This window comes from Lissotriton vulgaris, chromosome 3_1 (assembly GCF_964263255.1).
Source record: "Lissotriton vulgaris chromosome 3_1, aLisVul1.2, whole genome shotgun sequence".
NCBI classification, from domain to species: domain Eukaryota; kingdom Metazoa; phylum Chordata; class Amphibia; order Caudata; family Salamandridae; genus Lissotriton; species Lissotriton vulgaris.
In genome coordinates, this window is record NC_141689.1 from 1,493,398,254 (window position 1) to 1,493,542,432 (window position 144,179).

The following is a 144,179-nucleotide window of genomic DNA, read 5'->3' on the forward strand; positions in this document are numbered from 1 at the left end:
GAAAGGCATTGATTTAGGGTTGCATCGAATCTGTAAATGGATGATTGCACTTCAGGAATTCAAATTTGAGGTGTCCTCTGTGCCTGGGGCATGTAACACACCGGTTGACTGTTTCTCAAGTTTATGCCATGGACAGGTGGTAGGGTATGTGGAAGATGATGAACATTTTGTTGGGGAGGATTTTGACTAAGAGGTGAAGGTGTGTTTGGTAACTGATGGGGTGATTCAAGAGTCAGAGTGGAAAGAGGAGCTCTAGGATGATGTGGTATTGCAAAAAGTGATCGAGTTTGTTTTGGGAGGTACAAAAAACAAGTGTGGTCAGAACATTCTGGGATACTGGCAGGTGAAGAGTGAATTTTCTGTTGCCAAGGGATTGCTGCGGAGGGGCAGTAAGTTGTGTCTGCCACATAGTATAAGGAGAACCCTCCCTCCAGCCATCCAAGATCTGTTGTGCTGCCCCTGCTGACAGCCCTGTCTGGTCAACTTGCTGTCCCTACCCTCTCCTCCCTGGCCTCCGGTGTCTGTTGTGATGCCACTGCCCTTGACATCTGCCCAGCCACATTAGCCTGTTTACCCTCCTCGTTTACCCCTGTCTTCCATAGTCGATATGCATGTCCCTGCCCCTCTCTCTTACTCTCTGTGGTCCATTTTGCTGCCACTGCAGCCTGCCCAGCGAGATCAACTTGCCTCCTCGACCCTTACCCTTGCCCTTCATTTTATGTGTGCATGCTCCTGCCTCACTCAGCTGCCCTCTGCAGTACGTTGTGCTACCACTTCCCCTCCATCATGCGGACACAACAGGCAGTGCACACACTCAAATCTTTGAACAGAGATGAGACTCAGTAAAAGTTGCACTTCTTCTCACCGCCAGGACATCGGCCATACATGTGGACATTGTGACCAGCATTCTTCCTTTATTTAGCAAGACTGCCCCAATGGTCACAACAGTCCCCTTCTGGGTCCACTAGATGGGATGACTAAATTGTTATTTTGAGGCCACCTCAGAAACATATGCCAGGGTCAAGAAATCCTTGTGCCCCATTACCCTCAGGTGGAAATATATAAACTGTTTCAGAACTTGCCCAACATCAGCCATGACAACAGCAATAATGAAGCTACTGTTGCCGCCCTGTATGCGCACTTCAAATACCAACTAAATCACAACTATGAAGGGTTCATAGCAGAAGGAAGATGTGTCCATAAATGCCTTCTACACATGAGTATGATAACAGATAAGCAAACATGTGTAACCATGATGAAGCATCCAAAGAAGTGTGTGCTCTCCTAGTACAAAGATAGAGATGTTATGACACTAGGATGATCCAATAAAGTATCCAATGCTCATGCTGCCATGATGGAATAAGTAATAGCATGAATGATGGTGAAAGACGAACTTCTGAAACCAGTCAAAGGTGAGATGGTAGAAGCCATTCAACAAAAACCTGTTTCTGGAGGTTACACTTGCAAGAGGAAAGGAAGCAGAGTGAATGCACTTAATTTGCCTACTGTGAAGATGAAAAGCATCCCATGGAAGATTGTCAAGTGTTGTGTAGTTCCTATAAACCTATATAGGATCTGCACGTTTACACAACATAGACTGTTTGATTGGAGACCAGACTGATTCCAGACACTCCACCGCGTAGTTTCGCCTGTATACTAGCTAGCTCACAGTTGCACTGTAAACTCCTCTTACAAAGGAGAGAATAGTTCTTGGCAACAATCGAACACATTAGGGATTGTGGAAAAAGTACAGTACTTTTTGCTCAGTCACTCATGTTCACTTTGTCTCAGAGAGATACACAGAACAAATGGTGGGGACGTTTTCAATAAGCATTTAGTCAACCAGCGTCATTCTAGTGTAAAATAGGTGTGCTGAACGAACCATAAGACATAAACAGATATAAATGATCATAAGCACCAACAGAATAAAAGGTTGGTGGATTCCTACCATAGTGCTAAACAATGAATACAGGCAGGTATATAAATACATGACAGTAATAATGCATACTCCTATGATGGAACCCTAACCAAATGTACCTATGTGGACCTAGTATGTCCGTAGGTGTCGAGCCAAGAATCCCCCGAGGCTGAAGCCCAACTCATTACCTGAAGTGAGAGACTGTGGGACCCCGTCTTGCTCTCAAGATGGATATCCTGCAAGGGATGTCAGACCACTGCGAGCTGGAGTGTCTTTGTACATGAACCTCAGGGTCTTGTGTCAGTGTGTCAGCATGGAAGTCCTTTTTCTCCTCATCTAGCCTCACCAAAGATATGGTTTTTATATACCCAAAGTGGTATCCTCAGGGGGTCTACCTTACTGTGTCATGTCGGACTAGGATAACAGAAGAAATTACCCTTATACATAATTATTATGCATGAGATGGTAGTCCTGCTGAGATTCCAAGAATCCTCATGCATAATGAATGAGGCTAGTTTTCTGAGAAAACCCCATGTCATTTAAGCTGTACCGTACCTAGGTAAATGGCCGGTACCAAGAACCGGTATGTAGTGTAATGGCAGGGGAAATATAGGTGAAGGGTTTGGGTACTACCTGAACCTATATCGGGGTACCTGTATGAAACATAACTTAAGCAAAATACAGGACATGGTGTGCTTGCAGGTGTCGCAATTACTTCACCAGGGTGTGCTGTGGAAGAAGATGAAGACACCCATTCAGATTTACCATGCCCACAGACATGACAAGTACAATTCAAATGCCACCCCCCACACAGTTACATGGATCACACTCCCACTTGTGTGGTGAAAAATCTCAGACATACACCCTGGAAAAATAGGAAGAATATAACTTTTGAATATCAGTAGTCGACAATGACAGCAGAAGAAAGTGACTAAACAGTGACATTTTCATTTTGGTGTTCCAAATCAACAGTAAAATAGACCTGGGAGCATGAATAGCAGTTGATGAAGTGTGACAACTACCCAAAATGGATGCCCTGGTGCTAGGTAAAGGTATAGGGCAAGCGAAAGTCAGGAGTATGTGAACAAGAAGCCTAAGTGAGACTGAGGTTTGAGCTTTTTCCTTAGAGCATCTTCAGAACTGCTGATCCAGAGGCCAAGTGGCTGAGAACTCCATTAAGTGGTGGCCAAGAAAGCAAAACTCCTCTATCCAATTCAATGCTCTATCAAACCACAGGATACATACTGCATTAGAGTTTGAAAAACAAAAGGTGCAGGAAAGAACGTATGTCTGGAAAAGAGTTTGTTTGTCAGATAGACCTCTGTTGGACCTCGGTTGAACTAGGTTCTGATGATGAAGCAAAGAATCTTGAAGATGATACATTTATGTACCTTATGGGAGTGTAGATTTTTTAGATGAGTCATTTTGTAGTGGGTTAAGAATGAGCTGCGTAGTCTCATTTCGAACCCCTTGTAGCCTCTGTATCTGAAAGGTCTGTAGTTCAAAATGGGAAAAAACGTTTGGTTTTTACTTCGTTATCCCCATTTCCGATGTGTTGAACCTGAAAATGGTAGGTAATAACCAGCTGTATTGGTAGTTTACAGGTGTGGTATTGCTTATAAGAATAGCAGAACTCTCAGAATAAGGCTCTTTGGGTATCCATTTCTGCAGTATTTCCTTTTAACGGATCGCAAGTTCTTCATAAACGTTTTACAACTATTGTGTAGCTGTCAGCTCGTTATAAACCTTGTGCAACACTCCCTGCATAAGCATAGGTGAGGTCTGCGATGCAGTTATAAAACATAGGGGCCCTCATTTATCAAAAGTGCTGCATCGCTGCGGTAAAACAGCGATGCAGCACTTTTCAGTATGCCCTACTTGCGACACCGTGGATGCGCCGTATTAACTGTACAGTGCTCCATGTCACAAGGATTGACAGATACATCAGGAATCGTGACGTATCTGTTGGCGCAAAAAAGGCATATTACTGGAGTTGTGTCTGGAAATAGACGCAACTTGAGCAATGAGTCATTTCACATGGAATAAGTCCCATGTCAAAAGGCCTGCGTCACCGCATACGCCCAATCAAGAAGGTGTAACAATTTGATGCAATGAGGCCTTAGAAGTGTCGCAGTGAATTCTTATAGATTTCACTTCAACACTTATACAAGCCTTTTCTGTGCTGGCACGCACACCCTGCATACATTATACCTGATGCAGGTATTATGTAGTGCCGGAGTTTATAAAGTGACACATCGGCCGAGATGCGTCACCACTTTTTAAATGTGGCGCAGTGTGGCACAATTTTTATGCTGCTGCAGCGTCACAAATAGTGACGCAGTGGTAGCATAAGGGCCTCGTAAATAAGGCCCAGGATGTTGAAGACAATCCTGTAAACTACATCTACTTGGGAAGCTTGGGAGAAATGCATTTTACAGAGTAATAGATCTGCCAGCCCACTTCCTGTGGACCTGGTGGCAGAAATAGTAGACATGTAGGGGCCGTTTCACCAAGGCATTTTATAGTAACTAAATTCGTACTCCTGTAGTAATCAGTGTTGTGAGGAAACCTTGGGGCCCCCCTGTAATAAACCTGGAGTAGTCCCTTGCCAATCACACGCCACATGCGCTGCGGACATACTTCACCTCTTTCATTCCGGAAGTGCAGGTATAATACATCTGTAAGAATTTCAGTGATAAGAGTTAACTTTGAACTGACAAATAGTAACTTTGCTGGATTTGCATGCACTGTGGCAATTCACAGCCGGACAGACTGAAAACATAATTCGGTGTTGCTCATTTTCACAATATGGAGTGTACGTTTTGACTGTTCAAGTTCTTAGCCTCACAGAATTTTAATGGCAGCAATAAAGGGAAATGTATCTAGGTATATAGTTGTAAAAATCAACCCCATAATGTTGCAGAGCAAGCCCCCAATAATACGCAGTACAAATTAGGACTGCTGGAATTACTTACGCCAAAATTACCAACTGTGACTGCTAAATCACCCCCTGCTTCATACTATTCTCAGTTTCTACCCTGGAACAGGGACTACCATACGGAGCCTAAAATGAGTGCAGAGTCCGAGTTCAGGCCCCTGGACATACTGCTCCAGCACACCCAAAAATGACAACTATACTCTCTAATCACCACTTCCACCCTAGTGACTAAAAACTGGTTGCATTGTTGTCGGGACCTGTCTTTATTTGTGATACAACAATAATAGATCTAGAGCAATATTAAGGGACTAATCTGAAATATAAAATACCTCCACTTTCAACCATAACACTTACCACACACAGCTAGAGAAATGAAAAAACCTGGCCCTCACTAGTAAGGATCGAGGAAGTTTTCCTGTGGAATGCATTTTGAACTAAATGGGGAAAGAGTGCATTTTACAACACAATGTTTAAGTAACAGGCTAAGAATTTAACAAGTAGAGAACCTAGGGATGGTGAACTTCTATGGGGGTTTGATGAAGTCATATCTGCCCAAGAACATTTTTCAAAAATTTGAACCAAGTTGTGCATAGAAATATGCAAAGACTAATATCAGGTTAGTTAGGGTCTGGTGGACATGGTATGACACCAGAAAAGGGGTAGAGTACTAGGCCTGGGTGGAGTTCACAGAGTGCTGAAAAAACTCTTCTGCTCTACGTGGAGTTCAGCACTTCGCTGAGTGCAGTAGGTCATGCTGCTCATGCTGATTTGTAGACCCGGGACTTTGTCCCGTGCTGCAAAATCAGCATGAATGGCACCACTGTGGAATTTTAGTTTACGAACTGAACATCATCTGCGCCAGCTTGTCACCTATGTACAACGTGCACGACAACCATTTTAGGTATCATGGTCTCCCCGTCCACGATCGGTTTCCAGCGCGCCCCTCTGACCCAGCAAGCATCCTCCGCGCACCCTGGCTCCCCCTCCCTCCCTCTCATGAGCATGACCCTTCCGCATGACCCTGTCCTTGGGAGTCACGCCAGCGCCTGACCAACACCTCCTCTCCTCCCATGAATACCCCTCTGTTGGTCAACCTTCCCTCCGCACTGGATTGTCCACGCGGCATGAATACCACTGCTTTGATGACCCCTCACCCCGTGTCCGGCTGTCCACACAGGTCCGAGGCCATTGCCTAAGCCGGGAGATACCATTTACTGCCCCTCATTGTATGGAATCGCCCCTCTTCAAAGGACACACTGTTGATCAGGGCCTCCCCACCCCCTGGGATATGATCAGGCGCACACATCCTAAGACTTGGCGAAACACTCAGCTGCGTGATGACCGCCTCCTCTTATCAGCAGGTTGAGGACCTCTATTGTGAAGGTATATGGGGGTGGGATTGACACGAGGATTACGGGGATGTGTCTTTCCTTGCTGTTCACAATGTTCTGATTGTAATAAAGAAAGGTCACATGCCATAAACCAGTGTATAAGAGGCCAGGCCTCCGAGAGGCTGTTAGAGCACCTCGAGACGATACCTTGTTGTCTGATCTGATGTGTTCTGCTCCGTCGGAATAAAACTTCTGTTTCCTGCCTTCTGGTCTCCGGCGCCTGCCTCATTGCTTGGTAAATTGAATGGTACAAGGGCGGTTAGCGCCGGGCAAATCTTGAAAAAGGTCATAGCCCTACCTTTTTCTACAATTGGCGTCCCAAAGCGTGGGGCCCATCAGTGACACGTGGATCCAGTGGGAGAGGTCCCGACGACAGAGTGAACGACTGCAACGATCGGGAGAGCTCGTGTCCGATAGACCCTCGTCTGACAGCCGATCATCCGACCTTCACTAGTTCCGAACAGACCTCTCTCGAGTGATCTACGGTCCTGACTGGGAACCATCAGGAGTGCCACGAACATCACGAAGAAGAGAGGACGATCGGGCGCTGGATTCAGAAGACAGGAAACCGTCCATGCGGTCCGGGTAAGGTCGTGTAGACACGACGAACTGAGAAAAAATTGTTTGGTTTGGATAATACTAGTATTACGCTTTGTTGAAACCCTCTGGAGATTCACCGTCTGCAAACGGAGAAAATAACAGGCTCTCTCTTTGCAAGCAGTGAAGGATAGGTAACGCAGACTTTTGTCCCCATTGTAATCCGTCGTGCCTATCTTCCTCCCCCACTGTTGTCCCGAACTGTCGTTCGTGGATTATTGTCTGGAGATTCTTTGTCTGCAAACAGGGAAGAACAAGGTCTCTCTTTGCAGGTAGAGAAAGGGTGGGTAACGCAAACTTTTCGTACCCACTTATTCTCCCCACTGATTGTTTGATTGGCTGAACACTGAATGTTCGGTATTGGTTCTTTTGAGGTATTCACGGCCTCCAAACAACGTAGAATAGAAATATTCTGTCTAGTCTTTGTCCGCCGTGATAAGATAGGTAGTGCAGACCTTTGTCCCCGTTGTAACCCGTCATGCCTATCTTCTCCCCACTGGTTGGTAGCCTGTACAGCCCGGACCGCTTATTAGAGATGAACCATCCAGCTCCACTGGAGGGCACCCCTAATAAGGACATGTTCACTAAGCATGGACTAGTCGCCATAGCTTATACTAAGTTATGGCATAAATATACAAAGAAGAACCCTGAAAGTCAGTGGCCACTGATAGGTTCCTTTGATGATCATAAAATAAAAGCATTAGAAATAGCGCTCCAGAAAAATAAGACTACGCCCACTATGCTCGACAGTATCGGCATGTGGCGCAAAGAAACGGAACAACGAAAGAAAAGAGAAGAAGCAAAAATAGGGACAGAATTACGAAAGGCAGCCCACCTAGCCGCAAAGCAACTAGAAGAGGAAATAAAAGAAAGAAAGGAAGCTACACAAAACCAAGAATCAGGGTCGACAGGTCAATGTCCTGTTAGGACCCCCTCTGCACTCTACCCTGAATTGCCCTCCAAACAGCGGGCGAACGATGAGTTACTACTAGGTCCCCCAATCATCTACATGCCCCCTCCGTATGCCCCCAGCCAACAACACTCGCAGGCCCTAAATGCAAACGAGAACGACCTCAGGGCTAGTGCACCGGCCCTCACGGCCTCCGCACCAGCCACATTAACAACCTCGTCAGACGACCCCGAGGCTAGCAAACAACCACCAGCCAGGCCAAATAGGTTGAGCAAAGATGAGCGGGATGGGATCGACAAAATAGCAAAGACCATAGTAGAACGAAGGGAGAGCGAAGAGTACACAATGAACATATATAATTCACATGCCGACAGCCACAGGCGGCATTTCATTTTGCGATTCAGCTACCACACCCTGAACGCATATGAAGATAGGTACCAAAGTAAGGGCCCCGCTAAACTAACAACGCTGTATAGGAAGATTGATGTTGGAGATGGGACTGAATGTGAGGCGACGGAGCTCTTCACGCAGATACTTGAGGTCCTCCGCCACCTCACGGAACAAAAACCAGAAGCCAAGGTTACAGTCCCTGAAACGACCTCAGTAGAAGTAGCCAATACTATGATGCCCATCAGAGAGGCGGCCCCTTACTGGATCCCGCCACGTGGCCAGGGAACAAGCGATGATATTAATAATGCAGATGCAAAAGGGAGGGTTGTGTACAATTGGGTTTACCAACCTTGGGACCGACAAGATATCCTAACCTTTAAACAAACTCTGCCCGATTTAAGAAAGAACCCGACAGCATTCTATACCGAATTAGGCACAGCCTTGGGTTCGACGATAATGACTTTAGCGGACATTGACTTGTTCTTCGGGTTATGCCTGCCGGCTGACGTGTGGAAGCAAATCCGGAAGGCTGACCACGCGGATCTGTTTGGGCATACCTGGGACCAACTCGGTAAATTAGATAGACAACGAGAACCTGGAAGGAAACCAGTAAAAGACATACTAGAACTCCCAGACAAAATAGTTCAGAAATTAAAGACACTGATTCCAGAAAGAAAGGTAGACTGGTCGATAGTCACGGCCTGTCGACAGAAACCCCAGGAAGATGTGTCAGAATACTTCTCCCGGTTCGAGACAGTGTTCTCCGACTACAGTGGCCAAGACATGACCACCGCAACCGGACAGCACCTGTTTGTACAAAATTACGTAAAAGGCCTAACACAAGAGGTCTCCCAAAAGCTGCAGACGAGTGAGAGTAGTTGGGGGGCCTCCAAACCCGCAGCTATCCTTCAGATGGCTCAGTATTACGAGCACCAAAAGAATGAGAATGATAGGGCGTCCGAGAAAAAGAAGAAAGATTTAAAAGAAAGGGTAATGATAGCCCAGATACAAGGTATAACGGTAGGACGGGAACATCAAAGGGGGAACTACCAATCAGCCACCCCTAGAGATCTACCTCCTAAAGATCACACTCCCACACCCCACACTGGACGTAGAGACATTAGCAATGACCAATGCGCCTTCTGCAAAGGGTTTGGCCATTGGAAATACCAGTGTCCGGTTATGCTAGAGATGAATAGAAATAGGGACTCCAGGGATGTGGCAGGTGGTCCGAGAAATAGAGTACAAGGACGAGGGCACACCAACGACACCAACAATGACAGATCAGGGAGACTGAACACATTTGACCGTCCCCGACAGAACCAATATCAGCTGTCCGAAGGTGAAAATGCCCCCGACTTTGCATAGGACTGCCAGGGGCAAGGGAGGGATCCAGTCGAGCTCTGTGTTGACCAGCAAGGTCCTTATGTCACCGCTAAGGTCCTGGGTACAGAGTCTCCATTCTTGGTAGACACTGGGGCGACACGTAGTGTGTTATCAAAACGACTGATTCCAAGGGCACCCTTGTCTGGCTCACACATAACGTCGATAGGTTTCGATGGAACGCCCTCCACTAACCCCCTGTCCGTACCTATTTCCTTTGACCTGGAAAACAACACCACTGACGCGACATTTCTGCTTTCCTCCAACTCCCCTGACGCCATAATGGGCATTGACTTACTGAAACATTTTCGAGCTACCATTAGGTGTTCCCCAGATGGAATACGAGTCATCCTGTACGACAACCCAGACATGCCCAGATCCCGTCCCCCACGACACATGTGCCCCATAACTGACGCTGACATGTCCTTGCTTGACACCCTGCCTCCGTACCTATGGGCCAAAAATGACTCTGATGTGGGGCGAATGATGATTGATCCTATTCACATAACTGTACGACAGGACGCTATGCTCCCGAAACTCCCGCAATATCGGATATCCCCAGAGGGTGAGAAGGCACTGGTAGCGATCATTCAGTCTCTGGTAGATGCAGGAGTGGTTGAAGAGGTGGTTAGCAACGTCTGCAACAGCCCAATCCTACCTATTGTTAAGAAGCAAGGTGAAGGAGATGAGAAAGCGTACCGCTTCATCATCGACTTACGAGAGATTAACAAAGTGGTTGTACCCCAATATCCTGTAGTCTCCGATATCACCACCATTCTGACCCTCATCCCGTCCACTGCCACCACCTTCACTGTTATCGACCTTAAGAACGCGTTTTTCTCTATCCCCATCCATCCAGACAGCCGTTATCTCTTCGGTTTCACTTTAAAATCCCGCTCGTACCGATTTTGTAGAGCTCCCCAGGGGTACACCGAAAGTCCCAGCATTTACAGCCAGGCCCTCAAAAGGCAGCTGGATGCCTTCCAGCTGCCAGATGGAGTGGTGTTGATCCAATATGTCGATGATATCCTTTTGGCGGCCGACACCACCCCGCTTGCAACAACAGCCACCGTCCAACTCCTACACTTTCTTGCAGAAAATGGCCATAAAGTCTCCAAAAAGAAGTTACAGTTCTGCCAGCCACAAGTGACTTACCTAGGCCATCTTCTGTCCAAAGAAGGGAGGAAACTTACACCCGACCGAATCCAAACCATCCTAGACACCCCCATCCCAAAAACACAAAAGCAGGTCCGCTCTTTGGTTGGCCTAACCTCTTTTTGCAGACAGTGGTTACCTAACTTCAGCCTCATTGTAAAACCCCTACTTGCCCTATTAACCAAAGATGCCTCCTTCCCGCTCCCTTGGACCCCTGAGTGTCAAGCATCCTTTAAGGAATTGCGAGATGCCCTCTGTTCAGCGCCTGTCCTAGGAACCCCGGATTACTCCAAACCCTTCTCCCTCTTCACCCACGAAAGGGAGGGGTGTGCATTGTCTGTCCTAACACAATCAATTGGTCCTAAGCAGCGCCCTTGTGCCTACTTCTCCGCCACTTTTGATCCTGTAGCCAGAGCTTTGCCTGCCTGCCTTCGAGCAGTAGCTGCCGCTGCTGTCTCTATCCGTCAGAGCGAAGGAATCGTACTTTCCAATTCCCTCACTGTGCTAGTACCCCATGCAGTCGACACCCTCCTGAACCAAACCAAGACTCAACACCTGACTAGCGCACGACTGACAGGGTACGAACTGACGCTACTTGCACCCCACATCACACTAAAGAGATGCACGACTTTGAATCCTGCCACATTGTTGCCCCTGCCTGAAAATGACCCCGACGTTCCTCCCATACACGACTGTGTGACCCTCACGGACGAACAAACCAGGAGTAGGGTTGACCTCCGAGACACTGCTTTCACTGACCCCGATGGAGAGCTATGGGTAGACGGCTCATGCATCAAACTCCCAGATGGCACCACTTCAGCTGCCTATGCAGTAACGACAGCCCGAACAGTAGTTGAGACAGCCTGCATCACACAACGATCTGCCCAGGCAGCAGAACTGATAGCCCTCACACGAGCATGCATCATAGCCACGGGGACCACCGCGAACATATACACAGACAGCCAGTATGCCTTCGGGGTGGTCCACCATTTTGGACTCCTGTGGAGGGAGAGGGGATTCCTGACGTCCCACGGCACCCCAATCCTCCACGGAGACCTAGTCTCCGCCCTGATTGAAGCAGTTCTCCTCCCCAAACGATTAGCGGTGATCAAATGTCAGGCACACAAAAGGGTGACAGACTTAGTCGGACAAGGGAATGCACTGGCCGACATCACTGCACGAACCACAGCTGAGAATAGGACGGTGACACGCATGTATGTGACCAGGTCACAAGCAGAGAAATGGAGTGACACAAGGGTAATGATCAGAGATATTCAGTCGGCCAGCACCCCTCACGAACTGACTAAGTGGGCAAGGGTGGGTTTGAAGGACGAAGAGGGCTGCTGGCGAACGAAGGATGCAAACAAGTGGTTGCTGCCCGACTCATATCTGATCCCCATACTGACGATGGCACATTCCCCCGCACACATAGGATCTGCACCCATGATCGAGCTCATTTCCAAAGTCTGGCACAACGACAAAATCCCCGACTCAGCCAGACGCCTAGTCCAGCAGTGCCTTATCTGTCTGCAACACAACCCCGGGAAAGGAACTGTGGTACCCCGGGGAGGGTTTGGGACCCCCAATCACCCCTTTGAGGTCCTTCAGATGGACTACATCCAACTAGAGAGATGCCAAAGCTTGAAGTATGTACTAGTCATCGTATGTGCCTTCAGCAAATGGGTAGAGGCCTATCCAACCCGTGACAACACTGCCATGACTACTGCCAAAGTACTACTGAAAGAATTCTTCCCTCGCTATGGCCTTTGTCGAATTTTATGGAGCGACAATGGCCCCCACTTCATAGCTGAGGTTATCCAACTAATCCTAAAGGGGTTGGGGGTGAAGCAGAGGTTTCATGCGGTCTTCCACCCCCAATCCGCCGGTCTGGTGGAACGCCATAATGCCACACTGAAGTTAAAACTGTCAAAAATAGTGGCCACCACTGGACTTAACTGGCCGGATGCCCTCCCACTGGCCTTGTTATCAATGCGCTCCACTCCCACCAAACACCACCTGACCCCCTACGAGGTCGTGTTTGGGCGACCGATGAATCTCTGGACTGCTCCCAAACCGACCTCCATTCATGACGTCCCAGACGTCCTACTATCTGATTATCTGTGCAAGTTAACTAAAACGTTGTCTGTCATTCATCAACAGGTGCAGCAGGCCATCCCCGATGCTTCCAGGGGCCCCGGCCACGACATCCAACCGGGAGATTTCGTTCTAATACGAAATTTCCAACGGACCAAGAGTCTGGAACCCCGGTGGACGGGCCCCTGGCAAGTGCTGATTACCACACGGATGGCGCTTCGAGTGGAGGGGAAGAAGCACTGGCTGCACGCACATCACTGCCGGAAGGTCTCTGCAAACCTGGCCACGACAGAAAACGTCAACACCCAAGAAGAGCTCCTGAACAAAGAACGACCGACGTTGAACTGTTATCCCGATACTGAGGCACTCGAACTTGCAAAATTCTCTGATCCCACTGTGCCATCCAGAGAAGGGTATTTCCTGCGTCGAAAGGAGGGAGCTTCGGCTAAGTAGGCCACGGACTAAGTTAAATCTCAGAACGGTGACCTCAGCACAACCAAGGGTTGCCGGGAGAGAAGCTAAACGAAGTCTGTGGTTCTGCCCACTACCGAGCCCCTTGAAAGTGATGGAAGCGCCAGATGAGAAGATGATGGAAGCGCCAGATAAGAAGATGATGGAAGCAACAGGAAATACCCGCTATAGAAACCCAAAGACTGACAATTTGCACAAATCAAAGACAATAGCCCTCTTTAGTGTCTTCCTCTTCTGCCTCCTCCTCATGACCTCCTTCTGGATTCTGGAGGAAAACACACCGGCTCATGAGGCATTGCTACCTACTGCACAACCAACACCCCTGAAAGAGCATCACCTAGTCTCTCTGTCGCCTCAGCTGCGAGAAAGGCGCAGGGAATTCTGGAACAATTCTTTCGTGCAACTGTTGCACCAACACAACCTTGCCGCAAACGCTACGAACTGCTGGATCTGTGGGTTGCTCCCGCATGCCGCTGGACACTCCATCCCCTTCATCCCTCCTCCTTTCTCAGTTCACGGCTCCTGCCTCGCCTGGTTGATCCTCATGCAAGAGAGCCACAAGGACAACGCCACCTCCAGCCAGACGGTGTCGCACTTCTACTCTGGTTTCTGGCTGAACAAAACCGGGAAGACTTCTGCTGCCCTGTGTCCTGCGCTAACGGGCGCCACCTTCCTTAAAGACATTCCAGCCAAAGAACGAGTCGAAGTACAGGTGCTCCACAATCCAGCCAGGACCACCTTCTCTCATCTGCAAAAACAAACTACCGCTACTCTGACTGTGGCCCTGTCTGTTATCAATGTCACAGGTCTTGTGTGTCTCGAAGGCCATGGAACGCAGCTGGTGGGTCACAGTGCCTGCCGAATCACCAGAACATTGGACTCAGTTGACCCCCCTTCCTTTGTTGCTTCTCCGAATATGTACTTTGTGTGTGGCACCAAAGCTTACACCTGGCTCCCGAGAGGTTGGAAGGGCGCCTGTTACATCGCCTTCGTTCTTCCACCCACATATGTAGCCCCTGCCAACCATCACCGGCAGAGGCGTGCAGATGACATTGGACAAGCCGACTCCACCGGAGCACAGTTCCTAGATGCAGCAAAGGGACTTGTTCCTCTGTGGGGCCCAATGGCAGACAGCCGCGCTATCCGACACCTGACTCAGGCAGTAGAAACAACGATCAACATCACGGCTGGCATCCTCGCTAACAATACGGCTGAGCTTCAAGCGGTCCGCCTTGTGACACTTCAAAACCGCCTTGTCCTAGACGTGGTCCTAGCCGACCGAGGAGGAGCATGCCGCATCATCGGATCTAGCTGCTGCACCTACGTGCCTGACAACTCGCCTTCAGTCTACAAAGCCATTGAACACCTCCACAGACTTTCCTCAGAGGTTCACCAAGAACAAGAAGGATGGTCGCTTGGAAGCTGGTTTTGGGACACTTTGACGGGATGGGGTTGGAAGTTGTTTTCCTTCATACTGATACCTGTTGTGATATTATGTGGGTGTTGCTTGGGTGTTCAATGTCTACCCCCCTTGTGCAGTTTCGTTTCTAACTGTATGTGCCCAAAGACTTTGGACTTCCGAAATGAGCACATGAGTCCCCTCTATGAAGTAGAAATACGTGACCTTATGGGGATAAATCCGAACTGACAAGTTGGCGAGACATGTTAAAAGGGAGGACTGTGGAATTTTAGTTTACGAACTGAACATCATCTGCGCCAGCTTGTCACCTATGTACAACGTGCACGACAACCATTTTAGGTATCATGGTCTCCCCGTCCACGATCGGTTTCCAGCGCGCCCCTCTGACCCAGCAAGCATCCTCCGCGCACCCTGGCTCCCCCTTCCTCCCTCTCATGAGCATGACCCTTCCGCATGACCCTGTCCTTGGGAGTCACGCCAGCGCCTGACCAACACCTCCTCTCCTCCCATGAATACCCCTCTGTTGGTCAACCTTCCCTCCGCACTGGATTGTCCACGCGGCATGAATACCACTGCTTTGATGACCCCTCACCCCGTGTCCGGCTGTCCACACAGGTCCGAGGCCATTGCCTAAGCCGGGAGATACCATTTACTGCCCCTCATTGTATGGAATCGCCCCTCTTCAAAGGACACACTGTTGATCAGGGCCTACCCACCCCCTGGGATATGATCAGGCGCACACATCCTAAGACTTGGCGAAACACTCAGCTGCGTGATGACCCCCTCCTCTTATCAGCAGGTTGAGGACCTCTATTGTGAAGGTATATGGGGGTGGGATTGACACGAGGATTACGGGGATGTGTCTTTCCTTGCTGTTCACAATGTTCTGATTGTAATAAAGAAAGGTCACATGCCATAAACCAGTGTATAAGAGGCCAGGCCTCCGAGAGGCTGTTAGAGCACCTCGAGACGATACCTTGTTGTCTGATCTGATGTGTTCTGCTCCGTCGGAATAAAACTTCTGTTTCCTGCCTTCTGGTCTCCGGCGCCTGCCTCATTGCTTGGTAAATTGAATGGTACAAGGGCGGTTAGCGCCGGGCAAATCTTGAAAATGGTCATAGCCCTACCTTTTTCTACACCACACGCAGCACAAGAGGTATACAACTGTTACAACGCATCTTTTAGCACGCAATACCATTACCACGCATCTTTTACAACGCATGCCACTACAACGCATAGCTCTTTGGGGCGATCTGACATAGGAATGGGTAGTGAATAGGTTAATTTACTATCCAATAACCTTCCCTAGTGTCCACGGGGACTGGAGTTGGAATAGTAAATTAAACTATTCACTATCCAGCACCCAAAGCACTATGCGTTTTAAAGGCATTGCGTTGTAAAAATTGTGTGGTAATGGTATCCGTTGTAAAAGTTCGCGTTTTAACGTCATACATCCAGCACAAGAGGGTGTTGCTTCTTACTGGTGCTCGAGTAGATGTTCTACTTCTGTGGCAGTTTACTGAATGCTCACGGTAGTGACCTGCCTCAAATGCCCACTTTAAGAAATTTTGCTAGGAGATGGTCTAGCATATTATTTTCCTCGCTCTCGCTCCTCAACTTAATGGTGTCAAGCTGGGTGAGATGAAAAACTCCACTCTGGAGTTTTTTGGAACTCCACCCACTATGCTGATCATAGAGTGGGCAAAACTCCATGAACTCCACCAGCGGAGCGGAATTTGTCCCCAACACCTATAGAGTACCCTGTCGCCAAACTGATTGTCCACCTGGTAGGACATGCTGTCAGGCTTCTGTTGGTGGTGCCCTAGCTGACTCTGTCAGCAGAAACCTTACACCAATGTTCAGAGGGACATGGGGCCATTGTTGTAAGCACCTTAGACCATGCATCCTTTTTTGGGCAGACATTCTGTCTGGTACCTCCAGTAATAGGCAGTCTGGAGCTGAATAAAAGAAAAATGTCACTCACACCATTTGCAAGTGTCCCTTTCACAGAATTGTCGTGTAGTTCTTAGGAATCCCCAGGACCTGCGCAATTTGGATGACCTAAACCGAGGCTTGGTGTCCCAAACGCTTCTGGACACCCCCACAGGATATGTCAGCCGTTAGACCAGCTAGCTCTACAGTGCCACTACCACTCCCCTGTATCTTACAGTGGTGTTGGTAGTTTCTGGCAACCACTGAACATGACAACCCTTATTCCTCAAGGATCGTGGAAAACAGAACAATACTTTTCGTTCAGTCACTCCTGCTCACTTATTTTCAGAAAATACATAGGGTGGAGAATAGGACGTTTCAGTAAGTGTTTATTGGTCCAGCGTCAGTCTTGTGTAAAACATTTTTGCTGCGAAAATCAGGAGACAGAAGCATACAAAAGAGATTGCAAGTACCAATATTGTAAATAGTAGATACATTTCTACCATAGTGCTAATAAGATGAACATAAGCAGTTTAGATAAAATCAGTAGAACTTGCATATTCCTTAAATGCACACCCTAGGTAATTTGCCTAAATGTACCTAGCCTAGATATGTGGGTGTAGCATATATATGTGTATATGTAGCTAAGAAACCCCTAGGGAAGAACCTTCCCCCTCACCTGATGACTGAGAAGGTAGGACCCCGTCTCTTCCTCCATGCTGGACCCTGTATCAGCTTGGAAGGAATTCTCCTCTAATTTGTAGGGGAATAAGGGTCTTATATACTAGAGTGGTCACTCCAGGGTTTCTTCTAGAATTAATTTGTTTTGAAAACAGTCATAAATGTTGTGAAAAAAATCATAAATGCTTTTCCAAACAAGTGCGATCTTACACACCGGGCTGTTGGCCAAGGATAAAAAATGTGGTGACCCTTTTACAGAATAATTATGCTGTGACTGAGGACATGTTTATGTACGTCAGGTACATGGATTACGATAGAATACCAAGAGCCTGGTGTTAAAGAGACAGTAGCAAGCTACTAGGTAAAAGGACACCTATTCAGAACCATTCTTGTCGTGTGGATAGGACAAGGTATGTAAATAGGGGTATACATGAAAGGACTAGCCTAAAGGACATGACAGAATAGGCAAAGCATGGGCAGCAGGAGTGCAAATGACCGCCATGCAGAACAGGCATGGCACTAAAGTAAAATTGCAATCTCTCTCACTTAAACTGGCATAGCAAGGGCAGTGGGTGGCCATATCTCTCTTACAAAATATATGACGTAGTGGTGCAACCCTCACTCACAAAAAAGGTGTGCATGACAGTTTTATAATACCTATTGCGTTGATACGCATAAAGTGCCAGTGCGATCGTAAGGGCTATTCCATCGCTTGCATCGTAGAGCGGCCCCATACCAATAAGGAAAACACTTGCCCCTGGCCAAGTACAAGTTCTTGGATGCCGTGAGGGCAGCACAATATAAATAATATGCTGCACTATCTCTGTTTGCACTACACATTTCACTCTAAATGTGTACAAACGTGCAAGTAGGGCGAGTGCATCCTAAGTATAATAGGGTCCTTGATGTTTTATAGGTATCGCATAATACATAATTTCAATATAGAATAGAGATATATATATATACCATATATAAATTTAATTAAATAACTATATCATATATATATATATATTCACTGAAAAAACCATAGGTTATAGACCATATATAGTTAGGAATTAGCATTTAAAAAACCTTGAAAATTCACTGAAAAAACCATAGGTTATAGACCATATATAGTTAGGGATTAGCATTTACAAAACCTTATTTTACTCACACAAAACCATTGAAATTCGCATATATAGTTAGTTGCACTAACTATATATCGCGCACCCGCAATCCACTGCTGATGATGTCACATATTACATCATTCATGACATGGTCAGTGACATCACTGATGACATCACTGATGACATCATCCAGTGACTGTAAGTTTCTGTAAAGTTAAAATATGTCTTACATATTGAACAATGAGTGGATGTATAAGTGTGTGGATGAAGGATTTAGTAGGTGCATGACTGACTGTATGAGAGAGTGATTAAATGTGTCTCACTAAGTGCATGGGTTAGTGACTAAACCGTTTTAATTTGTGCATCATTTTATCTGTTGTTCTGTAAACTGCTGCATGTGTTGATCAATAGCTATATGAGTAACTATATGGGTTATTGATTGGTTGCCCAAGTATTTGTATGGGAGAGTGAGTGTGTGTGTGTGTGTGGGTGGCTGGGAGGTGTGTGACTCTTTGCATAGATGTGTGAACAGTTGATTCACTAGATGTATTGGTTCAAAACTGCATGTGGAAACAGCTGTATGGGTGGTTGACTGTGTGCATGAGTGTATTGGTGAGTGAATGGATATCTCAGTGCTACATGTCAAAGTAAGTATATTTGTAAAACACAGTACATGTGAGAGTTGACATATATAAATTACTGTGTATAAGAGCCAGTGAATGTGTGAGTGGCTGCATGGATCATTGAAAACTTGTATCAGTGATTGTATAAGAGAGTAAATATATGTTAGAATATGTTTGAATTAGTAAGGTGTGTATAACTGTATAGTTGAGGAAATGGAGGAGTGACAGTCTGTGAGTGTCTGTTTACACTGAGTGTATCTAAGGCTATATTAGAGTCTGAAGAGGTTCATCGTATAATCACATGAATGATGTCATCAGTGATGTGATCAGTAATGTCATTTGAGATGTCATCAGTGATGGCATCAGTGATGTCATTTGAGATGTCATCAGTGATGTCATTTGAGATGTCATCAGTGAGGTCATCAGTGATGTCATTTGAGATGTCATCAGTAATGTCATCAGTGATGTCACTGACCATGTCATGAATGATGTAATATGTGACATGATCAGCATTGGATTGCGGGTGCGCGATATATAGTTAGTGCAACTAACTATATATGCGAATTTCAATGGTTTTGTGTGAGTAAAATAAGGTTTTGTAAATGCTGATTCCTAACTATATATGGTCTATAACCTATGGTTTTGTCAGTGAATTTTCAAGGTTTTGTAAATGCTAATTCCTAACTATATATGGTCTATAACCTATGGTTTTTTCAGTGAATATATATATATATATATATATTCCCCAACATCTTCCACAAAGAATGAAAGTAAGCCGCACACCAACAGCGGAGCCTTTGTGTTTTTATTAAAAGTACTTTCTCTCACCCGGCAGTCCTGACATGTTTTGCTCGACCTTCGAGCTTTTTCAAAGGTGCGCCGTGAGTCCTTGTCCTTTCAGCTGATGGAAACCATGCTCTCATACTTTTTCCGTTTTGACACGCCCCCAATGGCTGCTGAGACTCCTGGTCTTTGTAGTCTGTAATGGTTCCCAGGCTGAAAGGAAATATTTACAGTTTCAATTTTTACACAAAGAGTCCGTTGTGCCACTGAGAGCCCATTTTCAAAGCTCCCTGTGGTCCATTACCAAAGTCAGTCTTTGGCGTTCACCGCACTGCCCTTGACATTTCTGCAACTCCACCTACGGTTCCCTTCGGGCAGGCATGGCGCTCTTTGCTGGAGGTGCGTCGCTTTACGGCAGAACCACGCCGTTACATATTCCCCAACATCTTCCACAAAGAAAGAAAGTAAGCCGCACACCAACAGCGGAGCCTTTGTGTTTTTATTAAAAGTACTTTCTCTCACCCGGCAGTCCTGACATGTTTCGCTCGACCTTCGAGCTTTTTCAAAGGTGCGCCATGAGTCCTTGTCCTTTCAGCTGATGGAAACCATGCTCTCATACTTTTTCCGTTTTGACACGCCCCCAATGGCTGCTGAGACTCCTGGTCTTTGTAGTCTGTAATGGTTCCCAGGCTGAAAGGAAATATTTACAGTTTCAATTTTTACACAAAGAGTCCGTTGTGCCACTGAGAGCCCATTTTCAAAGCTCCCTGTGGTCCATTACCAAAGTCAGTCTTTGGCGTTCACCGCACTGCCCTGGACATTTCTGCAACTCCACCTACGGTTCCCTTCGGGCAGGCATGGCGCTCTTTGCTGGAGGTGCGTCGCTTTACGGCAGAACCACGCCGTTACATATTCCCCAACATCTTCCACAAAGAAAGAAAGTAAGCCGCACACCAACAGCGGAGCCTTTGTGTTTTTATTAAAAGTACTTTCTCTCACCCGGCAGTCCTGACATGTTTCGCTCGACCTTCGAGCTTTTTCAAAGGTGCGCCGTGAGTCCTTGTCCTTTCAGCTGATGGAAACCATGCTCTCATACTTTTTCCGTTTTGACACGCCCCCAATGGCTGCTGAGACTCCTGGTCTTTGTAGTCTGTAATGGTTCCCAGGCTGAAAGGAAATATTTACAGTTTCAATTTTTACACAAAGAGTCCGTTGTGCCACTGAGAGCCCATTTTCAAAGCTCCCTGTGGTCCATTACCAAAGTGAGTATTTGGCGTTCACCGCACTGCCCTTGACATTTCTGCAACTCCACCTACGGTTCCCTTCGGGCAGGCATGGCGCTCTTTGCTGGAGGTGCGTCGCTTTACGGCAGAACCACGCCGTTACATATTCCCCAACATCTTCCACAAAGAAAGAAAGTAAGCCGCACACCAACAGCGGAGCCTTTGTGTTTTTATTAAAAGTACTTTCTCTCACCCGGCAGTCCTGACATGTTTCGCTCGACCTTCGAGCTTTTTCAAAGGTGCGCCGTGAGTCCTTGTCCTTTCAGCTGATGGAAACCATGCTCTCATACTTTTTCCGTTTTGACACGCCCCCAATGGCTGCTGAGACTCCTGGTCTTTGTAGTCTGTAATGGTTCCCAGGCTGAAAGGAAATATTTACAGTTTCAATTTTTACACAAAGAGTCCGTTGTGCCACTGAGAGCCCATTTTCAAAGCTCCCTGTGGTCCATTACCAAAGTCAGTCTTTGGCGTTCACCGCACTGCCCTTGACATTTCTGCAACTCCACCTACGGTTCCCTTCGGGCAGGCATGGCGCTCTTTGCTGGAGGTGCGTCGCTTTACGGCAGAACCACGCCGTTACATATTCCCCAACATCTTCCACAAAGAAAGAAAGTAAGCCGCACACCAACAGCGGAGCCTTTGTGTTTTTATTAAAAGTACTTTCTCTCACCCGGCAGTCCTGACATGTTTCGCTCGACCTTCGAGCTTTTTCAAAGGTGCGCCGTGAGTCCTTGTCCTTTCAGCTGATGGAAACCATGCTCTCATACTTTTTCCGTTTTGACACGCCCCCAATGGCTGCTGAGACTCCTGGTCTTTGTAGTCTGTAATGGTTCCCAGGCTGAAAGGAAATATTTACAGTTTCAATTTTTACACAAAGAGTCCATTGTGCCACTGAGAGCCCATTTTCAAAGCTCCCTGTGGTCCATTACTAAAGTCAGTCTTTGGCGTTCACCGCACTGCCTTTGACATTTCTGCAACTCCACCTACGGTTCCCTTCGGGCAGGCATGGCGCTCTTTGCTGGAGATGCGTCGCTTTACGGCAGAACCACGCCGTTACATATTCCCCAACATCTTCCACAAAGACAGAAAGTAAGCCGCACACCAACAGCGGAGCCTTTGTGTTTTTATTAAAAGTACTTTCTCTCACCCGGCAGTCCTGACATGTTTCGCTCGACCTTCGAGCTTTTTCAAAGGTGCGCCGTGAGTCCTTGTCCTTTCAGCTGATGGAAACCATGCTCTCATACTTTTTCCGTTTTGACACGCCCCCAATGGCTGCTGAGACTCCTGGTCTTTGTAGTCTGTAATGGTTCCCAGGCTGAAAGGAAATATTTACAGTTTCAATTTTTACACAAAGAGACCGTTGTGCCACTGAGAGCCCATTTTCAAAGCTCCCTGTGGTCCATTACCAAAGTCAGTCTTTGGCGTTCACCGCACTGCCCTTGACATTTCTGTAACTCCACCTACGGTTCCCTTCGGGCAGGCATGGCGCTCTTTGCTGGAGGTGCGTCGCTTTACGGCAGAACCACGCCGTTACATATTCCCCAACATCTTCCACAAAGAAAGAAAGTAAGCCGCACACCAACAGCGGAGCCTTTGTGTTTTTATTAAAAGTACTTTCTCTCACCCGGCAGTCCTGACATGTTTCGCTAAATATTTCCTTTCAGCCTGGGAACCATTACAGACTACAAAGACCAGGAGTCTCAGCAGCCATTGGGGGCCTGTCAAAACGGAAAAAGTATGAGAGCATGGTTTCCATCAGCTGAAAGGACAAGGACTCACGGCGCACTTTTGAAAAAGCTCGAAGGTTGAGCGAAACATGTCAGGACTGCCGGGTGAGAGAAAGTACTTTTAATAAAAACACAAAGGCTCCGCTGTTGGTGTGCGGCTTACTTTCTTTCTTTGTGGAAGATGTTGGGGAATATGTAACGGTGTGGTTCTGCCGTAAAGCGACGCACCTCCAGCAAAGAGCGCCATGCCTGCCCGAAGGGAACCGTAGGTGGAGTTGCAGAAATGTCAAGGGCAGTGCGGTGAACGCCAAAGACTGACTTTGGTAATGGACCACAGGGAGCTTTGAAAATGGGCTCTCAGTGGCACAACGGACTCTTTGTGTAAAAATTGAAACTGTAAATATTTCCTTTCAGCCTGGGAACTATTACAGACTACAAAGACCAGGAGTCTCAGCAGCCATTGGGGGCGTGTCAAAACGGAAAAAGTATGAGAGCATGGTTTCCATCAGCTGAAAGGACAAGGACTCACGGCGCACCTTTGAAAAAGCTCGACGGTCGAGCAAAACATATCAGGACTACCGGGTGAGAGAAAGTACTTTTAATAAAAACACAAAGGCTCAGCTGTTGGTGTGCGGCTTACTTTCTTTCTTTGTGGAAGATGTTGGGGAATATGTAACGGCGTGGTTCTGCAGTAAAGCAACGCACCTCCAGCAAAGAGCGCCATGCCTGCCCGAAGGGAACCGTAGGTGGAGTTGCAGAAATGTCAAGGGCAGTGCGGTGAACGCCAAAGACTGACTTTGGTAATGGACCACAGGGAGCTTTGAAAATGGGCTCTCAGTGGCACAACGGACTCTTTGTGTAAAAATTGAAACTGTAAATATTTCCTTTCAGCCTGGGAACCATGACAGACTACAAAGACCAGGAGTCTCAGCAGCCATTGGGGGCGTGTCAAAATGGAAAAAGTATGAGAGCATGGTTTCCATCAGCTGAAAGGATAAGGACTCACGGCGCACCTTTGAAAAAGCTCGAAGGTCGAGCGAAACATGTCAGGACTGCCGGGTGAGAGAAAGTACTTTTAATAAAAACACAAAGGCTCCGCTGTTGGTGTGCGGCTTACTTTCTTTCTTTGTGGAAGATGTTGGGGAATATGTAACGGCGTGGTTCTGCCGTAAAGCGACGCACCTCCAGCAAAGAGCGCCATGCCTGCCCGAAGGGAACCGTAGGTGGAGTTGCAGAAATGTCAAGGGCAGTGCGGTGAACGCCAAAGACTGACTTTGGTAATGGACCACAGGGAGCTTTGAAAATGGGCTCTCAGTGGCACAACGGACTCTTTGTGTAAAAATTGAAACTGTAAATATTTCCTTTCAGCCTGGGAACCATTACAGACTACAAAGACCAGGAGTCTCAGCAGCCATTGGGGGCGTGTCAAAACGGAAAAAGTATGAGAGCATGGTTTCCATCAGCTGAAAGGACAAGGACTCACGGCGCACCTTTGAAAAAGCTCGAAGGTCAAGCGAAACATGTCAGGACTGCCGGGTGAGAGAAAGTACTTTTAATAAAAACACAAAGGCTCCGCTGTTGGTGTGCGGCTTACTTTCTTTCTTTGTGGAAGATGTTGGGGAATATGTAACGGCGTGGTTCTGCCGTAAAGCGACGCACCTCCAGCAAAGAGCGCCATGCCTGCCCGAAGGGAACCGTAGGTGGAGTTGCAGAAATGTCAAGGGCAGTGCGGTGAACGCCAAAGACTGACTTTGGTAATGGACCACAGGGAGCTTTGAAAATGGGCTCTCAGTGGCACAACGGGCTCTTTGTGTAAAAATTGAAACTGTAAATATTTCCTTTCAGCCTGGGAACCATTACAGACTACAAAGACCAGGAGTCTCAGCAGCCATTGGGGGCGTGTCAAAACGGAAAAAGTATGAGAGCATGGTTTCCATCAGCTGAAAGGACAAGGACTCAGGGCGCACCTTTGAAAAAGCTCGAAGGTCGAGCGAAACATGTCAGGACTGCCGGGTGAGAGAAAGTACTTTTAATAAAAACACAAAGGCTCCGCTGTTGGTGTGCGGCTTACTTTCTTTCTTTGTGGAAGATGTTGGGGAATATGTAACGGCGTGGTTCTGCCGTAAAGCGTCGCACCTCCAGCAAAGAGCGCCATGCCTGCCCGAAGGGAACCGTAGGTGGAGTTGCATATATATATATATATATTCACTGAAAAAACCATAGGTTTCACACCAGTTATAGTTAGGAATTAGCATTTAAAAAACCTTTGAAATTCACTGAAAAAACCATAGGTTTCACACCAGTTATAGTTCGGAATTAGCATTTAAAAAACTTATTAAATTCACTGACAAAACCATAGGTTTCACACCAGTTATAGTTAGCAGGAAATTTTACTGACATAAAACCATTGAAATTCCCACGTTATAGTTAGTTGGACTCACTATAACTTGCGCGCCTGCAATGCACTGCTGATGACATCACATATTACATCACTCATGACATGGTCAGTGACATCACTCATGACATCACTGATGACACCATCCAGTGAATGTGTGTCTTTCTGAAAAATAAATTTGTTTTATATATGTATTTGTAAAGGTCGATGGAAGAATAAATGTTTAAATAAGTATGTAAATGGATGATTTTTAAAAAAAAATTGGTTGGTTAACTGGCTTATTAAGTGTATCTTAGTGAATACATATATTAGCGAGTATTGTTTAAATATTTAAATGTTTGTATCAGTGTTTCTCTTTGTGTATAAGTGGCTGCAGGGGTTGGTGACTGACTCACTGTTTGTATGTGTTTTGAAGACAGCATATGTGCAGGACTGTATGGGTGGATGAGTGTGTATATGTGTGTGTTAGTGAGTGAATGACTGTCTCACTAGTGTCTTCATTAGTAACGACATATGTTTTAATCTAGTATATGTGAGTATTGATGTATATAAGTGAGTATAGTATATATAGTGAGAGATTGTAGGAGTTCCTGTTTAAATAAGTATGTGTTTCTATAAGTGATTGTTTAAGAGAGTAAGTATGTGTAAGTTTCCTTAGAAGTAAGGTGGTAGTGTGTGTATAAATGTATATGCAAATAAATGGATGTTCAATAGTTTATTTGCATGTGTGAGTAACTTTTGGATGACTGCTGATGTGTAACAGGATGTATAGGTGTATCACTACATATGATGAGTGAGTATATATATGAGTGACTATATAGAACTGTTGGTGAATGAGTGGCTGTGTATATAGATGGTGGAATTACTGAATTGGTTGTTGTTACTGGTTTGGGTACCTCCATTTTTTTTAAAATGTTTGTTTCTATTTATGAATATGTGTTTCAAGCGTTACATTACACTGAAATTAGGTCTGTCACTCTGTCACAAGGATGGTGTCATCAGTGATGTCATGAGTGATGTCACTGACCATGTCATGAGTGATGTAATATGTGATGTCATCAGCAGTGCATTGCAGGCGCGCAAGTTATAGTGAGTCCAACTAACTATAACGTGGGAATTTCAATGGTTTTATGTCAGTAAAATTTCCTGCTAACTATAACTGGTGTGAAACCTATGGTTTTGTCAGTGAATTTAATAGGTTTTTTAAATGCTAATTCCGAACTATAACTGGTGTGAAACCTATGGTTTTTTCAGTGAATTTCAAAGGTTTTTTAAATGCTAATTCCTAACTATAACTGGTGTGAAACCTATGGTTTTTTCAGTGAATTTCAAAGGTTTTTTTAATGCTAATTCCTAACTATATAAGACCTGAAAGCCCACCAGGAATCTCCAGTATGCGCCAGGGGACTGCATTGCAGAGAGGTGTAAAGAAGCCACAACCTTTTTACACCTCTCTGCAACGCAACCCCCGTGCATGTTTAAAGAGGGGGAACTAATTCCCCTTGCATACTGGGGGCCCCTGGGGCCAATTAGCCCACCTGGAACCTCCAGTATGCGCCAGGGGCTGCATTGCAGAGGTGTAATGAGACTATGCCCCTTGTTACACCTCTCTGCAACGCAGCCCACTGCCGCGTTTGCAGAGGGGGAACTAATTCCCCTTGCATACTGGGGGTCCCTGGGGTCAACTAGTCCACCAGGAGCCTCCAGTATGCGCGAGGGAGCTGCATTGCAGAGAAGTGTAATGAGGCCACACCCTTGTTACACCTCTCTGCAATGCAGGCCACTGGCGCGTTTGCAGAGGCGGGACTAATTCCCCTTGCATACTGGGGGTCCCTGGATCATATCTGCCCAAACACCGATATTCCGAACGATTGTAAATGACTTTTCTTGAGAAACATTTGGATTTGGATTATCATGTCCTATACTTTGGAATTTTTGAAAGACTGACTTTGAGGATGCTATAAATTACTCAAGTCTGCCCGAATTGTGTGGGTAAAATTGATACCTAGTCACTTTGAATAAGAATATACTTATGTCTCGTCTAACATTTGGAAGAAATATCTAGTTATATGACAACTGGATACCGACATAACTTGAAGGAAATAAGAACGCCCTGAAGAAGTTCTGTTGTACAGAACGAAACCTTTCGGCTGGCTGTGGTACATAAACTTAAGGAAAATAAAAGCATTTGAATATACACCAAGATTCAGCGCTTCAATAAGGACTCTAAGTGATATGATTTGATTGGACTCATTGTGAAAGTGGTGCTGTGACAAACTTTGGAATATTCTCCACTACTCTCTACTACTTACTCTCTCCGACTCCACTACTCTCAAATACTCACTGTCTACTACTCATTCTCTACTACTCTACTACTCTCTACTACTCTCTCTCTACTACTCACTCCCTACTACTCGCTACTCGCTACTCCCTACTACTCACTATCTACTACTCTCTACTACTCACTCTCTACTACTCTCTCCCTACTACTCACTCTTTACTACTCACTACTACTCTCTACTACTCACTCTCTACTTCTCACTCTCTACTACTCTCTACTACTCACTCTCTACTACTCTCTCTCTACTAGTCTCTACTACTCACTCTACTACTCACTCTCTACTACTCACTACTATTCTCTCTGCTACTCATTCTCTACTACTCTCTACTACTCACTCTCTACTACTCACTCTTTACTACTCTCTACTACTCACTTTCTACTGCTCTCTACTACTCACTCTACTACTTACTCTCTACTACTCTCTACTACTCACTCTCTACTACTCACTCTCTACTACTCTCTACTACTCACTCTACTATTCACTCTACTACTCTCTACTACTCACTCTCTGCTACTCTCTCTACTGCTCTCTACTACTCTCTACTACTCACTCTCTACTCTCTATTACTCACTCTCTACTCTCTACCTCTCTACCTCTCTCTTCTTCTCTCTCTACTAATCTCTACCTCTCTACCGCTACCTCACTACCTCTCTACCTCTACACCTCTACCTCTCTACCTCTCTCTACACGCACACATATACACATATATGCATATATATATGCATATGCATTTATATATGTATGTGTATGTATAAAAAAACAACAAAACATTTTTTTTTTAAACAGCTACTTATAAAACTGTCATTCTTTTTCCCCATGGTACACTCCCCGGTACGCGCACCGGTGCGCGCACCGGTGCGCGTACCGGGCGCTCCCCCCGCGAAAATAAAAAAAAAAATTTTTTTTTTTTTGCCCCGCGGGGCCCTTTTATGGCCCCCACATCAAACCTAGGGGGTCAAGGGGGGGTCTACTCTGCCCCCTTATGGTCATTTCCCTCTTTGTTTTGGCCACCTCTTGTGTCTCGATTTTACCGAGACACAAGATGGCGGCCGCTCCGGACTGTTTAGAATGTTTACAGACACCCGAGAGCCAATCAGCTTTCCTCACGCAAGTCGCGTGGCGCGCACGGTACGCGCACCGGTGCGCGTACCGGTGCGCTGCTATAGATATATATATTTTTTTGAACCTAAATTACTCAAAATCCAGTGGAGCACATATCTTGAGACATAGCAAAGGCACATCGGGCTACCAGTCCCTACAATTTTGCCAAGTTTGGTGGAAATCCATTCAGCCGTTCGGGCTAAAAGTGAAATCGACCGCCCTATGGAAATTAACATGGGGAAAACGCGTTTTGGGACCCCCCTTTTATCTTGGCCCCCGCTTGACGAATCCCCCCCAAACTTTCAGGGAAGGACCGGGGCGCCGCGAGGCCATTTTCAGGAAATATTCAGGCAGATTCGTCAACCGGTGCCAAAGTTATTCCAAATAGAATTTTGAGATTTAACATTGAAAAAAATCCTAACTATAACTACCTACTGGCGACCGCCAGTAGGTAATATATATATATATATATATATATATATATATATATATGGATGGCTGGCTGGCTGACTGGATGGATGGATGGAAAAATGGGTAGGATAGGCAGAGAAAAAGATTCAGCGAGTGTTGTAAGAGGGAGAGTTAAATAGAAAGGGAAATACTACATGGAGAAAAAATGGAGAGTACTGACGAGAAAGTAGTGAAATGCAGAGGAAAGAACCAGAGAAAGAAATGGAAGATTTAGAAGAACAGACCTGAACAGATTTCTCCTAGATAACAACAAGAATGACGTGAATCTTAGATTTACGAGCAAGATAGATCCTGTGGAGATGGACTTCTTAGATGTCACAGTCAGGGTGATAGAAGGGGAAATGGTTACAGACCTATACAGGAAACCCACCGCAGGAAATAGCATCTTGCACGCTAAGAGCCACCACCCTAACAGTTTAAAGGATAGCATCCCATATGGCGAGATCCTAAGGGCCAGGAGAAATTGTAGCAACGATGAAAACTTTGAAAAAGCACAAGGGAGCATGATCCAGAGGTTCAGAGCCAGGGGCTATTCAGAACAGACACTTATGAAAGCTAAGGATAAGGTGAAAACGAGAAACAGGGCATCACTTTTAACCAAAAAGGTTAGCAAACCACTTGAGACTTCTGGCTCCAGCAATGTCAGGATGATAACATCTTTCAATGTTGAGGCAGCTAGCGTACGAGGTATCCTAAAGAAACATTGGCACATAGTACAAAGTGATCCAGTGATTGGGAAATTGACTAACAGTTCACCGCAGGTTACTTACAGAAAGGCACGTTCCCTGCAAAATATGCTGGTTAGAAGTAACTTTGAGAGCCCAGGGAAGAGCAAACAGTGGCTTAAAGAGCAAAAAGGCTTCTATAAATGTGGTAAATGCAAAGCCTGTGCAACCAGTCGTAATGTGAAAACCTATGTACTACCCACGGGTAGAACGGAGAGTATCACTAAATTTATGAACTGTAACACTGATCACTGTGTGTATGTAATTATGTGTCCATGCTCGAAATTCTATGTAGGCAGTACCATCTTTCCTATAAAGAAGAGGATCCTTGAGCACATGCGTGCTATCAGAAATGTAGATCTGTCCTATGCAACTGCTAGACACTGGCTTCGAGTTCATAACAGTGATGTTAACCAGTTTTCCTTTTTTGGCATTGACAGGATCCCAGCAAACCCCAGAGGGGGAAACCGTCTTAAACAGCTACGTATCCTGGAATCCCGATATATCATTCACCTGGACTCTATGAACCCCTTTGGTCTGAACGAAGACGAAGAACTGCATGTGCATATTGGCTAAGACCATATGTTGAGCCGGTATACCTATTCCTACTATGCACAAGTTCTTAAATGATCCTGTCCCCCCCTGTTACCCTGTCTTTCCTCCTTTTCTGGTACATGTGTTTGTCTTCCCCTCCCTCACTAAACCTGTTCAGAGAGGGCTCTCTCTGATACAGGTTGGTAAACAACATCTGTACCCCTAAAATTCATGGGCGCAGAGCCTCTTTACCAATCCCAATCTGTCTGAAATGTCTGGTTCTGTATTGTGTTACGAACCCATCATATATACTGATCTGTCCCTTGTCCAAATGTGGGTACTGGTGCTAATACCAATGATTTTAAAAAAATTTCACACTCACACCATTGTGCTTGTTCATGTCGTACCTGGCTAGGTAGATTTTAGACAACACAGGGTTCACTTTCACTATCACCACAGGGCTGAAAGAGGTATTTCAGTCCCTCACCCTTTATTTTGGTTTACTGTTAAGTTGAGTTGGCATTCTTCGTATATAGTGTCGGGTACTCCGTTTATATTATTGAGACATTGCCTGTTCTTACCTTAGCTGGAGAGTAGGTTGTGCTGCCTAATCTGTTAAGAACTACCGAGACAGTCAAATCGGAGGAATATTGACATTTTGATTTGGCCACTTGGCCGTGACGTTTAATTCATGAAATTTTTCTAACTCCTTTTTGTTGTGAAAATGTGGCCACTTGGCCGTGATAACGTGACAAGGTATTATGCAATATCTTTAAGACCCTGTTTGCTAATTTTGTAAATAGGAATTCCACCTTACACTGCATAGTGCATAACTATAATTTACAATACAATAACTGAATTTAATTTAATTTAAATTTCATGAATTTGCATGCTTATACAGCAAATATGTCAAAAACAGAACTTAACCTATGCATTGAAAAACGTTTATGGTAAAGTCTGTCGTCTACCTTCATGGTAGTTCTTACCAATTGTAGTTCTTGTTAATGGAGCAGTCCTACCTTTATTTTGTGAAAAGTATGTGAAACACTTTGTGCATAAAATGGTGAACACATTTGATTTTGGTTGGCTTTGGAAGAAGACCGTTTGGTCGAAACGCGTCGCCATTAAACATCTTTGAACACAGACCCTGGAGTGCGAGTCTCTTTGTGTGACTGCAGCGCGGATGCAAGCTGTCAGCCCTTTCGAAAATATATATATATATATATATATATATATATATGGATGGCTGGCTGGCTGACTGGATGGATGGATGGAAAAATGGGTAGGATAGGCAGAGAAAAAGATTCAGCGAGTGTTGTAAGAGGGAGAGTTAAATAGAAAGGGAAATACTACATGGAGAAAAAATGGAGAGTACTGACGAGAAAGTAGTGAAATGCAGAGGAAAGAACCAGAGAAAGAAATGGAAGGCAAAGAAAACAATTGAGGTGGGGGAAATGCAGATAGAGAAAAACAGTCTGACCAAGAGGAGAGGAAATGGGAGTTTGGAAGAGATGGACAAAAAAAGAGGGAAAGATGTTGACATGTTTGAGAGAAAAAGAGAAGGCAAGAGACAATGAGGACAAGGAATAAAGGAAGGAAAAGAGGAGGAAGAGAAATAGAGTGTAAGGGAAGTTCAACTTTCAACATGATCAATGATAGATAGATCAAAGAGGTTTTACCTACTTCAGTGCAGACAATATTCCTTCCTCTCACAAACGTCATATTGTGAAACATAATGCAATTGCAGCAGACTGCTGTGGCAAGTAATTTCTTCAGGAGGTGTCTCACCTACTCTGACAAGCTGCCTACTCCTGCACACCGACCCAGGTCTCTTGAAAATGAATGTATAAAAATGTTGTTTTATTTTCTTGAAAGCATGAGGTGAAGTGTGCCAATCAGTTGCAAAGAGAATCTTAGTAGGGGTGAGTGTTGCCTCTTCCATGTCTCTCTCATCCCTCTGGTAACTGATTTCTTCTCTCCATTTCCTGTAGCACCCACCTGTCTCTGTAGTCCCTTTGTCACCTACCTCTGTTTCTTCATCTCTGACTATTGTACTTCTTCATCCTCCTTTACCTCACACCTTCCTAGCACAGGGAATGGAGGTGAGTGGTGCTCTGTATCCAGGCGATGATGTGGTGTTCTATAACCATAGCATCATCTCTGGAAGGTGGGAATTGTGGTAACTTCCAACAACAACAAAATGGTGTATTCCGTGAATGGTGCCAAGCATTTTTCCATGCTTGATCTGACGTCAGCATATCACTAACTAAAGTTGCACCCCCTTTCCCAGAAACTCCCCACTTTCGTCACTCTCTTTGGCACCTTCAAATTTCTCAGAATGGCATTTGGGTTGATTTATACAGCCTCTCTTTCAGAGGGCGATGGAGAGAATTTTGAAAGGTGTTGAAGGAGTGAAGGTTTATCAGGATGGCATTTTGGTTTATGGGGCTGAGGTTGGGGAACATGATGAGAGATTGAGTGACGTCCTGGGAAGGTTGCAGAGTTGTTGGCTAACATTGAAGACAGAGAAGTGTAAATTTAGCATGCCATAAATTGAGTACTTTGGTCATATGATCACATGAACAGGTATTCGGCTGAAAAGTGGGTTGGTGAATGCCATTAAAGATCTACCACCTCCTCAAAGTAAAGTCGAATTGGTGAAATGTCTGGGGATGGCTGAATTTTACAACAAGTTTCTTCCCAGGTTTACTGAGAGAACTGTGTACACAAATACCTTGCTTAGCAAGGGCAAATAATTTGATTGCTGCAATTCACATGAAGAGGAATTTGTGGGTATAAAGAACAGCCTGGAAGGTGCATCTGATTTAGTTAGTTTTGACATCAATGATGAAACAATAGTATTGACCGATGCCAGTTACAAAGGTTTGGGGCAGTTTTGATTCATAAGTCTGGTGGTCAGAAGAGAAAGATCTTGTACATCTCGAGAGGTTTGAGAGAAGCTGAGCTTAATTACTACGTGGTGGAGAAAGATGTTTTGGGTGTGTATTGGGCAGTGAGGGAGCTCAGGACTATTTTGTGGGGACACAGTTTTGAGATCAACATCAATCACAATGTATTTTCGAAGAAAGGCATTGATTTAGGGTTGCATCGAATCTGTAAATGGATAGTTGCACTACAGGAATTCAAATTTGAGGTGTCCTTTGTACCTGGGGCATGTAACATACCGGTTGACTGTTTCTCAAGGTTGTGCCATGCACAGGTTGCAGGTGATGTGGAAGATGATGAACATTTTGTTGGGGAGGATTTTGACTAAGAGGTGAAGTTTGTTTGGTAACTGATGGGGCGATTCAAGAGTCAGAGTGGAAAGAGGAGCTCTAGGATGATGTGGTATTGCAAAAAGTGATGGAGTTTGTTTTTGGAGGTACAAAAAACAAGTGTGGTCAGAAAATTCTGGGATACTGGCAGGTGAAGAGTGAGTTTTCTGTTGGTAAGGGATTGCTGCGGAGGGGTAGTAAGTTGGTTCTGCCACATAGTATAAGGAGAAGATTGTTGGCTCATGCACATGCTAGCCACATGAGCATATCCAAGTCCGAAGAGAAGGTCTGAGAAAATTATTAGTGACCAGTAATGAAATAGTTGATTAAGATGGAGGTAAGAACATATTTAAAGTGTGTGGGGACGACAGGTGCTCAATTTCAGAACTCAGCCCATGTTGGTGGGAGAGGAAGGTTCCAGGCCTTGGGTGGATATTGCATTGGATATATTAGGCCCTATCAAGGGGAAATCATGTGACTGGTATGTGATTGTTTGTATTGATATGTATTTGAGGTGGCCTGAGATCAAGATTGCAAACTTTGTACAATCTAGGGAGGTTATAGATTTTCTGGAAGAAATTTTTGAGAGAGAAAGTTTCCCTTCTTTTATGATCACTAACAACGGTGTTCAACTAACCTCTGAGGTGGAGGAAACATTTTTCAAAGATAACATGATTAAGCATAAACAGGCAGTGCTGTACCACCCCAAGTTGTTGAGCCCTTTATCAAAGTGCTCAAGGAAAGTCTACAGCAATCCCTGGTGTGTAAGGCAGAATTGGAAAATTAGATAAGAAGAAAAGTGTGAGAATACTGCCTCACACCTCATTCTACCACTGGGGTCTCTCCAGTTGTTCACGGGGAGGGTTCCGAGTTGTGGGACAATTCCTGTGTGAGTGAATAAAAGAAGGAAATAAGTGGGTTACCAGGTGGGGCAGGTTGAGGGGTAGAGAAAGAGAGTATATGTGAAGAAAGCGTGAAGTAAAGAACTCTATGATAAAAGGAAAGCTGTGAAGGAGACTCTTATTCAAGCGGGGGACTGGATAAAAACCAGGTCCCCATGGAGAATGGTAAAGCTTCACAATGTAATCAACCTTTCAAGGTTATGAAATTGTTCATAAATGCTGTGAAAACAAGTGATGACAGGACCTGAAATCTCAACAAGGTTGGCAGATATTATCCAGTAGAGCGGGACTTTAGTTGTGCACTGGTGGATGCTGTGGTGGGGTGAAACTGATGGAGGATCTGTGGTGGATCCATCAGGGAATCAAAATGTGAGATCACAACGGGAACATAAAAAGCCTAAGCCTTTTCAAGACTAGATTTAAGTTTTGTACTCCTACTGGTATTCATGCTCTTGGGCATTTCTATATTATTATCTCTCTTGCAGTGTACTTATATATATGTGTGTTGAGTTATAAATGGAATTATTATCTTATTTAAGATGTTTTAGGATTGTATTGGCTGAGGGGGTGTTGTGGTGTGATGTATCCAGGTGATGATGCAGTGGTCTATAACCACCGCATCATCTCTGGAATGTGGGCATTGTGGTTGGTGGAGACTGGACTAAAGGCCTGTTACCTTCTGTGGGTATGTTTGGGGCCTACTTGTTGTACTTAAATAAAGCTTATGTTTTGGACATACATCGTCCCTAAGGTTCACTTCCATAAGGTGCCTGCTCTTTTCTCTGGGGCCACAACCATCAGAGTCAGGAAAAAAATGAACAATTTGTTCATTTTCTGTTATTTGCCCAATGCACAACAGCTGCAGTTAATCTATATATTTTCACCTCGTATTACAGCTTAGAGGTAGCTGAGGGGCCCCTTTTGGGATAGAGAAGCATGCCTTTCCCGCACTGTAGTAATCATTTATGAACTCTTGCATGTCTTTGTGTCTTTGCATGTCTTTGTGATTGACACCAAAACACATATGGCCATGTTTTTGACCCGAACCTTAAGTCATATTTTTGAAGCCACGCAAAGCCACTTTGCGTGCCTTTGAGTGGCTCCAAAGTGATGGAGTAATGCAATGCAGCGCAAATTGCTGCAATGCGTTACTCTGCCCCGGGTAGGCATTCCATGAGCATTGCGTGGGTGTTTCATGCATCTCCCATGGCTTTTGATGCATTCCAAATCAGGACTCTCAGCAGAAGAGCCCAGGCACTAGCAGGTGAAGTCTTTGCTTGCCTTGAGACTTCTTAACAGGAGGCAAGCACACACAAGCCCTTGGAGAACCTCGGAAGCACGATGAAGAAAACCAAGTCCAGTCCTTTCATTCCCAGGGCAGAAGCAGCAAGCAGCAGGCCAGCACAACAAAGCAACAGGCAGAGTGGCAGTCCCTCCTACAGCATCCAGGTCTTCTTCGTGGCATAATGCCCTTAGCGCTCAGGAAGAACAATCAGCCTGGTGATGAGCTACCAGGATCTGCAGGGCATACTTCAGCTCTCTATGTGTGACTGTCTAGAGTGAATGCACAAGAGCCTAACTGAAAATCAAGCCAGACGCATGTTCTACAGAAAGACAGAGGCGCACATTGGCTAAGCAAGAAAATGCCCACTTTTTGAAAGTAAAAAGAACAATTGATGGACAAAATGCAGAACAATGTCATACATTCACTCCAGTACAGAGATCTGGGCCTAAATCCATAGTTTTTGTGCTCACCATGCCATTCCAGTTTGGACCCAGCCATATGCAAATCAGTCTTGACCCTGCACCCAATGGGAACAGTCCAGCCCGAACTGCCAGGCCAGGTCCTCCCTGGACAGGAAACAAGCATCCAAGTACCGGTTTCAGGGTTTCACCCCTCATCAGCCAGGATAGCTTGATTCCAGTGGCATGGAGAACACAGGACCCACGTCTGGGCATACCTGTCCCACTCGGGGTGACAAATGCAAAAAGAACACTTCGTGGAGAGAATGCAGAACAATGTCATACATTCACCCCAGTACAGAGATCTGGGCCTAAATCCATCGTTTCATTGCTCACCATGCCATTCCAGTTTGGATCCAGCCATATGCAAATCAGTCTTGAACTGTGGATTTAACCCAGATCTTTTGACTGGGGGAGAATGTTTGCATTGTCACTTTTCTGGCCATCATTTGTTTGCTGTAACACTCTTTTTAAATGGCATCAAAATATGTATTTTTTAATTGTGAGTTCAGAGACCCAAAACTCCAAATATGAATCTGTTCCCAATGGGAAATTACCCTTAAAATATATTTCAAGGCAATCCCCATGTTACCGTTATGGGAGAGATATTCCTTGCAATAGTGAAAAGGGAAATTAGCAGTATTTCACCATTAGGACATGTAAAACACACCAGTACATGTCTTACCTTTTAAATACACTGCACCCTGTCCATGGGACTGACTTGGGCCTACATTAGGAGTGGCTTACATGTAGTAAAAGGGAAGAATTGGGCCTACCAAGTGGGTGCACGTGTCAGGTCAAAATGGCATCTTAAAACTGCACTCACAGACACTGCTGTGGCAGACCTGAGACATGTGCAGGGCTACTTATGTGGGTGACACAAACAGAGCTGCAGGCCCACTAGTATCACTTGATTTACAGGCCCTGAGCACATCCGGTTCACTTTACTAGGGAGATACTAGTAAATCAAAAATGTCAATCATAGACAGGGAGCATTTACACTTTAGCACTGGTAGCAGTGGTAAAGGGCCCAGCGTCTAAAACCAGCAAAAACTAAATGCAGCACACAGCCAAAAACAGAAGGTCAGAAGCAAAAAGATAGGAGAAATCACACCAAAAGATGCCAGGTCTAGCACATACCATGGAGGACGTATTTCCTGAGGGAAATTTTGTTCCTTTAACTGACATCACACACATGCAGCGTCAATACCCTCTACTAACTTGTATATACTATCTCCTTCGCTCTTCCCTTATAGAGCTGTATCCATCTTTCCCTGTAGAGCCTCCTACATTTGGTGCACTTCAAATTTTTACTCACTGGTGCCATGCACAGGAGCCTTATTCCGAGATTATACAATGCCACGCAGAGTGTTAGGTCGACAGCCACTAATTCAGCATTTGAAATATGAGATGTGGTTCTTGATATGCCACTGGAATCGGGCAATTAGGGTTTCTGTTGCACATTAACGGACATGCTCACCCCCACTTGTGACTTGTGAATCATACATTTTAAATATTTACAACAAATGTATTATACTCCTGCCAAACTGTTTAAGTGTGGACTGAGAGGGGGTGCATCCTGTTTGCAGTGCAGATCATTGGAGGTTGATTTTATCCACCGAGCTTGGATGTGCGCTCCTATCCGGCAATACAGGACACAGGTCGTGCTAGCTACATCAGACATGACAATGGATCCGGTGGACTGAACTCCCCAGATGTATTTATGTGGCCTAGTTAAATGCCTACAGTGAGCTCATCACTAGTTTGTGGCAGTGTTATTGCTGTCGGCGAAGCAGAGGGTGGCCATACACCGGGGGAACTAGCTGTCCCCAATCTTAAACAATGGATTACTGATATGGAACTGATTGCAGAGGAAATGCCACCCCCCTCGAGACCAAAAGATATTTGGAGCCTGCTTACAGGCTACTTACTTACGGTTCCAAATATACCCTATAGGATAGATTGATGAGATGATGCCTGATATTTTCTCCTGGGGTTTACATGCTTGTACAAAAGATACTGAGATTTTCCTGAAAATTTTATCTTTGTTGATACATGTGGCATATGATGGCAATGTGTTTATGCTTTGTTGTATCTGATGAAAAGCAAAGACAATTTAGTTTTTAAAAAATATGTGACTATAAGGTCAAACACAGATCCTGACAGGAGATGCGGCAGTCTACTGAACTGTCAGATCCAGACTCTACAAAATTCTCCTGGTTGCAAACTCAAGAGGGAACCGGTGGAGAGTCTAGAATTCAGAGATGTCCTGTACCTTAAAGTTATTCGTAAATTAGGAAAGCGTAATACTTGGAAGGCAATACTCTTTGGTCTTGTTTTATTAAGCTTCATTGAGGTCTCAAAGCCTACAACAAATCACAGCCTTGCAACGGCAAAAATGCAGGTCTCAATGTTCAAAAGCCACATATAAGTTCAGAAGTTTCTTTCAAGCTCATACTTCAATTCACAAAGTCAAAGGGCGTCCCTCTCCTGCGCATTCACTATGCAAACCAGTAGTGTTTTACAACCACAATATTTTTCACAAACCATTGATCTTTTATTGACTCCTAAAAGGGATTGGTAAGATATTCATAAACTAGAAACTGTCACTGTGGAGCAAGCTACCGCCAATGGTGACTGTCAGCATTGGAGGCAGGAGGCAGCGTTCTTGGGGACTGTTGCTTGACCCCCCCCCAATATCATTGATTCAATACCAACATTTGTTTTGGAAAGTCCCTGTATCTTTGAGGGATTATGGCATCATCACAACAAAATAGAGATGGGTTCTCAAAGCCTCATGTGCTAAAACGCTAGATTGCTATGCAACGTGACATTTTCGCTTCAAGTCCTCAGTTCTTATTTGGAGCTATCAACATAGCTGTACATGTCTTGCAATACGTTTACATAGTAACAGTATGGGAAGAGGGTTACAATGTGAAAACGTGAGTCTGCATGTAAGAAGCGTATCCAACATGGCACTAAATGTAAGAAATATCCAGTCTAGTTTATATTTCTTTACTTCCCAAACGTACTATGCGATATGCAATCCTGAAAAGCAATGGCTCAATTACCAGAATTCATATATCCAACCCTGAAGGTTTTGATACCTCAAATTGGACCACATGGTACAATGCATATTTCATTTAGTCAAACGAAAGGTATCCTTTTCATAGATATAAAGTCAATTTTCAAACTGATCAGAAGAGATTACATATTTTCAGTTTGTTTAGACCTTACTCATGCAAAACCAATATTTTCTGGGGTGCTTACACTGACTGATTTTTTTATACAGAAAAAACTTTCATTGGTGCTTGAATGCACATAAACAATAACGCTGCAGCCCTCAGGCACCAAATTCCAGCTCGTTGTCAATTAGCACGATTGCACCACAACGCTGGTGAAACAAACTTCAGTGCCCGGGGTGCTTGAAAACAAGAAAGAGTCTGCAGATAAAAAAGATCCGGAAGAACAGCACATGCCCTGAGGAAATTGTCAACAGATTGCTGTGGTTTGTATGTCCCCGGCCATGCTAGGCATCTTTTTATAGCAAGCTTCACATCTAGGAAAACCTGTCAATCATTTCATTCTATCCTGCGTGTTTCTGTTGCTTTGCTCAAAGTATCCACGTGCGTCATTTTTTTGAGTAGCATCAATTCTTAGATATGATCTGATATGATCCTTCCTTTCGCTGTCCTTTCCTACCAAATGTCTTAGGTCAAAGCTGCACTAATTCAAAGCCATTGCAATGTGGATTGACAAGCAATAGAGTATTTTGTTGACTCGAAAAATTCTTGCTAATGCTCATTTTTCCACCTACTCTGAAAGAAATTCTTCATTTTATTAAAGGAACAGCTGAATATATCCATCCATCAATTAATTAAGTGTATTTCAGTCCGAAGCCGATAAAACGAAAATACAATACACATGCTATAAAAAATAAATATTTATAAAATGACATTCAAAAACATATCACAATAAAAATTTCCCATCGAAATTCATATTACTCCTCGAATACCCTGTGTATTTTAAAGTGATATTTAAGAAGCAGCTGTAAACGAACATATACCATCAAGAACCTAAATAAGGCACCCCGAATGCACACAGTACAGTAAGAAACACTTATCACATCCTTATCCCCATACATTTTAGAAGTAGAAGAAGAAATCTAAAAGCTTGATCTATAGTGCTATTTTTTTCTGAAAGCTGCTTTACAATGGGACCAGACAGTTCTAAACTGATCCAGTTCTCAAGTCTAGACTGTAATGCACGGACAAACTTTTTTAGGATTTTGCCATGAAGGCTAATAGGTCGGTAATCCACCACCTCCGGAGCAGAATGTAATGATCAAAATGCTAGTACCACACAGTCTCCGTAATGTAGATTTCAGGCCTTAAAGAACTGTGGGGCATATTATCAAAGGGGTTTATCTCCGCTTTTTTGGCTTTAAAAGCCAAGAAAGCGGAGATAAAATTATCTCCCTATTACCTAGCTGCCGCTAACACCAGTTAGCGACAGCTAGTAGGAGATAGCGACCATCTTGGGCCCCGCTTTGCATGTCAGTGATATTTATCACTAATGACATGCAAAGTGGGCGTGCCAAGATGTTAGCAACTGGAAACAGTCGCTAACATCGCTATCTCCTATTACCAACTTTTGGAGATATTCGCGCTAAGCGCGAATATCTCCAAAAGCTAACACCTGCCCTGAGCAGTTCTTAGCCATGTTATCCAATGGTAGGTGGATAACATGGCTAAGAGCATTTGCTCGGTAATGCATGAATATCGCTGACTTTACAGCGATATTCATGCATTTCGGCCGATTTTTATCGCTTAGGAGATAAACCTTGATAATAGCAAGGCTCTTAAGCGATAAAAATCGCCGCAGCTCGGCGATAAAAATATCGCCGCTTAACCAACATAGCGATAATTATCGCTAGTTGTTGGTAATATGCCCCTGTGTTTCCCACTTGAGATGAAAATACGCCAAAAGGGCTGTTGCTATCTTGATCTCAGTGCTAGAAGAAATTCATGCCTTTTTGTTTATTCCCACCCGGCTCTTTGTATACCTGTTAAGCTTTTATATCTGTCTTTTTCAACTTTATTTGATCAATTAAAGCAGACCTTCAAGACCTGCAATCTTTATCAAACCAATGACCTCTTACATGGTTGATCGATTTCTTTATCGGATCTGACTTGGACAGGAGATGAACTGTGTGGGTTTCATTAGAGCATCATGCAAGGCTGTATGTTGGTAGAACTCTGTTGGTGAGGACAACAATATATTCATACACTTATTAATCAACGGAATAGTGGAACCAAATTCCACATTCCCCCACTTGTGACCCCTGCAATTATTCTCTACCTGGAGATAACTGTAAACAGACCTAGAATGCTAGCTCTTTCAGCTACTAAACTGCTCAAGGGAGGGACTCAGAGGACCATGGTCTCTTTCTGGGTGGCACTTCCATATCTAATGCCTGCCTAAATACTGAAAATCAAGAAATATAAAATCAACTAACACTTTTGTGACTTTGTTAAATGTGAAGTGCTTTGAAGCCTTAGAGCTGAACCTTGCATTGCAGGCATAAAGGTCGTGGGATATAGTAGTGTTGCAAGCTGCTGACTGGACTCAGAGTCTGAAGATGTGGAATCATTGTATCTTATTCTTATTCTTCGAGTGCAATCATTAAATAACCCCCGCCACAGCTCGTACGGACCTTTGTTTATCGAAAATAAGAATTTAAAAGGAGCAAATATTTGTATCAACCCTTCATAAATATCAAAATCAGTTTAGGGCTTTATAGTATTTACTAAAGAGAATGTTGGTCAGTTAAAGGGTTTCATTATCAGTTCTCTGTGGTTTGATTGTTTATTCAGTAAACATTCATATTTTAGTCATCAGCCATACAAATAATCCATTAATCAATATTTGAAAAACAAGGTAAAATACTATGTTAGTAAATATTACAAATAAAATAGAGGTAATACAGCAAGCGTCTTCCATTAAGTGATTTCCCTAATCTAAATTAAGCATAAGAAGAGTAATTTCTTCATCATGTCAAGGTAAAGGTGTCAGCTCAGTAGTCCAATAAAAGTTCCTGATGAGAGAATGAAATTCATAAGCATATAGAATTTGTACTTAAGCAATAGAGAATTTTCGAGCTGGAAAGTATTCTCATATATAAATCATCAGACATAGTTGAGAAGGAAGGGACTTAAAAGGGTTCTCTCATTAAGAGAAGTACGTCCCAAGAATCACAGAAAGAGGATCGCCAGAATGCTCTTCTCTATTCTAGGAACACATGCTAATATAAATGTAGTAAATCGTAAGTCAAACAATTGACATATTCAGCATCCAATCAGATTTCAGTACACCCTTTGCAGAAGGTAATTTCCTAGTTTCTCACTTCTTCACAAGAGAAATAAATACTTGAAAAGATAATTTATCCACATGTTATTCACTAACTAATAGAAGGCATCTGGAAAGTTACAACATTTGGAGTGGAAGAGAAAAGCATCTTGTGGTAAACAACATTTCAATGTGAGAAACAGGCCTTTTAATGTTAATGTATAAATGAATGTTGATATGGCATTGGCAGTTAGGCTAACTTAAGTCAGTACATTATTTCTTTCTTTTTCTATATTTGCAAGTTCTAAGCATGATTGCCTACCAATAAATTTGCATTTACAATAAGTATATGATTGTGCATGGGTTTTGCACTTTCTTTTTTAATGTATGTTATGTTTGAAAGTGAGTAAGATTCACTCCAACAGCCTCCCCCATTTGATGGATAAAATAGCTATCACAATTTTACCACAAATTAATACTTAAGGTGCACCTTCCTTCCTTGCCGGGTCATCTATCTTACTTTTTAAAGCTTCTACTTTCTTCAGCTTCTTGTATGGCTCTTTCTTTCTTTCTTTCTTTCTTTCTTTCTTTCTTTCTTTCTTTCTTTCTTTCTTTCTTTCTTTCTTTCTTTCTTTCTTTTTTTATTTTTCTTTCTTTCTTTCTTTCTTTCTTTCTTTCTTTCTTCCATTTCTATTTCCCTCTCCACTTTGCATTTCTCTTTCTGTGTTTTTCTTTCTTGTTAAGTACCACCTAACTTCCATATACCGAGCAAATATTCATATTAAGCAAATGGCAACAATTAATATTGTTTTTGATATGACCCCTAAAAGTCTGCTAGCTATAGTCCCAAGCCAGTTGGTTATAGCAAAAGCACCTTTGTCTAAGGTCCCTAACACACTGTGGCTTCTAAAGTTTCTAATTCAGGCTACAGGTAAGAAATGTTCTTTGCATATTCTTCTATCATCTTACTCTCATCAAGAATATATGAACAACACTGTTGAGCTTTAAACATTATGCAAACTTTGCCTTCCTCTGTCAGTAAAATATCTAAAGCTAATTGTTCTTGTAAAACAATTGATTTAATGGTGACTAAGACTTTGTTAACTGCTAGTAAATCACCATATTTACTAGTGGCCAACTTATCTACTACTGTAGAGAGCTTTCTGATTTTTCCATTATTTAGAATTACTCCAAATGGGGGTACGATTGCCATAAAAATATCTCCCATTTATTGTGCCCCATCTGTGGTACCGCATATATGTCTGTGTGAAGGAGACATCGTTAGAGCATCTATGCTATTTACATGATACATTAGGCAACACTAAAGCTAAATAGCAAACAACCTCACAATCAGCAGGTAACTGGAATAATGCAACTTGCCCACAAGTTAAATATTCCTATGGAAATAACTGCTTCTTCTACAATTATTTTTTTAACAGACCCTCGGAGAACTTCAAACGTGTGTTCAGAGCTACTTCTCCCAATGTGTCTTTTGCAAAACTGATTTCTCCTTTTATAAACACATTCTGGCATATTTCCAAGGAAATGATGGAGCTAAGAGCTGCTGAAAATTTTGCAGTACCACGCTCCACCATTTCTAAAATGCGGGGATGTGCTGTATTGACAATGCAGTGCACTCCTGTGTTTTCATTAGCGCTGGTGCTAAAAATAGCTGTCTAGCACCAATGCAGGCACGCTTACGCCATAGTGAAAGGGTGCCTGTATTGCAGGGAATTATAATTTATACGCAAGAAGATGTCTCTTCCGGCACAGAAGCAATCCATAATGGCGATGTGTTACTTCTATGTGTGCCTCATTCTGCAACACACATAAATGTAGCAAATTATCAATATTTAATGATTGTTTATGTGCAGGAAGAGACGTCTTTCTGCACATAAACAATTATTAAGGGTGGTATGCTCTTTCTATGTGTGCTGCAGAACAGCACACATAGAAAAAGCAAAAACGAGGAGAAATGAAAGTATTTCACCTCGTTTTGCCATTCTAACGCCTGCTCTTGCATGGTGTTAGTATTGGGCGGTGGCTCAGATTTGCACAATTTTGTGAATCTGGGGAAGTGTCAGAAAGCAATGGGGGTTGCAGTGGAACCTTTCACACTAGGAGGCTTATAACGATGGTGGTTGAAAAGCCTCTGACCTTTGGTTGGAGGCTTTCCAACTGCCATCGTGGGTTTCAATTCCAACCGGCTGATTATGATTCAGCCAGTCGGATTTGAAACCGACTGGCCTTTCAGACATGGAAATCCTGTTGGAAAACATGTTTGGGGGATCCTATCAGGGCCCACTTGTGTGTTCGGCCTCTGGTTGGGTGACATGGGGGGCACCTATGGTGGCCCTCTGTGAATCCCTGCATCCGTGGCAGGCACATTGAGGTGTCTGCCACAGCATGCTGTGATTAACACCACCTCCGATTTCCCTATGGGATCATCTACTATGGCCGGTTTACTGCTGCAACACATGCTCCCATAGGGACATGTTGTAATGTGACTGCCAAATCAGGCGGTCGGGACCGCCGACCATAGAACAGTCAGTCCAATTTACGAGACAGTGTCGGGCAGATGGACGTCCACACAACATTGTAATCGGCCCATAAGTGAATCATGTAAAGGAGCTCTATATACAAGGTGGCATTGAGCCACAAATAGTGGCTTAATGCCACTCTGCAAATATGGAGAAGGGCACAGCGCCACCAGAACATCACCAAAAGTGTTGTTCTGGTGGTGCTGTCCACTGGTAAATATATCCCATAGTTTTCCTTTCTGTTGTCATTCTACTTTTAATTTTGGATATATCATTTTCTTTTGATATTTGTCTTCCTCCTTTCAAACAGTTTTCAGTACATCTTCCTCTTTATTAGCCTTATGAAACACATGAACTCTTCTTTCCTCTACATTTATTTTCTGATGGTCTCATTAAACATGTCAGATTCTGCTCGCATGCTTTAACAGTGTCTATCTTTGAAGGGGAGCTAAGGAAATACCAAGCTACTTCCACAGCTTTAGCTTGTGGATGATGGTTCATTGTTTCTGTAGGGGAACTTTAGAAGGGTTCACATCATTTATTCAAAATGTTTTTGCCAATAAAACAAGCTCACCTATAAATGACATGTAACTGCATATGAAAGAGGAATATGATGGTATCTTACATCTTTGGCAGCTAAAGAGACTAAGTATGCACACACATAACAGTCTTTAGCATATAAATCTTGTGTGTGTTCCTGAACTAATCTAGAATAAGCATGTGATGTCAAATCTGCATTAGAAGCATCTTTGAATGAAGCCTTTAACTTTCTCTCATCTAATATACGTGCAGTTAACGTAGGTTCAGGTGTAGATCTAAGTGTTTATGTCCCTGGGGAAAAATTATACTAACTAAAAAAAATACTAGTGCTGACTGAACAACTATTAGGTTAACAGCAATTACTATTCTACACTTAACCTTGGTAAGAAACACATGTTGTCTACAGTCAGAACTTTAGTAGAATATAGCAGTAGGCTATATTCTGCATTGACTTCTACTTGTGCAAATCGAGTACAGTTTTCTTGTGATTATTTCATTCAGCTCATATACAACCGTCTTCAAGCCCTACTGCATCTTCTTTTAAGTGTGTTATCCCTACTTTTCTACTGCAACCTTGATCCAGGGGAATTATTGTCAATGTATTTTTTTTTAAAGAGTAGTTGTCATTTTCATTGATCACAGTCATTACAGCTTGATTTAGACAAAGTTCGTTATTTGTAGAGTCGGATCTAGTTGAATTGAGTCAACTAGATATCAATGGTTAAGGTCTTATTTCATGGTATTGGCTGTCTCAAGAGTTTGAATCAATTCAGTCTTATTATGGCATGACACAGAGGTCCACATGATTCTGTCCTCAGTTCACTGGAAACCTGATTTATTGCATTAGGCACATTCTCTGTTTAAGAGGTCCACCCGGGCGCTGAATACCTACAACAAGGTATTCTCACTCTTTTAGACCTACTTGGTTTCTGTTGATCTTCAGTGTCACTTTTTAAAAATGTATTTGTTTGATTTGAGCCTAACATTGCTCACAAGCATTTCATATACTTTCCTATAGCAACTTATTCAATTGGATTCTGCTAATTCAATGATGCTTTGTGATATGGGTTCAACTGACACACTAGATTTCAATTGTCTCCTAATGCTCAGTTGTTCTGATCACATTTGTAGTCTTTCCTTCCTCGCACATGTTTCTTCACCAGAATCATTTGATGGTTCTGGTGGCAACCCAATGGCTCCCCTATTTTCATTCTCTCAGATCTCTGTCTTTATTTGATATTTCTACATTACTTTGTGAAATTTGGACACATGAGGAATTCTCATGAACATCACCCCCCTCTGGTCTTTCAGGACGTATGGACACAGGCTGTCTGAGGCTTGGGTCAAACATTGCCACTTCTTCAAGTGAAAATCTCACTCTTTGGGTGTGATGTGCATGTATCAAATTAGGTATCTGGGCACATTTCAAAGCAGTGTTAGTGATTCGAATCACCTGGTAGGGCCCCCTTCCACTTTGCCTCCAGGCAAAATTTTTGAATGTGCTTTTTATTGAGAACCCAATCGCCAGTGTTAAGGTTGTGACACTGCTCATGACTCAGAGCTTCAGTAACAGCTCCAACCTGGTGATAAACAGAACACACCGGAAGAGCTAACCCTTTGCAGTAGTCAGGAATCATGTCACCTGTGAAATTTACAAGTGCATTTGCAGACAGTTGCATAGCACGTCCCATTAGTATTTTATGTGGTGATAATCCTGTTCTTCTGTCAGGGATGCTTAAGAGACTCTTAAATACTAATGGCAAAGCAGCTGGCCATTTCGCAGATGCACACACTTTGCCGAACAAGTTGACTCTATTCAACAGTTCTAGACAGTAGCTACAAAGTAGTCTATGTTCCACCTGAAGTGCGAAACACATCATTCTAAGGATCTTGTTATTTAAGTGGTACCTCAGTCTGACTCCAGATAAACTGGAAATCCGAACCTTGGTATGTGTTCATGTAACAGCAGTTTGGCTAAAGTGAGGCTGACATTTCTTCATGTTGGGTAGGATTCCACACATTGGGAGACAATGCACACAATATCTAGGCTGTAGCTCAGCAAGTTGCAAGCAGTCATTTCATTAAAATCCAACTGCATCCAGTTGAAGGGTCCTTCTGTTCTACCTATGTGGTTCAATGTTACAGGGGCTCTCCTTTTAATTCCTCTGTTGACATAAATCGGGGATTGAACCAGTTCTGTCTAAGTAATCTCATTATTGCATCCCTTCCAATGTATGCAGGGCTATGACAATGTCTTGTCATTGAATATAAAAGGCTATCTGGTAACACAGGTCTTCCATCAGCCGAAATCTATATGCCATTTACATTTTTAACACAACCTGCTGATCCATCCTTGCTGTTCTGCCTCTGAGACCTCTTCTTGCAATCTCTTGAATTCCTCCCACATATCAGCTACTGACTAAGCATTGAGAAGGTGGTGTCCTTATCAGATTCATTTGTATAGGGAGGAAAGTAAATCCTCTCCCGTTCCTACAGAGTACAATCAGACAGCTGTTTCTTGCTTTGTCATTAACTTCCACATCTTAATGATGTATTTTGAACTCATCACCATACTGTGTACAGTTAATGGTGCTAATTAACTTGAAAAAAAACTTTTCCAAGAGATTCACAGGACTTAAGTCAACAAATTAGTAATCTTCCTCCAATGAGCCTATTTTACATGTACTTTCTTTGAAATAGGGTTAGTTATTTGCTTATTTGTAGCACCAACAACTTAGATCTTCTTTCTGGAGAGGGGTAGGTCTAGGACTTTCGTTGTTATAACATTGGAATGGGTAGCACCTGTGTCAATGAGAAACAACACTTGGTGGCCATTTACCTCTCCTTCTACAAATGGTCCACTCTGGTCTACCTCCAAGACTGCACCAAGATTTCAATCCTACTCTCCTCTCAGGCACTGTCATTGTAAGATATCAGAATCAAAGTTCTTGTTCTCATACAAAGGGAACTGTTGAAATGGGTTCTGATTTTGGAAATGATTTGAGTTTGCTCTTAATTGCCTAATTCATATTACATTTCGGGTTACCCATATTTTATGGGGCCATTGGAACTTTTGAGACCGGTATCATCCGAACTTGTGACTGATTTGGTGCCTGCATTTGCTGAACTGGGACCTGGACTGGAGCATTTTGTATTTGTGTTAGATTCAGAACCTTCATTTGTCCATCACTACAGGTCTGAATGCTAAAATCATTCAGAACTGCATCTACAGGTGATGGTGGCGGGCATCACTAATGGACTGGCTCAGAGGCATATCAGGCCTCTGAGGCTAGGACTAGAACTTTCCCATACCTGGATAATCTATCTGTTGGCTGGAACAGGAGCCTCTATATGCCTGTGCCACTGTCAGATAAAGTGGTGGCTGGTGGATTTTCAAAGTGGTGAGGTAGAACTTTTACACAAGAGTATATTGAGCGAGCAAGCAAAGCAAATGACCCCGAAGTGCAAAAGGAGGGTGCAGGGGTATATCCCCAGCATGACCATCTTGAAAAAAATTGATTAAAACTGTGGAATTTCAACTACATTTACAGCGAATTGTTGCACCCAAAGATAGCATTTTAAAGCACATGTGTAAAGAAAACATTGGAAACAAGTAAACAATGTGCCCAATCCAGCCCGCATTTGCTGTTGGTTGCCCGTCCCTCTCTTGCCCATTTCTGACTACCCCACTGAACTCCGTTGCAAAGATCCCCCGACTTTATTTAAGTAGTTGTATATAGCGCTAACACCACCCAAAGGTATTATAGTGCTTTAGATTAGCACCAGTCACTTTACACAAGAAAACATCTATTTTTGAAGGGAGGGCGAGGTTAAGTGATTTGCTCAATATCAAGGATGTGAAGCAAATACCGAAACCTGAACACTATTTAGCAGCTCCATATTTGGCAGCTCTGACACTTACACCACATCCTCCTCTCTCGAAAGGATGCCATATCATCTCCCTAGCCTTTGCCTCATTTCAAAATTTTGTGATTATGGATAAATCACTTAATCTCTTTGTTTTTAAATACAACAAGCATTGGCAAAGGCAGTAAGTCAAGAACCCCGAGGCCTAACTAGTTTCCAGGTTCTATAACAACATGTGCTAGATGCCATGTGTGCAGCTACTCTAGAACTGAGAACAAGAGGGCATCACGCTAAGGAAGGCAGGGTGAACCGCAGTAGGCCAAAACAAAATCACTCAAAACTCACTCACCTACATACTTATTCTCCCGGGGCCTGGTAACTGGACTGAAGTGGCATGAACTATTAACCCACATGTTAGAAGAACCTGGAGGGAAGCTGCTGGACTCCACCGCCAGAACCCAGTCCACCTATCATAACAAAATCAACAGGAGTTGCTGGGTCTCGTGGAAGTAGCAGTGGCAACTTACACATTCTCTCCTATATTGTGTCAGATGGTCTAACCTGCCCCCAGCAATTGAGATCAATGGAGGACTTCAAACTCCTCCATGAACCATGTGAATAACGCCCAAAGTAAATGTCTATCCTCAGCAGTTACACACACATTGCATGCACCAGTGTGTTGGCACTGCCCTAATTTATGCCTCCAGGTTAAGGAAATCCCCACCCAGCCAACACATGCACAGGGCAAATAGCCATCCTCCCCCACCATCTCGAAAAAAACACAGATTTACACATTTTTGTCACCAAACAGCAAGTACACTTTTTTGCTGGCTCCTCAGTGTTTCTGCTCACCCTTTTGTTACTTCCGCAGGTTGGCAGGGCAACACCTATCTCGACCCATAACACTAGTGATCCCTGGTCAGACAGAATAACTACCTTAGTCTGCTGCTTAATATTCACATGAAGTGAGGGTCAGAATTTGTTTTTTTACATCAATAGCAAATAGATGGTTATTGTTCATAAATGGTATAGGTAAAGAAACAACAAAAACAAGGAGGGTGGAGTGCTGGCACCCAGTCAGTCAGTCAGTCAAATTATCTTTATTCGACTTAATTAAAAGTCATACAAAGAGATTAAAAAACATTTCATTGGGGAATTTTTAGGAACATTTCATACATAATAAAATATGACGATAAAAACAGTTACATTTCATACATATTAAGATATAACAGTAAAATCAATTACATTAAAACAAATGTAGGCGTACGATAGTTAAAAGAAAAGGGAATAACAATGGTACTAATGGGTATGTTTTTTCATCCTAGCTGCAGCTACCAAGAAGTTAGCTATACAAAAGGTAATGCGTGGGTTAGCCAATGATTGTAAAAAGAGCAAGGCCGGTCTCACTTGTGTGAAGCCCGCCTCCTTCAAAACTGGTACCAAATATTTTTTCCTTGGCTCTAAATAAAACCCGCAAAACATAACAAAATGCATAGTGTCTTGGGGTGAGAAATGATCACAGCTGCAGGGTGGAGCTAGGTCCGGTTTTTCCCATGTTTTAAAAGTGCCTAAATAAAAATGTAACAAATTGAACCTAAACTTAATTAAAAGAAACCTATGAAATGGGATTGTAACAAAACCAAGATAAGGAGCTAGCGAAAATGAATTGACAATTAGATAGTGACCCCTAACTGATGGTTTCACTAACTCCCTTTCCTCACGGGATGCTTGTACCCTCCCCATAAAGTGCTTTTTAACCTGATCGATATCTTGGGCCTTAATGTCTTGGGGGGAGGTAAAAAGCTCTGGTCGCCCCAAATCAGAGAATGCCTTCAACAGATAGACCAGCCAGGGAATCTTTTTGAAATGATCTAGGGACAGGACGTCGGACATGATCTTATGATTCAGCGGAAGGTCTTCGTTGAGCCACGTCTTTAACCAAAAGATTAGGGGAGCTATGTTCAGCCCATCAGTTAGAAAATCTAGGCCCACCTCCATGTGTGTAGAATAGGTTGGTGTTGACTGCGGCACAGAGAGAAGTGTTCGTATAAATCTATTCTCCGCTCTCTCGATCGATTCCACATTTACATAGCCCCAGAGTGGAGAACCATATGAGGCAAGGGCGACCGATTTGCTCTTGTAGATTTTTAACAGCGCTTCCATTGGTCTGGCCCCCAACCTGCCCGCAAAGCCCATAAGGGCAGACGATGATCTAATAACCGCCAACCTCTTCGCTCTCACTTGAGGACCCCAAGTTCCTCTCTGGTCAAAGAGGACTCCCATGTAGGGGAACGTGGGGACTCTAGACACCATATCTCCTCTACAGGTGAAGATTTTTGCTCTCCTTTTGAGGCTTTCTCGTCCCACCACCATGGTATGTGACTTGCTAGCATTTATTTTTAGGTCAAGCTGTTCCATGAATGTGCCGAAGGCATTCGAGAGGCGTTAAAGGCCGACGCCCGTGCGCGCGATTAGCACGGCGTCGTCTGCGTACAGGAGCGCTGGGATCTTAACTGCTCCTACTTCCTCCTCCTCCAAGTATGCACCCAAGCCATTAATGTAAATGGTAAAGAGCAAGGGAGCCAGGATGCAGCCCTGCCTTACCCCCTTCAGAGATTTGAAAAGGGCCGTGCACCTGCCCTCGTTTGTGACCCGTACGGCCGCAAAAAACTCCTGGTGTAGGGAAGCCATGAACCTTACCAATGCCTCGTCGATCCCCATCCTCAGCAAGGCTGTCCATAACTTAGCCCTGTTCACCAAATCGAAGGCCGAGGAGAGGTCCATAAATGCTAGAAATAAGGACCCCTCCTTGGCCACCGTATACTTTGATATGAGCAGGTGCAGGTTAGAGCATTGTTCGATTGTGCCCTTCCTTTCTCTAAACCCATACTGGATCTCTGACAACCCTCCACAACTCTCCACATTATCCCTTAACCTGGACAAAAGGACTCTCCCTAAGATCTTCACTGACGAGTCCAAGAGGGATATGGGCCTATAACACCCAGGATCGTCCCGCTGGCCCTTTTTGAAAATGGGGACGATGGTTGAGATATCCCATGAGGATGGTGTGGGGTTGCTATTAACGGCAGTAAAAACATTGGCCAATACCTCTGCCCACAGCTTTGGGGAATGTAAGAAAAAGTCGGCTGGCACCCCGTCGGGCCCGGGTCCTTATGCTTGGTTGTGGCCAAGATAGCTTTCTCCACTTCTGTGCTCAAGAAATGTATTGGAGTGGCGTCTAAGATGGTCAGTGAGGTATCTTGGGTTGCCTGATCACTATCCCCATATACATTTTTAAAATGAGACAACCACTTGTCGTCTGAGATGACACAGTCCATGGCCTCATTACTTTGATCGGAAAAGAATGGTTGTTTAATTATCTCCCAGAATTTCGGACTGTCCTTCAGGACTGCTGTAGATAGGAGATTTTACCAAGCTTCCCGTTTGATGCTATCTTTTCTTGTTTTAATAGCTGACTTGTAGATTTTCCTCAGTCTGGCAATCTCACCCTTTACCCTTGGTACTTATTTCAAGGCTACCATCAGAGACCTATGAGCATTGGAACATGCGGTGTCAAACCAGCGCTTCTTATTCGGTACTCCTTTAAATGGCTTCGCCAAGAGATCCGACGCCACCTGACCACAGATCGACTCAAAGGCCCCTATAGTTTCACAGCCCGGGGCACAAGGGTTCTGGCACACCTCAACTTGCTCCTTAATTTTTGGAAAAACCTCCGCATAGAAGTTTTCTGGAACCACCTTGGCCCACTTAACTCTCCTACCCTGATCAGTAGTACGCAGAGTGTGCTCTGATCTCACTTTCCCCGGGGTTGGCCCCATATAATCTCCCCAAGCCACTTCAAGTAGGAGAGGGTTGTGATCGCTATGGTGAGATGGGACGGTACAATAGGAAATCACCTGATTTAGGATACCTTGCGTGGTGAAGATGTAATCTATTATGGTTCCTGGATTGGTGCCAGTAAATGTAGCTATTCTTAGTCCACCCTCTGGTTCATACAAATTAAAATTTGCCAGAAGATCTTCTAACTCCTCTCCCTCTGCGGTGTGTTCGAAGTGAGGTCCCTCGAGGCCTTCGCCACTTTCCTTGTAATTAAAACTGCATGCTAACATGCAGGGATGAATGTTAAAATCTCCTAATAAAATATACTCTGTGTCGAGCTGTGTGTTCTGGCTGCCTAACCTTAGTGTAACGTCTAAGGTGGCAATATTGCTACCATTATTGTCCCTATTCCCTGAATTATAAAAATGTATATATAAAGACCTCCTAGTGGGGTTAATCTCTCTCTCCACTATGAGAATGTTGTTCGAGTCTGTGCTAATCTCTTTTAGGGAGCCCTTCAGTTCTAGAGAGAATAACATTAGCAGACCCCCCTTGGCTCTGCCAGTACGACTAGGAATAGCTGCCTTAGTGAAGCTAGAGAACCCATCCCACCACAGATTAGTAGCTGTGTCCCAAGTTTCCTGGAGGGCGATGATATTGTGTTTTACAACAAAACTTGACCACTCCTTATCGTTACGTTTGTAATTGAGACCAGCTACATTCCAACTTAGAATTTTACAAGTTTCTACAATTTTCTTCGGTGCAGAATCGGTCAAGGGTGCCCCCTCTACTGCACTTAGATCAGGGATTCCATTAGCCGATAAGTTGTCCACTATCTTCACTGCACTTAACTGATCGTGAGGAATATCATTCTCATTATTACTAACATTCTTGTTAAGGGGGCCACCAACATACTTGGCCAGTGTTTGGTCAGGAGCGATTTCCCTATCTAGGGCAACTTGCGTTTTACAGCCTTCCAAATTTGTATCCTCATTCCCTTTTACTCCATATCTGAGTCCTCTGCCCCTATCTTTGGGGTTAACTATTGTGCATGGGACCCTTGTTCCGTTTGTGATCGTACTTGGACCCCCCCTTGTGTCAGTCGCAATCATTTAAGTTTGCCAAGACCCCAAACCTATTCGCTGTGCCAAACCCCCAATCATAGGTTGGGGCCCCAATCCCCAACCATTTGTTACTGCATTCCACCCAGGTAGTGGTGTATTGGGACGCATTGGGAACTGCTCATCAACCAACCAGGCTCCAGGCCCATTTCCACAGCTCCCACGGTCGTTTATCTGAGCACCCAACCCCCACCTATTTATTGTGTTCCAGTGTGATCTAGGGGTCCTGGCAAATAACATATTCTGTTGGTCACCTGGCCCTGTGCCAAATCTATTTACTGGGCAAATACCATAATCATTATGTATAGGTCTGAGGCCCCCACCCCATCTATTACTTCTTGTGGGCCACCCTGATCTTGGGATATTTGGCTGAATCGCGTTTTGCTGTTCACTGTAGAAGAATTTTAGGGTAAGAGGGACTACAGAACCACTCCTTCGTTGGGGGGGAAATATATTTGACAGGATATTTGGGAGCACGGCTGCGTTTGAGAAATTTAACACTACGCAGTCCCCCTTGAACTTTTTTTGCCTGTTTCCTATCCATGTCATCATCCTCGCCATTACAATTTCCCCTGCCAACTGCTCTTTCCCATGGTGTGTCATCTTCATATTACTTATCAACCAGTGTAACGCCTTACTTGTCAGGGATGAAATAGATTCTGTTTGACCAGGGGGTAAAGTGGGTACATTAGCTAGTACCAATACCAGTGGTGAGGCTTCCATTATGAATTGTGAAGGGTCATCCCCTAGGGATGGCGGTGTTGGTACGGTAGGTGGAAGTATGGGGGCCTCATTCACTACTTCCTGGCTATGTACAACTGGTGGTACCTGACCGGGCGGTAGGGTCTCTAACAATCCTTCCTCTACAACTACGTCGCCCCCAATGTTTCCCTTCATAGTATCTACTGGTTTAGAAACAATGGTTACTACATGCTCTATTTCTTCTTCAACCTTACTTTGCAACCCTCCCATCCTTTTCACCTCTGCAGTAAGTTTGTCAATTTTCCCAATCAGTGGCTTGATGATCGTCTTAATCTTTTGATCTATCATGTCTGCTATCCTGTTGAATAGGTCATTGTCTATAATTTGTCTGAGGTTATCTTCCTCATGGTCCGGATTTTTTCCCTTAGGCTTTGGTGGGGAAACAGTCCTTTTCCTCCATGACCGTGGCTCCCCCGTTTAGGCAGCAGTTTCTCATCGCCCTGGTCACTGGCACTGTGGGTGGAGACTCCTCTGCTATAAATTCCACCTGAGGCTCGGGGTCAGATTCTACATTTGTCTCTACGTCTACCAACAAATCTACACTTTGATCATGATTTCCAATGTCAAGGAGGTTGGTATCTGGGGTATTCGTACTAAGGTCTTGCTATGGTATATCCGACGTTTGGGCGCTAATGGGGGGGCTCGCTGGATGAAGGACAGGGGATTGGCTCATGCCCAACGATTGCCTTCTTTCGCTATTTATTTTATTTACTACCTGAACCATATAGTTGTCCATGGTATTAAGCGTCTCTGGGGCTCCATTGGCATTTTCTTTTGGCATATTTTCAGGTGAAAGTTAAGCGCAGCAATATGACACAAACAAGTATCAACCACATGGGTGAGCCCCACAGGTGAACATAAACACTTACTGCGCTACACTGCATGAAAGGAAGAAGGCAGGAACACATATCAAGATATGGTGCATTCCGGCCCTCTCCTTGCGCTGAAACACTTTTGGCTGCCTAGACCCAATGCAGGCACCCCCAGGCACCTTTCAGGTATCCTTGCACTATGGTGCAAGGGGGCCTGAGTTTCAGGTAGGATTGTGCTTTTTGCAGTAAGGACACCTTCCTGCACAAAACAATTTTTGAGATGTTTTCCACTTTCTGTGTGTGCAGCAGAATGCAGCAAACATGGAAAGAGGAAAATACAAGGAGAAATAAAGATATTTCTCTGTGTTACACACCCTGGGAAGGCATAGCATTTTGATGCATTTCCAGCTCTATCACTCAAGGTGGATCTGGGAATGCACCAAAACCCATGGGTGGATGAGTTGAACACCCACACTCCACCCATGGAATAGCTACCTGGGGAAGAGTTATGCAAGGCAGCAACTTGCGTTGCCTTGCATTACTCAATTTTTACCAAGTCATGCTGGGCCACATAAGGTGGCTTTGCAGGACTTGGTAAATCTCACTCTCTGTTTTGCGTCGGCCGGCATATACTTGCGTGGTGCAAGGGAGATGCAAATACTTTGATAAATATGCCCCTCAATGCAAAATCAATGAATCAGTCAGTCAAATAGCATTTGTACAGCACAGCGCTGTCACCCTAAGGGTCTCTGGGTGCTGTATCTCTGTTGATAATCCGGGTCTTGAGTTTCATTCTGAATTCCGCCAGGGAGGGTGCTGTTCGGAAGTGGAGGGGCAGGTCATTCCAGTTCCTGGCAGCAATGAACAAGAAGGATCAGCCTATGCTGTGGCTGTGACGGATACAGGGTGTATGTGCTAGGGCGGGGGAGGTGGGGAGCAGGTGTCTTGCGGGCAGGTGGAAGTTCAGTTGATGATTGATATATGAGGATTCTTGATCGTGGAGAGCTTTGTATGCACACATGAGGATCTTGAACTGGCATCTCTTCTGGATGGGGAGCCATTTGAGGTTTCTGAGGTGAGGGATGATGTGAGTCCCTTTGGGGAGGTTGAGAATGAGTCAGTCTGAAGTCTTCAGTATGGTCTGAAGTCTTTTGAGGAGCTGGGTGGATATTCCAGCACAAAGAGAGTTGCCATTGTCAAGCCGGTTGGTAATGATAGCTTACGTAATGCTCTTTCTGGTGTTGCTGGAGATCCATATGAAGAGTCTGCAGAGAATTTAGAGGATGAGGAAGCAGAAGGAGACAACTGCATTGCCTTGACATTTGATGGTAAGTTGGTTGTCTAGGAGGATGCCGAAATAAAGTACATGGTCTGTTGGTGTTGGTCCAAATTCTGCCGGCCAACAGTTGTGATCCCATATGGAGGTGTTTCTTCTGAATGTCAGTACCTCAGTTTTGTCAGAGTTGAATTTGAGGCAGATGTCTCTCATCCAGTTTGCGATGTTGGTCATGGCGTTCATTTTGGTGCTGGAGGGGTCCTCTGGGAGTGGGAGGATTAGTTGAGTGTCATCAGCAAAGGAGATTATGTTGAGTCTGTGGGATCTGATGACGTCTGTTGGGGGTCATGCAGATGTTAAACAGTGTGGGGCTGAGGGATGATCCTTGGGGTATGCCGCAAATTATGTTCTTGGGTGCAGAGGTAAAGGGGTGCAGTCGGATGCTCTGCATGCATTCTGAAAGGAAGGAAACGATCCACTTGAGGGCATTCTGCTGTATGCCTATGTTGTGGAGTCTATCAATGAGGGTATGGTGGGAGACGATGTTGAATGCAGTGGAGAGGTTGAGAAGGTTCAGGACCACCATTTCTCCGCGATCGAGGAGAGTTCTGATTTCGTCTGTGGCAGTGATCAGTGCGGTCTCAGTGCTGTGGCTGGCATGCAATCCTGATTGAGAGGCATTGAGTAGGTGGTTTTGATCCATGTATTCAATGAGCTGTTGGTTGATGGCTTTCTCGAGTTCTTTGACTGGGTATGGGGAAAGGGAGATCGGTATGTACGTTTTTTAGGTAGCTGGGGTCAGCAGATGGCTTCTTTAGGAGAGGTCTGACTGCTGCGTGTTTCCATAGGTCCGGAAAGGTTGCTGTGGAGATAGAGGTGTTGAGGATGTTGGTCATGTCTGTGTTGATTGGGTTGGCTCTGAGGTTAGAGAGAGGGGGGTAGGGTTCATTGGGAGTCCCAGAATGGATGGAGGACTTGATGGTTGTGGTGGTCTCGATGGTGAGCGGAGACAAGGTGGTTATTGTTCAGCTGGTGGTCACAGGTTTGTCAAGGTTGTCGAGACTGAGAGTGGGGGGTTGAGTTTTGAAGTTCTTATAGATGGTGACAATCTTTCTGTTGAAGTAAGTCGCAGAGTTATTATGTTCTCTGTGGCTGTCGGGTTGGAGAATTCTTTGACAATTTTGAAAAGTTCCTTTGTGTGGTTGGCTGAGGAGTTGATACGGGCATTGATGGCGAGTTGTTAGCACTTTCGCTTGGTGGTTTTGAGCTCTGGGGTGTACCAGCTGGCAAGTTTTGAGGTATTGTTGGTTTTCGCTGGTTTGAGTGGGGCAACTCTGTCAGCGGATTTGTTGATCCAGGTGGAGAAGTTCTGGACAGCCTGGCCAAGGTCTGCTGAAGTTTCGGGTTGTGTGGCACACAAAGCTTGTGTCCATAGGGTCCCGGTTACCTTGCACTAGCTGTGGTTGGGGGTTCTGTGGTGCATGGTGGTGGGGGGCTGGGCTTCGGTGATGGTGAAGTGAATGATGGCGTGGTCGGTTTAGGTGAGTTCTTTGATGAGGGTGAATTTAATTCTGTCACTGGAGGTGAATAAGACATTAAGTGTGTGTTTGCTTTTGTGCATGGGTCTGGTAACCAGTTGAGTGAGGCCAATATTGTTGAGGTTGTCCAGGAGGGCAGTAGAGTTGGCATCACTGGGGCTGTCAGCATGGAAATAGAGTTTGCTGAGCAGGATCCATTGGAGGGAATCAATGGCAAGGGGGGGTGATGAGTTTGGAAAAGGCTTTGCAGAAGTGTGGTGGGGGTCTGTAGGTGAGTGTATCTATTGCTGTGAACTTGGTGTCAGTTTGGAGTCAGAAGTTAAGGTGTTCCATAAGAGGTGGTGAGTCGTTGTTGGTGACAGAGCATCCAATGTTTTCCTTGAAGATGTCAAAGCCCCCGCCGTGTTTGTCAGTGTGATCTTGGTGAATCATCTTGTAGCCGTAGGAAGTGGCAGTGGTGATGTTGGGGTTTGAGGAGAGGTTTAGCTACATTTCGGTGATGAAGGCGATGTCTAGGCAAAGGGTGGTGATGGTGTCCCAGTTTTCCATGGCATTTTTGTGGAGGGAATGGGCATTGATCAGGATGCATTGGAGGGGTTCCAGGATGTTCATGGTCTTCTGAGTGGAAGTTGCACTGGAATCATCAGGGGCTGTGTTGCAGGAGAAGTGGCAGTGTAGGCAGGTGAAAGATTCTTTCATAGATACTGGTGAGGATGTGAAACAACTTGTGCTTCAGTGTCTGGGGTTCAGGTTCAGCACCCCCTTCGCGGTGTGCTGGTATGTTGCAAGGGGACAGGGGCCAGAGAATGATTTTCAACACTATATTTGCAAACCTTCCTAATTTATTCAATATCACATAGAGATAGGCTGCATTTGAATAGGGCTAGTCCCTAAAGCTGATAATGGTATTTAATAGAATAACTGTATAAACTCAAAAGTTGAAAGATGGGTGTCTATCAGAAATATCTGCGATTTTGTATCTCTGTTATCTCATCATCATTACAGATAATTTTTGAGGGTTCCCTGTTTATTCACATTCAGAAATGCCTCCCTCAGACGAGTTACAAATCTGCACCTTCTCTCTTGATGCTCCCACTATTTTATAACTGTGCAATTTCTGGCCTACATTTGAACAAGAGTTAAACTTTGTGCAGGACAGGAACATGCACTCCAATGGGAGTTGTCAAGGCCTACTTTAACATCAGTAGGAAGCCCTCGCTCCAGGTGATTATTATGGCATACAGAAATAAGCCCTACTGGGGCTCAAGATATTCTTCAAAATCTGATTGTGTACAGGTGTTGCACCCAAAACACTTCCTGAAAAGAGTTATATAAGGAGGGAATGTCCAAGTACAGAATTTACAGACTACTTTTTTGTGTAGTTACTTAAAAGTATTACAATAGTCCCATGAATAAAATGAACTCTGTCATATGGAACAGGACAAGCAATATATAAACCAGACATTATATATAAAAAGAGAAACACATAACTTCTTCATTTCATAGAGCTAAGGTGACTAAGTGTTTAGCTATACTTGAGTCGTCAAGCAATACTATTATATGTTAAATTTACCTTGTGCTATTCCACTCTCTTAGCTGGCACCTCATTACAAATTTCCGTGAATTCACTTACCACTTGAATGACTATCAAAAAGTATGGCGTTGCTTCGGAATTAACAAGATTATTTTAAATTTCCCTTAAATTGGTCCAACTATGAGAACCCTGATCATTAGCCTATATTAACACAGAGATGTAAAAAAGTACTTGTCCTTTGCATGAACTGACCATTTACTTCGAATCGTAATAAGTTGCACTTGTCAGTAGAGAAACAGTACTTTAGGGGCAATGCAATGGTTCCTATACTGCGGTGACTAAAGGATGGCAATAGGGGGCATATTTCAAGGAAATTGTGGAGTGCTGCACTGTGGCAAATTTCACAGTGCTGAGCTCTGCCATTTCCAAAATGCAGGGATGCGCAGTTTTCACAACAATACGGCATACCCTTGTGTTTCCCTAGCACTAAATATAGCTGCCTGGCGCCAAAACAGACCGCTGTGCGCCATAGTACAAGGGGGCCAGCGTTGCAGGGAATGATTGCTTATGTGCAATAATGTTGTTTTGCTCTTTCTAAGTGTGCTAAAGAATGCAGCACACATAAAAAGCAAAAAATAGGAGCAATAAAAGTATATCTCCCTGCTGCACCATTTATACGCCTGCTATTGTATGGCATTAGTTTTTGGCACTGCCTCAAATATACAGATCCATGTAAATCTGGGGCAGCATCAAAAAGCAATGGGTATTGCAGTGATCGCCCACAGCAACACCTGTTACACGCCCCTTTCATGCAGATTCCTGCGTGAAAGGGTGTCATATTTGCAAAGCGGCGTAAAGCCACAACAAATGGCTTAATGACACTTAGTAAATATGGTGAAGGGCACTGTGCCACTGGAACATCTATAAAAGCGAAGTTCTGGTGGCCCAATCCCCTTGTAAATATGCCACTAGGAGTTTTGTCCATTCAACGGAAAACAACAGCCATGGACATATGCCATTGTTTCTTTCAAATACAGTCAAAAGCAACAGTTTTGCGATTTATGTAGATGCCTCCATTATTTTGTAATTATGACTGTAAGTAGAAAAAGCTGAAATTAAAATACGTCTCTGCTGCATGCAAGTTGTTAAATGTAGCTGCTCTTTAGCATCTTCAGGGGGAAATAATGTAGTGGTATTAGAAAAGCGAAGCAGATGGAAGGATGTTAAACATATTTCAACTTTGTTTACTACCTTCATGATTAACATCCATTGTTCTACAATATGCGCTGGTCTAATCCTGCTTAATGCAAGTAAGTGCTGAAAAAACATTGCAATTTTGATATGTCATGTTTTCTACCTATATAAATTATTTAATCTTTCACATCATACAACCCATTTTAAGAAATGCAAAAAATATCCATCTAAAGTTGGGCCACTGTGAAAGCTCATTGTGCCCGCCACACAATACAGAGATTTTCAGAGGGGCACCATATGTGCTCCCCACTCCCATAACCATAGGCTGCGGAGGGATCGAGGCCCTGCTAGGGGCCCCCAAAGTTGCTTTCAGGCAGCCTTTCCATGTCAGTAAAGCCAAAATGCAAAGGCTGTCGAAAACCAACATCATAATCCCGACGGCTGAAACACAGTCGTGAAGAGATTATGTGCTGCTTCCGAGTGGCTGACGGGTCGGCTCCTTGACTCCTCTGAACCAAATCGGTTTGATCAGCCACTTTAGATTCTGACTGCTGACATTATAATTTACTATAAACAACAACTATCCCAACTGTCATCATTCATAGGCAAATATTAGGGATATGCATGAAACATTATCCACAAGGAAAAACAAGGAGCCTCTATTTAGTTATAGTATGTGCTTTTGGCATCATTTATAGAAACAATTGAAGAAAATTGGGAAGGAAAAAAATGTGGATAGTACAGTTATAACAGCACTGTAGTACATAAATGTAAATGATGGGATCAACCCAAGTGGCACAAGGTGCTCGTGGTTTGTGAGTGAAAACCAAGGTAGCAGCTCTGGTGACAGCGTGAGCAGCGTGAACGGCGCTACGTGACTGGTGTAAAAAATTATATACAGTGAATAGTTATCACAGTGTGGTTCTGATGAATTCCGTAGGAACAGTTATATCACAATTCTTTTTTTCAATTCTTTTTCATATTTCATGAACCACTTTGTGAGGAAGCGCCTATGATTGCGCTGGTGTGTCGACTGCGTTTCGATCCATAGGAATCAAGATCATCTTCAGGACAAGAGTGGGTTGAAGACAGTGCGAAGGGCACAGTAGACCACTGTAGAACCAATCCCAGCGGAGGAACGTGGTATGTTATGTTATGTTATGTTATGTTATGTTATGTTATGTTATATGTACTTCTAAAGCGTGACACTCATCCAACAAGGATATCACGGCGCTAAAATTGAGCAGTAAACCATGAGCAATTACCAGAGACTGCTATTCATTCTATTTTAGGGGATAGTGCAGTTTTTAATTTTTTCCTGAAAGTGAGGTAACAATCCGTACATCGTAGATCGATAGGCAAGTCATTCCAACACTTGGCGGCAAGGTGCGAGAAGGCACGTCCACCCATCCTGGATAGTTTTATTCGTGTGGTGACTGCTTTGGCTGTGGTTTGTGAACGTAAGTTCCGAACTGGTGCATAGAGCTTGATTCTGTTCCGCAGAATGTAAGGACCAGTATTATGCAAAGTTTTGTGAGCAATGCATAGCATTTTGAAAGATGCTCTTTGCCTCATAGGCAGCCAGTGTAACGCTCTCAAGCAGTTTGTAGCAGAATCGTACTTTTTCTTATCGCAGACGGCTTTGGCAGCCGCATTTTGGACCAGCTGTAATTTTGAAAATAGATAATCCACCATACCAACAAACAGCGAGTTGCCATAGTCCAGCCTACTAATCAGTAAAGACTGGACTAAAATCTGTCTACATTCCATCGGAATCCAGGGAAAGACACGTTTCAGCATTTTTAATATGGCAAATCCTTTGCCACATATTGTGGTAACATGATGCTTCATGGATAAAGTAGTGTCCATATGGATTCCCAAGTTTCTGGCAGTCAGGGCGGGCTCTGGTGGAGTACCTAAAGCATTTGGCCACCAAGAATTGTTCCAAAGCTGTTTGGATCCGCCGAATAAAAGAATTTCTGACTTGTCAGCAATTAATTTCAGGTAGTGACCATGCATCCAGTTAGATAGCTCTGACAAGCAGTTATGTAGCCTATTTTTGGCGTCCTCTTCACCATTAAGGGTTACCATCAGCTGAGTATCATCAGCGTAAGAGCAGATATTGATACCCCATTTTTTGCCTATAGACGCCAATGAAGAAACATAAACATTGAACAATGTTGGGCTCAATGTTGCTCCCTGTGGCACCCCATATTTGATCTTCCGAGGAGTGGAGGTAAAGTTTCCTAAACAGATGGACTGGGATCTATTCGATAGAAAAGACTCTAGCCAGTTCAGGGCTTTACCTTGTATTCCTTTAGCAGCTAGCATATTTATTAGCAGTTTGTGGGAGACGGTATCAAACGCAGCTGATAAATCAAGTAATATCAGGGCGACCGTTTTGCCTTTATCAATCTGCATTCGAATATCGTCCATTACAGCCAGGAGCGTTGTCTCAGTACTGTTATTCGATCTAAAACCAGTCTGAGAGACGTCCAGCAGGTTATTAATTTCCAGAAAACTTGACAACTGTTTAGTTACCAATCTTTCTAAAACCTTTGATAGGTATGGGAGCTGTGAGATGGGACGGTAATTGGCTGGATCGTTAATATCCGCACCAGCTTTTTTTAGTAGTGGTAGTAGTAGTAGTATTCAGGCCGTGGATTCAGGCCGAAGTGAGTCTCTCAGGTGCCGCACTGGCCGTGGAGACTGGCCGGTAGATCAAGTACTCAGTCCGGTGCTGTGCAGGAGTCGATCCCGATGTGATCGAACTCAGGGGAGTAAATCTCTCCTCAGCGAGGAGTCAGCAATTGCTTGACTGTGACTGTCGTTTCATTATAATTTGGCAGGAGGACTGTAAACCTACGTTTTCGTTCGGTAAGCCTCCGACGAGCAGTCGGAGGCTTACTGATCAACAACGTAATGAGGCCCTAGTTTGCTCAAATGTATTTTCATAACTGGTACTCTGATCTGTGACTTGATTTTGTCACAGTTGACACACTACTCATTTTGCCATAGGGCAAAGTTTAGAAAACCCTCTCTGCAAAGTTATATGTACATATATATGTTCCTGATTTTCTAAATCTTTCATGAGGCGGATACCTCTGAATTATTTAGATGGGCCAATCATGTATTCTTACTTCAGCATAGGATTCTTATTTCATCTTGTATGCTTACTATGAATTTGGAATTTGCACAGGGTGGACAGTGAACTGTGCATTAATTGTATTGATGGTACATTGATATCCTTTGTGCAAATAGGGGGTGCTACATCTTGGAAAGGGAGCTACTGCATTACCTGCAGCCTTAGATAAGGGGGTTGTTTGCATATTAGTTCACTTTCTCTTTTTGAAGAATTTAAAGAAAAGAACCCTGTAGATACTAAGGAGCCAAAGATGCATGCCTTTCTCCCCCCTTTTCTTCTTACCTCTGTACTATATATGTACTACAGTACCGTAGCTGATTCTCAGTCCTGTCTCTCTCTCCTACCTCGCTATACCGCTGTGCCTGTGCAAAATTAATTCATCCAGGCTCCATTTCTGGTTCAATGTCTGCTTCCTGCTGGGCACCCAATTTCCACCCACACTACAGATAGTATCTTAATCCACCCCATGGAGATCAGCCACTGCCCACCTCCCGATACCCTGGTCATTTTCAGCATTCACTTGTACTCTAATGGCCACAACATTGAAATCATCCTACTTCTCACTACCTCTTCTCTTTTCAGAGTTCACTCACCCTGTTCCATTTTCCAACACTGATAATATTAAGTGCCCTCACATCATCTCCCACATCCCCCATGCTACGTGCCACGTTTGCACCTCCCCGTGTCCCCTTCTGCAGGGTGCCTCGCCATTCTGCCCTAGTCTTTGCCTGAATCAAGCCAGACCTTTATGGGACCTCCTTCAGGATATCGTTTGCATTTAGGATTCCCAAGGTGGAGAAGATTGATTATAGGTGCAAAACAACACAAGTACTAAAAAACATACATTCAAGTTTCAAATGTCTTGTCTAGAAAGTGACACTTCGCAGGGATGAACCCCCTTTGTCCTCAAGTGTCTATCCCCCACGCTTGCTCTGCTAATTATTCATTAGATGATGCCTTGTGCATTATTAAAAGCATCCTGTATAAGGTGCATTTGTGCTAAATCTATGGAGAAGATATTTTGCACACGATAAAACCGAAGAAGCAGTGATGCCCTGTGACTGATAACTGCAGCCAGGAAAAAGAAGACTACATGCATCGGAGTGTTTACATTGCACTGATCCAAAGAGTTACAAGCGAACAGTCCTTCAATGTTTCCACCTGTATTTGTTCTGTTTGGCTGCATACTTCAACTTCTGCAGCGCAATGAAATGCATTATTTAGTTTGTGTTTTATTCCACAGAGGTATTTTCAATAACAAGCTTGTTAACAAACATTGCTCATACAAACACCTACGTCACAAAAAAGACGTCCTGACTCTGGCAAGATGTGAAGCAGTATAGAACAAAGCCAAACAAATGAGATGGACGTCTGCCAAATAAACAGGACATGAAATGTGTGTGAAAACATTTCTCAGTCAGATTAATATAAATCAAAATCACTGTCTAGTCTTACATTTTTTGCTGATGTATTTTTTCACATATAGCTCATCTCGCTACAGTGAAGTGGCCCACCCATATTATCGCCTTATAAACAAGTCGCGCTGATTCTAATTACCTTGACACAAGTGAAATTAAAGGAACATAAATACTCCTGTTGCTCAGACATTATGGGCCAAATTACGATGTCGGGCAGACCGTCTTGGTCCTGGTACCGACCGACCTCTGTTCGGCGGGCCCGACCCCCTAATTAGGATGCTACCGAACACTGTTTGGTCACATTCCTACATTTTCCAATAGTAGCATGCATTACAGCCATAAACCTGCTACCAGAGGAAATGGGAAGTGCTGTTCATATCTGCACCCTGTGACAGGCAGCTTGCAGGATGCAGAGATTAACAGGGGACACAAACCCCAACTGGAGGCTGCACACACAAGGGGGACCTGTTGGGTCCCCCAAACACGCTTTCCGACATGGTTTCCATGTCTGACCAGCCAGCATGGAAACCATGCCGGAAACGGTGCATCGTAATACCAGGGCGGGAAGGCCCGCCCTTTGGGATTATGAGATGGCTGTGACTGGCAGTCGAGCTCCTTGAGCCCATCAGAAGCCAGCAAGAATGACCTGCCTGTTTAGTTTCCGAACACCAGCATTGTAATGCGGCGGTCGGAAAGTTAACCGCGGGGCCAATTACGATGCGCCGGCCTTTCCTGGCCACATCGTAATCGGCCGCATAGTATGCAAGGAGATGTTCACATAAGGAAAAAGTCCAGAAGAGAAGGGTTGTTTTCATATAAAGAGCCAGCCATTAATTCATTTTACGCCCTGTCAATGTCCTTTGATGGAGGACCACATTCTCTGACTGTAACTCCCCGCCCTTAAGTAACAGACAGGGCCGGATGGGCCATTTAACTACTCTGGCATTTTTCCAGAGGGCGGCAAAGGTTGGGGGCTGATAAAGAGCAGGATTGGCTGCCATGTCACAGCCATGCACATACAGGCCCATCCTAGTTGTGACTTCATGCTGTGTGGGACTGGTTTCGACATTTTTTGCCAGGGCTGATATTGGCTTTTAGACTAGCTCTGCTGACAGGACAGAGCATACTTCCCTTACTTACTAAACTACACTTCTTCAATCACCTGCTATACTAATTCTGCCAACTCCCCAAAATTGCAATCTCTTCAAACAACAATGATTATTATCTTCTGCAACATTTCTATTATGATGCAAAGTTCTACATACCATTCAGTACTATCTCCCCTCTTAGTTTCCTATTCTAGTTAATTCAATTGCTACTATGCACTAATTTATAAGTAACAATATGCTATTTAATAATATACTTTACAGTTTAAAGTTCCCTAATACCATTTGGTGCAGGTGCCCCTTATATCACGGTTAGATAAGACAAAATAAATAATGGTGTTTTTTAAAGTGGACTGTGAAGTTTTGTTTATCTGCAGTGCCCTGTTTATCCATACTTGCTGATTTGAACATGTTGGATTTGATGACAGTGAAATACTGATGGTACTGTTGAATTTATGTAGTTTTTTGTGTGCAGCTGGGGTTTTTGAAGTTAGGAGGCATTTTGTCTTTCAGACTGTTTTGGAAGAAGAGTAGTTTTTAACACCATGTGTGCTTGATACTACATTAATTAATCTAAATGATTTCCAGTGTATAACTTGTGGGTGTTTTGTGCCATATTTTGGGCCTAATTATGTGGTCAGTGGTCTTTGGAACTGCCACAGGACTGTGGCAACTGCTGGGGATCCCTGATCCTGCGGCAGTGGCACAGCAGTGTGAGGCTGTACTATGCTGGAAGTGCCACTGTGGCACCACTAAGCATATTACATGTTACCTCACTGCCACCCTTTTCATAGTAGTGAGCCTGCCATGAAAAGTGGTAGAGGTGAGGAAGCTTAGGGAGCCCTACAGGGCACCCTGTTGTATATGTGCACAGGGTTAAATGCAGGGGGGTGTATTGTCATACACCCCCCTGTTCCTGCATGGACAGAAATGCACAACATTGTGCATTTTTGTCCATGCAGGAATGGCTGTGGCGCTCCTACGGTGGTGGCTTTCTAAGGCTCTCCTATGAGCCTTAGAAAGGCACCCCCGTGGAACCACTGCCGCAGGACCACACGCTAGGATTAAAATGTTTAATCCAGCAGATGGACTGACTACAGGTTTGGCGGTCTTGGAGCAGGGTGTTGCTGTGGCGGCCTGCTCCAAGACCACCAAACTCATAGTCAGGCCATCAGTCTTTAATAGCAACTTTTATTTTATGTAAGTGCTGCATTTTAGTTGCAAGAACAACCTTATTATTTGTTCTACTTGTGCCATATTTTGTAAAACATACAAAATGAACACACCATTGCATATTTCTGTAGAAGTGCACATTTGTGCCTCACTTCTGTATTTGCATTAATGCAGTGTGAATCATTTACAGTTTTGCATTTTACATTTCCAAATATAAGCATTAACAACATTTAATTTTTCACCACACATAATAATTTTTAATAATTAGTAGAGTTACAATCTGTGCTCATGGATACGAAATACAGAATCACAATAGTAGATTATGGTATCATGGAGTTCACCATAACATGGGAAAAGTGTTCAGACAACAGTTGTTAGTTTTAGTCTTTGATGGGCGGATGTATGACGTTACAACGCATACTTTTACCACGCATGCCTTTACAGCGCGGTTTTTACACCGCAAACCTTAACAACCCATAGCGCTTTGGGGTGCTGGATAGTGAAAAGTTTAATTTTCTATTCCAACTCCAGTCCCCGTGGACACTAGGGAAGGTGTTGGATAGAAAATTAAACTTATTCCCTATTCTAGAGCGCCCCCCAGCGCAATGCATTGTAATGGTTTGCGTTGTAATGCCTGCGTTGTAATGGTAGTGCGTTGTAAAGGTTTCGTTGTAAAGGTCGTTCACCTTGGTGGGCCATACCATTTGACAGTCTTTAAGTTTAGAGGTTGCAACTATTTATTCTTGAGTCAAATAATAATCGTTATCTGCTTTAAAAAACCTATATTATCCACCCCCTTTGCAAAGTTCATTCAAGTGCACTTCATAAAAGAAAACAATTGCCTTATAAAAAAATTGCATTTTGTAGTACCTAAAGTAGTACTACCATAGTACTACTCAAGCACTGCAAAATGCTATTCACAAACCTATGGGCTGAGACATCTGCCTCTCCTATCTTTCTTGTTGGAGTCTCCATCACAATGGTGGAAATTTTAATACACCAACATATATGTTTTAGTAGGAGATGTGGAAGGGGAAAGTGGAAGTTACTGGAAAATGGGGAAGACTAAATATTAAATGGGGAGAATTTAGGGAGGGATGTATACCTGTAAACCATGATTTACCAATCCTTGTCACCTATTTTATAAGTCCTAGGGATTGAAAAAGGTGTTAGCATAATGGGCAGATACTCTAATAAATTTACCTATACGTTTACTTGTCCTGAAAAGAACCACAGACTCAAGGTGAGTTTTAAACGCTTTATCTATGCAAGGTTTTCTGAGTCAAAAAGGCCTCAGTATAGTGATCATGAATTTTACAAGCAAGAATATAATCAATAGGACATAAAGTTTGCAAGAAATCACAGTAACACCTTTAGACATTGGTACCTGGGAAGGGTGAGAAAGGGAAATAGCACAAGAACATACAACATGGATTACATTTACCTAGAATGATGTAGGATCCAATCCTGGTCACGGACAGGGGCAAAGACAAGGGCTCCTGACTAATCAGGTACCCACGGGACAGGACAGGTGCAGATCAGGACAGGTGACCTCAGCTAAAGTGCAACGCCAGCGTACACCCCTCTCTAGCAAATTTGGGTATCCCGACTGGGTAAATCGATAACTTCCCTCAGCAACACCTCAAATTTTCTGACAGAGTGCTCCACCAGCACCTCTGCTCTCGATCTCTAATAGCATGCATTGGGTCAGTGAAAGGTCAGCTACTTGGACAAGTCGGGCAAATTCTCTAACTAACCCTACCTTAGTTATACCATTTCCAGGGCAATGTAGAACCCTAAATGTTGCAAATCTATGTGTTTACCTTCAGTGATTGGTCAGAAAGATGAGGAGAGGTCATCACTCCATACTAAGATGAGATCATTCTTCGTTTACTTGTATTTGATCAAGTTCCTGCCCATAATTTATTTTATCACGATTTTATTCCACCCAGCAATATTAGTTAATTTTTCAATTTAATTTTTCATATGCATTGTTAAACAAAATTGCAAGTAGACTTCCTTTTCCCAGGTCATGGGGTGAGGTTCCCAGTTTGGACAGTTTGGGTTTCAAAATGGAAGTTCATTTCACCCTCGGGCCAAAAATACCAGCTAGTAACAAAGTCAAAGAAAGACACATTAGAATACAAAAATAAATCAATGCACTGTATATCAGTTTTCTTTACTCTAACCCCATTACTTTATTTATACTATAGCATTAATGGTTAAGCAGAACGAACAAAGTTTAGTACAAGCAGCAGCATATGCATTAGTATCAGTAAGTATGAAGCGGCCATCTTTGCACTAATGCGCAGAAGCAAGAGGTTCCCACCAAAAGCGAAAGACGCCATACCACGTAGATGTGGCAGATTCATGCGCAGAAGAGTTCCCGCATTTTCGGCAGCCATTTTAGGACATTCAGGTTACTGTTAGTAAAAGCACATAGTCAAGCTTCCCCTAGATGCTAAAAATTTTGTGTAATGCAAATATCAACAGACAAAACATGTAGATTAATTAATTACAAGTTATTTCGAGAGGGCTGAGTCCAAGCAAGTTTCTGTACGTATGAAACCTTGCTCCATCAATCCCCTCATTGATGATATTTTATATCATCACTAATTATGGAACCAGATGCCAACTTTAGCACACTCCCAGTTCAATTTCTTCAATTACTTTGGGAGTTATTTTTTCATTTTTATTCTGTTTTCTTCTTTTGTATATATCCCCCTTCAACTTTTCCATGTGAATGTCATCTATTTTCCATTTCTTTCTTTTCTCAGTCACTGTATATCCTTTTCTGTTTCTGCAGCATTTGCACCAGATCATTATCACCAATATTATTAGTGATATTCACATTATTGGCATCAGTACTTTACCTACAATACTTCTACCTACATAAGAAATCCAATTACCAACAGAGGAGAGACCTTCAGTTACTCTCTTTCATGCACTATCAACCTCCAGTGGTTTCAATTAATCTTCCAAATGAGTAATATTTCTTACATACCTTTCAATTTCAACACTTTTATCAGCTATGTTAGTGCAACAATGTTGCGCCTTCAACATTCTACAGACTTTGCCCTCTTTTGCCAATAATATGTCAAGAGCAAGTCCATTTTGTAAAACCATTGATCTGATCACAATCAATTCGGTATTGATCAATAAAAATCCTCCAGCAGTGTCAGCCAATAAACGATCCACCACTGTAGGCAATTTACAAACTATTTGAGCGTTCAGAACTACTCCCACTGAAGGTATCAATGCACTAAATATATCACCTACAAATTCTGCAAAACTATCTCTTTTATATTGTGTTAGTTCATGTTCGTGTTCATTGCTTCCAGCAATTCTTTTTACATGGTATACCTTTGGGAATACTATTCCAAAATAGCAACTCCCATACCAATGATCAGGCAGCCTAAAATAAGCTTTGTTCCAACAAATATAATAGACTCCAGTGAATACTGGTTCAGTTCCATCTTTAAAACCCCAAACACCAATTATCAGGTAATTTTGTACACATTCACTGGAACCAATGAATACATTGTTATACTCAGTTTTCTTTCTATGGAGACAGATTTCCCTTTCTTTTCAAAGTCCAAATACATAGCAGCATGAGTCTTGCCATGTGCCATTTTTCCTTTTCAGCCCACTTTGGTATCTTGGGTTTTGGTTCCTTGGCCTTTCTATGAAAATCCAGTCTTCTCTTTTCTACTTAATTCAAAAACACCCTTTCTTGTTCATATAACTTGCATGTTAGGTTTTCGTTATGTGCCTCAGCTATATCTATTGATTTCATTGTTGAGAAAAATTCACCCAAAAACTTTGCATGTTTAGCGCTAACGACAGGGTTCAGGTTTTACGTATAGGGATTTCAGGAAAAATCACATCTAGGTTAGAATAATAATATTGTAATTTTCCAGTTCTATAAAATGAACTAGTTAGAATACTACAGGAAATACCATACGTCAGGAGTAAATGATGGTAAGTAACCCCTTCTGCTATTGACGTGGGCAACTTCATGCACACGTAACAATCACTAATTTCCATTGTTTCTCCATAATGTAGTAATAGGTTAGCAAATACATTTATATTGGTTTCATTTCTATTTCTAAATTGATGTAATTCTATCTCATCTGGTGCTTCTAAGTATACTCTAACTTTTTTGTGGTGCGCTACCTTTCCATGTATACTAGTGTCATTCAGTTTAGCAGCCATCAAATAAGGTAATGCTATTGTCAGTCCTAACCATACTACAAGCACTATCAGTACACTACATATGCATATTCTACTGCATGTCTTTATACAATGTCTTTTCAAGTTTCCAGTAACTCTAGCAACAGCCATATTTGGCTAAGGAGACTTATCCCCTCTTAGTGAATTTTGCACAGACTATAACTGTGAATTTATCACAAGTTGGTCTCACGTCTTTGAAAAACTGATCAGCCATTAATTCTTCATCACTTTCATCACTGATTTCCAGATTCTCGAAATCTTCAAGGATGACGTAAGTCCATTCAGGACCTTTGAATTTATTGTTCAGTCTTTTCAATTATGGGCTTCTTCTTCTTTGAGTGCTTGTTGATGGTTCTGTTAGACTTGTTACTTCGTCTACTTGTTCAGGTTCTTCATTTATTATGATTGGAGATATTTCAGTCTCTTAACAACACCTGGCCATTTATTGCCTTTTCTGAGTCTTTTAGCTGGCACTGTGCTTTCAGTTTCTTCAAATGTTCTTTTGGTTTCTTTAAGTTGTGGCACAATTTGATTTTTGTCAACTTCAGGTATCCTCTCTAACTCACCTTGTCCAGGGCTTATTACTGTTGACGTTTCTGCCTGGATGGATTCTTCTAGACGAATCTGACCTGGTACAGGATATGGCTGTGGTGGGCCTGGAATGTTATCTTCGTCCCGTTTGGCTAATCCTGTCTGGTCCTGCACAGGTCTTGCAGTTTCTTGATTGTCTTCTACCTGTGCTTTCTTTCTAGTACCTATCTCTCTGTCCTCAGACACAGGAGTTCTGGTGGGTATTTAGTTGGTCTGAGTATATTGCTCTTTCCTTATCTGGTCCTCCTCATGATTACCATTAGCTTTGATTTTTGTAATCTGAGTACGTTCTTCTATTCCTATCTCGTCCTCACAATCAGTCTGACTATCTAAATAGGTTTGGCTTCTTGTTCTTACTCTTATTTCAGGTATGTCGACTACTGGAATCCATACATCCTGACTGGAGCTCGGTTGTTCTTCATCAACTACTTCAGGATCAACTTCATGAGACCCTTCAGCTGCGCAACCTTCAGCCTCAACTTCGTCAGGTTCTGTTACCCTTTTAGTATGACTGGCATGGATCCAGTTTGGAATTCCCTTGCACTTTACAGCTGTGGTGGTAACCAGTATCACTTGACATGGCTCTCCCCACCTTGGTGCTAGGCAAGATTCTCGAGTGTGATTTTTTTATCATTACCCAATCTCCAGGGTTCAAATCATGCGCTAGAGTTGAATTTCTGTCTCCTGCGTCTTCCCCAACATGGTGAGAGATAGAACGCACTTGGTCAGCCAACTCTTTGCAGTACTCTAACACTAACTCATCAGATATAGTTAACAGCTGATGTCCTGGTACACATGCCTGCCTCATTGCCCTTCCCATGAGTATTTCATGGGGACTCACGCCTGCTTTCTTGTCTGGAATGCTTATGGGTCCCATCAGGCCAAGAGTTAAAGCATCAGGCCATTCCAATCGGGTAGATTCACACATCTTTCCCAATCTTGCTTTTATTGTGTCATTCAGTTTGTTCTACCACTCCAGAAGCCTCTTGGTGGTATGCACAGTGCAGCTTTTGCTCAATTTTGAATGCTTCACAAATTAGTTCACTTATTTCATTATTAAAATGTTTCCCTCGGTCTGATTCCATCGTCACTGGAAACCTGAATCGAGGAATGAGCTCTCTTAAAAAGAGCTTGGCCACAGTTAAGCTGTCATTCCTACGGGTGGGGTATGCTTCTACCCATTTTGAAAATAAACAAACAATGACTAGTATATATTTTAGTCCTCGACATGCAGGTAATTGATTAAAGTCAATTTGTAGTCTAATAAATGGGCCTTCAGCCTTTCCAATCTTCCCGGGACAAACCACAGTTTTCTTACCAGGGTTCATTCGCTGACATGTGAATCATCTCTGGCAAAGACTCTCTGCTATGTTGCGGAATTTCTTGTTAAACTAATCTTGTCTGAACAACCTGATCATGGCATCCCTACCTATTTGTTTGTCCCCATGATACATTCTAGCCATTGGTACAAGCATCCAGTCAGGTAACACTGGTCTCCCATCTAGGTAAACTATCACCCCATCTTCAGGTCTCATCTGACACCCTATTTTCTGCCAATCTACCTTTTCTTTTGGTTCTGCTTCATTTTGTAACTCTTTCACTTCCTCCCATGTATTCACTCCTCTCAACAGCATAGGTTGGCAGTTTCATATGCTTCGATTTTCTTGTTTATTGCAATTTTATATCTGGTGCAATGTTGGGCCACTTGGTAAGCATAGCGATTACCAGCTGTCACTTTGTCATTTCCAGATTGGTGAGCAGCACATTTGACCAGGGCCAATTCTTTTAGCAATTGAATTGCTTCAAGTAATTCTTTTACATATTGTCCATTTTTAATAGGGGTTCCTGAAGAAGTCATGAACTCCCTTTCCATCCAAAGTTGGCCAAAGTCATGCATAACCCTGTAACCATACTGGCTATCAGTATAAATGGTTACTCTCCAATTGTTCCCAATTTTGCACGCTTTTATTAAAGCAATCAATTCGGCTACTTGTGTAGACTTGACTCCTGGTAAATAGGATGCTTCAACTATACCAGATAATGTTCACACAGCATACGCAGCGCGTAGTCCTCCTTCCTAATGGCGCATACACGAGCCATCTACAAGCAGCTCATGTTCTTTTAAAGGTTATTCACATATGTCTGCACGAGGTTTAGTACTGAATTCAGTGATGTTGATACAATCATGTTCAACTTCCTCTCTTTGTTCCTCGAAGTGCGAATCTGGCAATAAGGTAGCTGGATTTAGAATAGTGCACCTCACTATTGTCATGTTCTCTGAACCAATGATAATTTTCTCACATTTAGTCATCCAACTAGGAGTTAAGTGCTGAGTATGTGTTGTGGTTAACAGAATCGCGACTGAATGTGTGACATACACTGTTACAGGGTGCCCCATGATAATGGATTCACTTTTCTCAAGATTCATGCAAGTTGCAGCTACTGCTTTCTGACAACCTGGCAGTGCTGATGCCACTGGATCCATTGTGGCAGAAAAATACGCCACAGGACGTCGCATTAACCCATGGGTCTGGGTTAGAACTGAGAGAGCACAATTGTCTTGTGTCACACAATAATGCAAACACTTTTGAGTAATCAGGCATTCCGAATGCTGGAGCTTCACACAGACTGTTAGGCAATTTTAGGAAAGCTGTCATGCTTTCATCATCCAATTTGACTGGGTCTTTTGCTCATTTCTTTGTCATCTGAATCAAAGGTTTAGCTCGTACTGCAATTCTCACAATCCACTGCCTGTAGTAATCTACAACTCCGAGAAACATTCTGATCTCTTTCTGAGTTTGGGGTAGTTTTATGTTTTAAATTATTTTGATTCTTTCAGAGGTCACTTTTCTAACCCCGCTCCCTATCTGGTATCCCATATACTTGACTGAGGTTGTACAGTATTGTCATTTTTCTGGGGACACCTTATGTCCACCTTTTGCTAAATGGTTCAGTAACGCAATGGAATCAATCAATAATGTTGGGTTCTCAATGCCAACAATAAGTCATCAATATACTGCACCAGAACAGATTGTCGGGCAGCACCAGTGATTCAAGGCACTTTATCAGAATTTGATTAAAGATGGATGGGCTTTCCGTGTACCCTTGTGGAACACAATTCCAAACTTAAGCATGCTTGTCTAATTTGAACGAAAATAAAAACTTGCTATCTGGATGCAGTGGAATGGAAAAGAAGGCACGGCATAAATCAATTACAGTGAACCATCCTGCTCCTCATGGTATTTGATACAGAATCACTGCTGGTTTGGTACTATTGGGCAACATGGGATGACAATTTTATACATTTTTCAGAGGTCTTGGATCACCCTGTACTTTCCGTTTGGTTTCTTTATGCCAATTATAGGTGAATTGAAAGGACTGCTCATTATTTCTTCCAGAATGCCTTGTTCAAACAAACGCTCTATTTCTTTTAGAACTCCTGCTTTTATTTCGGGACTCATTTTGTACTGTCGAATATTTGGGTAAACTGCTCCTTCTTTTAGTGTCACTTTTATGGAATGGACATCTGCCATTAGACCTACTTCTTTCCCTGAAAAATCCCATACATCAGGATTCACAAAGGTTTGTAATTCTCCTAGTAAATCTTCTAAGGAAATCTTTTTAACCTCTGTTTCTTATCTGGCTAGCATAATTTTATACACTCCGTCTTTATCTGGGGTCTGAATTTCAACACCATGTGGTGTACAAAAGAATGTGCAATTCATATTGCACAGTAGATCCCTTCCTAGCATGTTTACAGGGCTAGAATTGCACAATACGAATGTATGCATTTCTTTAAAATTACTGATACAAACTTCCATTGGTTCTGTGACAGGGGTCCTAATTTGCTTATTAGAAACGCCCACTACTTGGATCGCTTCTCCCGAGAGGGGTAGGTTTGGGATGTCTGCTGTTCTCACAGTAAAACTGGTAGCATCAGTGTCCAACAAAAAGGTAACATCATTTCCTTCCACTTTTCCCTCAATGTAAGGACCTGACTGATCTACCGGTAAGGATGCACCAAGTACGCATTCCTCTTTCCCCCCTCTCAGGCACAGTCAGTAGTTTTCTGACTCGAAAAACGTGTCCTGCAAAAGAAACTGTGGTGTTACCGTTTTTTTCTTACCACTTCCCTCCCAAAATCCGGTGTCCACACTGTATTTTGATTGACTCACAAAATCTGGCATTGGGGCTTGAGGTAACTGATTCTGTATTACCTGTTGCGGCTGTCTCATTGACACCTCATTCTGCGTCTGTGGATTTAAATTTTGATTTTGGACATTATTATTCTGTATTAACTTACACTAGTTTCTCCACTGCCCCAATTTTCCAAACCCATGACAAGGAATCGTTTTCTTCTCCTCTTCTTTACTCATTTGTCCTCATGGCTTTCTCCCACTACTTTCACCTTGGCCTTCCCCCTTTTTCTGAGTATTTGCTTGCTGACTTAACCGAAGTTCCTGTTGTTCTGCCATTTTCACTTGAGCCCACATTACCTTTTCTTCTAATTTCTTTTGGTTATTTTCAATTTCATCCTCACAGTATTTTGCATACTTGAGAACTTCATCGACAGGCTTCGCTTGCCAACACAGTTTATGTTCTTTGATCATTTGGGAAATTTCTGGTTTTAGTCCGGACACAAAATGATAAATAAAATGTGTCAGGTCCCTATTGTCAATATTTTCTAAACCACTGTACTGTTTAAATACCTGCAATAGGCCTTCATAATATACATGTACAGATGTATCTTTATTTTGGGTGGTTCTGTTAATTTTAGTCCAGTCTGTTTCCTTTGGGGCAATCTTTCCCTTTAAATAGGTTATTACCTGAGTGTACTTTTTCATTACATCTTCTGACCGGGCTCCCGTTTTAGGGTCTCTAGGGTATTTATTCATCATTTGGCCAATCTACTGTAATTTTACATTCAGTCCTCAAATCAGCTGGAACAACAATACGAGCTAGTAACAAAGTCAAAGAAGGACACATTAGAATACAACAATAAATGAATGCACTGTATACCACTTATCTCTACTCTAACCCCATTACTTTATGTTTACTATAGCATTAATGGTTAAGCAGAATGATCAAAGTTTAGTTCAGCAGCAGCATATGCATTAGTATGAGTAAGTATGAAGCGGCCATCTTGGCACTAGTGCGCAGAAGCATGAAGTTCCCACCAAAAGCGAAAGACGTCACACCACGTAGATGTGGCTGACGCATGCGCAGTGGAGATCAAGCGTTTTCGGCTACCATTTTAGGACATTCGGGTTACTGTTAGCAAACGCACATATTCAAGCTTCCCCTAGATGCTAAAAATGTTGTGTAATGCAAATATTAATAGAAAAACATGTTGATTAATTAGTTACAAGTTATTTCGAGAGGGCTGAGTCCAAGCAAGTTTCTGAATGTACGAAACCTTGCTCCATCACATACACCAGACTTCCACCTTGCTAACAGTAATAAACAATTTTAGTGAAACAAAATGAATACCCTAGTTCACACATTAAACTCTTAAGAATATTGTACCACCAAATATAAGTCATGGACTGACCAGCAGCATCTAACAATGTATGACTACACCGTCAGGCCAGAGGACCTCTCCTGAGGCAAACATAGCATGCCATATGTATCTTCTAACATAAATAAAGGTGTAAAATATTAAAGCACAATTATCTGTATCAAAATGTTCTTCTTTAACTCTAATTCAACCAATCACAGAGGAACTGTGCTCTACCTCTCAATCAATGTAAACAGGGTGAATTGTGTCTGCTTAGGGTCTAACCTTGATGGCTTGTTTCAGGTCGAAACTTTATGCAGAGGTTTACTTCTTTCAGTTATAGGATGTCTTTGCACTGTAGAAGCATTCATATTTATGCCAGCATTACGCGTAGTTGGCACAGTACCTGTGATATTTGCAAGAAAAGGCCTTCCCAAATCTTCCTCAAAGCTCACCTTGGTTAAATAGGTTTGTCCTGCCACTGAACTTAGCTTTGACTTTTATACTTTACCCATTTGTTCATTAACAGCTTCTAGCATAATTGGTGACAGTGATACCCCTAATAACTTATTCAGTACGTTTGATGACTTGATCATTTTACAGTGGGATTACTTAGCCGGTACTTTTTTTCTGAATTCTGTATTGAGCTTCATCATTATAAATTGGCGGATCCTCCTCAAACTGTGTTCAAACTATTTATTGATGTGTGCTTCACTCTTTGTATCTTAAACTTCTTACACAACACGTATTTCACTCATTTTGTTTTTCTGCAATGATTCCTCCAATCCTTTCGTTGCCCATTTAGATATTTGCTTTTATTATAAAGCTTCCTTCAGAATACATCGTTCTTTAAAGATATAGTCAACCAAGTGGTATAGAAATGAGTGAACTTAGACGATGAATGGGGATACACAGAGAATGTTCATAGGGTCAGTCTGTGAACACAAAACAGAAATAGAGTAGGATGTGAATAGACAAATCACAGTGTAAGCAAAATCTCTAATAGCTTTTAAGCATAGGATTTGCGAATTAATGTAAGCACCAGTGCCTTTTACAAGCACATGACAGTGTCAGCAAAGGTGTAGTATAGTTCCATCATACAGACACAAAGTAGACAGTGGATAGGTGGGCCATAGTGTCAAAAAGGGTGACATTAGCTCACTGTAATCATTTTTCAGGGTTCAGAGAAGTGTTTAGGAAGTAAGGTAGAGAGACAGTTAGACACAAATGAGGTTAACCTTCTGAGAAGCTTATATAAATATGGGGTAACTGAAGGAGGTTGTTGGTGTTGGAGCACAGGCCGATTGGTTAGCATTAATGATATAAATGTTAACTAAATCTTTGTTTAGTGGTGTTAAGCAGAAGGACTGAATACATTCATGTCCACCCATGTTTCTTAAATAAAGAGACTGAAAAGCAGCACTGATTCATGGTAGACACAAAAGGCGCATTAAGGGGCTTCCAGAAATAAACAGTCTTTCTGAAGCTGATACTTTCAGGGCCGATATCCCACCAAAAACCTGTACCACTACAGAAGGTACTTTGGGCCGTATCAAAGATCATACATCGGTCAATGGGACAGCAGCATTTGTGTCTTCCCTCCAAATAGATCTGTTTAGAGGAAAAGGGCTGATTCTGTTTTGTCGTGTATGTACAGTGGTGGCTGGCACGGATAGGGGGTGGCAGGTTGGAGGTGGGGTAAAGCAAATAAAAATAAAACTTACTTCCTTGCCCCGTCTTGTCTCTCCTCCTTGTCTCTCTGCGTTGTCCCTCCCCTGAGCCAGGACAGGAAGCACCCAGGCTCCTCTGACCAATAACAGCACTGCAGTGTTGTGATCTCTCTGAGTCCTATGGTTTGGCACTCAGCCAGGGAATGGGAGCCTGGGCATGTTCTCCACCCAGGCTGGAGTGCAGCCGGGGTGGAGAACATGTAAAGTACGCATGACTGTCTGGCCGGCCCAAAAGGACTGGCCAAACAGTCATTGCACACTTACAGAGGGCCTACCACTCCTTCCCTCTGCTCTGGGAGCAGAGCAGCCCTGCCCCACCATGCAAAGATGCCGCAGCAGGAACAAATAAAATTATAATAAGTTATTATCATTTTTCTTTTTCCTTTATTTAGACTGCTGAAAGCAGTGGGGTGACGCTGCTCCGCCTTAGCGGAGGAGCAGCCACGCTGCATATGATGAGGCTGGCAGGAGTTTGTTTCTGTTATTAAACTGAACGTGAGCTGATCTGTGTGATTGGAGTAATGGGAAAGTGGGAAGGCAATGGATGAAGAGGATTTTTGTTTGTGTGCTATAAAGTGTTTCGGGAATAACTTTGTGGCGGGTTGCCGTTGTACCTGTGTTGTAGGATAACATATGCAGGGGGGCGACACAGGGTAGAGTCCTCTGTAAATTTGTTATTATTGAATCCTCCTCCCTGCAAACTAACCACGGAAGTGAAACGTAACCGAAAAATAGTAGACGTATACAGGAATCTGATAGACAGTTGACAAAACAAATATTTTGACCACCCTTTGGCTCAAATCTGAATTTAAACTATCTGAGCATTCATTTTCTATTTATTCTGCTCCCAAAATATAAAAAACTAAACATGAAGACATTGCCCGTTCACCGTTCCTACTGTGTAAACCTCAAACAAGAATTTCCATTTACATGAAAAGGAACATAACATTCTCACCTTATGTGAGAACCTTATGAAAGAACTCAATGTTCCTAAATATTCTTTCCATAATCTTCTCTAACTCATTTTACTGCAGCAAATTATGATATAGTCATGTGGAAAATGAGTTTTTGATCCTGCACGGAAATACACCTTTGGCCTACAGAGAAACGATTTATCCCATGCCTTTTGAATACTCCTAAAGAAGCGCATAAAAGGACACACGAAAAGGAGGGAAGCTAAGTTGCTTCTCTGTGGCTCCATTTCGACTGTATTTGCATACAAATTGATTTGGAAATATATCAGCTGACTCCGCTAATGAGGTCAAAAAAAACATGCAAACTTAATCAAAACCAGTCAGATTTTTTGTGGGTTAAGTGTCTACTGCGCGGGAAAAGAGGCGGGGAGAGAAATGAGCAAAAACACCTTTATGCACCACCTTCTCTAGAAAAAGTATCAGAATGGAATTTCATTTACAGCTTACTTCTTCCATGAACATGAAAACCACTGGTGCGAAGGCATTCTTGTTATTTTAATTGAACGTGTGGGCTTGAATGGCACGTGGTGAAATGTACCCAGACAGCATAACAAAACTATATTATTACTGTAGGATACAAGGGAAAGGAAGCAAAGGGCTTTTGGAATATACACAGTAGAAAATAAAAACAATATTTCCTATACATCAATATTTATCTAAAGGCTACAAAATGGCATCTCCGTATCTGCCTTGATCTCCATTCTCACTAACTAAATTCTCTAAGCTTGGGCTAGACACATTTCTTGCCTCGAATCAGTAACTGGGAGGCAATCTCCTAACTTATGTGATAATAAGTTGTATTACATTTTATTTTTCTAAACATAAGGTTACGTTTCCATCAATTGCATGTCATTACAGCAATGCTTACTTATCACGGGTGCTATTTAGGCTCGAACAAAATCTTGTGGAATTTTGTTTTATAGTTTGCTATACAATATTCCCAAAGTTATATAATTACTCCACATACCACAGGAACACAATAACAAACAAATGACATGCATGTGATCAGCCTTTGCTTGTTGCACCTGTGTTTTTGAAACTTTTAACGCAAATTACGTCCACACTTCCAAAATATATACTAAGACGAATTTCGACCTAAATGAAAGCACTATGGGCCAGAAGTACAACGCATTTTACCTGTCACAAACAACACTGTAAGATGAATTTTCCTATCTACCAAACCTATTACTGACTCGCAAATTAGGGTTTGCGAGTCCCTCTTAGGAAGGGACGTGTAAAGGGCATCATTAGCAGATTACCACCAATTTCAAATTGGAGGTAAGTAATTCGCAAATGGGAAGGGGTCCTTTGTGAATGGGGGCGCTTACATTTTTTCATAGCAGGCAGTAGTCCCACAGCCCACACTAAAAAAATGACAAGAACACTTTTCATTTTCATTTCTTAAATGCATCCCATTTTCCTTTCAAGAAAACGGGCTGCATGTAAAAAAAAACCTGCTTTATTTTTAAAGCAGTCACATACATGGTGGTCTACTGACCAATTCCTGTGAATGCTGGCCATTCCCAAAGGGTCGCAAATTGCGACTTGCCTAATGAATATTAATGAGGCAGGTCCCTTGCGACCCATTTGCACATCGGGTTATGCGACTCGCAAATTGTGAGCCACTAAAAAATCACAATGTGCAAAGTTTCAAACCCTGACAGTCATATATGTGGCCCTAAATGCTGATTCCCCCCGAACAGCCTTATTTTAATTGCTTGTCATGCATATATCTTTTCTTGCCCTATTTCTTGTTATATTAATAGCATGCCTCGATAGGCGCCATCTTGAGTAGTTGTCAGTGCTTTTTTAGGTTTCGCTGGGGGGCGGAGCCGTTAGGCTCCTCCTCCAGAGAAATCTGTAGTTTCTAGTATGGGTGACTTGAACACGCCTCTCTGCTTCATTGGCTAGCTCCATAAATGGAGGCTAGCCATTGGAACAGAGAGGCGTCCGTCAATGCCGGACCAGACACGGGGGCGTTCCCGAGATTCTTTGGCTTTTGCCGACGTCACGCGACGCCGGGAACGCCCCCGAGTCTGTTCCGGCATTGCCGGCACCTCCCTTGCTGCTCGGGACGGGTCTCCTTATTTGTTCCTAGCTGCCCCTCTCCCTCGTCCTCTCCCGCCCCCCTCCCGCCGTTCGTGTACTCTCCCGCCTCCCTCGTCCTCTCCCGCCCCCCTCCCGCCGTTCGTGTACTCTCCCGCCCCCCTCGTTCTCTCCCGCCCCCCTCCCGCCGTTCGTGTACTCTCCCGCCCCTCCCGGGTTCAACCACGGCATTAGGAACATCTCCGCCCCCTCCCGTGTTGCTGAGTGTCTTTTTCCTCCGTATACGGGGCCGCTTTTCTATTTATTTATTCCCCTTTCCTAGATTTATGTAGTTTTCCAGACCCGGCCACCTCGGCTTCTCCTCCTGCAACCTCCCCGCTTTATTGTATTTATTCTGTGCAATAACTTATATATTCGTATATATACTCCAGCTTCCATGAGCCCCTCTGCTCGTGCCGCCGCTGCTCTGCTTTGCACTTTTACTCCTCTGCACGAGATACTTTGAGTTTGGAAGACCCGTCCGGCTGCAGGCTCACTTTCCCGCGAGCGCCCTTTTGTTTGTTTATTTATTTTCATTTGCAAAGAAAACTTCACAAGATTCTTTTTGCGGTTCGCGTCTTTGTGCCGACATGGATTTTGAGCGGATCTTCAGTGATTTCGGCCCCTGCAGCCGGCAGGACGTGGCCGGGGGGTCCTGCGCCCCGCATGCGGCCAGGGGTCTCTTCCGATCCCATTCTGGGGGGGCCGTGTCCCCGGTCACCAACCTGACGCTCAACCTCGACAAGCTGGGCGGTCTGGGCAGGTAAGGACGGCGCCTACGCCAACCCCACAGCATCCCTGCTTTTACTGCTCTCTACCCTGCTTCTTTGGCACTGTCCTGTCTCTCCCCTCTGCCCCCGACCACTACACTCACTACCTCTGTACCCGCTTTTGGAGTTTGTTGATAACTAGGCCTGTTTGTGCGCACTATCCTTTGTTAAGTTTGCCTCGGTGCTGGCACGTATGCTGTGTGCAGCCCCTGTTTGTGGCTGCGGAGTGCAGGGCCCACGAGAGAAACTGCATTACCTACGTTATGATGAAGTTGTGATTTGTATTTACACAGTTGTAGAATAGCCACCGGTTGTGTTTTTACACTAGGGACCTGTGCTACGAGACAAGTCCTGTCTCAGGCGTATCCTGGGGGTGGCCCAGGGGCAGTGCAGTCTCACACATTGTGAACCTGTGTTTTGTTTCATTTTACACTAGTGATCTTTACTAGGACGGCATCGCGGCCTCTGCCAGTGGTAATTTCTCCACTGCGGTGGGATGACCGGTTCCTTCTGCACCCCTCATTTCTCTTAAGGGTATAGGCCCAGTGGTGGTGCATTCACACGCATTGTGTTTTGTTTTTACACTAGTGATCTTTACTAGGACGGCATCGCGGCCTCTGCCAGTGGTAATTTCTCCGCTGCGGTGGGGTGACCGGTTCCTTCTGCACCCCTCATTTCTCTTAAGGGTATAGGCCCAGTGGTGGTGCATTCACACGCATTGTGTTTTGTTTTTACACTAGTGATCTTTACTAGGACGGCATCGCGGCCTCTGCCAGTGGTAATTTCCCAGCTGCGGTGGGGTGACCGGTTCCTTCTGCAACCCTCATTTCTCTTAAGGGTATAGGCCCAGTGGCGGTGCATTCACACATTGTTTTTTGTTTTTACACCAGTAATCTTTAATAGGTATGCACCTCGTTCCAGTGTGTTATGATCAGTGCCCAGCTGCAGTGGGGTGACAGGCTCTGGCACCCATGCTCTCTGTTGATGGGTATGACCTGGGAGTATGCCATTCACACTCAGTGTGACTGTTGTGTTTTACACTAGTGATCTTTGGTAGAGCAAGGTGCACCCGTGTGTGCTGTGCTCTTTTCCCAGCTGCGGCTCCCTCCGCACCCCCTCTTCTCCAAAGGGTTAGGGGGGTGTTGCAGTCACGCGTTGTGACGCTGCCCTTTGTTTTGCACCAGTGATCTCCGTGCCCGGTCCATGTCTCCCCTGGTGCCCTCCGGCGGCTGCGCAGCGCTGATCCAGCGGGGGACGCCGCATCCTTCTTATCTTCGGAGGATTATGGCCCTGGGGCTCCCAGACGGAGTCCCCACGCCACCTGAGCCGCGTCGATGTGGGGGAGGGAGTGTATGCACGAGCCTGGGGGCTCTGACACAACAGCTGTGCTGGTGGCGGGCTACCATGCTCATTACCATGAGGGAGATCACAGGCTGTCTCCGGGGGGAGGGGCTCTGTGCCGGGGTTCACAGCTTGGGGCCAGCAAACCGTGCAAGTGTCACCACCGACGCCTGGACGTGCACAGGGCGTCACACCCACCACTTAACGACTCCCGGATAAAACATAAGAGGAAAGTGTTATCGAGCAGGCTGCAGGAATATTTTAGAGGCAATAAGGGGTTGGCCACGCCAGCAAAGCTAAATGCGGCCAGATCGCATGTTATTGTGAACAAATGTGCAGAGGAATTCACTTCAGTGCGAATGCCAAGTTTTCCTTGTAAATATAAAATGACCCTGGGAAATGACTACGTAATGTCTCGCAGATGGCACGCTCCCCGGTTTCCCCTGGCAGCAGGCGAACACAGCTACGTCAGAGAGAGCCCAGGGGAGTACAACGCTTTGTCCATCACACATTAGTACTCTTTAGATGGGGTGCAGCAAAAATAACAAGTAATGCAGTTATATATGCAAAGATCCTTGAAGCGTTGCAGTATTTCGTGTATAAAAATATGGGTGGTCAAGCAAAGATTGCTTAGTCCAAGATCACACAGTTTGGGACAACTGGTATCAACTTGTTCTGACAACCTAAAATGTAGCCACTCAGCCATATCTCAACCCTGAATCCCACATACAGATGAAAGCGGCAAACTACTGTGACTTTGCCAGGCACTACAGGCCCAAAGTGTTTCCTGCTGTTGATCTGCACTTCCCGGTGCTGATCTGCTCCCCGTTCATTGGCTGCCTCGCCTGGGTGTTGTCATTTAAAGGGAGCTCTAGGTTAGCGCTTTCTCTGGCGCCCCCTGTGGCGGAGGCGGGCAATAACAATAATACCTGCAGGGTTGCCCCGCCCGTCCCCCTGTCTGACTTGCACCAAGTGCATACGTGCGAATCCCTCGGTCCAGGGTTGAAGGTTCATCAGAGGCAAACAAATATATTTTAATAAAGAGAATGTTGGTGCCAAGCCTGCGGGATAATGACCCCCAGCTGCGGAGGCCTTCTGCAATACTGTGCGAGAAAAAAAGTTCAACAATAATCCATTTTTTTCCTCCAGATTAGAACATAAAATAAAAACGCGAGATCCTAGGTATGTAACATCAGGAGGCTCGGTAGTTACCGTAAGAGCAATAGGCGCTTGGAAGGATAGTGTGCATGTAGGAGCTTTGTATCACTGCAGCTGAGTGGCGAGCCTAAGTGTTATATCCAGGGGTACCTGGTGGCTCCCTGCACTAATGCATTCTCTGTAGTGAGCTGTGTTTGACATAATGTCGTAGATTCAAATTCCGGTGGGGCCCGTTCAGCCTCTCATCCTTTAAGGTCGATACGAGTACCATTTCACTTGAGTAATCCACATTTTTTACATTTTGTCAAACTCAAGCCCTGTCTGGACACTGGGCCTAAGTGACAATCCCATTTTTAAGTACTGGGAGTAGTACTGCAGGAGTACAATTACACGTACTCTTTGTGCATCGGCCCCGAAACGTCCTTTGGTGCACGAGTGCAATGGGGGTGGGTTCTTAGAAACAAAAATGATAGTGCCCCTAGTCTAGTTGCATTTCATGAACACTTCACTTGTTTTGTGGTTGTGGCCGTGTAGGAGTACGCGAAGGAGTACTTCGGTAATGCTACTTCACATGTGCCCATGCTGGGTCTATGGTGTAAGTAAGGGGTTGGCTGGGTGAGTCGGTCGCATGCGTGGGCGTGGCAGCTCAGCTCTGCTATCACCCCCCTGCTGCTATTTAACCAGAAACAACCTTGGCTGGGGTAATCAGGCCTCCTTGTGGGAGCACCAGTGAGGCCAGTGGTCACAATGCTGCCATCCTTTTTGGGATACCCCTTTATAAATGATTTCCTTCCAGATTTATTAGTGGTACATGTATCTCCCTGAATGTGCAGGGGCGGGCAGACCACACCCTGGAAGGGTCAGGATTGGACATGGGAGCAATTCTCGATAAAGAAATAGTTACTGGGGCTGTAGTGTATCAATGGTGCCATGGGGCCCCCTGGTGCACTCAAAGAAATTAGCCCCTTTGACTGCTGTTGAGAGAGTAAAATAAAGAATTGTCAGGGTTTATTAGTCCCCTCTGGGCTCTGTGCCCTGGTGTCACTGCACCTGTTGCACCAATAGAGACTGCACCCCTGGATAGGAGATGATGTGGGTCCCTTATCTTTGTGACACGTGGGCATTGGTCCTCGATAGGTACCAATGGGGCCACCTGGCACCACTTTCATTTTATTCTGAAAACCATCCATCCCAGGCGCTTCAGGTTCATTGGGCACTTTGGTTCAGTATCTTATTTCTAAGGGTGGTGGAAGTTGATCACTCCTACCCATGGCACATTGACTACTGAAGGGATGGCTACAGGTTCCAAACGACAAAAGAATTGCAGTCAATAAATACAAAAGCGCAGCCACCCCCTGCCTGGAGCCCACATCCATATCTGACCTTCCAGACCCACTGGAGAGCTCCAGTCACCCATGGGGGGCACAAGGGTGCCTCACCCCTGGGGTGGGAGGTGGTACCCGACCCCTAACCGCATGGGCCAAGCTCGCGAGCAGAACAGATGTGGTCTGGAGGGATGTGAACATGGCGGGTTCTTTGTCCCACTCTCAGCAGTTATGGGCTTTGTTCAGAGGAATCTGATTGGCTATCGCACTGTCGACATCCTAATACATTTTCAGGATCCTGCATTACAACTAGGCACAGTCCCTTTCGTGGTGTAAAACAGATGTGTATTGTTGCACAGGTCAGTGGTACTCATGAGGGTGACAGGTGGACTTTGCCCTCTGTGGCTTGAACCTTTGACCTTGGGGTGGGGGCCAAAGCTGATCCTTACAGTGCACACATTAGTGCACTGAGCTGTGACTGCTGGCAATCTCAGACACCCCAGAGGCACGGTTACCAGTGCAGTGTGTTCCTAACGCGATGCTGTGAACGCATATGGTTACTGCTGCTTCCGGTTCCGGTGGGACGCTCTTGGGGCTCTCTGGCTAAGGCCAGCACTGCTTCTCATCCGGGCTCGCGCAGAGGCCCCTCTCGTGCCCCTGCAGATACCCATCGCAGCAGGATGTTATCTCTCACCGATAATCCCTCCCGATGGCCTTCTGCGTCCCTTTTTGTTTGCGACAAAGCGTGTGGCCTCGGGCCCGGGGCTGGCCTTGACTCCACAGCCCCGGGCTCCAGCGAGCATTGTTGGGATGAGCGGGGTCGCGCCATTGTCGCCTGGCCCTGATCCGGTGCCCTAAAGAGGAATGTGACCCCCCACCCCCACTTTCAGTGACACTCACTCCCATTTTGCTTTCACTGACACTCTTCTATTGCTTTCAGTGATATACTCTCTCCTCTTGCTTTCAGTGACACTTTCTCATTCCAGTGACACTCTCCCCTCTTTGTTTTAGCGACCCTCTTATGTTGCTTTCAGTGGCCCTCTTTATCTCTTGCTTTCAGTGCCACCCTCTCTTTCCTCTTGCTTTCAGTGCCACCCCTCTCTTTCCTCTTGCTTTCAGTGCCCCCTCTCTTTCCTCTTGCTTTCAGTGACACTTTCTCATTCCAGTGACACTCTCCCCTCTTTGTTTTAGCGACCCTCTTATGTTGCTTTCAGTGGCCCTCTTTATCTCTTGCTTTCAGTGCCACCCTCTCTTTCCTCTTGCTTTCAGTGCCACCCCTCTCTTTCCTCTTGCTTTCAGTGCCCCCTCTCTTTCCTCTTGCTTTCAGTGACACTTTCTCATTCCAGTGACACTCTCCCCTCTTTGTTTTAGCGACCCTCTTATGTTGCTTTCAGTGGCCCTCTTTATCTCTTGCTTTCAGTGCCACCCTCTCTTTCCTCTTGCTTTCAGTGCCACCCCTCTCTTTCCTCTTGCTTTCAGTGCCACCCCTCTCTTTCCTCTTGCTTTCAGTGACACTTTCTCATTCCAGTGACACTCTCCCACATCAACGTTTTACACATAATTCAAAGAAGTTAGAAAAGACCATTTGTCAAAAGCAATACCAAAAGCACAAACTTTAACAAAGGCGAAACCATTGCATTGTAAATGCTTGTTCTGCTTGCTTCAAATAAGTCCCGAACCCTGCTATATGCACTCTACATCATGATGTGCTTAAACTGGAGTCTGTCTACCGTGTGAGGGGGCTGGGCCGCACGTCCACGTATCAGCATAGTTTGGACTGGACAACAGAAAAACGCTGTCTCACTCAATGATTAATAATCATTCGGTGCATTCATTTCAGATCTTTTCATAATATCGACCCGCAAGAAGCACGTCTATCTTCATTGCAGACGATATTCCAGAACCAATAAAGTACAAATCCTCCTAATACACTTGTGAGTGCATGTCAGTTCTAATTTGACTACTGTCACCACAACATTTCTCTTCACGAGGCACCCTGCAAAGGGAAAATCCGATTTTATGCTGTGCTATTGATTGGCCAGACCCACAGAGGCTTGTACCTGTCCACTGCTTCAAACGGAGGCGCACACACTTAAGTGGTGAATTAGGAACACCGTGGCATGAGATCAATGCTTGGAGCCAGCATCTCTAGCCAAAGGACCGAAACTGCTGGAAATACTTTTTTTAAGCGGCATGGATAATATTTTGTAAGGTTTTGCATTGCAGCAGAAAATGACGCAGGCCTGTACTAAAATTTAGCAGCATGGCAATACGTAGTTTTCCAGTAGAGGGGCTGTGCTAACAATGATGAGAAGGCGTTATAAAAACATTCTATCCATTTTCAATTGTAAAAGATGGTGCTTCCTTTGATAAAACATTAGTAAGTTTAATTTCGAGTTTGAGGGCAATTAATATATTTCACGCAAGATGAGATTCTTTTGTTTGTTACCGAACTGGATTTACGGAGCTGTTTTTCTATGCTGCAAACTCTTTTACACATTTACGCATATACCCAAGTGGAATAGAAGTAAAATGTCAGTCTGAATTTACACCACCAGGCGAGATTCTATGGATGCCTGTAGCACCACTGTGCTGTGACTAGACTGCAGTTTAAACAACTGAAGCAAATACAACAGCAATGGGTTGAATGATTAAATTAATCTCAGCCACAAAATAGCAATGGGTTGAATGTTTGAATTAATCTCAGCCGTTTGGAATTATTCGGGGCACATTCCATTCATCAACTTTTTGTGTTGTAATTTTGCCCTATATGGAGAGGGTAGACTTGGGCCCCATGCTGGCTATGCCACCGGTTTCAAACTAGCCTTGCTGATGTGGGGTGAAACTAGCCCCATAATGCTTTTTTCCAGTCCAGGCAGGTCCTGGCTTGGACTGTTCCCTTGGGGTAAGGGTCAAGGCTGGTTTGCATATGGCTGGGTCGAAACTGGAATGGCCTGGAGAGCAAAATAGCGATGGATTAAACCCAGATCTGTGACTGGGGGTGAATGTTTGACAATGTTCAGCATTCTGTCCATTGTCTTTTTGTGTTGCGATTTTGCCATATGTGGAAAGGGTATTGCCAGACGTGGGTCCCGTGCTTGCTATGCCACCGGTTTCAAGCTAGCCTGGCTGAGGAGGAGAGATGCACAAGGAGATGATGGACGGAGCACTGAAACTTTTCAGACACTCAACCCCAGTCGCAGATCTGGGTTTAATCCATCATCATTCTTTAGCTCACTTTGCCACCCGAGTTCAGACATGGCCATTTGCAATTCAGGCTTGACCCTGTGCCTCATGGAAACAGTCCAGGCCAAACTGCTAAGCCAGGCCTTCCCTGGACCGAAATAACCATCCTGGAACAGGTTTCGGGGTAACACCCCTCATCAGTAAGGGTAGCTTAAATTCAGAGGCAAAGTGAGTAAGGGACCCAAGTCTGGGCATACACTGCCGATTTAGGGCAAACAAAGCAAACACAAGGAGATGATGGACGGAGCACTGAACCTTTTCAGACTCTCACCCCCAGTCACAGATCTGGGTTGAATCCATCATCGTTCTTTGGCTCACTTTGCCACCCCTGTTCAGACCCAGCCATATGCAAATCAATCTTGACCCTGTGCCTCGTGGGAACAGTCCAGACCTGATGAGGGATGATACCCTGAAACCGGTCCCAGGATGCTTGTTTTCTGGTCCAGGGAGGACCTGGCCTGGCAATTCGGGCTGGACTGTTACCATGGGGAGCAGGGTCAAGGTTGATTTGCATATTTGCAACTACGGTGGTATGGTGAGCAAACGAACAATGGATTTAACTCAGATTTGTGACTAGGGGTGAATGTTTGACAATGTTCAGCATTCCATCCATCATCACCTCAGATTAGCACCCAACTATATGCAAATCAGCATTGGCCCTGCTGCAATAAAAAAAAGTGCAGCCCAAACTACTTGTGTTCCAGTTCGGAGACGGCCTGAGTTGGCTGTTGTTTAAGTTTATTTGCTTAAGACGGTGAATAATGTTTGCATGAAAACTATATTATTGTCTTCAAGAAAATGTATTATACGTCATATTGTGATTCAACATATGCTTAGTTCATACCAGAGTTATTTTTAATTATGTGTGTTTTCATCTTCATCAACATTATTAATAATATGTTAATTCAATCAGGAATGCTATTCACACTTATTTTATCAATCATGTCAACTTATTGAATGACTGTCTCGCTCATGGCCTCCTCAACACTTCTTTGGCCTGCCGAATTCTCTGGTCTGCTGGCCTTCACAGAATTTCTTATCAATTCCTCGCCCTAACCACAAGCGTCCGATATTCTGAGCACAAAGACTCTTGCATAATATTTTGTAACTTACCACATACATCAACTAAACCCTGGGATGTCCATTCCCATAGATGCCTATTGCACTTTTGTCAGGGTTTATTTGCTGAGTTAATCCAGGCTTTTACATCAACAGATCTTGCTTGGTGTGACTGTTATTCATATACTTGTAGTGAGAAAGGAATATAATATGTACACCAAGATATACATGCTTTTTTTCATCAAATGATTAGCGGTATGGATGGCTAACATATTTCTGAAACTCAATCCTCACAAAACAGTAATCCTACTTCTCTGCTCTGGTAAAAGCCTTCATCATGTTGATCACTGATATCAGGCTTTTAATCCTGGTCGGTCTACTTCCCTTCAAAACAAACTCTAAACTGTTGGAAGTATCTGCACTTCCAGGAGCAAATCACAATTAAAGTGATAATACCTTGAGTAAAAAACTTAATAATACTTAAACAGGCCATCTCATGAGTAGAGCTAAACATTTTGAAATCTTTCCAGAACTTGTTAACTTCCCATCTAAACTATTAATCTTTAGCAAAAGTATATTGTTATAAAATCCACCTGATGATTGTATCATTTTTTAAGTTCAAGAAAATTTTTATTTGATATTGATAAGAGAGAAAACCAGGTGTCAAAACAAAGTACAATGTGATATCAAGGTAAAGACTCTGAGCAGAATAATACAATCATACAAATGCAAGCAGTATAATAAAAGAAAGAAATCTAGGTACAAGATGAGAGAGAGGGAGAAGGCAAAGAGAAAGCATGTTAAGCATAAAATATGAAAAGCATGAGAACATTGGAAAGCATTAAAACAAAATGGTACGGTGGAGGATATGTGGAATGTATCGAGCGATTAAGGAGGTTTAGGAACTTCCTGTTGTGGAGGTGGGGGGTGAAACAAGCGTTTACTACATGAGTCCAGATAGAGTGTAACGGGAGTCCATAAGTCCATGCGTTTAGTAGCCATACATGCCGGGAAAACATGAGCAGTATCGAGTCTATGGTTATGGCACACATTAAACCACCACGCCTTGAAGGAAATTTTGGAGAAGTCTTTCCAGTTGGCCGTTATTTGTTGGAAGGCAGCGGCAAGTAATAGGTCAACAATCTGAGGTTTTAGATCAACTTCATCCCAGCAAGGGGAGAGGCTACCCATAAAAACATGTGTGTGGGAAAAAGGGATAGAAGTGTGGAAAATTAAATTAATTTGAGCCCAGACCTGTAGCCAAAAATTACAAACATGGGTGCATAAAAATAACATATGAAATAAATTAGCTTGTGGTGACGAACAAGACCAGCATGTGTGGGGAGTATTAGGAAAGCGTTTGTGAAGGTCAGAGGGTGTAAAGAGGAGTCTATTGTAAATAAAACACAAAGTCTGAGTGAGGGTTGCTGCTCTGGAAGATTTGCGGAGTTTAATCCAGATTTTGTCCCAGAAGGAAACCGACCAAGAGATAGACAAATCATGCTCCCAGGACTCTTCCACTTTAGATTTAGGTCTAGGAGGCTCACCAGCGTGAAGGTATTTGTAAATAGCAGCAGCTTTTGGTGTAGTGCGTAAGAAGGAATGAAGTGTGGAAGTGGGAGTGGATGAAGCAGGAGGAGGACCAGGCTGGGAGAGGTCATTGTATTTCGTTAGGACTGTGTCTTTAAGTAATTGGTATTTGCGTGCGAAGGAAGTGGGTAGGTCATAGAGGGAGCGAAGGGTGTCAAAAGATAAGAAAGAGGATTGAGAAAAAAGTTGGGAGATCCACTGAAGACCTCGAGTGTGCCAAGTTTTCCAAAAAAAGGGTCTATCACGTATAAGTAAGGACGTGTTATGCCATATGGGGGAAGAGAGGAAATCAGCAATGGTGGTAGGAGGCGAGTGAGTGGAGGAGAGGAGTAATTTAGTGGTGAACTTATGAATCGGGGTAGAGATAGAAGTGGGTTTGCGAGAGAAGGAGAGGTATTCAGCGAAGGAGAAGGGAGAAACAAGGAGGCGTTCAAATTTGGCCCATAGAGGACATGGGGTGTCAGGGTCTTGTAGCCAAAAAGAGGCTTGCCTCAACTGGAACGCCTTGTGGTAGGCTGGGAAGTCAGAAAAGTTAACCCCACCTTCTGACTTAGGATGAATCAGACGTTGTAGAGACATTCGTGGCTTCTTTTTATTCCAAAGAAAGGACACCAGAATAGAGTTGATCTTTTTGAAAAATTTGGAGGGGACAGGGACCGGAATATTGGAGAGGGTATAGAGAACAATGGGAGACAACATCATTTTAATAGTATCAAGGCGACCCCACCAGGATAGGTAAAGGGGGTGCCACTTGGAAGTGAGATCCGTTAATTTTTGAATGCATTTAGACATGCACAGGGAAACAGTGTCTGGGATGGTAGGGGTAATATGCATTCCAAGGTACTTGATATTGGAAGGTTTCCATGTGAAATTAGAGGCGGCAAAATCAGGTTTGAATGTGAATTTAGTCAAGGGGAGGATCTCGCATTTGTCGTTATTAAGTTTATAGCCAGATATTTGGGAATAAGCATGGACTTCACTGAGAAAGGCAGGGATGGAAACGGAGGGGTTGGAGACAAATAGCAAAATGTCATCTGCATAGGCAGCTAGTTTGATGTGGGAATCTGACAGTTGGAAACCATGGATGGAGGGATTTTGACGGAGTTTGGAGAGGAAGGGTTCTAAGGCCAGATTAAAGAGAAAGGGAGATAAGGGACATCCTTGGCGGACACCTCTTTTTAAATCAAAAAAGGAAGATATTTGGCCGTTGGCACAAACCGCTGCACGTGGGTTAGAATAAAGTAGTGAAATTAATGATATAAAAACAGGACCGAAACCAAACCAACGGAGGGTGTGAAAAAGATAAGTCCATTCGACCCTATCAAACGCCTTTTCGGCATCCAGGGCAATGGCCGCAAGGGGATGGGGCAGGAGGCGAGATTTAGAAAAAATATTGAAGAGGAGTCTGGTGTTATCAGTAATAAAACGACCTTTGACAAAGCCCGACTGTTCCTCACCTAAGAGGTCTGGAAGAAGAAGGTCGAGACGTGCCGCAAGGGACTTTGCAAAAATTTTATAGTCAATATTGACCAAGGAGATTGGCCTGTAGTTTTTGCAGTGTTGAGGATCCTTCCCCTCCTTGGGTATGAGGCAGATATGGGCGTCTGAAAAAGAGCCTGAGGAGGAACCCAGGGAAAGGAAGGTGTCAATAAGGGAATAGGAGTCTAGGTATGAGGAGTTTTGAAAAGTGGAGAAAAAATTCTACTGTAAAGACATCCGGCCCAGGGGCCTTGACTCTCTAGAGGGTGTGAAGCGCTTTGAGTAGCTCTTGTTGAGATATATCAAGTTCTAAGTGAGAAAGGTCAAGTGGAAAGTGAGATGGTTTTTGAATGGAGGAGAAAAATGTGTCTAGAGAGTGAAAAGAAGGCTGAGTTTCAGAAGAGTACAAGGTCTTGTAGAAGGTAGAGAATTCAGTGAGGATGTCTGCGTCTGTGTGTTTGAGATTTGAGTTGGCGTCGTAGATTGATTCAATGTTTAATTTATTGTGTTTGACCTTGAGATAATTGGCTAAGATCTTGCCTGCCTTATTTTTGCCTCCATAGAACTTGGCACTAGATTTTAATAAGTACAGAGATGCGTCGTCCGTAGATTTTTTGTTAAATTTCATCTTAGCGTTGACCAGGGCGGTTAGAGTTTGCTGTGAGTGGGAGGTAAAATAAGAATGCTCCAATTTCTTAATATCCAAAAGAATAGCTTTGGTAAAATCGCGGGCGGCTTTACGTTTTTTAGCAACAAAGCAAATGATGAAATCTCTTGCCGCCGCTTTAAAGGCATCCCAAATGGTGTGTTTAGGGACAGGGGAATTATCGTTTAGGGAGAAAAATTCATTGGAGAAGGAAGTGAAGGAGGTGGTGAATTTAGGGTCCAGCAGGAGAGAATTGTTGAAACGCCATCGTTTAGGGCCTGTTGATTTGGGCAGGATGTCCAATTGAACTAATGTGGGGGCATGGTCAGAAAGTAAAATGGGACCAATTTCCGTATGAGCGAGAGTTTGGGCGATGTTGTGGGTAACAAAAACGTAATCAATTCGGGATTGGGAATGGTGGCATGGAGAGTAAAAAGTGAATTCCTGGAGCTCTGGATTACAAAGGCGCCAAGCGTCTGTGAGTTTATGTTGGGAAATGGCATGGGAGAAGGATTTATGAGATTTGTTAGGGATGAAGTGTGCTCTGGAGTTCCTATCTAGGAAGGGGTCTAGGGGCTGATTGCAATCTCCTGCCAGTATAAAATTATCATCAATGAATCTGGTGATGTGCTGGGAAAATGAGTGCCAAAAAGTGGGATCACCAGTGGTAGGGGCATAAACATTCAGGAGAGAAAGTGGAACATTCTTGATAGAGAGTTTGGCATATACCCATCGGCCCTCAGCATCTGATTCTTGAACAAGCAGGGAATGAGAAAGAGCTTTGTGACATAAAATAGCAACACCATTGCGTTTACCGTCCCCAGGAGAGTAGTAAACATCGCCCACCCAGCTTCTTTTCAATTTAACAGATTCCTCAGCAGATAAATGAGTTTCTTGTAAAAAAGCAATATCCACATTCAAACGTGCAAGGTGAGATAGGATTCTTTGTCGTTTGATGGGGGAATTAACGCCCTTAACATTCCATGTAATTACTTTCAGAGACATATCAAATAAGGAAGGAGGAAAATGTCATGAGATAGGAAAAAGATGCAAGAGGAACCCAGAGGAAGAAGAAAGTCAAAGAAAGTAGGAAAGTCAGTAAAAGGCAATGCATTAAAATGAGAAAAAGATGGGTGATGAAATAGAAAATAGAGCGGAGGAGAGAGAGATAGAATCAAGTGATATAAGAAATATGAGAAAGTAGACCGTGAAGTAGCAAGAATGAAAGGAAGGAATTGATAGTAGAAGAGTTGTCGGGAAATAAGAAAGGAAGATACCTGTGGAATAAAGAAAACTAGTGAACTTGAAAGGGAGAAAATCGCAATGAGGAAGGTGAACATTCGGGAGGAAAGGGAAAACATACTTACGGAGGGTAGAGGTGGGGAGGAATGATCACCAGGGAGAGGAGATGAGGAAAAATGAGTGGGAGGGGAGCGCCAGGCAGAGGAAGGAAGCATCCAATGCAAGCGAACCGGCAGGTCGAGGGGAAAACGCCGTACATATCATAAACCTGCAAGAGAAAGGGAGGGGAAACGTAAATGAGTAAGACGAATGAAGGAAGAAGAAAACAGAGCAACATTAAAAGAGAATACATGTCCATCCAACGCGGATGGAAGAAAGATAGAGAGGGGTCAAAAAAGGAACATAGAAACTGAGGATGCTGGGAAACCCATGAAAGGCAAACAACAAAACATCGAACATCAAACATGAAACATATAATTTGGTTAGGCCAATGAAGTCACGGAAAACAGGATTCATGGAGGGAAAGCTGATGAGGAGCCGGAGAAGTCCATGTCAGATGACTGTGCAGCGTTCAAGAAACTTCGGAGACGAACAGGATCCTCGTAGGTCGTGGTCTTGTTGTTGTGTGTGACTCTGAACAGGCAAGGATGAAAAAGGCCGTATCTGGCTCCAAGGGCACGAAGCTCTGGTCTCATGTCTAAAAAGGCTTTACGACGGCTTGCTGTAGTTTTGGCATAATCCTGCGCAAAGAAGAGATTGGATCCTGACCATTGGAGACGAGGTGATGCACGTGCTGCTGATATGACTTTGAGAAGGTCAGTGTACTCTAAGAAGTACATGATGACACCTCTCGGCCGTGAAGAGGAAGAAGGAGTAGAAGGGAGGCGGCCCAGCCTATGTGCACGCTGTATATTAAGCGTAGTACCCTCAGGCAAATGAAGAAGTTTGGGTAAAAAAGACTTGAAGAAGGCGATGGGGTCAGTCCCTTCACAATTCTCTGCCAGGCCGTAGAGACGGAGGTTGTTGCGTCTGTTTCGGTTCTCCAACTCTTCAACCTGCTTTTGGAGAGAGGAAATCTGGGACTGCATGTGTGAGACCTTGGAGGACGACTCTTGGAGAGAAGTCAAAGACTTTTCTACTGTTGTCACCCTGGCATCCATCTGAGACCAATTATCGGTGAGAACCTGCAACTTAGAATTAGTTTCCTCCATGAAAGGTCTGAGGGCACGTATTTCCTCCAGTAGAAGCTCCATGGAGACAGTCGAGGTGGATCCTGTTGGTGATGGAGGATCTTTTTTTTGGCGCTTCGTCGTGACTTTCCCTGGTGGCTGGACAGGCCGCTCCATGCTAGACTGCGACATCTGAGTGACGGGCGCTTGAGAGGCCTCGAGGTGCGCCAATGCAGAGAAGACTTTTGAGTTCTTAATGAATACACGACGTGGAGTCTTGGGAGTGCGGGAAATTGCCTTTCTTTCCATAAAAAGGAGTTGGTGGTGAGAGAAAATAAAGTTCAGTAGTAATCTCTGCTGGTCTGTAGACAACTGCAAGTGTGCGCAGGAGTTCTTGATAGGAGGAAAACAAGCAAATTCCCCCAAGAAAAAAAATGAAAATAAGGAAAAGATAGCAGTCTGCGCAGAGTTCAGGAACGCCAAGAAATTACTCAGATAAATGGAGCATCATTCGAGTCATTTGAAGAGGCAATACATTGAGGCTGAGAGCGCAAAAACAACACTGCACTAGGGCATGCAGGAGTGGCACATGGCGATGCAGCAGAGAATTAACTGGTGAGGAACATCACAGATGCGAGAAGAGCATGTAGAGAAAAAAAAAACTTGTAAAAATAATGCGCAGGACAGCTTCATGTAGTAGATATCTACGAAAGTAAGAGCGTGAGGAAATGAAACGCTCTCATAATATAGTGTAGGCTGCAGCTGCGTATGCATTCAGGGTGCCTGAGGTAAAGAAGCAACAACCAGCAAACATGGCCGCCCAGGTCGTCAGAAGATAAGTGGAGTCTGTGTAATTCACTGAGGAAAAGGCGTCATGAAAGAAAGTTGCCCAGCGGTGGTGCTAAAATGCAGAAGTTAGCTCACCAGAAGTAGCTGGAGGCACGAAGGGCTCCGTGGCAGGCTGTCATGGTTAGCAAACGGGAGCGCCGCCGTCCGCGGTGACAGGACCCAAGATGGCGGGCGCGACTATCTCACAGCCGCGTCCGCTACAACGTGTGAGAAACGGCCATTCCGCTGCTCGTTTCGTTCCGCCGACAGGAGCCTGCTGGTGTCCGTGAGCTCCGGTGCCTGAAAATCCGCTTTGCAGGGAGTTTTGGTGTGAAGTGAAAAGCGAAAGCCCCTTCAGACCGGGAGCGCTCACATGAGAGCCGCCGTCCTCGTCGGGCGCCAAGCCACGCCAACCATGATTGTATCATTCACTCACTATAGTTATGTTTGTTAACATATTTGTTTTTCCTCTCTTATAGTTTGAAATTTAATGAATGTTCTACTCGTTTAGTGTTCTGTCAAACATGTGTTCTTTATATGGCACACATCCGTCGATCACTTGGCCTCTTAGCACTTTTCCTTAGACACATATGCATTTGCAGTTGTAGGTTTGCTTGCAGAGGGTCATCCTTTAGGGTGTCCATGTGAAAACGAATTCGATTCGGTAATACTGTTATATCGGATGTGGCATTTTCCCCGATTTTGTTGTCCAAAGGAGGAATGGGTTAGTACAATTTGGAAGTTAATCCCCTGAGTGACCAAGGTATTTTTAGGGTTAGTCTGCACAGAGAACATGACATTTTTCATTCAATCATTTATAAATAATCATAAAAGCACACAACAGTCAACATATGATATAGACATATTACATATGTACAAAATGCAGGGATAATGTTTCACCAAGATATTAAAAACATTGACATTCATATTTAAAAAGAGAGTTACAACAAAATAAAATGTCAGAACCATACTTTATTCAGTATGTACAATTAAAGCATCACCAAATGATCTAATTCCAATGAACTAATGAATTCATACTCGACTTATTCTCAAAAAAGTAGTTAATCGTCTGCCCAGTGTATTACAGTGGGGTGGAGATCATTCCTCCCCCCACCTAACATGTTTCAGCTGTGTCAGTCAGTCTCTTTTTGGGACTTGCTAGATCTTGTACTGTGCAGAATACAATGATACCTTGCTAGATGTTTAGGGGGTATTTGTGTGAATGTTTGAGTGTCATTTATGGGGCTAGTTACTCTTTATTGCTAGGCTTTAAGTTGATCCTAACTTGACACTGTTAGGTTGATCATCTGGGTAATTCTAAAGTAAGAGTATTAATACACTGCTATATTATCCCAAAAATGCAAGATCCAATTAAATTGTGATATACTTGGGGCAGCAGTATCCTGTTAATTTAACTCACCTTCTGGCCCATTCCGTTTGCTACCTGTATCCAAGTCTGGGCAGTGAACTCTGCTCCACTCGGGGAGTTTGCAGAGTTTTCCTAACTCCGCGTTACGCGGAGCTCGTGGAGGTCCGAAAAACATTTTTTTGATTCGCTTGACTTCATCAACATCAAGTTGGCGAGCGAGAAAAATTCACCTCCCGGTGAAAATTTTCCTCATTCATGATCATTAACATCAAGCTGGTGAACACGAGGGGGCGTGGCCAAGGAGCCGATAATGGCAGACGCGTGAGCTCAGAGCTACACGCCGGCCTGATACCTCTTTGCCAAATTCATCGACGCCTGAGCCCAGAGACCGTCCGTGGCTGATCTGGCGGTGCTGGGTGTCGGGGAGCTTGCTCTGGCAGCTGTGGCTGCTCCCCAGTGCAGGAGAGAGGGCCTGAAATCTCGACAGAGGCCGGAGCCGAGGAGCTCCAAAATGGCAACCCGGAACTGATTGGCGCCCTGGAAACACGGCAGAGCATGGGGGCTGCAGGGGCTTGTTCCCCCCCTTTGACCCTTCATCTTCTGACGAGCTGAGCTGCAGTGCACCCTACCCCTGCTAGCGAGGGCCCAGCGGTGCCTTCCCTCGGCTAGGGAGTGCGAGGCAAACGCTGGGAGTCACAGCCTCTGGAGGTGAGGTACAGGATGAGGTGAGTGCCCGTAGCCCACTTCAGGGCTCGGGGATTGGAGTGTGGGCCTTGTCATCGGCCCTTTTAGCTGAGAAGTACCCTGCTGGCTGCGCTGAAGCATGAGGGCACCACATGCCTAATGTGGGGCGCCCAGGTTCCCAACAGAACCTGAGAACTGAAGGGGGAGAGCAGCCTTCCAGTGAGTGAATGCAGCCTGGGACTCCACTTGGAGGTGGGCCTAAGACCTGTGGTACCTTGTTGACGGACCTTGGCCGCGACCTGCCGAGGACAACCCTCAGCCATCCTGATTGGCTGTTCATGCCCTGGAGAGCGGGGGAAGTTCGGCCTCAGTGGGCCCCCTGCCTGTGCAACACGACGGGCTTTGCCCTGGAGAGTAGTAGGCCTCCTTGGCAAGAGTTGCGATGCCCCGGACTGTGACGCGATTGGCAGTGGGCACATCGTTGCCTAAGCCCATGTGAGGTCGGCCCGAACATCTGAGCGAGCGTTGGCCTTGGCCGAGACTCGACCATCGAGAAGGTACAGACGCAAGAAGGATAGTGGGCCCTTAAATGGAGTGACTGTCACAGCAGTTGGAGTGTTGAGGTCCTCCCAAGTGCTGCAGGCGTGCGCCCTAGCGCGTCTGGTGGAATAACAGCACCAGTTGTCGGGTTGACCTCCCTCCCAGGCACGGTCCAATGACCGGGCGGCTGTTTGGCGCCATGGGCAAACCTCGAGGCCTGCTGGCCGGAGCCACGCATGACCTAGAAGACAGTGTTTAGGAGCAATTAACACTGCTCCGGAGGATCCAATACAGCAGCGGCTGGGCAAGATATTGGAGGCTATAGCAGATACAAAGGCTACCCTCCATCAGGACAACAGCATAGTTGTGGTAGGACTTGGCCTCCTGCAAGAAGAACATAAGAAGCTCTCTGTGAGGGTGAAGGAGACCAAGTCCAGCATTGCCGCAATAGCCCCCATAAAAAAGGCCATGGAGCAGCAGATGGGAGCCCTCACAGACAAGGTGGGCGTGTTGAAATGGAGAGCCGATGATGCAGAGGGATGCAACAGACGGGACAACGTTTGGATTCTGGGCCTGCTGGAGGGAGTTGAGGGCAGCTACATGGTGTCCTACTTGGAACAGTGGCTGAGGAACGTGATGGCACCTGAGGGCCTGTCAACCTTTTACACCTCGAAAGGGCCCAAAGTATCTCGGCAAGGCCCCCAGCGCTGGGGCGTCCTCAGCAGTCGGTGGTGACCCGATTGCTCCATTTTAGGGACAGGTATGTGCTCCTGCAGAAAGTGCATGCCATTATCATCAATAAAGTTGCCCACTTTCCGGATTACACCCTGGAAGTGCAGCGGAAGCAGGCCTCATTTCTGGATGTCAAAAAGGTGTGAGGGAGGAGGGCTACAGTACTTGTGTTGGATGGCAGCACCCACTTTTGTGGCAGCTTGAACGAGGCCTGGGACCGGATCGAGGCCTGGGACCGGATCGAGGCCTATGAGACCGGGGCCTCCCAGCCCGCAGGCCCTAAAGCTGGGTTGAGGAAAACGGCGGAACTTGGGAAGCGCTCCAGACGGCGCTTCCGTAGGGGAGCCCCTAATAAACCGACCTTATCGCAAACTGAGAAAGAGAGGGCTGAAGCCCTGCAGGCGGTGACGGTGCTCATGCAGGGCAGGAGCCCCACCACTGAGAGAGAAGCCTGCTCGTTGAGGGACACTGGGGACATCGATTCCAACACCTCCAGCAGTGACAGCGTGAAGATGCCGGTGGTGACTTCGAAGACGGCTGATGAAGTCATCTGAAACCACTTGGGCTCCGGGGCGGTCCAGAGGCCCGGTGTGCTGTTGAACTGTTAGTAGCAGACTCTGGTCTCGAGCTAACCTGTTCTTGAGGGGTCAGCATGCTCTGCACAGTTTGTGCGTCAGAACTATGTTTCTTCCTTTTTCTGTCAACCCCCCTTGAGCACCTTACTGGGGTAGAGCTTCACTAAGGGTTATGTTCCACATGTTGTTTGGGCGGCTGACCATTGTCAGGCTGTCTTGGGGTCGGGGAGTTGTTTAACATGGGGGTTAATTTGTTGATATGTTGCTTAGTTGTTTGCAGGGGAGGGCAGTTGTGCACACCCAGGGAGAGGGCGGGGGAGGGGTCCCCTTTATGTTGCTGGGGGGCGGAATCCTGTGGTAATGGCAGGTACACCTAACACTATGAGGTTCCTCACGTGGAACATCTGAGGCATGGGAACAAAGGCCAAACATTACAATGTATAGTCCTATCTGTGGTGCAGGGACATGCACATTGCATTCCTCCAAGAGACACATCCTAATAAGGAAGAGGCCGGGAGGTTGAAGAAATGGTGGCAGGGTCAGATTTTCATGACCACCTTCTGGGCTTTTGCCAGGGGGGTCCTGATCTGGGTGAAGCCTGGGTTCCCCTTTGCTCTTAACTGCTTATGGCGTGACACAGATGGGCGGTCTGCCCTGCTTATGGGATAACTGGTGGGACAGGAGGTGATGCTAGGCAATGTATATGCACCCAACCAGGGCCAAGTTGGCTTCCTGGAGTCTTTCTCCACCTCCCTGGCTCATTGCTTGACGGGTTCCCTAATATTGGCGGGGTGACTTTAACTGTGTGGCGGATGTTGTCATTGACCGTTCACACCCTCCCCGATGGGGGACTCATACACTTCGTACGGCCTCCGGTTTCCGGAACTCGCTATCACACTGGGGCTTGGAAGACACCTGGAGACTGCAGCACGCGGGGGACAGGGAGTACTCCTGCTTTTTGCTGCATTCTGAAATCCACACTTGCTTCCTAATGGACCTAAAGTCTGAAATCATCCCCTCTCTGAACGATGACTGTTCTGCCCTAAACAAAAGTAGTGTTGGGAGCCTAGTGACAAAGTAAGCATCAGCCTTATACTTTCAAGGAAGGACTATTTGTCTTGGACAATTTGTTGACAACAATATTCTGGTACCACATCTCTTAAAACATGAGTCTCACCTGCTATATATAATCTGCTTTAACCCATGCCTCTGGAGGGTTCAACTCAGGTGCACTCAGCACTAAAATGTGCAGTAAACCTATCATTTCTACATGCTCATGACAGCCATTTTGCCTTTTCCTGGACCCTATTTCTCTTAGTGTTAGAATTTTGTAGCCTGTGACATTGGTAATCAGTGCCACTGTACATATAATCTGGTCTTAAAATGGTAATGGCAAAACAAGTTTCACCTAATTGGTTTAATTAACTGTCCTATAAGACTGTTGTTAAAGGCTCATAAAATCTACCTTTGGCATGCAACTTAAATACCATGGACCAGATTCACAAACTGAGATCTGAAGTCTTACTTTTGACCTGAAGTCTAAGTTTACTCCTGAAGTCTAACCATTGACCCGAAGTTCAAGGGGCCCGATTCACAAAGGTAAAGTTGGACCAACAGTCTAACTTTACTACTTTTTGATTTCCACAAAGGTAAGTTACTACCAGAAGCCAGAAGCAATGGGACTAAATAGCACACATAAAGCGGCAGTAATTAATTTGTCTAATCACCATCCCACCTCAATAGAAATAAAACTACTGGAGAAAGGTCTGGGTTTTGCAATTTGCTCTCCCATAGACAAGTATGCACTAGAAAGGGATTTACAAATTTTTTTCAGAAAAGTCAGACTTCGTGTATTCTTCGAAGGAAAGGATATTTATCCTAGACAGAACAAGTCAGGCCTCAAAAATAAGTCCACTTGGACTCCATCCCTTAGTCTAGTACACAAAGACATAGAGGCTTTTGAAAGATCTATAGACAAAAGTGTAGAAAATCTCCTTAAACAAAAAATCTGGACACCTTTCAACTTAAGTAGAGAAGAGAAAAGAGCATTAGAACTCCTAGAAAAAAACAAAACCCTAACAATTAAACCAGCGGACAAAGGGGGAAGTATTGTACTGATGGACAGCGTAGACTATAACAACAGAATGTACAAACTCCTTAATAATAGGGACCATTAGAGCAAATCAAACAGGGAGGAATGGCAGGCCTTAAAAGAAGAAATAGGAAGGATGCTCAGACACGCCAAAGAGGATAACATAATATGCGAGGAAGAATATGCATTTATGATGAATTCAGATCCCCTAATCCCAGCTCTTTATGGCCTCCCCAAGGTTCATAAAGACCTTAATGATCCACCCATGAGACCGATAGTCTCATGCATAGGGTCACTCACGGAACCTTTAAGTAAGTATGTTGAAGTATTCCTACAACCCTTAGTCCAAAAACAAAAAGCATACATCAAAGACACCACCCATATGATCCAAAAAATTGAGGGCCTTACGTTTAATCCAGACACACAGGTACTAGTGACTTTGGATATCGAAGCGCTATATACCAACATTCCTCAGGATAGCACTATTGACATTATGGAAGAAATTTTAGGTACCGAACAAGATTTAGCTGAACACCATCAAATTTTCATTCTGGAGTGTATCACATTAATCTTAAAGAATAACATATTCCTGCTTCAAGACAACCTATTCAGGCAAATCAAGGGGACCAGCATGGGGGCTACATGTGCCCCCAGTCTGGCCTGTCTGTACGTCTCTAGATTTGAGGATAATCACATCTATAATCCTGTTGCCCCTTTCTATGAGAACATCTCAGAATGGGGCAGGTACATAGACGATATCTTCTTTATATGGACAGGGGATGTAGTGACGTTGGGTGAATTTCTTCTTTGGCTAAACCTTGGAGATCCCAATTTAAAGTTCACCTCACATATAAACAAACAATATGTAGAATTTCTGGACATTATTATAAAACATACTGAGGGCCACCTAACTGTGGAACTTTACACAAAACCCACAGATAGGAATACTATGTTGCACTTCCAGAGTAACCATCCAGCCTCACAAAAGAACAACATCCCTTTTGGCCGATTTTTGAGGCTCAAAAGGAATTGTACTTCAATGCCAGACTATGAGAAGCATGCGGCAAACCTAAGAGAGAAATTCTTAGAGAGAGGCTATCCTAAAAGAATGATCAGACATGCGTACAAGAGGGCCAAATATTTCAATAGGGACAATCTGTTTATACCCAAAGAAAAGACCCAAGATCTCCAAAATTCCATTATGTTTGTAACCAATTTCTCACAAGTGAGCCACAGAGTAAAAAACATTATAAATAGGAACTGGCACCTAATAAAAGATAAAACCCAGATTCCGATCCCCAAACCCATCTTCTCATATAGAAGAAATAAAACCATCAGGAACTGCCTGGTGCATACATACAGAGAAAAGGGCATAAATAGCCAGCGCACCATCAATGAGACCCCTATGCCAACGGGAACATACCCATGTTCAGGTTGCAGTAACTGCTCAAGTATCATCAAAGGAAACACTATAACAGTTAATGATAGATCTGTGAATGTGAAAAGCTTCATGAACTGTAGAACCAAAAACATTATATATTTAATCCAATGTCCTTGCCAAAAATCCTATATAGGTGAAACGTCCAGAGAAATCAGATTACGCTTGAATGAGCACAGATCAGCTATAAGGACAAATAAACTAGGGGCACCGCTAACTGAGCACTGGAGAAATGCAGGTCACCAAATTGATGATCTCAAATGGTGCGGTCTAGAGAAAATTACAGGAACTAAGAGAGGAGGTAACCTAGACAATAAGAGGAAAAAGAGGGAACAATTCTACATGTCTTCCTTCAATAGCGTAAGATGTGGTTTGAACTCAAGAGAGGATTGGGAAAAAATAATTCTGAATTGATGATACAACCCAAATAACTAAGAAACCGCCTGACCCTGTAACATGGAACATACTAAACAAATAAGAGTAATGCTTTCTTAATTGACCTAGGATATAAGGATTAAGCGCTAAATTTCTTACTAAATAAATTATTACTAGGATGGCGCTAAAATTCCCACTAAATAAATTGACATGAGGAGGTATACAAAAATAGAAAATAGAAAATAGCACATAGGAACCAGACATGAAACTCATAATAATAGGCCAGCAAATGAAACCACTGTCAAAATAAAGGTATCTTTACTGACAGATCTGCCTATTAGGACCCGGGGAACGGGTTTATATCCTATAAATATATCAGAGGGGGGTGGGGCAATAGCAACACGTCCCATAGCCAATATTCTAAGGTTAAAAACCCACGAGGTATATTCCTATTCGCCAAAACATTATAAGATCTACAACATACTATAATAAGGGTAGCGCTGTCATAGGAACGCGTTCACCAATGCGGAAATAATAGGGTGTCAACCTACAAAAAGTGGCGACCGACACATCAGGCTTTTACATTATATATAATTACGAGCATGTGTCAAGAGAAAGATGTTTTAAAGCCACTTGTCCAAAGTATTAATAAAAACCACTATAGTAATCCTGTCAGCAAAGCCATAGGAACACATTCGCTTTCAGCGCAACCAATAGGGTGTGGCCTAACAAAAAGTTCAGCCAATGGGAGTAAGCTACTAAAAACGACAGCCCGCAGGCGCGACCGTAACAAAATAAAGAATTTAGAGGCTATTTAAACAGCGTACGAATAGGCGCCAAAGAGAAAACGTTCCAATAATAAAACCGCTTTGCATTCCATTTCCAACAAATTTATGGTAGGTATCAACAATATGCGGGATAAAAAAACATAGAAGAGAGCAACAACGTTACCATAGTAATGCGTCTTCTTTCCTTAATTCAATAGGCTTAATGCAACTAGAGAATAAGCAAATCAGAACCAGCCTGCAAGGTCAGCGGGCGCCATAGCTATCGCGTTTATTTAGAGTAACTTTAACCAATTGAAAGCACCAATGAAAACAAGGAGATTTGGGCACCCAATCAACCGGCAACTACTATTTAAGTTACCGCACGGCTTGGTTCATTCATTTCCAAAGAACGCCGTGCGGTGATCACAGGGACGGGCTGCCAGGAAGGAAGGAGCAGGGAGGCCGACTGCAAATATATCGGTAAGCGAAACAACCAGAGCATAGTTTGGTTTAGACTAGAGAGGCTGAATATCTATTTGAACAACCTGATCTTTGCTGGCCCCTTACATTAATTTTGGAATAAATCAAGATAAAAGAAACCCCATGAAAGGTCTGAGTTTAAAAGAGCCATATGCCCCAACTACACATTCAAATTTGAATATAAACAATATGTCTCAATTGTATGATTTAGATCTAAATATAAATAAGAGCGCACGTGTTTTGGGAAAATAGGATTATAACGCTTGGCACAATACCCCCACAGATACCAACCAAACAGAAGAAGAGAATCACGCAACATTTATCGTGTGTGACACATACCTATACCCAATTGAAAGAGGTTTTGGTTTGCAACCAGCACTCCGGCTCCCACGGTGAGTGCGACTATAAAGACAGTTATAATAAATGAAATGAGAGTGTGACAAGAATAAAAGGAGATATACCCTACAATATTAATATTAATTCTATAGGGAGAACAGTGCCAGACGATTTATTACATAGAACGGTGGCTCCTCCTGGCAGCTAAAGACACGGCAATAATAGAGCCTTATTAAGGTATGTGTTTGTCTACTAGCAAAAATAGGGTAGGAATAATTATAATCAAAAAGGAGCCTCCATATCTGTATTTTTATATCCACAGGCATAAAAGGAGGGTATTAAATCTCCTACCAAATATTTTCATAAGCTGATCTGGAAGTAGTGGAAATTCAATTAACCCACGACTTTGGTATGTAACAAAAAGTTTTTTGACTATATGCAGCCCAAACATGAAAATTAACATGTACATATAGAGTGTTCATTTAGTATCTGTATGTCTTTATTCAAGAGACAGAGCAACTTTGCGAATACTCAATAAGCAAAGCACCAAAAGTCCAAATTTCCCAAAAAGGACTCCTCATAGAACCAAGAAGTTCCATCCACGTGGATAATAAATTCATTTGGATCAACAAGGTACGCACCTAATCATAGGAGGTACTTTCTTTTAGTGATGGATTAAATGGGTGTCTCTTATACAATAGTACACATATCCAAGGGGAAGGCAAAAAGAGAGAGGAGTATAAAAATATCTGTCAACAAGAAAACCATGTGAACTGTATAAAAGCGATAATGTGCAGTGTAATTCATTAGTTATATGTGTTTAGCTTATGAGAAAAAACATAGTATCCTAGATCGGGGTAGTGAGAAGCAACAATTGACAGATAAATAATGTATCAGACGTTTTTACCTGTTTGGTAACTTTGTGTTTTATGATTTTAATTGTCTAGAATCAGTCCTGATGAAGGTGTACTAGAAAAAGCCGAAACGCCGCGTCGACCTTTTGATTCTGTGACCTTTTATTTAACAACATTGTGATGATCATGTTCATTGTCTAATGTTTTTAATGTGCTTTTATATTTTGCAATGTGTAATAAAATTTGTATACTGTTACCAAACATATGTGGTGATATGTTTTTAATCAAAAAACGTTTTTAATCAAAAAACTTGTTTAAAATTTGTCTGTTTGTTGTAAGTAAATACATAAGATTGGCTTCAGATAACTGAATCAACTCTTCTGGAACCTGTCACTTCCCTGTAATTATTTTACCAAACAACATATACGTAATTTTCCTATCACAAGCAATCATATGAATGTATGTTCTCTGCCTTGCAATAAGTGTGTATTTTTTGCCTTCTTCATGGTAAATATGCCCCTCAAGCATTGATAAATTACCCTAGTTTGTAAAGGTGATGTCCATTAGTCCTATACTAAAATAAGACAACATCCTGACTGTCCAACGAACCCGGACGATTGATTTTTTCTTCAAATTACTTTCCCCTCCGTCCTCTACAAGTTAGAGTGGGGTCCTCCTACTTGTTTATACAAGTTACTACTAGCAACTTTACTACCAGTAAACTTACTATTAGTAAAAGTTGCTAGTAGTAAAGTTCCTACTAGTGAAATTGCTAGTAGTAAAGTTCCTAGCAGCAACTTACCTTTGTGATCATCGAAAAATAGTAAAGTTAGAGTTTTGGTCTAACTTTCTTTCGTAAATCAGGCCCCATATATAGATGGCAGTGGGTATTTGCCCTACCCATATAAATGTCAAAGATATGTGTGTGTGTGTGACATGCTGTCTCTGGCTGCACTTCAATTTTTAAATGCACAGCAGTGACGCATGGCAAGGAAAAGTGCCTTTGCCATGTATTAAAAGCCTATTTTATATACTCATAAGTCTAATATATATAAAAAAAAGGGCACACTAAATATTGGGGTTAATGTGCTCTAACAATCAAATATGCTGTATGCATTTCTCTAAACAGGCCTTGTTGTGCCAGATAAATCCCTCACATAGTAACAGACATCCACCCCTGCCCTAAGTGCCACAAGTCACATCTGGATCCTTGATAATGATTTTTGGTCACAAGCGAACATTAATCATACTTGTGCCCTGTGACCGAGGCCTGTTTCATGGACTGTAGTCTGCTTAGCCTGGGAAGGGCACCCAAAACGTCACCTTCAGGATGTGTATGGCTACTACTTTCACCTGGAGGTAAAAAGCACAAACACAGTGGTGTCAGCATACTCTGTTTTAGTGATCAATAGGATGAACAGGTCGGTTTTACTTGCATCACTAGAGTATTGCCCCCTGCCACCCTGGTAAAGTTCAGCTGCTGTGTGCTTAAGTCAGTCCTTGGCCTGCATTGAGGTGTGTATATGATAAGTATGTATGTGTGCCTGAGAGATGGTACAGTGCAGGAGAAAGAGCATAAGCATGTGCGTGTTTGTGCACAAGGAGGTACTTGTGCCTGAAAGATGATACATTGCAGGAGAGCTCACATGAGCAGTTGTGTGTGTGCACTTGGTTGTGCGTGTGACTACAGAAAAGTACAGCACATAGGAGTTAGCATGTAATTTTGTATGAGCATGCCAGGATGTAAGTGTGCCCGGGAAGAGGTACAGTACATTGAAGCCTGCATGCGTCAGAATGGATGTGTGTGCATACTTGTCATTTTGTGGAGTGAGTGGTCAAGTTGTTAATCCTGGGCACTATAAGCCGGATGCTGCGCAAATGAGCAGTGGACGAGCACAGTGGGCCAGCCACCTTCAGCGTGCCTAAGGCAAGCCTGTCTACGCCCATCAGCGTCCTGGAGGTGGCCGGCACTGACCATGCTGCCAGTTGGCCTATCATTTCTCCCATTGCTGCCAAATACAAGCATTGCCTGGTGCTAGGAGATTTTATTATCCATATGGACAAATCAGCTGACACGGAGCTGAGGGAGCCCCTCACAGCTAAGGTATGGTATGGCATCCCTTGCCAAAGCACTCCCTCTCCCCTTGTTGGGGTAGGATCCAGTTTGTAGGCCTCGGAGTCTCAGAGTCCCCTCTGAGAGAGTCCACTGCGTAAAGGGAACCTCCCGCAACTGAGATGGGGAAGTGATACCACTTCCCCTGGGATCACAGCTTACTGGACTTTGGACGTTGTTTTGACTCGTCTACCGGTTTGTGTCCCCGTCGCCCTTCCCCCTCCTCTTTCCATGCGGTGTCCTTCACCCTCCCCTCCTCTTTCCTGCCTTGATTACCTGTCTACTTCCCCAGCTCCTTCCCCCTTCAATTAATCTTCCCCCCTGCCTGCTTTTACCCTTATGTATTTGTGCTTATTGTTTATCTTGACCTTACAAGTACCTATGTTGCCATGTTCAAATAACTGTGTAACCTTTGTAACAATGTAACCTGTAACTAGAATCTGATGCTCATGTAAAGCGCTCTGATACCTCCGGGTCTAGCCAGTGCTATATAAAACCTTTAAAATAAATAAAATAAAATAAATAAATAGGCAGCAGGAATCTAGATATTTTCAATGTGGTCCTCTTTATCCAACTTCCCACCCACGAGAAGGGACACATCTTAGATCAGATTTTCTCTAATGCTAGGATAGAAATAGACGCACCCCTTCCATCAGTGTGGTCTGAACACTTTCTCCTAGGTTTTAGAGTCGACAAGGATCCATGTTGCCATCAAACATACGGCAAAATCAGCCCCAGCAGTTTTAGGTTTTTTCACCAGATCACCCCTGATGCTATGAGTGCTGCACTGAGGCACCACCCGATTCTGTTCAGTGGCAATCTTGAGGGTGACGTGCTCTGCCTGGGGAACTGGCTACAGCTCCGTGCTCTGGAGCTGGTCCCTTTCCCCACCACTTGTGCGGCAAAAACCAACTAAGCCTCTGTTCCTTGGTTTACAGAAGCCCTTAGAAAGAGCAAAAGTACCCGTAAATGTTTGGAGAGAGTGTGGCGGAATAATTTTAATCCGGAGGACAAAACTAGCTACACACAGGCCCTGAAAGCCCATTATAATAACATTTGTGAGAAAAAGAAACATTTCTTCTCTTCTAAAATCGAGTTAGCCGGGAACAAAATAAAAGAAATCTTTAAAATTGTAAACGATTTCTCATCCCTTTGTATGGTGGACAGTCCGTTTACCCCCACCAGTAAGTGGATCAACCATCTTGCATGTTATTTTACGATAACAACTAAATTATCCAAAACTATTTGAGGCTCCACTCCAAGCGAAGGAAGTAATTACAGGGCTGTTACTGTCCGCCAACCCTGTGTCAGGTCACTTTCTCACCCAGTTTCTTCCAATTCGCCTGAAAAAATCACTGGAGATAATGAAATTCCTTAAGTCGGGCTCTCCCTCGGATCCATGCTAAGCCAAAGTACTGTGATCTATAGCTGAGATCATTAATCCATCCATCAACCTGATTTTGAATACCTCACTGCAAAAGGGGCGGGTGCCAGATAGCTGGAAAAATGCAAAAATTCTTCCTCTACTAAAGAACCCTTTGGCAAACCCTTTGGTGGCCTCTAATTATAGGTCGATATCACAACTTCCCTTATTTTCCAAAGTTCTGGAAAAATTTGTGAATTTAGTCACCACGGACTACGAAGGTAGGGTTCCGCAGGGATAGATCCTGAGTCCGACACTTTTTAATGTATATATGGCTCCCCTTGCGCTTCTAGCTGAGGCACACAGAGCTAAAATAGTATCATATGCAGATGATACACAATTGCTGTTCACCTGTGACAAGGGCGCTGATTTTACAGGCAGCAAGATTACCATATGCTTGACGGAGGTGTTCTTCTGGCTAAGGTGGAACCACTTAAAGTGTAACCCGGAGAAATCAAAGATAATTTTCTTCGGTCCCTCACCATGTGAAGCGTGGCGCCAGTGGTGGGCTCAGGATATGTCCCCCCATGTAGCCTCAGTAAGCACTGTGAAGAACTTAGGTGTCAAGCTAAATGTTAATTTGTCTATGAAGGCTCAGATCCAAACAGTCGCCGTTACCTGCTATGGCCTGTAAAAATGTTAAAGAATTTTCTTCCCGGGATGCCAGTTATGTACAGGAAGACGGTAGTCCAAGCCCGGATTTTATCAAGGATGGACTACATCAACGTCTTGTACCTGGGCCTACCAGATGATTTATTAAACCCCCTGCAGGTGGTCAAGAATTCAGCTGCCACAGCAATTCTCATGGTAGGTCCCAGAACGTGAATGTCTATCCATCTGAAGTCTCTGCACTGGCTGCCGGTCCAGAAGAGGATTCAATTTAAAGTTTTGGTCCTGGTTTTCAGGGCCCTTCATGATACTGGTGCCTTCTTTATTAGAACTAGCCTACCCGTCACGTATTGCTGCGATCTCAGAAGCAAGGAAATTCAAGGAAACTCGTTTTGATAACATTAAATTTACATTGTGTCATTGTTATTGAAACTTATTCATTTTATTTTTGTAAACATTTCTAAGTGTGGCTTGAGCAGTGCGTCCTCGATTGGCTTCCAATCTTCATTCTGGTTGCTCTCCTGTTTCATTCGAGCAGGCTTGAGCAGTGAGTAATTGATCGTTTTCCAATCTTGATTCTCGCTGCTCTCCTGTTTCATTCGAGCGGGCTTGAGCAGTGCGTAATCGATCTGTTTCCAATCTTGATTCTCGTTGCTTGTTCGTTGAGAAGAACGGGCTTGAGCAGTGCGTACTCGATCGGCTTCCAATCTTGATTCTCTTTGCTCGTTCGTTCGAGAAGCAGTTTGTATTTGAACAGCATTACAGGCTTGAGCAGTTTGTATTCGAACAGCTTCTAATCTTGCTTCCCATTGCTCGTCTGTTTCTGAAGCTCGTAATGCCTTTTTCTTTCGTGCTTCTGATGTAGATTGACCAATCAATTTCCGTTTGGGGGTCATAACTGTCGACGATGCTCGCAAATTCGCTATCTATTTCAGTATTCGAAAGATTATGAGGGCCCTGGGGTGCCGATTTAAAAAAAAAACAATTGACAGAAACCTTCGCGGGAGTGTACTCAACAACTTCCCAAAGTTTCATGGTGATCGGATGAATGGTGTAGTAATGTATAAAGGACAAACCGACACACAAACATACTTTTGTTTTTATATATATATAGATAGATAAGATTCAGCACTACGTGCCACGAAGAGCCCTGAGGTCGTCATTGCAGCTTTTGATGACCATCCCTAAGTTTTCCCGGTCCTGTCGGGTTGGCCACTCCTTTCAAGTGCTGGCCACCCGTTTATGCAACTGTCTGCCATTGTCTCTCAGGCAGGCGCAGGACCTGCTTACTTTCAGGTAGCAGCTAAAATAACGTGGCTTTCCAGCAATAGTTTCTGTTATAGTGCCAATGTCTGTCTAGAGGTCTTCTAGAGCCGGGACACTCTGTAGAGTATATATAAACAACGAGAGAGAAAGGGTAATAAAGAATACTCTCATACCCCATAGGTTTAATATGACCAAACAACAGGAGAACAACTTGATAAGGAAGAAAAACTCCAAAAACAAAATAATGAAAACCGGGGAGGAGAAATTATTTAGAAAGAGGTATGTTAATCTCCACCACCAGAAAGGAAGAAGAAAAAGAAAAGTTGTGGAAAGGGAAGGACGGAAGTATATAGCCCGAAGTGCTTATATTGAGAGAAAAAGGAACCCTCAGGCACCTACTCAAGGTAGGTAGCCATTTGTCTTCATCGGGTTCCTGTTTGTTAGTAAGTGAAAAATATTCAAAAAACAAGTGCAAGTTAAAATGGGTATTGACTAGGGGTGGGCGGGCAGCTACGCTCCGTGCACGGAGTGTGCGTAGTGCCGGCTTCTACGCATTTTGCGTAGCAGGCGTAGAATTCGGCACTACGCACGCTCCGCAGATGGCGCATAGCTGGCCGCCTCCCGCCTCCCTCCCGCCCTCCCTAAATACTTTAATTTAAATGTTAGAAAGAATTAAAAGGCACTTACCTTGCCCGCCGCTGCCTGCCGCGTCCCTGGGGCTCCCTCTCTTCATCGCTGCCATCTTGGGTACTAATGCGCATGCGCGGCCGCCCGCGCATGCGCATTAGTACCCAAGACGGCGGCGATGAAGAGAGGGAGCCCCGAGATGCGGCGGGCAGCGGCGGGCAAGGTAAGTGCCTTTTAATTCTTTCTAACATTTAAATTAAAGTATTTAGGGAGGGCGGGAGGGAGGCCTGAGGTGCGTAGTGGGGCTACGCGGAGTGCGGAGGTGGGCGTAGTTTCTCACCCACTTCACGTAGCTCCGCGAAGCCCCACTACGCCCACTCTGTAGAGTAGCCTCGCGCTCTATAAGCACCTATTTAGATTACATTACATTACAGGGGTATATGTGAGCTTGTGGAGAGCACAATACACAGAAGACACTGGGTTCTATTTTAGGACTTGGTGAAGGATGATGGAGAGGTATAGGATTCCCCCAGACATATATATATATATTTTTTGCAGAGTTTTATATAGCGCGAACTTGACCCAAACCGAATCGGGTATCAGAGCGCTTTACATAGCACCAATTACGTTACATGAGGACACACATTCATTTTTGTTAGGCACGGGGAGATTAAGTGATTTGCCCAGAATCACAGGATGTTTGGCATCGTTACCGAGACTCGAACTCATACAGTCGGATGTATGTCGTTACAACGCATACTTTTACAACGCATACCTTTACAACGCATTTTTTACACCGCAACATCCATTACAATGAATTCCATTACAACGCATGCCATTACAACGAATTCTTTGAAACTACCTTTACAACACATTCCACTACAACGCATTCTACATTTACAGCGCATACCATTACAACGCATACCATTACATTGCCTGTATGGTAAGTATTGGATAGTTTAGGGGTAAAAATTACTATTCTAACTCCAGGGGGGTGCAACAGTAGGGTAAGTGTTGGATAGTGTAGCGGTAAAAATTACTATTCTAACTCCAGGGGGTGCAACAGTAGGGTAAGTATTGGATAGAGTAGGGGTTAAAATTACTCTTCTAACTCCAGGGGGTGCAACAGTAGGGTAAGTGTTGGATAGTGTAGGTATGCGTTGTAATGGTATGCGTCGTAATGACTGCGTTGTAATGACATGCATTGTAGTGGTATGCGTTGTAGTGACATGCGTTGTAATGGTATGCGTTGTAATGACTTTGTTGTAATGACATGCGTTGTAGTGGTATGCGTTGTAGTGACATGCGTTGTAATGGTTGCGTTATAATGGCATGCGTTCTAATGGATGTTGCGTTGTAAAAGTTTTGTTGTAAAGGTAGTGCGTTGTAAAAGTTGCGTTGTAAGTGTTGTTTCCCCATACAGTCCTACAGTGATTCAGACCTGCCCCTTTAAAATCCCCATATTTGAACCAAAATGTCCTACAAAAGAGCTCTTGAAAAGTTCCAACCCTACGTGGGCTGTGCAGTGACGAGGTGCTCCCAGGCAGTCCCACAGGAACCACTTGTACAGTGAAGGCTCTGACATGGTTGATAGATTTGAAACTCTGGCACAGGAAACACACAGTGGGATTGTGTAGATCCAACGGAAATGAAGGCTAATGTCTCAGCAAGTAGGTTGTGGAGGACCTACCTCAAACTTCTCCAAGCCAGTGGGTGGACAAGACTTCGGTAGCGCCCACTACCCATGACATCACCTCTTGACACACTGTCCATAGCAGCAGCCTCTGTCACTACACATGCAATGCCTGCTTGCGGCAATGTGTTTCGGCCATGTTGCCTGGAGCCCCGACCTGGAGCGGGGAATTGAGGGCCCAGCAGGTCCTGCACTGGCCCCTTTCAGTGCATAGAGTCAGAGTCGCTGGAATCGATGCTGTGCCTCTTCTTAGAGTTGCTGCTCAACGTCTCCTTTAGTTGGAGGTGCAAGTTCTGCGTGCTCCTTCTCAGGGACTCCAGCGACTGCAGGAAGGACCTCCAGGCCTTCTCCTCGTTTGTGGCCGAGGTCCCTTCCTCCTCCACCTCCAGGATCTCGTCTGAGGAAGGAGATGTGGCTGATAAGAATATCATAAAGAGTAGGGCTGGAGCCCTTTGGCAATCTTTCGAAGCATATATCACTGAGGTTGTACATCCAGGTGTGAAGCTCTAGTCACTTCCTTGGCTGTAATGCGGTGATAGACTGTTCTCCGGAGCAAGAGCACAACAAAGGAGTGGGCACTTCTTAGTGAGAAACCCCCAGAACATGAACTGTAATTATAGAGACACAAAATCACGAGTGTGTCTGGAGATGAATTATGAAAAGGGGAACATGAGACATCAACATTGTCAAACTGAAACTGTACATCATTATGGAGAAGCTCAGTGTGACCTCTGCCTGTTTTGACTAGGATTGGGGACTAAGGGGCATATTAACAAGCGGCAGCGATGATTATCGCTGACGGCTGTTAGCGTGAGAAATCTATCGCCGGCTATCGCTGGCAATTATCTCCATGGTAGTGTTGTATTAACAACGCTTAACGCCATGGAGATAACAATCCCAGCGATAGCGGGGATCATCGCCGCTTTCAATGGAATATCGCTGGTTTTCCAGCGATATTCCATTGCAAATGGCGATAACCTTGTTGATAGGGAAGTGTAAGCTTTGCCATGTAATCCAGCTCCCATTGGATTACATGGCTAAGTCAGGTCACAAGCAGGCGTTAGGAAAGTAGCGTTAACTGTGGTTAGCGCTACTTTTCCTAACGCTCTGCTTGATAGCGTGCAACTTGATAATAGGAGAAATGTCGCTTAGACACATTTCTCCTATTATTTTGCTCTGGAACGCCCACTTTGCATCTCATTAGAGATGCAAAGCTGGGCGTTGTTGAAAGGCTTGCTACATCAGCAAAACACGTGATAGCGTGTCTTTGCTGATCAGGCGATAAAATTATCGCCGCTTTTTGGCCAAAAACAGCTGCAAAAGTGGTGATAATTTCATATCTCCTCCTTTGTAATATGCCCTTAGGTGTCTACCAGTCTCCCATGCTAGGTGGGGGACATTACGCAGGAGAATCAAGAACATCAACTGGAGCCTGTAGCACTGGTTTTTGCCTGATCCAAGACCAGGAGGACCTGTTAGGTGAAGGAGATTACTTGGAAGCAGTGTAGACCAGTAGGGATACAGTTGCGTGGGTCCAGGGAGCAGAGTGTGAGATAATTGTTTATCATAACTGATACACCTATCAGGCTGCCATCCTGTATGGCAAAGCCTGTGACTCTCCCCTTGCTAGGTGGGGGAAACAGGGAAGAATAAGGGTTACTACCTTTAGTGCTGTGCCAGATGGAGGGCTGTTCTCCATTACAGTGCCATGTCCCGAAGAGGGCCATCAACAGATGGGGACCAGGGTGAAGATGAAGGGCTGTCGCCCTATGTGGTGCTGTGACCCCAACTGCATGTCAGGAGAAATGGGCTGTGAAGGAGGAAAAGGGCAATTACTCTGACCCCATGTGCAGTGGAGAGGTCACCAGAGGAAATAACCTGTGGAGAATAGGAGCAACAACTTCAACTCCCCTTTTTCAAAGCATCCAAGTATTGCCCCTGGATCCCAAATGAGACTTACTGGATCAGAGGAGTGCCAAGATTGGTGGTCGCAGTGACTGCAGCTTCCTGACATCTTGACTCCACCATCTGTCCATAGTGCGCCAGAGGATTCTGAACCACCACTCCAGAGGAGTGAGTAAGACTAAAAAAACAGGCAGGTAGGCCTTGGGAAAACTTGATGTAATTTAAGGCGTTCCAGCACGGAGATTTTATGATATAGCTAAAGAGCCTTTATAGATGCTCTGAGACTTGAACACTTTAGCGGGGCCTAGCTTTGATGTTGCCACATGTGAATGGGAAATAACCACCAGCCAGAAATAGGGAAGTGGGACAGGAAAGCTGTCCCGGGTAACACTAGAGGACTTGCCCCAAGAAGGATGTGTAAATTATTTGCAGTGTGTTGTACTGTACTATGCGTTGGTAGATAATACTCCTTTTTGCATAAAAGCACATATTTGACAGAACAATCCTGTATTGGGGTTGCTGTATGTATTTCGAGCTGTGAGTCTGTAACCACCTTACACCTACCTCCTCCCCAAGAAACCTTGAACTGTTTGACCAAACTACCACTGAGAGGAAAGTGCTGAAATGGTACTTGCCCCAGTTGCTCAGAGCCTATAGTAGGCAAGGCCCTGGATCATCAGGAGTAAAAGACCTCAACCACCGTGGTTGAATCCAGTTATTCCTGCTTGCCCCATGGTTCTCTGAAAGGGGTTATGACAGGACTAGAAGGTATTAAAATATTTATTCTCTATTTCAGATAGGGTAATTTTGAAAAAATACTTTGAAGTTACGTTATGTTATATTTGATTTCATGGTGAAATCAGATTTAGGAAAAGTACCTTTGTAAAATGTACTTTGGCTGCCTGAGCCAAAACTGGCTTAAAACAAGCTCCGCTACTCATTACACTGCCAGAGCTGGAAAACAGCTCTTTGGATGGTAGAATCAGATCTGGCTCAGAGGACTACAGCCTGCTTCTGAGTCCAGGAAAAGACTTCTTCACAGGAGTTATGAGTTATGTTGGAATGCACAGGAACAGTTGGTAGACAAAGACAGCTTTGACCCTAACTCTTTTGATTTGGTAAGGCCACGGAGGGCTACTCCTATTTATTCCCTGGACCACCTAGAAAGCCAAGCTTCAGTCACATTAGTAGAGAGAACCAGGTTTGACCCTGTCAGATGAGAAGAGAGCTCATTTAAATGGGGAGTGGTTAAGGATCCGAAGAAAAAAAGCCTGCCTGATGGCAACTGGGTTCAACCTTTTTGAACTAGGGACAACCTGCTAATTTTAAAGTGAGGTAAAGAGGAGGCATTGCCAAAGGACATGGGGTAGACTCTGAGAAAATAGTTAAGATTGGGTAGTGTGTTTTCTTCAATCTTCAATCACCGGCTAGTGTACAAGATTAATCTGACACTTCACCATCAGAACATTCTTGGACCCGGAAAGAAGACTCCTAATCCCTGCTCTTTAATGATCAAGTAGATAGCTTCCTGTGTCAGGTACAAAAAAGAAGATGAGTTCCTGATTGTAATGGGCCCCAGCTCACTATAGAGGAATGGACCATGTAGTAGTCCCGGATGGACAGAGACCAGGGCTCTAGAATCTACCTTGAGGATTCTGGCGTTTTAGGACTGACCAGAAAGAACCTTCCAAACATTTGGAAAATGTGGGTCTTAATCCTTTTTACCACCTCTGTAGGCCAGGTATCAGCTTTTTCTCTCTCTATCAGAGGACCAGGACAAGATGCTGAGGCTTGCCCAAGGAAGGGTGCACTGAAGGCATGCAAGAAAAAAAGATTTGTTCTGCTATTAGATTTTTGCTGCACGAACAACTGGTTAAGCGGAGCCTCGTGGTGAAGGAATCAGCTTTATGGAATGCTGCCCGGCTATAGTTTGCCATCTTGACCCACTGGAGAATTTTGACTTCGAAAAAGTAATTAATTCCCAAATGTAAATCATTAGACTGGGATGAGGAGGCAAGCCTATCCAACCTGTTTTGCAACCTCTAACTTTGAGGGACTGTGGCCAGCCACAACCTTATACTTTGCAGTGATGGAAGATTATGATTTTGAACTTCATTTCAGAGACTAATTGCCTCTTTTAGGGTTTTACAGATGGGGAACTTCACTGCAAATGTAGCAAATTACCTTTCCTGCAAACTGATTGTCAGTCTGCTCGATTTAGTGTCAGGCAGACCATCATGTTTCCACTAGTGGTGTCCCGGCTGGCTCTGCCAGAGAAAACTTTACATCGATGGCCTGATACACTTGGGGCTCTCAGTGTAAGTACTCAGACAGTTTGCCCTATTCAAGGCAGTCAATCTGAGGTACTTTTTTCTGTTTGTGACTGCCAGGAAAAAAAATGGTGGTGTTGAACAGAAAACTACACCTTCAGACAAAATTCCCTGGGCCTAACAGCCATTAGCTTTTTTGTTTTCAGAAAAACAAACTTCCACTCTAGGACTTCATTTACGGAAAACAATTATTCAGTGTCTTCAGAGCAGTCACTGTGGCTGCGTCTCATCATAAATATTGCCATCGGTCAGCCTGAAACTGTGCCTAGGGGTCCTGGTCAACTATAAGCAGTTGTTTTTACTGGTAACTTTCTTTTTTTAGGCCTCAACACTTCAAACATCCATATCTTCAGTGCCCTTTAACTCTTTTTAAAGAGTTTGATGTCTCTTTGACCATTATTTTGTTTTTCAGAACTGGTGTGGGAATTTAAAATTCTTGATATTGCTTGAATATAACACACATTTTTATCAAGACTGACTCCTGTTTGTGCCGAGATACCAGAGGTTGAGGAGAAATTGTCTTAGAACTGTATTTTGACCTGAACAAAGTAGGTGTATTGAGGATGTAGAGGCATGCCTTCCTAAATTACTAACTTCATTCATGACAATTTTAACCAAGTAAAAAAGGTTAGCTATAACTAAAACTAGGTAATACTGTTGCATGTATATCAGAGTTACCCATGTAATGTGCTTTCATATATTTCTGCCACCCGCTATATGGCTAGCTTTCACTTGATGGGTTTATACACCTTTTTGTACCCCAATACACCAAAGCAATTACCAAAGATATATAAAGAACCAAAGGGGTCATTAGGATGGCGTACAGACGCAGGCCCGTCCGCCACCGCCGAGGAAGAGGGACCGTCCGCATGGGCAGCAGCGGTCCCTCCATGCAAATTAGGATGTGACCGCCTCCCTGGCGGTCACATCCTGTTCCTTTAACCTTGGGGCGGGTGCTGCTTGGAGCAGCACCCGCCGCAAGGTTAAAAATGCATGTAAATGCTGGGGGGTACCATAGATACCCCCCATGTGCACCCCACCCCGACACCCTGGGGGCCCGCAACGGGCCCCCAAACACCAAAGACCACATGCTTTTCCACGGCGGAAAACCCACCTAGGAAAATCATGTTTACACATGAATCCTAATATGGCTGGCGGTGTCTGATAGACACCGCCACCATTTTAGATCTTTTCCGCCGCGGGACCGCGGCGGAAAAGCGGCGGACGGTCTTCACGTCCGCACATGACCCCCCTGCCATCCTAATCTGGCGGGGGGGTCTTTGCAATCACCACAGCAGTGAATCCGCATCCTCCGGGACGGCGGTTTCTTCCGCCGGCCCGGTGGATGCGGATTCACCGCAATCCTCATCGCCCCCCAAGTGTGGATAGTGAATGGATTGTCGAGGGAGGAAAATCATTATAAGAGCTTTCTTTTCAGAAGTTTGCTCAACTTTACAGAGAATTATTTCATGTGCAATACAACTGTCATATCATGGCTGTTTCTAGGTACCAGATCAGAAAAGATTTATTTACCATGTTTATTGGCGCTGGTTTGGATGGCAATTTTTAATTGTGAGGTTGAATTCTTCAGTGAGAGCACAACCCATTGCACTTCTTCTGTGACTATGGAATAAAAAATATACAAGCTTCTGTAACATGATATAGAAAAAACTCTTTGTGGCGGACTGGAGTTATTGAACTATAATGGAGGCTTTTGGGGCAATTGAGCTTCATAGTAGTAACTTTGCTACAACGTCACTGGCATTGCTACTAGTACCACTACTATTACTACTGCCATTACAACTAGAGTTACTGAAGCTACAATCTGGAATGTATTAGAAGTTCATCTTTGATATATCTGAAATTATCTCAATAATGTTGAAAAGTAATGTTTTGTCCCTTTTCCTGCTTCCAGCCATTTGTTAATGAATGGGATGTATTGTGCATCTGTTGCCTACGTGCCTTGAAGCTAGCATGTTTTGGCATTGTTGCACATTATAAAAAAAAACTATTACTACTACTACAATGTTTTTAATGTGGTGTTTTTACCGAATACATGCCATTTGATAGCACTCTACTACTTTTTACTATAATCTATTTCACATGTACTGAATGTTTTGATCTTGAAATCATAAAGTGCAGAGTCAAACCTGGGGTGATTAAAATGTGAGACCTGTTCTGTAGTTCATTACAAGTATTAGCTTCAATCACATAAGATATTATCTACTTTAAGATGTAAAGTCAAAATATAATATTTGCTAATTTCAGGATGGGGGAAGAGATATAAATCCTTCTACAACGGAATTATTGAGGGTTTTCAATACCAAAAGAATGCACCATGTGTGACATGCAAGTAGGAGATTGTGTAGTAGACCTAGCTGCATCCAAATTGAGTGGCTCTGCAAAAAGGTATTAGTTTTGTATTTTAATGTTTTCACTGACAATGCTGATAATGGGTAGTAGGTAAGTGATGAGTCTGAGCCGTCAGATCTAATATTATACATGAGAGCTAAACCAGCTCAGGTAGCTAGCAAACCTTAGCCAAAGAGGACACATGAGTGGATGCATGGGTTTGGTATTCTTTAAATGGCAGCCAAAGCTGTTATAATCAATTATTTTCACAACGCAGATTAATATATTTGTGTGCACCATTGCCATCCTTGGTGTGGTCGCCACCAAAAACGTTTGCCATCACCTCTTTTGTTTTCTGAAATTTGTTTTTGTTGCCATTAGGCCTCTGTGCGCTTAACCACTGCTAACCAGTGCTAAAGTGCTTGGACTCTATCCCTAAAACATGGTAAGACTGGCAGACACCTGATTGGCATATTTAATTTACTTGTAAGTCCCAAGTACATGGTGCCACTGGTAATCAGGACCTGTAAATTAAGTGCTACTAGTGTGCCTGCAGCACTAATGCAATCTACTAAAGTAGCGCTTCAAAACATGTCTCAGGCCTGCCATTGGAACCTGTAGTGCAGTTTTAAAATGTCCATTTCAAATGAAACTTTATTTCAGGCCTAAAACTTTTTTAGATGAATATGTCACCTCTAAGGTAGACCCTAAATAGTAAATAGGCCAGGATGCATTGAATGTAACATGTGTTTCCAAGTTATATATTTGTTGGTAGGGAAAACCTCTAAATTTAGTTTTCACTACTGTAAGGCCATATGATCACATTAGATTTCTTTAATACATTTAATTAGTGCCAACTTTATATTGGGTGGGAACAGGTAGACATGTCAAGTTTAGACGCAAATGAATAGCAAATGAAAATCCTCTATAATAACGAGGGCAGAATTTAAATCACAATTCCAAAAATGCCACGTATAAAAAGTTAGCATTTTCTTGTCCCACCAGTTTGGTGACTGCTGCCAGTGTCCTGAGTCACATGACTATGAATAGGTCAGCTGTTGGGCTTTGTGTACTGCTCCCAGACATTGAGACAAAAGAGGACTGGATGTAAGCAGGACGGGCCATCCTGCCCGGATTAATGGGGGTGGATCTGTTCCCTGACCACTTAAATTTTGGAGAGCTGTCTACTGCACACTCACAAAGGAACCAGACACTAGTCTTTGGTCACCTCAGACTTCTTCTTGAAGCCTTGATGGTGGAAGATGTGGGAATAGCCTAGAATATTCAACCATTTCAAAGGTTGGCACTAGGTATACATTTTGGACCCCCAGATCAATCCTTCAGTTCAGTTGTGGACCTATGGAAACTACCGAAGAAGGACTGCCTTGTTTTCAAAAGGTATGTCGTACTGGTTGAGGCTTACTTTGTTACCCAAAACACTGCCCTCTGATATCAGATGGCTGCCCTGCTGCTTGAGGCCTGCCTTGAACCCCAGAGTAATGTTCTGCTGCTTGAGGCCTGTCCTGATCTCTGAGAAAGAAGTTTGGGCTTGCTCCCTTCATCCTCAACTACCTGTTTGACCCCAACGCCTCAATTGTCTAACCTCCTGTTCTGAGCTACAGGGACAGAACTAGCACCAGATGCCTCCCAGCAACTGACCTGGTCCACTGGACCTGCAATTGGACTTGCCTGAGCCCTGCTAGCTACTGCTAGAGTGAGTCTGAGATCCCCAGAAGGTGCATCCCCAGGTCCTGGACCCTCAGTTTGCATCAGAGTACACATGAATGGAACTATTCATACCAAGACTTTGTTGCTGATGTGGACCGCCAAAGCAAAGCTTCAGTGATCCTGACTCTTCACGCTACAGTGAACTCGAGCAAAGATTGACAATGTGAGGTCTGCACTTCATGCTTCTTCATCAGCCCGCGGTGATGCACAACAGGCTCTTTGCACTACCGGACAACAATCCACAATGCCAGGACTGCTCTTCATGCTACAGCAGCCACCATTTGTGATGCTCTCCCTGTTTCTCACTGCCTCCTCATCAGCAAGCTGGACTCTTTTTTGAAGATTTTGAGAAGGGAACCTTTTTAGCAGGACTAACCTGGTCCCTGTATCCGGCCCACACTCCATTGTTATCGGTCTGAACTTGTAACTTTCCCCTTGTCAAGCACAACCAGATGACCGCAAGTGTGCTTTTAGGTGCTTTATTTACCTTAAAATTGAAATTCAATCTCCAGTACTAGTGATTGTTTTTTTGTCATTCTGGTGTCATTTTATTTATTAAAATGTACTCTATTTTTCTAAATTGAATTGAGATATTTTTTGTGTTGTGTTTTCACTTTATTACTGTTTGTGTGATGCATAACTATTTTATTTACTAGCCTCTAAGTTAAGCCTGACTGCGTTTGTGCCAAGCTACAAGAGGTTTAAGCAAAGGTTAAAGTTGTGCCTTTTGTAGTTCACCCCGACAAGGATTACAGTTGTTGTATGAGAAGGGTTTACACCCACTCAATCAACAACCCTCGGTTTCTTACAACCATAATAACAGAAAGCACTACTTTTTGTACCACTGAGCACAATATGTCACTTGGTCACACATCACATTATATTTCGCTTTGTGTTTGAGAGCCTTATAACATTGTGTTGGGTATTTACAAATGACGCAATTTAAATATAAAATAACTCAATACCCACTAATTTGTGTTGTTTTTGTGTTTTATATGTGTTCCTTGAATTTAAAGTGGAGTAGTTTGATGAATAACTCAATGAATTGTTCTGTTGCTTAAAGAAATAATTGTATACCCAGCAGAACCCCTGTTTCTCTTTACATATGAATGCCCAGGTTCTGAGAGACACTGGGTTGCCCCATTGCTAATAAACTTGAATTCAGACTGATAGCAGACTGTGAATTTTATGATGGGCTCAATTAAATTATACCAACTAAATGCTACAATTATTTAAATATTCAGTTTTACTCCAAATTATCTTGTCAATACATGGTGAATAACGGCAATTCACTTGGGTTCCTTATTAGCCTCTTAAGTGCTGCGCCTATACCAGCGGCCGACGGCACCACTACCTCGGGAGTGCTGCCATCGGCCGTTGGACGTTCCAGCTGCGCAATGGAACGTTCAGCACTGGAGCTGGACGTTCCAAAGCAGCTAAGGTGTTAACAGCCTTTCAAATGTAAATATTAGGTTTATTTTTTAAGACCACTACTGGAAGGGTGAGATTTTGATCAATACCTTATCACTATCGATCTAAAACCCCGATCTGGTCGACTGAACCTTTATTGCCTGTCTTTGAGGAAAGAAAGTGCATCTCTTACCAAGTTAGTTCTCCCAATAAAGGACTCTGCTCAAAGGATCACAAACAACTTCTAGCTTTCAAAGGTTTATTATAAAGTCAAGATAAGTTGCAAATACAAACATCTCAAAATGAGATTAACCAGATACACAGGCCCAACTACGTACATGTGTTCTCTGAAAGCCCTCAGACGAACAACGGAAATTACCAATACCAGTTCTAAAAACAATAGTGCTATTAGCATAGACACATATTGAAATCTGTCGGTCATTACAGGCGGAGGGAAAATACAGGTTAGGCTTTCCCTACCCTGATCTAGATGGTATCCCTACTTAACCAGGTCTCAACCTATCAAAAGGTGTCAGCAGTGAATGACTCCCGAGGGAAGTCACTCACTCTAAACTCTTGGTGAAAACCTAAAGTTCTCCAGTCATGGCCCCTCTCTGCCTACCCATCCGCTCTCTAAAGGGTCCTCAGGCTTCTGCTCTAACTCCCCCCAGGGGTGCTGTCCCTAATACAAAAATCCAATAACATTTAGGACGCCCCTCGTGAGACGCCCCTCACGTGGTGTAGCTTCTGGCTTTTTCCATGATGAGGCCTTGTGGTTAGCTTCGACCTTGCTTCTCAGACTCTTCTCCGGCCCGCTGATACCCCTTAAACATTCCGGAACCCTCCTCCATGTCTGGTCCATTTCTCGAACAAGCTTCTATTCATTTATGAATAATTGAATACCCCCTTTTCTCTTCCAGACAGACATTTGGAGCCAACTCCCAATTCTCATGGTTTTCCAACCGCGTTGCAACATTCCCCGGCCCAGACTAATATGTGTAAATCAACGTTTAAGGCTTTCCAGCTCTACAACAGTTTTATAATATTCAACTTCTTCTTAATTGTTAGCATGTTAATACTCTTATTCTACTGATTAAGTAAACACATCTATAAATCAAACCCTACTCATTATTACTAAACATTAGTGCAATCCACATTATGCAATTTAATCGCCTTCCCCCTCCCTTCTAGCTCTGGCCCTGAGGCCTACCACGTTCTACGTTTCCGTATGCCATCTTACATTTAACAGCTGCACAACATAGATTCAAGAATATTCACGTTGAATAAAATCACATAGTATCACATTTTGTGAATTAATAAGAGAACTCACATCTATATAATATAGCTCTTCTGAATAATATAATGTAATCATAACATGAGTGCGGTCCAAGAAATGAAAGGTATACCAGTCTGATTCCTTCTATCATGGCCATGCATGAGGCCTGTCTCTTTCTGTGCTCGCAGCACGCCATCTTCCTATTAGCAGCTACATTTAACATGAACCATGATTAATCACATCTAATAAAGTTATACATTGCACTCATGTCTCCATTAGTTCCACTTCTATATGCATTCTCTAAGTTAACTACATATTTCAGAATATAGATGTAGTTACTATCAGCACTCATGGCATTTCTCTTCATGATTTATGCTTACTACGTGTAAGTGTGGTGCACTTCTACAATTTGATCAGTTTGCGCTCTCTCAGTTCCCCCCTTTGATGACCTCTCGGGGTCATCACTAAATATTTAAACTGCGGTGATTGCTAGCATAACTCGCTTCTGTGTTTCCAGAGCCCTCAGACTCCGATACTGACTATCTTGTATGGCAGCCAATCTCTGCAGCTGTTTTCTCTGAGCTCTCTCTGACCTTCTGGCTCTGTTCCATTTAAATACTCTCACCAAACCCCACAACACTATTCCACAAATCAATATTATGATGATAGGTTTTAGTATTTTCCACACGAAGCTTTTGCCTAAGGCGGTGAGCCAGCTTCCAGCTTCACTCATTCCTTGGCCCACCTTTTCCCAGACATTTTCTCTGCTCAGGTCTTCAATCTCCTTGTGAATATCAGTTATATTTCTAATAACTTTCTCAAGGGGCTTTGAATTGTCTGGAATGTAAGTACAACATTCTTGGACCTTCAAAGCCTTACAGACTCCGCCCTCTTTTGCTAATAGGACATCTAACGCAAGGCGGTTTTGAAGAACCATAGCCCTTATCGATTGCATCTCTCCTTCTACTAGCATTAAGGACTGAGCAGTGCTGGCAGACAACCTGTCTACGACTGTTGCTAGCCGTCTAATTTTAACATCATTAAGAGCCAATCCCAGAAGTGGGAACACAGCTCCAAAGACATCTCCAACCATTTCTGCACTCACATCTCTCCTTCCCCTTGATGATGCCTTGCCCTCAATGATCTCTAAGTCTTGGGCATGATATATTTTAGGAAAGACAATGGCCAAGTAGCATGAGCCATACCAATTATCAGGTAGCCTCACGTAGGCATTTCTCCCACATACAAAATATACGTTAGGAATCACTTGCATTCCCTTCAGGAAGTCTTTGGTGTAATACTCCAAATTGAAGGCATGTTCACAACTAACCTCTCCCACGTATACATTTTAATAATACGTTTTGGCTCTATGAAGACATAACTTTCCTCTCTGCGTTCTATCTAAAGCTATTGGACCACTACTACCCTTTCTTTTGTGTGCCTTCTCTTCTTCGGTCCAATCTGTTTTCCATTGTCCTGATTTTTTCAAAATCTTTTGTCTCCTATTCCGATCATCCACCTGCCCTATAAACTTTTTCTCGACCTCTGACACCTTGCATGTCAGATTATTTCTGCGGGCATGTGAAGTATCTAAAGTAATCCAAGGAATGAAAAATTTTGCCAACCTGTCTTCACTCTTCCAGTAGTCCCATTTATTCATCTGTTTATAATTTGGGACTTCTGGTAACACTGCATCATAATTGGAAAAATAATAGTCAAAACTATCTCTCCCATAAAATATACTAAGCAACAAGCTACATGTAATGCCATATGTCAGCGGGAGGTGATGGTATCGAATGCCTTCATCTACAGACGCCGGCAACTGCATGCAGACGTAACAGTCCTTCACCTCCATGGCCTCCACATACTCATATAATAATTTAGCATAAGCATTTGACCTAAAGTCACCTTGGGACTCATCCACGTGTAACCTGCGGGCTTCTGCAGCCAATAACGCTTTCTCGTGTGTGTTTTCCCCCTTCTCACCAGCAATGGTGGGTGTAAGCGCTTCTACAGATGCCACATCAGTTACCTTTGCCTCCTCCTCACGTCCCTTTACATAAGAGACTGTTACCACTAAAGCTATTAGTATTATCACTCCTACTATTAGTGTACCTATTATACATTTCGCTCTGCGGTTCTGGGTACCGGCCTCCATTTCGTCAGATAGTGTGGTTCTCTCTTAACTCAGCACAAAGTTCCTTTCTTTTTCGTTCCTTCGCTGTCTCTTTTACTCCTTTTGTCCTGAGAACCACGCAACTGGAAGCTGACAACCCTTTCCGCCAAAGTTCCTTTTAGTTCAAATACAGACAACCCTAGCCCTTCTCCATCATCTCAGGGAGATTCCCTAAGAATCTCTGCTTCCTAGGCGCTAGGTAATCTTCTTTTCTTCACGCTTATTTACAAAGTCTTTTAAGCATCCACTATCAGGCGCTCGCCTGCAGCTTCAACAGCAAAATTCAATATTTCCAGACGAAGATTGTGCTCTTCTGCTGCTGATATCTTTGTACCAAAATCGGGGAATTGCAATTCTGTGAGAAACATGTCCTTTATCTTGCTGAGGCGGGGAGGTCGGGGAAGCATAAACGTCAGTGACCCTTCTTGTTCAACTCCGGGTACTAACAGTCGTATCTCCACTGTTACGATGGGCTCAGAACTGGACACCACCACCGCTCGGATCCTCCCTGTCACTGGCTTCGAAGCCATCTGTCGCCAGGTATGTCCACTCAGGGGTGGAGTATCTTCTGTTAGGCACACGCACTCTTCTTGACCTCCTCAACTCCGGTGCTTCAGCGCCCTGAGCACCTTCTTCGGGGTCTGAGTCTTCTGATATCGGAGGAAGGGTTCTCTCCGGAGTTGACCTTAGGCTAGAGCTCCTTCTTTGCGGCCAATCAGCTTCTCCACGTACCCTTCTACTCCGTCTTCTTCTTGTTCTTTCCCGCTCTCTGTCAGACCTGTCAGCGTCTGACTCGTACTCCCAGCTACTTTCCCCTTCAGTAGCGTCGTCTGTCTCGCTGTTGTACTGACCGTCCTCAGCTTGGTCAGATTCGTTCCCTGCTTCCGCTGGCACCTCTACAGCTTGGCTAGCCCCCTCTATGGCTTCTCGGTCCGCAGCTGGACGTCTATCCGAGAGAGGAGCTGTTTCTTCCAGAGGTGCTGGAACTCTCCGCGTGTGCGACGCGTGGATCCAGTTGGGCAGGCTTCCCACCTTCACTGCCGTATTTGTGGTCAGGATGATCTGGAAAGGCCCACGCCAACGAACATCCAGGCAGCTGTTTCTCACGTGCTTTTTCACCAGGACCCAATCCCCAGGAAGCAAGTCGTGACAAGGGTCCTGGCACGATGGTACCTCGGCAGCCTGCACCTGAAGGGACACAGAATGAATGGCGTCAGACAGCCCCTTACAATAGTCCAGGATCATATCATCTGTGATGCTAATCAGTGCAGCAGTTGGGACAGAAGGTAACCTCATTGCTCTTCCCATTAACACCTCATGTGGTGACAGCCCCGTTCTTCTGTCTGGGGTACTGCGGAGGCTCATAAGAACCAATGGCAACGCATCAGGCCAACTCAAGGATGTTGATGAACACACCTTTGCAATTCTGGCCTTGATGGTGCCATTTATTTGCTCCACAATTCCTGAAGCTTCTGGTCGATAACTGCAATGTAGCTTTTGGTCTATATTTAAAGCGGCACAAATCATTTTTACAAGCGAGCTGTTGAAATGCGTTCCCCTATCTGATTCCAAAGAGGCCGGCACCCCGAAGCGCGGTATAAGCTCCCTAAGCAGTAACTTAGCCACTGTGAGGGTGTCGCACCTGCGTGTAGGATATGCCTCAACCCATCTGGAGAAAACGCAGACAACCACCAGGATATAACGGAGGCGGCTGCACCTTGGCATTTCGATAAAATCTATCTGCATTCTATTGAATGGACCTCCTGACCTCCCTATGTGGCTCAGTGTAACGGGTGTCTTCTTCCCTACATTCAACTGCTGGCACGTCACACAACGCTGGCACACTGCTTCGGCTGCTACTCTGAACTTGGGGTTGTACCAGGTCTGTCTAAACACTCTCAGCATAGCATCTCTTCCTAAGTGGACAGGACCATGTATGTGTCGGGCCATTGGGCTCACCATCTCATTGGGCAACACTGCTCTGCCATCTGCTGAGACCCAGAAATGGGCCTCACCCACCACACATCCTGCCTTTTGCCATGTTTCTTTTTCACCGTCAGGAGCATTCTCTTGCATCTCCTTCAGTTCGTCCCAAGTATCAACAGTTTCCAATATCATAGCTAATTCAGTCCTTACATTTATTCCACCCACTTCCACCTCTGTGAAAGAGTATCCTGTCTCCGCGCAATACCGTGCGACTTCGTCGGCATATCTATTGCCTTGTGACACGAAGTCCATGTTTCTGGTATGCGCGGTACACTTCACAACTGCAATACCTGCTGGACATTGTAATGCCTCCAACAGCAGGCGCACAAACTCTCCATTGCGAATGGGAGAGCCTGAAGAGGTCATGAACCCTCTTTGAGACCATAACTGCCCGTAATCATGAACTACCCCGTATCCATATTGACTATCAGTGTATATGGTGACTCGAATTTGATTGCTTGCCAGGCAGGCACGCGTCAGGGCAATAATCTCGGCTACCTGAGCGGAGTGTACTCCTTCCAGGCATCCAGCTTCCACTACTCCAGTAATTGTGCAAACAGCGTAAGCTGCTCTCAACTGCCCAACTTCATCTCTTACACATGAGCCATCGACAAAGAAAATTTCATCTGGGTCGGTCAGTGGCTCATCTACGATGTCGGGTCTTGGTTTGGTGCATAGTTCAGTCACATCGAGGCAGTCATGGTCTGTACATTCATCATCATCTTCAATATCGTTTGGAAGTGGCATCAAGGTAGCAGGATTTAAAACAGAGCATCTCCTGAGGGTCACGTTCTCTGCAGCAAGAATGACTTGCTCATAGCGCGTGAGCCTGCTGTTTGTCAGATGCTGTGTTTTGGTCCTGGTCATCAACAGTTCAACAGAGTGGGGCACATGTACCTCTAACGGGTGCCCCATTACAATATTTTCACACCTCTCAATGCTGACACCTGTTGCAGCAACGGACTTGAGACATCTGGGCAACGCTGCGGCTACTGGGTCTAAGGTAGCCGAGAAGTAAGCGACTGGTCTACGGGCATTCCCATGGATTTGGACTAACACAGACAGCGCGCATCCCTCTCTCTCGCAGCAGTAGAGCAAGAATGGTTTATCGTAATCCGGCATTCCCAGAGCCGGAGCACGACACAAGTCCTCTCTCAGCTGCAGGAACGCCATCAAACAGTCTTTATCCCATGGTACCGGATCACTCACTTCCTTGTGCGTCAGTTTTTGCAAGGGCTTTGCTTTCAGTGAAAAGTTTGCAATCCACTGTCGGCAATATCCCACCATTCCTAGGAACATTCTGACTTCTCTCTGTGTTTTAGGCGCATTCATTTTCATGATGGCCTCTATCCTGTCTGGTGACACCTTTCGCTTACCTTTCTCAATTCTGTGTCCCAAGTACTGTACCTCTGTCAGGCAGTACTGCAATTTCCCCGGGGATACCTTATGCCCATTTTCAGCTAGGTGATTTAACAAAGCAATAGAGTCTTCCCTGCAAGCTTCTTCTGTTTCTGACGCCACAAGGAGGTCGTCTATGTACTGGACCAGAACTGACCTCTGGGGCAGCACTAGACTTTCAAGATTTTTCTTCAGGAGCTGGTTGAAGATCGATGGGCTCTCTGTATACCCCTGAGGAATACGACACCATGTTAGGACGCGACCTTCCAGCTTAAATGCGAAAAGAAAATGGCTTTCTTCGTCCAAAGGGATCGAAAAGAAAGCCTGGCAAAGATCAATCACAGTGAACCATTCTGCTTGGAACGGTATCTGAAACAGTATCACTGATGGATTCGGTACCACTGGACAACATGAAACGACTATGTTATTAATCTTTCTGAGGTCCTGCACTATCCGAAATTTCCCATTTGGTTTCTGCAAACCCATAATCGGGGAGTTACATGGACTACCCACGATTTCCTTCAGTATTCCCTGCTTAATCATGGACTCAATCACGGGTTTTATGCCTGCAATCGTTTCTGGGGTCAATTTATACTGAGGTGTTCTTGGAAACTCAGCATGAGGTTTCACTACAATTTTCACTGGGTCTACTCCTTTGACCAACCCAATCTCTTCCCCAGTGAAATCCCACACTTCTGGAGCGACTGTCTCCCTCAAGTCCCAGGGGAGCTCGTCTACTGTCAGAGTGGGATACAGTTCCACACATATTCTGGAATTCGCGACCTTAAAGTCTGCATCATCATCATTTGTCAGTACCTCCACTCCTTGCGGAGTACAGTATATAGTGCAGTTCAATTTGCACAAAAGGTCTCTTCCTAGCAGACATACAGGACTAGAATCGCAAACCACAAACTGGTGCTCCTCACTGTACTTCCCTATTTTCACCTGCACGGGCTCAGTCAAGGGACTGGTCATTCTCTTGTTAGCGACCCCCACCACTTGTATGGTCTCCCCCGACATGGGCAGGCCTGGGACTGCGGCTGATCTGATCGTGGATCGAGTGGCTCCTGTGTCCACTAGAAATGTCGTGGGGAACCCTGCCACTTCGGCCTCAACATAGGGTCCCCTTTGGTCTACTTCCAGAGCTGCCCCGAGGATGCAGTCATCTCTTTCCACTCTCTGTCCAGTTAGTGGGTCCACATAATAGCATTCCTCTCCTCCTACAAACAGGGGCATCTGTCTATATGTCTTACCCATAGTCCCTACTCTGGGTGCCTGCGGGAACTGGGCTCGGGGAGGAGGCCCCCCTTTGAGCACCTTTCCCTGGTATTGCGTTATCCCTCTTGTAGGCGCACTCTGAGTCTCTTCCTCTTCCACCTCTTGGTCTCCTATCTCAATATTATAGGGACACTCGCGTTTCCAATGCCCCAGCTCGTTACACTGGTGGCACCTAGTCGTTTTCTTTAAGGTAGCTACATCTATCCTAGGTCTAAAGGTGGAGTTCTCCTCATTGCCCTTGTTCTGGCTGTATTGTTTCCTTCCTCCAGTACCGGTTCCTGGTTGCTGTTGCTGCTGTCCCCCCTTTCCTGCTGCCTGCATCTGTACCACCATCAGTTTCTCCTTTAGTTTCTTAGCCTTAGAATCTATCTCATCACAGCAGTACCTGGCATACCTCAGTATTTCATCCAGGGGTTTATTTTGCCAACAAATCAAGTGCTGCTGGATCATTAAACTAATATCCGGTCTCAGGCCTAGGACAAACTTGGACACAAACTGCCCTATGTCCCTCGGATCCATGACATCCAGACCGCTATACTGTTTAAACGCCTTCAGCAATCTCTCATAGTATTCGTGTACTGTCTCTTTGGGTTCCTGTCTCGTTCGGTCAATTTTTACCCAATCTATGTCTTGCATTGGCACTTTCTCTTTCAGCCACGTCATTACTCTTTCGAATTTTGCCATCACACTCTCGGCCGGCCCATTAGTCCTAGCGTCTCTCTCTGGCTCTATGATGGGCCACTCAGCGCTAACCTTGCATGCGGTCCACAAATCTCCTGGCACCACTATGTCAAACAGTGTGTTCAAATCTATCCATAGGACCTTTGAGATTTTTACGAACCTCTCAACTTGCTTATACCACTCCACAGGGTTTTCCCGCAGTTTGGGGAAAGAGGTGGTAAAAGCAGCTAAATCCCCCCTACTCCAAGGGACGTGGACATAGGTCCCATTTGCGACTTCCCTCAAAGGGTACGTCTCTACTCCCTGCTGTCCTCCTGGTGTCATCCCAAGTGTACTTCTCCTAACGGTCCCTCTCTTGGACCACCTCTCTTCCCACTTATCTAGGGCCCTCCATGTCCTTATTCCAGTGATCAGTTCCCTTATGTGTGTTTTCAATCCGATGGTCCTCCTCTCATCTAGATCTCGGTCTGTGTAATGTAGCCTGTGGTTGCCCTGTAACGCTTTGGTTCTTGACAAGTCTACCATATATTTGCCTGCTAGTTCGACTAATTTCTCATGTGTTGCTCTCGCCTTTCGAGTTACGTCCTTTGCCATGAACAGAATTTCATCCTGCTCATACATGTCCATTCTTTCTAAGGGCAGGGTACCGTCTACCATGTCATCCAGATCTGACTTTAAGCTGGAGACATCGAGTCTTTTGGCTTTTATTTCTGCTCGCAATAATTCCTTCGAGGGAGGTTGACAGGTGTCTCTCCCATCCCAACTTCGGGCCCTACGTTTGGGTCCTGGAGAGTTGGGGAGTGCTCTCTCTTGTTCCCATCTCTCCAGATCCCATGCTCGGCCATCCGATCTTGGAAGGTGGTGGAACACGGGCCTGTTACCCCCCTTTTCATTTTGCCCATTCTCTCCTCTCTTCTCACAGTAAGTCTCTCTGCTACTCTCCTTTCGGTCTCCATTCTCCCTTGGCCTCGTATCACTCAGTATCTGATACGATCCCTCCTGGTTTCCCATATTCCCTGGGCTGCGCTCATGTCCGTCGTCGCAAGGACTATGGTACGGCCTCTCGCAACTCCCACTCTGTTCCCTCCTGCTGGGCCCACAGTGGATACACTTAAAGCTATCCCTGTACTCCCGAGCCCTCCTGTCTTCTTCATTAGGTATCGGGCGAGACACCCCCCCGTTCTCTGGGCCCCCATTTTCCAGGTTTGATCTACCTCCACTCCGGGCCCAATGGGTGAATCCCCTACTGTCTTTCTCCCTTCCGTCCCACTCCGGACTGCTCTCTTCAGCCCCGCAGTGAGTCCGGGCTCTGCTGTCCTGACTTTCCCTTTCAGCTTCTGCCGCTATAATGTTCTTTTGAGCCTCGACTGCCTCATCCCATTTCTTCATGTACTCGTTGAACTCTTGAAAAGATTTCCGTCCTGGTCCCCTCATATCCTCTGGCCATCTAATATCCCCCAGATCGCCTGTTGTGTGTGCTGGGGTGCTCCAATCTCTTGGTATCGGCAACTGACTTGGGGAATTGATCGTATCTTTCCTTCTTGCCATCTCTGCTCTTTCTCTGTCCCTTCGTACCCGTTCTTCCCCTCTAGCCCTGTCTGGGTCATATACCGACACTATAGGACCTATGGTAACAGGTACCTGTAGTGCATCAGGTAATGCGTAGGATGTGGCACACGCCGTTTCTGGCGCTCTTTGCACCACAAACCTCCCGACCACCTGTTGCACTTGGCTAGGCTGGGACAGTTCTTTCTTTGCAGCGGGATCCCAATCGGAACTGGGAAGCGGCCCATGCTCTCCTGCATTGCCCCCCCCTTTCTCGCCGTTCTCGGCATCTCCCCCTGCTCTGTTATACGGGGGTGGCCTGTCTGTCAATAATCTGTTTATCAGGCTGTCGTCTGTCTCGCTCTCGTCATCCTCTTCTAGGGGGCTTTTGTTCCCGGGCATCTCTAACACTGGATACAATTTATTTACTTCCATGTTATGCACCCTCCATCTTTTAGCATCCTCATCCCACTTGGCGTCCTGTACTGCCCTTACCGAACGTTTCACTCTTTCTTGCCGTTTGTTCATGTTCTTTTCATGCGCTGCCCTAATCCACGCATTAAGGGCTTCAAACTGTGTTGGTCTAGGCAAGGGTCTAGTTGCGGTCATAATTGCTTTTAATCTGTGCAACACCTCTAATCTGAACGTCCCGTACTTCGGGAACGTGAGTTCCTCATTTCCATCTGTCATCCTACTCCACTCTGAGATCCACAGAATCGTGTGTAACCCAACATTTGTCCCCATGAAATGCGCTGGCGTACCCTCTGGCGGGGCTTCTTCCCCTTCATACGATCCCCTGCGCTCTCTTTTAAACAGCGCTCTTAACCATTTAAAACACTTCATAATTATGCGCAAAATTTCCAGCTTGAATACTTTGTTTACTTCCTGATGACAATCCACCAATCCTAGCGCGGCTTTGCTAGCTGGCCTATCGCAGCGCGGTCTTTCACCGGCCGGCCAATCCCAGCGCGGCACTTCCTGACGTCACTAGTCTCCGTTTCGCAGCAGCACCCCTCCTTTCTCAGCTCTCTTCGCGGTCATGCATGCGTCCCATTCACACACCGAAAAATGACTACTTCCGACCAAGCGGTCACTTCTCTCGACTGTACGTCCACAGTCTATCTGTAATTGTCAACTTAACTGACGAGATGTCTATCGTCTCTCTGATAGGTTCTTTTCACACACAGTAACTTCCGACCAGCGTCCGTTACTCACGCACTCACTCTTACGTTCCCCCTATCTGGTCCTTCGGGTGATCATTGGTACCTCATGACCCCCTTCACACTAGTTAACAATTACTCTGGGTGTCCGATACACCCGAACCACTTAAGCTCTCTCTGAACTTAAGATTTCCACCGGTTGCGCGCGCTCACAACCTGTTCCACAGTCTCTCTACAGTCATTCAACTCCGCCAGACATTACAACATAGATACAATACAAGACACCGCAATCTTAACACGCATGACCCTTTATACTCACTCTCGACCGATACTGCTGCTTTTCTGTCTCACGTCATCCGGTCCTTCTTCCGCGGGCGGTTCTTCCGATCATCGATCTCTAGGGGCCTGGGGGTAATCTAACCTGGCCTAGATCACCTTCCTCAAGAAGGCAACCATTCTCTATAGCTACCAACTGGAAGGGTGAGATTTTGATCAATACCTTATCACTATCGATCTAAAACCCCGATCTGGTCGACTGAACCTTTATTGCCTGTCTTTGAGGAAAGAAAGTGCATCTCTTACCAAGTTAGTTCTCCCAATAAAGGACTCTGCTCAAAGGATCACAAACAACTTCTAGCTTTCAAAGGTTTATTATAAAGTCAAGATAAGTTGCAAATACAAACATCTCAAAATGAGATTAACCAGATACACAGGCCCAACTACGTACATGTGTTCTCTGAAAGCCCTCAGACGAACAACGGAAATTACCAATACCAGTTCTAAAAACAATAGTGCTATTAGCATAGACACATATTGAAATCTGTCGGTCATTACAGGCGGAGGGAAAATACAGGTTAGGCTTTCCCTACCCTGATCTAGATGGTATCCCTACTTAACCAGGTCTCAACCTATCAAAAGGTGTCAGCAGTGAATGACTCCCGAGGGAAGTCACTCACTCTAAACTCTTGGTGAAAACCTAAAGTTCTCCAGTCATGGCCCCTCTCTGCCTACCCATCCGCTCTCTAAAGGGTCCTCAGGCTTCTGCTCTAACTCCCCCCAGGGGTGCTGTCCCTAATACAAAAATCCAATAACATTTAGGACGCCCCTCGTGAGACGCCCCTCACGTGGTGTAGCTTCTGGCTTTTTCCATGATGAGGCCTTGTGGTTAGCTTCGACCTTGCTTCTCAGACTCTTCTCCGGCCCGCTGATACCCCTTAAACATTCCGGAACCCTCCTCCATGTCTGGTCCATTTCTCGAACAAGCTTCTATTCATTTATGAATAATTGAATACCCCCTTTTCTCTTCCAGACAGACATTTGGAGCCAACTCCCAATTCTCATGGTTTTCCAACCGCGTTGCAACATTCCCCGGCCCAGACTAATATGTGTAAATCAACGTTTAAGGCTTTCCAGCTCTACAACAGTTTTATAATATTCAACTTCTTCTTAATTGTTAGCATGTTAATACTCTTATTCTACTGATTAAGTAAACACATCTATAAATCAAACCCTACTCATTATTACTAAACATTAGTGCAATCCACATTATGCAATTTAATCGCCTTCCCCCTCCCTTCTAGCTCTGGCCCTGAGGCCTACCACGTTCTACGTTTCCGTATGCCATCTTACATTTAACAGCTGCACAACATAGATTCAAGAATATTCACGTTGAATAAAATCACATAGTATCACATTTTGTGAATTAATAAGAGAACTCACATCTATATAATATAGCTCTTCTGAATAATATAATGTAATCATAACATGAGTGCGGTCCAAGAAATGAAAGGTATACCAGTCTGATTCCTTCTATCATGGCCATGCATGAGGCCTGTCTCTTTCTGTGCTCGCAGCACGCCATCTTCCTATTAGCAGCTACATTTAACATGAACCATGATTAATCACATCTAATAAAGTTATACATTGCACTCATGTCTCCATTAGTTCCACTTCTATATGCATTCTCTAAGTTAACTACATATTTCAGAATATAGATGTAGTTACTATCAGCACTCATGGCATTTCTCTTCATGATTTATGCTTACTACGTGTAAGTGTGGTGCACTTCTACAATTTGATCAGTTTGCGCTCTCTCACTAATCAAGGTGAATAGGGTTATCCTTATTTTACCTTGCAGCTGAGAACTTTGTTTTGGATTTTATATTTACCCCCAGATTTACAAAGGTTTCACGTCAAGTTTGCTTTACTGTTTTGACACAAAACCAAAGCAAAATCCATTTAGTTATCTCTAAAGCAATTTTAATGTGGATTTGCGCTGCTTTGTAAACAAAAACAAAAGTAACAAAAAGCAGCTCATTGAACTCCCTGGTATTACTTTGCATCAGGGAGGAGTTCCTTGGGTTGTGCATGGGTGTTCCCATTCACCCACGCATTGATTCTGAAGCAAATCCTTATTTACAAAGTGTGTACACATGTGTTTTCACTAAAATGGTGCACTTGCCTGAACTTGACGTAATGAGTAGAAATATGTTTAAATGACCTCGTTCTTTCCTCTTTGAAAGTGTGCTGCAGTGGCCTCACAGGATAGCTTGTGCACAGGAACGTACCCCTTCCTGCACAAAAACTATTTTGACCACAACAAACAACTTGCACTATGGTGAAAAGGGACCTGCATTGACACTAGGTAGTATGAAGTACGCAAGCACATTGAGATGGCAGAACTACACGTTGTCATTATGGTGAAGTTCTCCTCTTTTCAGTTCTCTAAACTCAGCACAGCAACTTTGCTTGCCGCGCTGTGTTGCATGAAATGAGTACAAATCCGAGCCCCAATTCATAGATCAGTTGGAGCATGGTACATATGAAAATAAGTAAATTGATTATAAACAAATGATCCGATTGACTGAATATTTGCATATGCAATTAATTGTGTAAAAACTCTATTAAACGTTTTGATTTTTTTCTCGATTATATGGTGGTTTTCAATTTTCATCTATGAAGAAATGGTCAGTTTAATTTATGTGTATTAAGTGCTTGTTTATCAGTTAAAGTTTCTTCAGTTTCGCAGTCAACGGATGTATGATGCTGATTCATGTTACTAGCTAAAGGCAACATAGGCATTACAGATGATTATTTTCTGCTGTCAATTGTGTTCAAAAAGAATCATATCCTAATGTGTGGTGTCAAATTTCTAGATGCTCTGTCCATCACCACCCCTTTTTGTACCGCCTTTGGCCGCCATAAGTGTGGCAGGGTATGCTCAGACGTGAGTCCCTTGCTCACTTTGCCACTGGATTCAAGCAAGCCGGGCTGAAGAAGGCTGGAATGCCAGAAACCGGTCCTTGGAAGCTTGTTTCCGATCCAGGGAAGACATGGCTTGGCAGTTCGGGCTGGACTGTTCCCATGAGGCACAGGGTCAGACTGATTTGCATATAGCCATGTCTGAACTGGGGTGACAGAGTGGGCTAAAGAACGGTGATGGATTAAACCCATATCTTTTGACTGGGTGTGAGTGTTTGATTGATTCAGATGCTCTGTCCATCACCACCCCTTTTTGTACCGAATTTCTATTTAGCACAAAGGTTTTTAATATGCAATTTATCGTTGTCAGATCGAGTTTCCATCAACATTCTCTCGCCATTCAATTCATTGGTTGTTTTTCCCTAAGTTGCTCAGAGCAGACTGTGGAAGTTTATTTATTGCTGTTTGGCCTCTTTAATGTGCATGCATGTCAATAATGTGTTTGTTGAGTTTATAAGTTGTTAGGGAGTCACTAGGTTTTGACTGCATGTGTGCCATACGTTGCACGCATGTGGTGGAAGGTGGTGGCATCCCAAAGGGTGTTATAAGTTTTCTAAACGGTTCAGGGTTCATTCTTCCACGAGCTTCACATTTGACTCCTCTACCTGAATTCCTCAAGATCATTAATAACCACCAGGTCCTATCTGGCCATTTTGTATCTCTGGCACATCCCTCTTAGGCTGCGAGCTATATCACTGCTTAAGAGAAGGATGGGCTGCCATTACTGAATGAAGCCCCAGGGCCCATTCTAGTTGTGGCCTCGTAAAGTGTGGAAATGGTTGAACAGTTTTACCAGGGATGATTTTGGGTACTAGTTCTGACTTTATAACTAAACTCACAAGAGGTGATGTTAGAATGCTTGCAATAAGTCTAGCCACTGGCAATCGCTCTGGGGAACATTCCAATTCATTATTCTTTTGCCCACCATGCCACCTCAAGTTAGACCCAGCCATAGGCAAATCAGTCTTTACCTTGCTCCAAAAGGCACAGTCCAGCTGAAATGTCAAGCCAGGCCCCCTCTAAACCAGAACACAAACAACTCAAGACCGGTTCTGCCTGTCCTGATTGGGGCTCTTCAGTGTTGTGTTTCTTGGTTTAAGTAGCACAGTGTGCAAGTGACCCAATTCTGGGCACACACACCCTTAGCCAGGTAGGGCATTTCATCAAACACACAAAAGATGATGAGAGGATGCTTGCAATAAGTTTCACCACTGGCAGTCAATTGGGCATTCTAACCCATCATTCTTTTTCCCACCATGCCACCTCAGGTTATACCCAGCAATATGCAAATCAGTCTTGACCCTGCTTTAATAGGAGCAGTCCAGTCTGAAACATCCTAAAGTGTTTGACTCCACATTCAAGGTTGCCCAGGCAGTTCATAGTCATGGCTCTAGTCTGATTCAAACTCACTGTTCTCAATTGAAGCTGTCTACTAAATAATTTCTAAACCTGTCTGCAATTTTGTCGGGTTAGGGGCCTTATTTAGAGTTTGGCTTAGCTGAAGCACCACAGTAAATCAACAGGGTTCAAATCCAATAAACAAATGGTTTCCCTGCTCTGTTTAGATTCGACTAGGGAAGGGTGACCATTCCTAATTTTTCCTGTTTGTTCTCCATTATGTAGGGTATAGCAAAAACAGCTAGGGAAAATATGGTTTTTCCTATATGTTTTTACAGAAAACTCACTGCATGTCAGTATCTTTTGGGTGTTTGTTTTCTTAAATAAAAAAAGTTAGCCAAGTGAGTATGTAAACAACTGTAGTGCTGCAAAGGGAACTGCCATGTCTCACCTCAGGTTTATTCACAAAAAGAGCACTTCAAGGAGAAGGGTTTAGTACCATTTTCATAATGGTTTTTATCTACAAAGATTGTGTAATTTTCTTGATACAGAAATGTCTAACATTAAATATTGTGATTATTATACCCAGCTTTTTTTATAACTGGATGTGGCAGAGGAAGATCTCATTAAATTAAGTCCCCAAAGGAAATAATCAAAATGCGTTGGAGTGTTGGGTGCAACAAAAAAATGACAGAACCATTCACATCAAACTATAGGACACTTCATTGTACCAAGAAAGTGGATTTTTCAAACTTTGGGTTGTGGAAATGTATAGAATACAGTTGGGTTTTATTGTTGAAACCTTTCTACCTTTCTTACGTAGAGTGTTCTGCACCTCTATGCTTTGTTGTGAAGTATGTTATTAATTAGGTATTCCTTGATTTGAATGTTATTAATTAGGCACGGATTGAATTT